Source organism: Sus scrofa, chromosome 3 (genome assembly GCF_054392235.1).
Source record: "Sus scrofa isolate SSC_HxYL_T2T_F1_AM1 chromosome 3, Sscrofa_HxYL_maternal_Yorkshire_Landrace_v2.0, whole genome shotgun sequence".
Taxonomy (NCBI): Eukaryota; Metazoa; Chordata; class Mammalia; order Artiodactyla; family Suidae; genus Sus; species Sus scrofa.
The window spans coordinates 68550524-68669595 of NC_139385.1; the positions used below are offsets into that span (position 1 = coordinate 68550524).

The 119072-nt window shown below is 52.2% G+C and overlaps 2 protein-coding genes across 23 annotated transcripts; both read left to right on the plus strand.

The window, feature by feature from the left end:
• Positions 1-1352: 1352 nt before the first annotated feature.
• Positions 1353-103925, plus strand: FAM178B (family with sequence similarity 178 member B). 12 transcript variants are annotated; one of them, XM_085018701.1, is made up of 18 exons: positions 1353-1435; positions 18035-18104; positions 18280-18719; positions 20018-20079; positions 22674-22781; positions 28134-28286; positions 34655-34760; positions 38237-38321; positions 60819-60933; positions 66578-66659; positions 66946-67122; positions 67334-67431; positions 75242-75313; positions 79135-79222; positions 87249-87374; positions 101354-101431; positions 101737-101889; positions 103146-103517. In XM_085018701.1, the coding sequence occupies exons 2-18, from the start codon at positions 18059-18061 to the stop codon at positions 103176-103178; spliced, it is 2022 nt and encodes a 673-aa protein (XP_084874827.1). In that variant the 5' UTR covers positions 1353-1435; positions 18035-18058; the 3' UTR covers positions 103179-103517. The 12 variants fall into 12 exon arrangements, with proteins under 12 accessions (XP_084874827.1, XP_084874829.1, XP_084874830.1 ...); XM_085018703.1 differs by lacking the exon at positions 75242-75313; XM_085018704.1 differs by lacking the exon at positions 18035-18104.
• A 3856-nt stretch (positions 103926-107781) lies between these two features.
• Positions 107782-117972, plus strand: SEMA4C (semaphorin 4C). Of its 11 annotated transcripts, none has more exons than XM_021087262.2 (15): positions 107782-108308; positions 110768-110913; positions 112280-112428; positions 112731-112793; positions 112970-113068; positions 113141-113237; positions 113344-113460; positions 113566-113717; positions 113804-113979; positions 114283-114427; positions 114522-114744; positions 114856-114968; positions 115845-116005; positions 116084-116154; positions 116290-117972. In XM_021087262.2, the coding sequence occupies exons 2-15, from the start codon at positions 110805-110807 to the stop codon at positions 117117-117119; spliced, it is 2505 nt and encodes an 834-aa protein (XP_020942921.1). In that variant the 5' UTR covers positions 107782-108308; positions 110768-110804; the 3' UTR covers positions 117120-117972. The 11 variants fall into 11 exon arrangements, with proteins under 11 accessions (XP_020942921.1, XP_084874804.1, XP_013851425.1 ...); XM_085018678.1 differs by having other exon boundaries at positions 115848-116005; XM_013995971.3 differs by lacking the exon at positions 107782-108308 and adding an exon at positions 108581-108787 and having other exon boundaries at positions 110765-110913.
• Positions 117973-119072: the final 1100 nt, after the last annotated feature.

Sequence of the window (119072 nt, forward strand, 5' to 3'; positions counted from 1 at the left end):
TACCTCTTCCTCCACACTACACTGATTTCAAAAGAGTTACTAGAGAAAAGATTAAAAAAATCAAAACCACAAAGAGGAGGAAGTGTCAAATTTTGGCCAAGAGGGCTAATGTGATTATGTGAATAAATATTAAATCTGTCTCTGAGATTCTTGGAAGTAAGAAACAAAGTTGGGGAGTTCCCGTCGTGGCGCAGTGGTTAGGGAATCTGACTAGGAACCATGAGGTTGCGGGTATGGTCCCTGCTCTTGCTCAGTGGGTTAACGATCTGGCGTTGCCCTGAGCTGTGGTGTAGGTTGCAGACGCGGCTTGGATCCCGCATTGCTGTGGCTCTGGCGTAGGCCGGTGGCTACAGCTCCAATTAGGCCCCTAACCTGGGAATCTCCATATGCCGCGGGAGTGGCCCAAGAAATAGCAAAAAGACAAAAAAAAAAAAAAAAAGGAAACAAAGTTGGGAGGGGGCATGAAAGGCTACATGCCTCTCTATATAATATAGAATCTTCATGGTAGAAGGAAATAAAACTTTTCCCTTGGAGTTCCCATCGTGGTGCAGCAGAAACGAATCTGACTAGGAACCATGAGGTTGCAGGTTCGTTCCCTGGCCTTGCTCAGTGGGTTAAGGATCTGGAGTTGCCGGTCAGCTGTGGCGTAGGTTGCAGACGCGGCTCGGATCCCCCGTTCCTGTGGCTGTGGCAGGCCAGCAGCTGCAGCTCCAATTCCAGCCCTAGCCTGGGAACCTCCATATGCGCCAGTGCGGCCCTAAAAAAAAAAAAAACAAAGACAACACGTAGTTTTTAACTGATGACAGGGCTGGCTGAGGATAAAGAGAAATAATGCATGTAAACGGCCCCCGTCGGTGCCAGGCCCAGGGTCTGGCTCAAGCAGTATTGAGTGTGAACCTGAGGGCCAATGTTCTCCAAAGCGCCTGCACACAGACTCACATGGACATTCACACACACTCAGATACACATGCCCACGAAAGCAAAACATGGCGAACAATAATCATGGATAGTAGTTATGAACTGAGTGTTCTCAACACAGGCCTGTAGCGTCTCAACTTTAAAAAGAAGCAAAGCGATAGGAAGGCACGGTCTGTTCTGCAATCAAAGTTTGATGCCACCCCTTTCAGTCCCTGTGCTTTTCTTGGCAAATGGCCTTTTCCCTCTGGGCTTCTATGTCCTCACCTGTAAAATGGAAGCCGTAGTGCCCAGGTGAGGAGGGTTCAGCGATTTACTCTGGGGTAAATGGGAAATGCGAGCGGCTGCGGAAAACAGCCTGGGTGCCTGCCGCCCGCACACTAGGGGGCGCGCCCGTGGTTATGCACGCGGTGGGGGGCTGCGCATGCGCAGGGGCTGGGCACCTCCTAGAGCCGGGCGCTGGACGGCTGTTGCCGGCGAGGTCGACGTCGAGGTGCTGAAGGTCCCGCTGGCCCTGGAGGTAGGGACCTGCGCCTGTCCCGCACTCGCCCACGGGTCCCCCATCCTTCACCCCCATAGTCCCAGAGGCCTGTGCCCACTTCTTTTCCCCGCTGTTTGGCTCCGTCCCCTGCCACCTCCCGGCCTTGAGGGGGGACCTGCCCTGCCCCCTACTCCCCGTGGCGTGGGCTGCGGATGCGTGCGTGGTCCAGCACCTCGGGAAGGGAGGGAGTGCTGGCAGCCCCATTTTACAGCTGAGGAAATGGAGCCTGAGGGTCCTCGAGGGGCACATGGTGGCCGCACAGAAAGGTCCTTCTGGGATTCTAGTGGGTCCCAAGCCGGGAGTCGGTGAGCTCTCCTCCTGTCTTAGGCTTTCATGGGTTCCTTTGTTCCATATGTGTGTTTGCGTTTTACTCTGATCTGGGCACAGGGCTGGCCCTCTTCTCCCTGGGTGGCACAGTCACCAAGGCATGGTTTACTTTGTTGGGTTGGAAATCTCTTAAGACTAATTTGGAATTGGTTTATGTTTTGGTTGATTTGGTAGTTTGTTGTTGTTTGTTTTTCATGTTCCCCAGACCACAAAGGGTCGCTGCTGTTTTTCTTTCCAGAAGGGCTTTCTCTTCCCATCCCCTGTCCAGTTTGATGAATGTGCGTTTTATGATACTGGAGACTGTTTGGCTGTTCCTTGTGGATGAAACTCATCTCATCCTCTTCACATTGTGAGCTGAGCCCTTGCTGACCAGAGCCTCTGCCCTCACTAACATTCCTGAGCTGTTAAATATTTGTTTAAAAGGACCAGACATAGAGCATAGTGTTAGGAATAAGGCATCTTGAAGAAGTGGAGTTCATCAAAACATGATAGTTCTAGAGTTACCGTTGTGGCTCAGTGGGTTAAGAACTTGACATAGTGTCTGTGAGGATGTGAGGACACAAGTTCGATTCCTGGCCACCTTGGTGGGTTAAGGATCCAGCGTTGCCATGAAGTGTGGTGTAAGTCACAAACACGGCTGGGATCTGGTGTTGCTGTGGCTGTGGTGTAGGCCTGCAGCTGCAACTCCAATTCAGCCCCTAGCTTGGGAACTTCATTGCCACAGGTGTGGCCCTGAAAAAAAAAAAAAAAAAAGGACAGTTATAATATTCTGAGTTTATCTTGGATCTTTTTACATCAAGGTTCAAAGCACTTTGGATTCCATAATTGTAAGTCGTGACTGCCACACTTATTTATTTTCTTTTTCTTATAGCCAGGAAAGTAAAAGAAAAAAATGAGGTTATGTATCATAATCACACTGTGAGACTGTGATGGAGAGTGGGAGAGGCTGGGAATGGGGGCTGAACTTAAAGCTTTGGGCTTGGTTATGTAGGATTTGGGAGGGGTGTACTAACCCTGCAGGGAGACGCATTAGGTCGATAGACCCCCAGTCCCAGGGCTGGACTGGAGAGAAGGGAATGTAGCTGGAGCAGGGAGCTGTGCTCTGAGGTGGTTTCAGTCCTTAGACTGGAAAAAGTATGAGTGAGATGGAGGAGGAACGGGCTCTGGCTGGTCAACTATTGGTGGCTTGGGAGGGAGATGGTAGAAGAAGTAACGTTTAGGCAGTAAATGTTCTCCCCATTGACTGGAGTAGGGTTTTGACATGGTCGCTTTTGTCCCCTCATGTGTGCCTGTCTTGACACCTACCTAGCAACATAGCTCTCAGAGCATGTCAGACCAACCACAGTTACCATTTTTAATTGTTTCTAGGATGCATCTCTGTTCACATTTTAACAACTTAGTGCAGAGCCCGATCCTGCAGTTGGTGGTGTCTTCCTCTGTGCCACAATCAGTTGGCAGCTTTTTGTCTTAGTGGCACAGAAAGTTGTAGTTCTCTTAAAATCAGTGTCATCTTAGCTCTGATGAAGTGCAGTAGTCAGCTGTGACCTTGGTCTAGTAATTGCAGGTTTCAGAGTGGGAGACCCAGGCAGAAATGATGATATGTTATCAGACTGTACTTTTCTACTGTGGTTCATTTCTTCTTCTTTGAAAATGCTAATGTTGGAAGTTCCCTTGTGGCTCAGGGGATTAAGGATCTGGTGTCATTGCAGTGGTTTGGGTTGCTGCTCTTGTGGGTTTGATCCCTGGGAATTTCCACATGTCGTGGGCATAGCCAAAATAAATAAATAAATAAAATAAAATAAACTCAATTTTAAAAAAAAGAGAAAATGCTAATGTTTTCAAGGAACTTGAGGGAGGGTATTGTTAAGAGCCAGGAACAACAGGTGCAAGTATGAAAAGTGTAATACTTCATGGGCTGGAGAGGGAAGAAACAGCTAGTAGATGTGTCTCTTTTAGAAAGTGTAGAGTGATACCTTTGAGTGACACATGCTTTGTGCTGGCCTCACTTGGCTGCCCGCTGGACAGGCCACCCTGGCCCGTGAGCCTGCTAACAACCAGCCAGTCTGAGTACCCCTTTGGGGACACTGGGGCCCAGGCTCCATCATCTGTTGGAGTCTTGGTGACCCTGGGTCTGTCCCTTGGCAGATACATCCCGCTGTGCTCAGCACAAGGCCTGACAGACACATCAGAGATGCTAAAGTGGGTTATGCTGAGCAGAGCTGTCCTGGACAGTTTGGGGCAACTTGTCCTCCTGGTGCCTAGGTCAGTCTTCATCTGGTAGGAATGAAGTTCTGGTTCATGGTTCAGTTCCTCGCCCTCAGTCCTCTGTGTAGCTGCTTTGCAGGTTACTGGTTTTGTGAGCTAACCTGGGGACCTTATTTCTCTCCAGTCCCCCCTTTCTTATTTCTAACCCTTGGCTTTCAGAATGAGCCCTTGGGACCTAGTCCACTTACACATTAGAACCTGTTCCTTGTCAGCTCCCTTGGTGACCTTGCTCCCAGGAAGCCTCAGTAGTTAAGCCCAGGATAGTAGGATCCCAGCTGGTGCAGCAGGTCGTCTGTGCTGGATTGGGTGTTTAAACAGGTGAGCAGGTCCAAGCCTGGGGAGAGCTACAGAAGTGAGTGAGAATCTCCTGGAAAAACAGGCCAGTTTTTTCTCCAGTGGGAACATGGCTGGATCCCGGGGCCCTCAGGATCTGCCAGCTTTAACCCTTGCTCCCCACCCACACCCTGGCTGACTTTGTGTGCTCCTTCTGGAATGAGATGCTTTGAATCAGCCTGCACCAGGATTGTCTGGGGTTGGTTTGTACAAGAGTGGAGACTTTTAGGAGAGTTGTTCTCTCTTCTTTGGCTCTCTTTCAGGCCTTCACAGGGAACAGGTACATGTTGCTTGAGGATCTAGCCACTGGTTGTACCACCACATATTTGCCAGTTTTGTTTTTTTAATCTTTGAGTGTGATTTTGGGGATATTTTTATGGTAAAGTTCTGATGATATTCCAGGTTTCAGTTTTATTTGTGAAAAGTACTGGTTATTACTGTAAGATTTTTGCAAGATTTGAAGCTGTTAAAAATATGCAGCCACTATGGAAAACAGAATGGAGGTTCCTCAGAAAACTAAATATGGAATTACCATATGACCCAGCAGTCCCACTCCTAGGCATATATCTGAACAAAACTATAATTCAAAAAGCTTCATGCACCCCAATGTTCATAGCAATACTACTTAACAATAGCCAGGACATGGCATCAACCTAAATGTCCATCAGCAGAGGAATGGATGAAGAAATGTTATATATATATATACACCATGGAATATTACTTAACTATAAAAAAGAATGAAATAGTGCCATTTGCAGCAACGTGGATGGACCTAGAGATTATTAAACTAAGTGAAGTAAGCCAGAAAGAAAAAGACAAATTTATGATATGACTTATATGTTGAATCTAAATATGATGCAAATAACTTCTGCTGTGGCATAACAGGATTGGGATAGGCAACATCTTGGGTGCACCGGATCACAGGTTCAATCCCTGGCCTAGCACAGTGGGTGAAGAATCTGGTGTTGCCGCAGCTGCAGTTTAGGTCGCAACTGCAGCTCGAATCTGATCCCTGGCCCGGGAAATCAATATGCTTTGGGGCAGCCAAAAAAAGAAAAAATAAAATAAAATATGACACAAATGACCCTATCTACAAAACAGGAATGGACTCACAGACATAGAGAACAGACTTGTGGTTGCCATGGGGGAAGGGAGTTGGGGAGGGATGGACTGGGAGTTTGGGATTAGTAAATGCACACTATTACATTTGAAAGGGATAAACAGCAAGGTCCTACTATATAGCACAAAGAACTATATTCAGTATCCTGAAATAGGATATTGAAAAGAAATATAAAAAAGAATGCACATATATATGTATAACTGAATCACTTTGCTGTATATCTGAAACTAATATAACATTGTTTGGGTTTTTTTAATTTACTAATTAAATTTATTTTTAAATTTTATTTATTCTTGTCTTTTTTGGGGAGGGTTGGCATATGGAGGTTCCCAGGCTAGGGGTCTAATCAGAGCTGTAGCTGCCGGCCTACACCGCAGCCACAGTAACGCCAGATCCAAGTTGCGTCAGCTACCTACACCACAGCTCACAGCAACGCCAGATCCTTAACCCACTGAGTGAGGCCAGGGATCAAACCCACAACTTAATGGTTCCTAGTCGGATTTGTTTCCCTTGTGCCATGACGGGAACTCCCCGAAATTATTTTTTTAATGCTTTTTATTTTTTCCATTATAGTTGATTTACCATGTTCTGTCAATTTCTACTGTACAGCAAAGTGACCCAGTCATACATACATGTATATATATATTCTTTTTCTCACATTATCCTCCATCGTGTTCCATCGCAAGTGACTAGATATGGTTCCCTGTGCTATGCAGTAGGATCTCATGGCTTATCCACTCTACATGCAATAGTTTGCATCCTTAACCCCAGACTCCCAGTCCATCCCACTCCCTCACCCTCCTCTCCCCCTTGGCTGCTAATATAACGTTGTAAATCAACTATACTCCAATATTAAAAAAAAACTAAAATAGGAGTTCCCGTTGTGGCGCAGTGGTTAACGAATCCGACTAGGAACCATGAGGTTGCGGGTTCGGTCCCTGGCCTTGTTCAGTGGGTTGACGATCCGGCATTGCCGTGAGCTGTGGTGTAGGTTGCAGACGTGGCTCGGATCCCGTGCTGCTGTGGCTCTGGCATAGGCCGGCGGCTGCAGCTCTGATTCGACCCCTAGCCTGGGAACCTCCATAAGCCGCAGGAGTGGCCCAAGAAATACCAAAAGACAAAAAAAAAAAAAAAAAAAAAAAAAAAAAAAAAAAAAGTTGTGGTGGGAGTTCCCGTCGTGGGTCAGTGGTTAATGAATCCGACTGGGAACCATGAGGTTGCGGGTTCGATCCCTGGTCTTGCTCAGTGGGTTGACAATCCAGCGTTGCCGTGAGCTATGGTGTAGGTCGCAGACATGGCTCAGATCCTGCATTGCTGTGGCTCTGGTGCAGGCTGGGGCCTACAGCTCCGATTAGACCCCTAGCCTGGGAACCCCATATGCAGTGGGAGCAGCCCTAGAAAAGGCAAAAAGATTAAAAAAAAAAAAAAAAAAGAAGCTGTGGTGTAGTTACGTGATGGAATGCCCTATAATAATGAAAATAAATAAACAGCTGTGATATACAATAACATGGATGAATCTCACATGCATAATGTTGAGCAAAATATAATCAGACACAGAAGAGTACAAAATGTATGATTTCATGTATTTTAAGTTCAAGAACAAACAAAATAATTGATGGTGATAGAGGCAGAATATTGTTACCTTTAGGATTATTGATTGAAGGAGGTATGAGGGACCTTCTAGAGTGTGAGAAATGTTCAGTATTTTGATCTGGGCGGTGGTTACATGTATGTATATAAATTCATCAAACTCAGCACTTAAGATTTGTGCATCATATCTAAGTTATACACCATTAAAATTAAAATGTGTCATGTGGATTGTAGATCCAAATATGAATTGTAAGTGATAGAAATTCTAAAAGTTGGAGTTCCCATCGTTGCTCAGTGGTTAACAAATCCAACTAGGAACCATGAGGTTTCGGGTTCGATCCCTGGTCTTGCTCAGTGGGTTAAGGATCTGGCGTTGCCATAAGCTGTAGTGTAGGTTGCAGAAGCGGCTCCGATCCCCAGTTGTTGTGGCTGTGGTGTAGGCCGGCGGCTACAGCTGCAATTAGACCCCTAGCCTAGGAACCTCCATATGCCACAGGAGCGGCCCAAGAAATAGCAAAAAAGACAAAAAAAAAAAAAAAAAGGAAGGAAGAAATTCTAAAAGTTGACATAAAAGAATGTGTTCACGGAATCCCCTAGTGGCCCAGCAAGATAAGGATCTGGTGTTGTCACTGCTATGGCTCAGGCTTGATCTCTGGCCCATGAATTTCTGCATGCTGTGAGTGTGGCCAAAAAAAAAAAAAAGAATGTGACTTTGAGGTAGGGGAAGATTTCTTAATAGGACACAGAATGCTCTATTTTAGGACACTGAAAAGCAGTGTCGATCAGCTAGGGTACATTAAACTTAAGAACTTCTCTTCATAAAAGCATACCATTAAGAGAGTGAAAAGGGAGTTCCCGTCGTGGCGCAGTGGTTAACGAATCCGACTAGGAACCATGAGGTTGCGGGTTCGTCCCTGCCCTTGCTCAGTGGGTTAACGATCCGGCGTTGCCGTGAGCTGTGGTGTAGGTTGCAGACGCGGCTCGGATCCTGCGTTGCTGTGGCTCTGGCGTAGGCCGGTGGCTACAGCTCTGATTCAACCCCTAGCCTGGGAACCTCCATATGCCGAGGGAGCGGCCCAAGAAATAGCAACAACAACAACAAAAAGACAAAAAAAAAAAAAAAAAAAAAAAGAGAGAGTGAAAAGGCAAGCCATTATGGGGGAGAAAATTTGCAGCAGGTGTTAACAGACAGAGGGTTCATCTTGAGAGTATATGAAGAATGCCTACAGATGAAGAAATCATGAAAATGACAGGTCAATAGAAAAATGGATAGCAGGCACAATGGAGTAGAAAAAGGTGCTCAATTTCACTGTAATTGGGAAAATTCAAATTGAAAAATGCAGCGAGAAACCAATACATACCTCCTAGCATGGTGAACACTTAAAACACTGACAATCTCAAGTTTTGGCAAGGTTGAACGCAGGGAACTGATAAATGGCATATAGGAGGGTGAATTCATTTTACCGCTTTGGAACCCTTTGCCTTTTCTACCACAAATGGACTACCTGTTCCAGTGCCCCATCAATGTGACACCCAGGGGCATTCCTAACAGAAGTGTGTGTGATTGTGTGTGTGGCTGTGTGTGTACAAAAGGCAAGTACAAATATTGTTAAGTGTTCATGGAAGCATTATTCGCAATAGTCAAAAACTGGAGACAGTGAAGATGTCCATCAGTAGTAGAAGAGTTGAGCCTCTATTCATACAGCAAAACAGTGCAGATCTGTGAAAATGAGCACTCTTGGGAGTTTATGTTGTGGCTCAGCCATAACGAACCTGACTAGTATCCATGAGGACGCTGGTTCGATTCCTGGCCTTGCTCAGTGGGTTAAAAGATCCAGCATTGCCATGAGCTGTGGTGTAAATTGCAGACATGGCTCGGATCTGGCATTGCTGTGGCTGTGGTGTAGGCCAGCAGCTGCAGCTTTGATTTGACCCCTAGCCTGGGAACTTCCATAAGCCACTGCAGGTGTGGCCCTAAAAAGCGCCCCCCCCCCAAAAAAAAAAGAGAAGGAAAGAAAATGAGCACTCTTAAACATAACACTGAACAAAAGAAGTCAGACAAAAGGGATCTGTATTCTTTGATTCATTTATGCTTTATCCAAAAAACAGGCAAAGTGAATCTATGTAACACTTTAGGGCAGAGGGTGGGAGTCCTGACTGGGAGAGTGTGAAGAAGACTCTGGGGTGCTAGAATATACTATTTTTATGACTTAGGTCAAGGTTCCCTGGGTGTGTTCAATTGGCGGAAATTCATTATGCTGTGTTCTTACCCTAGTACCCTTTTCTGCATGTATATCATCCTGTAAAGATGATCAGTTTGATTTGTGCTGAGTGTAGTGATGTTTGATATCTTATACTGCATATCACAGTGGACTGAACCATGTCTCACCCCCTACATTCTTGCATTGAAGCTCTCACCCCCAATGCGATGGTATTTGGAGATGGGGCCTTTGGGGGTTATTAGGGTTAGATTAGGTCATGAGGGTGTGGTCTCATGCAGAGATTAGTGTCCTTAGAAGAGGAAGAGTCCAGAGCACACACCTGCTTGCTTTCTCTCCCTCTGCCCACTCCACGGTGAGCACAGTGCACAATAGCGGCCTCCCCTAAGACATGAGTAAGGCCTCAGAATGTAACCTACCTTGCTAGCACTCTGACCTTGGACTTCTAGGCTCCAGAGCTGTGAGAAATAAATCTGTGCTTTAAGCACCGCCAGTCTTTGGCATTTTGGTAAGGCAGGCCCAGCTGACTGAGGCACAGGTAGATATACAATAGCATCAACCATCGAATTTTCTGAGTGTCCTCCAGGGCTGGTCTCTGGACTGGGCGCTAAGGTAGCAAGACAATGCTTCCTCTGTGCTCTCAGGTGACTCAGGAAGAGCATGGACTCCCCAGTGTTATGATGAGGGGGGAGAAGAGGGGCTGAGAGACTATGCAGCTTCCTCAGTCAGCTAGGGCACCCCTCACCCATGGTTCCGCCCTGCCCTCCTTCCGGAGCCGTGACTGCAGAGCTGTCAGGACCCAGAGCATGCTGCTTGTTGTGATCTTGAAATTGCAACTGGACTGGAACAAAGGCTGTGCTGTGTTCCTAAACTTAGTGAGTCCAGCATTGTTCGGAAGACACAGAAAGCACTTGTGCTCAAAAAAGAAACTGATTTCGAAAGGAGAATATATACTCCCCTCCTCCCCCTCCTCCCCCTCCCCCATTGCATGCAGCAGCTTTGTCTGCATGGGATTGGTCTCTATATCAGCAGTTTCTGATTATTTTATTTTCTGTCTTGGTTTAGGGCAGTTTTCTTATCTTTGGCAAATGTTCTAGACTCAACTTTGTACTATGAACCCCTAATAAAAGTGCTTTTAGGAGTCCTCTTGTGGTGCAGTGGGTTAAGGATCCAGCATTGTCCCTGCAATGGCTCAGGTCCCTGCTGTGGCGTAGGTTTGATCCCTGGTCTGGGAACTTCCACATGCCGCAGGCAAAGCCAAAAAAAAAAAAAAAAAACGGTGTTCTTTAAAATTAGAGTAGCTCTATTCCCCTGCCCCACAAATTCCCAGAAGTTGTTATCATTCACACAGAATATTTCTGGGAGATTTTAGCGATACTTTTTACTGTTTGTGTTTCTTTTCCTTCTCGATTCTTGATCAGCATCTACAGTGTGAGCTTTGACCATGTTTCCCAGTTGCTAAACTCCTTGGTCCTCTTGGAAGCTTCAACTTCATTGACAGTGGTTACCTTTAGTTTTACTTTCCTTGTACTTTCTTTTTAAAAATTTTTTTAATGAGATATAACTCATATACCATATAATTCCCCTGAACTCACATACAGTTCATAGAGCTGTGCAGCCATCGCCCCTGTGAGAAACCTAGTGTCCCTTAGCTCTCACCCTGCCTTCCCTCCTCTCTCAGTCCTAGGCAGCCACCAGTCAGCTTTCTGTCTCTAGGCTCTTGCCTATTCTGGACACTTCATATAAAAGGAACCACAGAGTATATGGTCTTAGGAGTCTCCCTTCTCTCACTTGGTATAATGTTTTTGAGGTTCATCATTTCTTGGTACTTCATTCTTTTCTATGGTTGAATTGTGTCTGTTATATGGATATAGCACATTTTGTTTATCTACTCGATGTCCGATGGCCCCTTTGGTGGTTTCCACTTTTGGCTACTGTGAATAATGCTGCCATGGATATTTGTCTCCAAGATGTTGTGTGTCTTCATTTCTCTCGTGTATATACGTTGGAATGCTTTGCTGGGTCATGTGGTACCTTTGTGTTTAATGATTTGAGGAACTTCCAGGCTGCTTTCCAAAGCCCTATTCTGGGTTATACCAGCAAAAGAAATATTTTATCGCTCTTTAACTTTTGCGGAATTTCAAAAGTTTATTTAAACTTGTTAGAATGCTTCCATAGGAAAGCTGGAGGGGGAGTTCCCATTGTGGCTCAGTGGTAACGAACCCGACTAGTATCCATGAGGACATGAGTTTGATCCCTGTCCTTGTTCAGTGGGTTAAGTATCCAGCATTGCCATGAGCTGTGGTGTAGGTTGCAGACGAAGCTCAAATCTCATGTGGCTGTGGTGTAGGTCCAGCAGATATAGCTCCAATTTGACACCTAGCCTGTATGTGGCCCTAAAAAGACCAAAAAAAAAAAAAAAAAAAAAAAAAAAGGCAAGCTAGAAGGGTCATCACCACACTTATGCCTTCTTCTCCCTGTATATGTCTCATCCTCTGTAAGAACTGCTGGGTCTGGGTCCTAATCCTCAGCACTCCTAGGAACAGAGATATTTCCCACCAGATGAATTGTTATTTATGGACCCAACAGCTTTTCAGATACTTCTAGGTATAATTTCTTTCTTTCCTTTTTTTAAATTTTTTAGGGCTGCACCTGCGGCGTATGGAAGACTAGGAGTCAAATCGGAGCTGCAGCTGCTGGCCTACACCACAGCCACAGCCACACCAAATCTGAGCTTCGTCTGCAATCGACACCACAGCTCACAGCAATGCTGAATCCTTGACCCCCTGAGCAAGGCCAGGGATCAAACCTGCATCCTCATGGATATTAACCAGGTTCAGTACAGCTGAGCCACAGTGAGAACTCCAAGAGCAATTTCTTTTGCTGGTCTTTACTTGTAGTCTCACTTTCATATTAAACCGTAGATATTTCAGGGAGGAGGATGTTGCTCGAGCTGACATCTGGGTTGCCCTCCACAGCCATGCTGATGTCATGGCCATACCAACAGCAAATTGATGTCCAAATCAGAAACATGGGAAAGACGTGGGACTTTCAGTGTCACCCTTTCTGATGCACACAAAGGATTTTCAGTGTTTTCAGAGGCCTCACATTCCAATCTCGACCTTCCACAGAGTCAGGGTTATTGCCACCAAATGCAGTGTTATGGGCTAAATTGTGACCCCTTAAAATTCATGTGTTGAAGTCCTAACCCCCAGCACCTCACAGTGTGACTGTGTTTGGAGATAGGGACTTGGAAGAGGTAATTAAGGTTAAATGAGGTCATTGAGCATGGGCCCTAATCCAGTGTGATTGGTGTCCTTACAAGAAGAGGCACTTAGGACACAGACACACCCGGAGCAGAAACCATGTGGGTGACATGGGGAGAAGACAGCCATGTGCAAGCCAAGGAAACAGGCACAAAAGACACCAAACTGGAGTTCCCATCATGGTGCAGCGGAAACAATCCAATTAGGAACCATGTGGGGGGTTTGTTCCCTGGCCTCGCTCCTCGGGTTAAGGATCCAGTGTTGCTGTGAGCTATAGTGTAGGTCAGGGACTTGGCTCGGATCCTGTATTGCTGTGGCTGTGACGTAGGCCAGCAGCTGTAGCTCCAATCCGACCCCTAGCCTGGGAACCTCTATATGCCATGGGTGCGGCCCTTAAAAAAAACGAAACAAAACAAAACCCTACTGACACCTGGATCTTGAATGTCTAGCCTCCAAAACTGTGAGAAAATGAGTGCTTCTTGTTTGAGCCCCCAGTCTGTGGTATTTGTTACAGCAGCCTGATGTACATGTACCTTGATGCTCCTTCGCCCTGACACCTTGCCTGCTCTCCTGCCCTGTGGGTCTGATGAACAGCTGCTCCCCTCCCTCTCAGACCCTATCCTCTTCTTGGCTCATCTGGAAGCCTTCATTCTGGCTCCCTTTCCCCTGGCCCCACCCTGGTCCTTTTTATTTCCCCAGGGCCAAAGGGACCTCCCAGGTAGAAGGCACATCCTGGCCCAAGTATCACCACACAGCAGGGCTTTTGTCACTGGGGGCTCCAATCAAGACCTGAACCCCTACTTCTCCCACTTCTCCTTTACAAGGAGAGGTTCAGTGACTTCTTAGCACTTACCAGGGTCCCCATGGAGAGTGGTCCTGAGAAGGCCAATAGTGGACACTATGCCCAGAGATGGCTTTGATTACCCCAGAGGCACTTTCATTTCATTAGGAGAATTTTCTTCTCGTGTTTTCTCCCAGATTTTTTTTTTTTTTTTTTTTTTTTTTTGCTTCTTAGGGCCGCATCCATGGCATATGGAGGTTCCCAGCCTAGGGTTCGAATTGGAGTTATAGCTGCCAGCCTACACCACAGCCACAGCAATGCCAGATTGGAGCCGAATCTGTGACCTACGCTACAGCTCATGACAACGCTGGATCCTTCACCCCCTGCGCAAGGCCAGGGATTGAACCCGCATCCTCATGGACACTAGTCAGGTTCTTAACCCACTGAGCCACAATGGGACTCCTTTTACTTTCTCCTTTTTTTTGGCCTCAGATGATTTCTAATGTGGAAATAATTTTATATGTTGAAAAGTTGGTCTCAGTATTTGGTAAGTGGAAGCTGGTTATATTTGTTCAGTTAGGTTTATGGAGGTATAGTTTACATCCAATAAAATTCACCCTTTCTAGATGTGCAGGTCAGTAAGCTTTGACAATTATATATCATTTTTGAGTAACCACCGCACAGTGAAGATAGAGAATATTTTTATCACCCTCTAAAGATGCTTGATGTGCATACCTTTCCCAGCAGTGGCATCTGAGCACAGAAAGTTACTCTAAGGTGATGCTCTGGGACGGTTGAATCAACAGCAGTTTTCAGGAAGGACAGGAAGGAAGAGTGGTTATTTATTGTTTATTTCCTTTTTTGGCTCCCTGCAGCATATGGAGTTCTTAGGCCAGGGATCAGCACCAAGCTGCAGTTGTGACCTAATCCACAGCTGCAGCAACGCTGGATCCTTAACCGCTGTGCGGGGCCGGGTTCAAACCTGCGTCCCGGTGCTCCCAAGGCACTGCTAATCCCGTTGCACCACAGTGGCAACTCCAAATAGTGGTTATTTTTTTAAGGCAGAAAAACTAGCAAGAAAATCCCATTGGCTAGTGGAAGGATGGGCAATCCTGGGCAGCTCCTCCAAAAGGCCCAAAGGAGGGCAGGGTGTCAGAACCAGGACAGGGTGATTTTTATTGGGCCCCTAGGGGCTTCTGATGCTGCCCTCCAGTGCTTAGGAGGCCAGTTCTTGGTCTCGGCCCCAGCATGTAGAAGTTCCCAAGCCAGGGATAGTGACCCACACCACTGCAGTGACATCACTGGATCCTTAACCCACTAGGTCACCAGAAAATGCCTAAATATTTTTCGTTTTAACCCATGATTTCTACCAAGTTGTGTTGACCTCTCCTCAACTTGACATTATTTTACATGCACTTTTCCCCCATGTATAATTTATATAATTTATCTTATATTGCGGTAAAATTATGTAACATAAAACTTACTATTTTAAAGTATATAATACAGTGGCATTTGGTACATTCACAGTGTTGTGTAGGCATTAGCACTGTCTAGTTCTAGGATAGTTTCATCATCCAAAGGAGAAAGCTTACCCATTAGGCAGTCACTCCCCATTCCTTCTCTCCTCCCCCCACCTCCCACATCACCTGGCAACCTCTAGTCTACTTTCTTTCTCTATGGATTTCCTACTCCGAGCGTTTCATATATATGGGATCATATACTATGCAGCCTCTTGTGTCTGGCTTCTTTCAGATAGCGTAATGTTTTTGAGGTTCATCCATTGTTATAGCGTATGTCATTGCTTTATTCTTTTTTGTGGCTCAGTAATGTTCCATTGTGTGGCTATACCACATTTTGTTTATCCACTCAGTAGTTGAGAGGCATTTACATTGTATTTCCACCTTTTGGCTTTGTGAGGAGTGCTACTGTGAAGATTTACAGGCAAGGATTTGAGAACTGAGAACCTATTTTTATTTGTTTTGAGTTTATATCTAGATCATGTTGTCATTCTGTGTATAGCTTACTGAGGAATTGCCAAACTGTTATCCATAGTGGCTATACCATTTCACATTCACACTAACAAGGTACAAGGTTCCAGTTTATCCAGTCCTCCCCGACACTAGTTATTTTCCGTTTTTGTTTTTGATAATAGACATCCTGGTGGGTGTGAAGTGGCATCTTATTGTGGTTTTGATTTACCCTTCCCTAACCAAGTAACTATTAACATTGAGCATCTCGTGCTGGTTGGCCTTTTGTGTATCTTCTTTTGAAAATGTCTATTCAAATCTTCTGCTTATTTTTTAATTGGACTTTTTGCTTTTTGTTGCTGAGTTGTAAGAGTTCTTCATAAATTCCCAATATTGGACCCTTATAAAATATATGATTTGCAAACATTTTGTCCCATTCTATAGGTTGTCCTTTTATTTTCTTGACAGTATTATTTAAATTTTTATGAAATCTGTCTTATTTATTTTTTCCTTTGTCACCTGTGTTGTTGGTGTCATATCTTTGAAAAACATTGCCAGATCTAAAGTCATAGAAATTTACCCCTCTGTCTTCTTCCTCTGAGTCATGTGGTTTTAGTGCTTCCCTTTAGGTATTTTTTAGTCTGTTTTGAATTAATTATCATGGTGTCTAGTGAGACAAGGGCCCAGCATCATTCTTTTGCACGTGGATATTCAATTGTCCCAGCACAATTTGTTGAAGAGGCTCTTCTTTCCCCATTGAATTAGACACTGCCAATCCCACTGCACCACAGCAGGAACTCTTCCTTTTGATCATTTTTATTTGTTTATTTATTTTATTATTATTATTATTATTTTTGGTGTTTGTCTTTTCAGGGCCACACCTGCGGCATATGGATGTTCCCAGGCTAGGCGTCTAATCGGAGCTACAGCTGCCACCCTACGCCAGAGCCACAGCAACGCCAGATCTGAGCCACGTCTGTGACCTACACCACAGCTTATGGCAACACTGGATCCTTAACCCGCTGAGCGAGGCCAGGGATTGGACCCGAAACCTCATGGTTCCTAGTGGGATTCGTTAACCACTGAGCCATGACAGGAACTCTGACTATTTCTTTAATGTGGGTAGTTACAGCTATAAATTTTCCTCTGAGCACTGTTTTCACTGCATCCTATAATACATTTTGGTATGTTGTGTTTCCGTTCTTTGCTTATCTGTAAGTGTTTTCTAATTACTCTTATGATTTCTTCTTGGCCCCATTGGTTGTTGAGTTTGTTGTTTTACTTCTACATATTTCTGAAATTCCCTGTTTGCCTTCTGTCATTTATTTCTAGTTTCTGTTTTAATAGGGAAAGATACATTATGTGGTTTCAGTATTTTAAAATTTACTGAGACTTGTATTCTGGCCTATGATCTATCCTAAAGAAATTCTTTGTGTACTTGAGAAGAATGTGTATTCTGTTGTTGCAAGGTGAGGTGCTCTGTATATGTCTGTTACATTTAGTTGGTTTATAGTGTCGTTCAAGTCCTCTATTTTCTTTTGATCTTCTGTGTAATTACATTGTTGAAAGTAAGCTATTGAAGACTTCAACTATTATTCCATAATTATGTCTCCCTTCAACTGTGTCATTTTTTGCTTCACATAGTTTGGAGCTCTGTTTTTAGGTGTGTATATGCTTATAATTATATCTTCTTGATGATTGACCTTATATCAATGTATAATGGTTTCCTTTGTCTCATAGTAATTTTGGATTTAACATCTGTTTTTTCTAGTATTATAGCTACTCCAGCTCTATTTGGGTTTCTATTTGCATGAAGTAGCTTTTCCTCCCCTTCAGCCTATTTCCATCTTTGGATATAAAGTGAATCTTGTAGAAAGCATATAGTTGAATTATGGTTTTTAAATCCATTTTGCCAGTATCTGCCTTTTGATTTGGGAGTTTACTACATTTAAATTTAAACTAATTGCTTATAAGGAAGAATTTCTGCCATTTATTTGTTTCCTAGATCTTACATCTTTTTGTTTGTTTGTTTCTCAGTTTCTCCATTACTGCCTTCTTTTGTGTTTAACTGATTTTTTTCTTGTAGTGACCATTTTGATTCTGTACTCATTTCCTTTTCTCTATAAAGTTATTTTGTTAGTGGGTACACTGGAGATTATAATTTGTATCTTTAATTTATTACAAACTAGTTTGAGTTAATGCCAATCTGGCTTCAACAATATACAAAAATTCTGCTCCTATACAACTCCACCCTTCCCCTTTATGTTTTTAGTGGCCCAAATCACATCTTTAAACATTGATGTATGATATTTTTTCTTTTTAAATTGTTTTTCTTTTTTTTTTTACAATTTTATTGAGATGTAATTGACATACAGCATACAGTTTAAGGTGTACAGTATCATAATTTGACTTACATAACATCATGAAGTGATTATCACAATAGGCTTGTAAAATGTTGTTTTAACAGTATTTCATACAGGTTTTTAAAGTGTTGATGCCCTTACCCTTGCCCATCACATCCTTGAAATGGCAGGTCACACGGAGCCTCCTTCACCTCAGCCACTTGATCTTTGTGGTGCTTGTGCTTAGTCCTTGGGGTGGAGCTAGAGGTGGAGCTCCTTCCTGGGCACCTGTGAGCCCAGGCCCTCCTCTCTAGAGCACTAAGCTCTCTTCTGGAGGCTCCCCTCATCTGACAGGTGGTTCTTTCTAGGGTAGAACACTTAGCAGTTTGCAGATGGCCAGGCCCCAGAAGGCTGTGCTAGCCCTTCCTTGGAGAGAAGGTAGGTGTCTCTCACCTATACAGGTAGAGCCCTTCTGAGGCTTGGGTCATGAGGGATGCCCCTTGTATTCTGCCCACAACAATTCTGAGCTACCCTTCTCTTCACCCAGCATGGCGCAGTGGCTGGGATGGTGGCGGGCAGGGGGGGACACCGCAGTACTCTGTCCCATCCACAGGGTTGCAGACAGCTGCCGCCGGGCCCATCCTCTTGCCCAGCCTGCAGGGCAGCTACTTCGATCATCCCCTGCACCAGGGACTCGTGAGCCCCACCCGGCGTCTCTGCAGCCCCACCTCTGCTCTAGCTCCCAAGTCCTCAAAGAAGCCCAAGATACAGGCCAGTGGGGACATGTTCCCCAGTGACTGGAGCCCGCCACCTGTGGAGTTCTTGAACTTGAAGGCACTGCAGGCTGACAGGGCAGCCCCAGTCCAGAGGCAGGTGGATACAGTGGGGCCTTGGAGCCTAAGGAGACTGGCCCACCAGCTCCCCGAGGGGTTACAGCAGGAGCCCCAGGACTCAGACTCCACGGAGCACCTGGCCTCACTTGAAGAGCTGTTCTGGAACATGGCAGGCACCAGCCCGAAGGCTGCAGCTCCGGAGGTGGACACCCGCACCTCGGTAAGCCAGAGGCCCCCTCTTTAGCCACCCTCCTTAGTCACCACCAGGCCGCTCCTCAGCCACTCCCCAGCTGCCCTCCTTTGGCCACCTCCCTTGACCATAGCTCCTTGGCCGCACACCCCAGCCTCTCCCCAACCTTTGGGCTCTCATGGGCCCTTTATTTCTGCTCCCAGTTTCTGCTAACAAATGGCTGAGGGTGGTGTCAGATTGAATGCCATTCCTATGTGGGGCCCTTGAAGGCTTTCACAGCAAAGGCTGGGATCTGGCCCTGGAGAAAGGACCTTGGTGCTGGCATCTGGGCTAGCCTCAGCCGGCTCTGGACCAGCAACTTGGGATTCCTGAGTGAACACTTCAGTGGTAAATTTCAAGCTGGGGATATAAACTTTTGCTGTTGGGCAGACTGGGGATATGTAAGTGCCCATAGATCCAGGAAATTTATTCTCCACATAGGATTTACTTATTTGTCATAGTCCAAGATTGCCAGTAACTTAACATGCTTACCACTAGGGAACTAATAAGTTATGTTCTAGTTGTACATCAGAATACTTAAATAATTATTTCTTGAAGTTCCCCTCATGGCTGAGTGGAAATGAATCTGACTAGTATCCATGAGGATGCAGGTTTAATCCCTGGCCTTGCTCAGTGGGTTAAGGATCCCGAGTTACTGTGAGCTGTGGTGTAGGCCATCCACTGTAGCTCTGATTGGACCCCTAGGCTGGGAACCTCCATATGCTGCAAGTGCAGCCCTAAAAAGACAAATAATAATATTTATCTCTTGAGTATTGATATGGAATGATCCTGAAGACTTATCATTAATTGAAAACCAGAGCTAAGTGCAGAGTAGGGGGTATAATATGCTATGATTTGTGTTAAAGGAGAGACTCTGTGATGTGTTACTGTTTGCTTCTCTATGTGTGCAGTATCTCTGAAAACACACCCAGCAGTGAGCACCTATGGTCAACTGTGGGGAGGGACCTAGGTGGCTGAGGATGGAGGCCAGGGGAGATGTCTATACTTTTCAATATATTTTTTTTGGCCACACCCATGGCAAATGGAAGTTCCCAGGCCAGGGATGGAACCCGCCCCACAGTTGCATCCTGTGCCACAGCTGTGACAACACCGGACATTTAACTGGCTGCACCACAAAGGAACTTGCACTTTTCTATTTTTCAATCATGTGAATGAATGCATTGCCTGTTTAGAAAAGTAAACAAAATAAATAAAGGGCTTAATTTAGATTCAGTTTCATTCTCTTTCCCTCTTTTTCTTTCTTTCCCATTCCCATGTCATTTCTCCAGTTCACCTCAGGGGGCTCAGAGTGCTATGTCAACAGCTTGGATTACTTACTGCAAGAGAAGAGGTGAGTGGGGAGGGTCCATCAGGGGGTCTTCACAGGGGTTGGTGGTAATTTCACAGAGGTTGTTCTCAGAGACTCAGAGCAAATTCCTCTCAGAATAAAGCAGCCTACCCACTCCACCATCAGCATGCCTCCCAGGTGCCCTGGTTAATAGTGAACTTGGGGAATGGTAGCAGGTCAGAGGGCGCATCTCCGAGGCAGGGAGCCCAGGACCCTCACCCCGTACAGAGGCTTCACTCCAAGTCTTCTCTCTGCCTGGGTGCTGTTTTGCCCAATTCATGATTGTGTAGGGCTCACTCAACTACCATTGAAGTGTTAGAGTGAAGTGGAAAAAGCAGAGCTTTGACTATCACCTCACCTGTGATGAGGGCAAGTGTAAGGTGCCAGCCTTTCCTGCCGCCTGTCCCACACCAGCACCTGAGCACACTTAGCTCCTTTCCCCATGGCACTTGGCCTATTTTATGCCTGCTTTCCCCCTGGCATTGCAGGGAGCCTGTCTCACATGGAAGTTGGCTTCTAAAGGTAAAAGTCACATCCAGTCAGAGCTGGAAATCCCTTAGGAAAGTGGAGGTGGGCACGGAAGTCAAACCCTGTGCTCTTTCTGTACTGGAAAACAGCTAAAGTGGTTGGCTGGCACTGAGGGCCCATTTGGGGTGAAGATGCTAGACTCCTGCTCCTCCATTGCCTGCGAGGACTGGGGTGTCTGGCGTGCAGGTAGACTTCATCCCTGGGCATGCGCTTTGACAGAATGGGAGCACATTGCCCACAGGCTTTATTCTTCTTAGTCCTCTTCCCTTCTCCCATGTTGTTTTTGCTCCATGTGTGCTTGCCCCCTTAGCGGAAGTTAAGTATAAGAAGAGGCAGCACTGTTGTCTGACACTTGGGCTCTTGTCTCAGTTCCTGCTGGAGGTCTCACTGGTCTCTGTTTTTCCCACTTCCCAGCCCCATGTTCTTGCCCACAGCAAGGACTTCAACAGACAAGTGGGCTGAACTACTGTTTTCTCTCCTGGATCTATTCCTGACCCCACCCCAGAGTCATCTTCCTCCTCTATAAGCTCTTCCAGGCTCTTAATAGCCCATGACTTTTGTTGTTTGACTCTTTCACCTAAGTACGTTTTCACCCAACCAGAGTGTAAGTTGGGAAAGGGGCCATGTCTGTATGTTCCCACGTGTTCAGCTGTAAGTAAACTAAATGCTTGAAAGTGTCAGTGGGAAAAAGTGACCACGCATGGCAAACTACCTGCTCATCAAGCCTGGCGTTGGGAGGTTCTTGCTCTGTGCTGGGCCCTGTGCCAGGCACCGGATTTACAGATAGGATGGTGCGGCCTGGCTCACCTGGAAACTGAACACAGTAATTCTGGTATTTCCAGTGCTGTGAAGCTGCTATGGAGGGGCCTGGACTGGTGGCACCTAACTTAGCCTGGGGTCAGAAAAGAATCCTCAGAGGGGTCCTTGTTCTCGGGCCTTGGAGGATAAGATCTGGGAGGTCAGCTGGAGTAACTACATGTGTATGAAGGGAGGCAGGACAGACTATGCCTCTCCTGGCTGGCTAGGACTGGAATTCTCAGCGCTAGAGTGTGAGGGGTGGGCAGAGCGGGAGATGCAGTTAAGAGCTGAACACGGGCTGGATCATGAGGGGCCTCCTGAGCACAAGGTCGAGTCATGGGAGAATTCTAAGCAGGTTGTGATGCATTTTCCCGCAATCACTGAGGCTGCATTATAGAGACCGGATGGGAAGTGGGAGAGGGAACAGGGTGAATGCTAGTGAGATGGGCCCCTGGGAGGAAGGGCCTCCTGTGGAATCTGCTGCACTGTGTGGTGGGGGCCTATGTCGGGAGGAGGAATTCAGAACTGGAGTGATGTCAGAGGGCTGGCGAGGATCTGAACCCAAGACAGTCTGGGCTGGAGGTGAAATCTTGGAGAGCCAAGGCCCTGTGGGTAGAGCTAGGGTGAGAGCCTGGAGGGCAGGGCAGGGCCTGGGGGGCTCCCAGACTCCCTCCACAGCCCACGGGAACAAGGACACAGAAGGCCAAGGAGGGACTGGGGCCCCTCGGGGCTTGGGGTTGGCATGTGGTTGGAGCAGGAGGAGGGTGAGGGAGCCGGCTTGGCAGGGTCGTGGTTGGCACATTGAAAAGGGAAGTGAGGCTCTCAGGGCGTCCAGGAGAAGCCGACCTGTGGGCAGGGCAGACGGGTGAGGGAAGGAGCAGCCCCTTGGGGGCTCTGGGGAAATGTGGGCACAGGGGCTTCTCCTGGTCCTCAGGGCTGGACTGGGGCAGGGGCAGAAGGGCTAGGTCTTAGCCCTGATATGTTAAAAAAAAGCAAGCAAATGCCAGAATGAAGTGCACAAATAAAGGTATGTTTGAAGTTGTATAGTGTAAATTGTCTTCTTTTGGGCAACACAGCAGATGCAATGCAGACCCTCCCCTGTCCCAGGAATCTAAGCTTGAGGCCTTCCTGCAGGGAGACAGGGCCTGGGCTCTTGGCCCCAGGCCTAGGCCCTGCTGTGCCCGTGGAGGTGGAGGCCCCTGTGGCCCAGCGATGGGGCCGGGTGAGCAGGCCCCGGATTGACTCTGTTGTTGCCTCTCCTGTCCCTGCAGGGAGCAGGCCCTGGAGCAGGAGCGAGAGAAGCTGCTTCTGCAGGACTGTCCTCACCTCAATTCCTCGGATCCTGATGAAGATGAAGTGCCCCTGGCGCTGGAGCACAGGTGGGGGCAGGGGGCACTGTAGGGGAGGGGCCTGCCCACTTGGGCAGAGTGCCCACACCTGCCTTTCCAGGCAGAAGATTTAAGTGCTGACCTGCCCTTGGGTTTGGATAGTTGCAAGCAGAGATTTGTGCGTCATTGATGAGTTTTCAAGTTGCCTCCTTTTACACCCGCATCTGTTCATTGATTCACATACTGTGTGTCAGGGCCTAGTGTGGGCCTTTGAGGACACAGAGGCATAAAGTACAGCCTGCTCTTCCCCAGTTGTCTGCCCAGACTGGTAGAACCAGATCTCAAACCACAGTCTGAATGAAAACTGCCTTTGAATAGGAGAATACAGCCTTGTGACATTTTTTTTCTCCTCCATGTGGGGAAAGAAAGTAGCTCTGGTCAGAGCTGTGGGCTGGGCCAGAGTCTGCTGGCCCATCGCTGGAGGGAGGACTGGGTTCATGGAGTCTCAGAGATACCCTACGACCACAAGAATTGAATACATCTTCAGGGTACCCTGCTGTCCATCCACCCATTTGTCCGTCCATCTGTTTGTCCATCCAAGCAACAAACATCTATTATGTTCCAACTTGGTGCCAGGCTCTGTGCAGCTTCTGGGGATACAGCAGGCGCAGAACCAGACAGAGATCTCTCCTAAGTAGTGCTTGCTGTCAAGGCGGGGAGACCAACAGTGCGCACAGTGAATAAAGGATGCTGTATAAGTGCCAGTGAGAAAGGGTAGCATGGGGAGGAGTGGCAGGAGCATGGGTCGGGCTGTGAGAGCTGGACAACGGTCAGGGAAGGCCTCTGTGAGCGGATGACTTCTAAACCGAGCCCTGCAGCTGGTGAGAGGTGGTCTGGGAGGACCTTACAGTGGGCGCCCTCCCCGTGTGTGGGGAGCAGTGATAAGGAGGAGGTGGGGGAGAAGAGGCTGGGAGGTGAAGGGGGCTTCATGCTGGAGCCTCACCTCTGTGTGAGCTGGCTGCCACTCATCCGAACAGGGCCACTGGTGAGGGGGTGTGGAGGGGGCGTGAGGGTGAAGGGAGAAGGAAGATGGGGTGGCACAGGGAGCCAAGATAGTAACCCTGGGAGGAACCGACGGGGCAGTGAGGAGGAGGCAAATTCCAGGTGTATCTTCAGGGTAGAGCTGAGCTGTCTTTAATCGGGAAAGGCTGAGTGATGCAGGCAGGGGGATGAGAGTTCACTTGGGGGACCCCCTGGAGTGAGAGCCAGACAAGGACCTCCTTGTCTAGAGAGGCAGGCTTGGAAACCACCACAGGTATTGGTGATGTTTAAAGCTGCAAAACCAGGAGTTCCCATCGTGGCACAGCGGAAACAAATCCGACTAGGAACCATGAGGTTTGTGGGTTCAATCCCTGGCCTTGCTCAGCAGGTTAAGGATCCGGCGTTGCCATGAGCTGTGTGTGGTGTAGGCTGGCAGCTACAGCTCTGATTGGCTCCCTAGCCTGGGAACCTCCATATGCCTCAGGTGCAGCCCTAAAAAGACAAAAAATAATAATAATAATAATAATAAAGCTGCAAAATCAGATGAGACCCCAAGTTCCCCTTGTGGCTCAAGGGAATCGAACCTGACTGGTGTTCCTGAGGATGTGTGTTCGGTCCCTGGCCTCACATGGGTTGGGGATCTGGTGTTGCCACAGGCTGCGGGGTAGGTTGCTGATGTGGCTCGGATCTGGCATTGCTGTGGCTGTGGTATAGGCTAGCAGCTGCAGCTCTGATCGACCCCTAGCCTGGGAACTTCCATATGTCGCAGGTGCAGCTCTAGAGGGGAAAAAAGGTGAGATCGCCAGTATGGAAAGAAGAGCAGGAGCCCAAGCGTGCAACGTGGAGGTCATGGTGACCTTGACCAGAGCAGCTCCAGTGGGTGGTGGCAGCAGGTGGCTTGGGGCAAACCTGCCTGGAATGGGTTCAGAGAAGGACAAGGGGAGAGGTCGCAAGAGAAAAATAGGCGGCAGCTGAGAGGGCGCATTACAGGCAGGACAGATCTTTCTGTTTCTACATCTTCCTTTCCTTTCTTCTCTCCCTTCCTCCTCCCTTCCCTCACTCAGGAGCCATGTGTGCCCATGTGACTGGGGGCAGGCCAGTCCACTCGCCCTGGATTGTCTGCTTGTCTGGGCCCCTGCTTTTTCTGTGTGTCTGGGTGACGATATTCAGGTCCCAGCAGTGACAGCTGGGTTTTTTGTTTTGTTTTTTGGATTTTTGTTTTTGTTTTTTGTGGGGTTTTTTTGGTCTTTTTGCATTTTTCTAGGGCGATACCGGCGGCATATGGAGGTTCCCAGGCTAGGGGTTTAATCAGAGCTGTAGCCTCCAGCCTACACCAGAGCCACAGCAACTCGGGATCCGAGCCACGTCTGCGACCTACACCACAGCTCATGGCAACACCGGATCCTTAACCTACTGAGCGAGGCCTAGGATTGAACCCACAACCTCATGGTTCCTCATCAGATTTGTTAACCATTGAGCCACGATGGGAACTCCGACGGCTGGGTTTTGATGTGCTCTGAGTCAGCATCTGGTGTCCACTCACTCTGGTGTGAGTGATAACACACTGGCTTCCTGGGTCCCCCACTCTCAGGACCCGCACTGTCACTGTTGCTCAGAGAAGATCCCCAGCAACACCTTGGCTGGCCGTGTGCTTTTTTTCTCAAGTCTTTTTGATAATCATCTCAGGTTTGATCAGGGACCGGAAGACTTTCTGTAAAGCTTGTGAGTATGAAATAGTTCAGGCTTGGAGGGCCAATGCAGTCTGTCGCAATTACTTGGCTGTACTTCTGTGGTGGGAAGGCGCCTGTCCACTGGCCTCAGTGAGTGATCTTGCCTTTGTTGTATTGAAACCTCCTGTACAGAATGGGAGGAGGTGGCTGCAGCTGGTGTGCAGCGGCTGACCCCTGGACTAGATCAGGGGGACACCTGCCTCCTAACTGGTCCCAGTTTCCACACACTGCCCAGAGGCAGGGGAGGGGTACCTTGCAGTCACACAGTGACTTGCGATGGAGCCAGCAGGTTTGTGCCAAAGGCCTTGGTGGCAAACTGAGAGATGAAAGCAATTTTCTCTGTGTTTCGGGGCGTGGATTTGGCTTCCAGGGCCCCCACTCACTGGATGGAGAGCCCTGGAAGTAAACGTCTTGAAACATCTCTGTAGCAAGAATAATCCTTCTGTCTCTTAGCCTTTCTCCTGAGTGCTTTTAGGATTTTGGAAGTCCTGGCCTGGCTGTTTTGAAATTCCCCAAAGAAAGAGAGTTATCTGGGCAACCAGCTTAAGTCAGACAGAATTCTAGGCTTTGAAATTGCTGATAATTTCCTGGGCATGTGACATTTTCAAGTAGTACTTTGAGAAAGCTTTTTTGACAACATCCACTTTGAGGTGGTTGTTTTGATGTGGGATCATTTTGATGGGACAGTTCAGTTCTCTTCTTCAAAGAAAATTACTCACTGGTGGACAAAACCAGCAGGCCTCTTCCATCCCTGAACTGGGCCAGGGGTGGGCTGGAGTGGGGAGCGCCAAGGAGAGGTATGGAAGGGGTGAGGCCAAAGCCGGGGCCTAGCCACCATCTGACATTCAGGGCACATGTGACCCAGAGTCAGGTGGCCACGACAGCTGCCCATCATAGAAAGGCCCCTTGTCATGCCAAGCAGATCATCTGCTCATGCTCTAAGGATTGCTTGCATCTTGATTAGACAACTTCCTATGTTCTCTGTTCCTTAACATTAAAGACCTTATGTGTGTGCTGGGCAGGGGAGGGGAGGCTGTTTAACCCACAGCATCATCCTTTATCCTCAGTTCTGAGCTGTACAGGAAATCGTCAATTAGATGTGAGAGTCATCTCAGAGTTCTTAATGATGCACATACATTATATTTAATATCACAAAAGTCCTTTTGATTGATGGTTTGGGGGGCAGGGCTAAGACCTTTTTACAGATGAGCCTATTCTTACAAACTTTTAATAATTTGTACATTTTTTAAAATTATAAAAGCAATATAGGAATGCTCGAGCGCTCAAATGGCAGAGAAATTGACAAGACAGAAAGTTGTTTTACCATTCACGTGGTGGTTTGCAGACGCTGCTCCCAGAAGGCCATGGGATCAGAATCTCCTCTTTTCCGACATCCTTCCCTTTTGTGCCATTTCATCCTTAGGATGTGCGTAGCCTCCTTACGTTGGGTGTTGGGTCACTTGGCCAGAGTGACAGATTACATCTGGCCAGCTGGTGGGCCGCCAACGGCATCCCCCCCTCCGGTGCCGGCAGCTGGGTCCCAGATCCTCATGGGAGCTGCAGGCAGTGTCCCTCTGAGTTCACTGACTCAGGCCACAGCTGGGAACCTGGGTCTGGGCCTTCCTCTGATTAGAGGAACAGGGGCAGTGCCTGTGGCTTGTTTTATTTTCTTCTTGTTAAATGGATGTTATGTTACCACAGAATCAAGAAGAACACAGTTTCGTGAAATAAACAGGAAATCTCTCCTCTACGTTCCCCTCCCCCATCCTCTTCCCAAGGGATGACCCAGGCCAGAGTTGGGTGTGTCATTTGGGTGTGGGGAGTGTTGCATGTGGCCAAGAACGTGCGTGTGCTTGTTTGTGGGTTTGTCTGCACACACTTGTCCTATCCTATGACTTGCCGCTTTTACTACCACAGAACGCCAACGGTGCTCAGGGGTCAGTGCATCCTTCCTGGTGCGGAGATTTATTCCCGTCCTAGGAATCCTCTTCACGTCTCCCTTAGACAGTCCCCAGCGAGTTGGAAGCCATTCCCCCTTCTCCCTGCTCCTCCCCTGTCTGCAGGGCCCAGCTTGGATCCTCCAGGATGAGTGGGCCTGGGCATTTGGCAGGCTCCCTGGAGTCCTGCTCACAAGAGCTTGAGGATGCTGCTGCTGGGAGGAAGGGTCTGGACTCCCTGATGGTGCGGGGACCCTCCCCAACCTGCTGCACCTGGGCCTTCTCCGCTCTGCTGCTCCCAGCGCCCGGCGGCAGCTCTGAGGCTGGTCCACTTGGTGCAGGGCATCGCTGTGATTCATTTGCACCTTTCCTGGGCGTGCAAAGTGCATCCTTCAGCACTTGGCACCACCGTGGTGGTACTCAGTGAGAGTCAGAACTGACCCCAGGGTGGGATAGTGTTTGGGACTAGGACTTCCGGCTCCTGGCCTGAGTCTGGGAGAGGAGGACTGTGGTTTGTGACATCCCGGAGTAGGAAGGGCTCCTTCCTCTGCGTCCCACAGGCTCCCTCCACCAGCAGGTGGCGCTGCGCCCTGGTCTGCTCCCCTCCTGGCGGGGGCTGGGGGCTGGCTTCTCTCCAGGCTGCAGACCAGGGTGTGCCTGCTGACGCCCCACTCTCCTGCCCCCTGCTTTGCCAGGAAGCTGGCGGAGCGGTTCTCCACATCACTGCAGGGCATCCCAGCAGGACACCCTGGCGAGACTGTGTTTGTACCCATGCATCACCCCCTGCCTCACATGCTGGACCATTCACGCCTGAAGCCTCGAAGTCACCTGGAAGAGCTGTTCCTCAGGTAAAATGCAGCATGGCCAGGCCCCTCCCTCACGGAACCCAGTGATGAGGACGACCCTGTATCACCAGGCTGTGTTTTGCCAGTTTGGATAGGTAGACTTTTAGGGGAATGGATGAAATGGCACACGTGGCTGCTTATAATGTTTCATTTACTCATTTAGATTACATACTTTAAAAACTCTTACATCATAGCAGATACTAGATATTTGTTTATGCGGTTGTGTTGTCTTTTCTCCCCCGTGCCCCAGTTTCATGGAGCAGCTCTGGTCAGGCTCTTCCCATATGCCTTTGGGGTTATGTCTCCATCCACACTGGAGCCGCTTTCCTGGCCATCCAGCAGCTTTCCAGAGCCCCTCGTCACTTCCTCCTACTGCCTCTCTGGTCTGTGTGTGATGCTGACGCTGAACAGTTTGACCCCAGTCACGAGTACATCCTGCCTGACATTAGGACAGCTGCCCTGTTCCTCTTCTCCTTGGGAGTTGTTCATGATCATTATCACATAACCACTGACTGTGTTGATTTTTAAGGGAGTTTTTTGTTTTGTTTTGTTTTTTAGGGTTAGGGCCGCACCTGCGGCATATGGAAGCTCCCAGGCTAGGGGTTGAATTGGAGCTGCAGCTGCCAGCCTACACCACAGCCACAGCAACATCAGATCTGAGCCGCATCTGTGACCTACACCACAGCTTTTGGCAACGCCAGATCCTTAACCCACTTAGCGAGGCCAGGGATCCAGTTCACATTCTAATAGACACTGTGTCTGGTTCTTAACCTGCTGAGCCACAATGGGAACTCTCTTTAAGGAGATTTTAAAAAAAATTACCACAGTGACATCTAACGCCTGTCATCGTGAGTTCACATGTCTAAAAATAAGAGAGAGAAGGCCCTCAGGATTCAGTGTGGCAGCCGTCCATGGGGGCTCAGCGCAAGCTGGCACCCTCCTGGGCCCAGCAGCTGAGGGATGGAGGAGAGCCCACCTGCCCCCTCCCTGCCCATGAGGCACACGGAGGTTGGGGCTTAGTTAGGACTTGAGTGCAAGAATCTTGTTCTCTTTTCCAGCTGGTCCATCTTATTTTGTAGTAGAAAGATAACAATATCTTGATGTGTTTCCTTTAAAATTCCTTATCATAGGAAGTTTCAAACATACACAGAAGTAGAGTGTACTTCCATGTACCTGTCACCCAACATCAGCGGTTACCAATTCAAAGCCAGTCTTGTTTAACCTGTGCCCACTAAGATTGTCCCCTCAGGATTATTTTTAAACAAATCCCAGAACACATAAAATTTAATCTGTAAGCACTTTAGTCTGTGTCTGTAAAAGACACTATCTTTTGAGTACATAATTACACCTAAAAAAAATACAGAATTTTTTTTGACTTTTTTTTAGGACTGCATGTACAGCATATGGAGGTTCTCAGGCTAGGGATTGAATCGGAGCTGCAGCTGCCAGCCACAGCCATAGCCACAGCAACTCCAGATATCCTTAACCCACTGAGTGAGGCCAGGGATCAAACCCTCATCCTCATGGATGCTAGCTGAACTTGTTACCACTGAGCCACAACAGGAACTCCTGGAATTTCTTAGTATCATTGATAGCAGTCAGTGTTCAGGTTTCCTTGATTGCCTCATGAGTGTTTTTTGTATGTTGTTGCAATCAGAATGGAAACAAAGCCCAAACTCTGCAGTTAGACAGTATCATGTTAATGGTGAAATTATATTGCGTGGCATTGATGCCCCCAACGCATTTTATCATTTTCCTCATTTTTCTTGACATACAGATTACTTCCAACTTTTCCCCTTGTAAACATCGTGGGAGAGAGCGTTCTTACACAGAAATATTTGTCTGCAGTTCTGGAATAGGTCTCTGGGTGTGATGTGAGATGGTTGGGTCTGGGAATATGAATATTGGTAAAAGCTGGCATTGCCAAATTGAAAATATATCTAATAAAGTGATGATGGGGCGGGGGGAGGAATGCAGGGAGAGAAGAAAGATAGTGGTGCTAGAGGAAGAAGAGGGACAGAGAAGCAGCCCAGCTGGGGCGGAGAGGTGCTAAGAGGGGAAAGGCGGGCGGCATCCTGAGCTGCTGCTCCTCAAGTTCTGTGCACACAGCAGGTGTTCTGTCCCGGGCTGGATGCCCGCAGGATGTGTTTGACAGAGGAGGTGGCCTGTGGAGCGGTGGCCTGGGATCAGAGCGGCCATGCCAGATGGGGCCAGGTGGCCAGCCAGCCTCCCTGGAGCAGAGAGGCCAGGCCCTCCTCCCTCAGGTCGGCTCACGAAGTGGAGAGGGAGGCGGCGGGGCCTCGGCGCCGAGGGGCTTTTTGGAAGGTTGCCCGTGCCCACGGTCAGGTCAGGGGTTGCCTGCCATGCGCTAGGGAAGGGCGGCTTCCTAAAGGTTGCCCTTTTATTTCCTGTTCGTGCCAAGGACTTCATGTGCAGACTCAAGAGTGAGAAGCACTCGTGGTTCAATAATTGTCCTGTTGTGTGTGGCCGGAAACATGAAAACGGAGGAAGAAAAGGTTACTTGATCTTGCAAAAAGCAATGTGGTTTGACTTCTCACCATAGAAAAAAGTTAACACTCTGTGAGATTACGGGGGACTTATATTTTCCTCGTTATACTCCTCTGTATTTTCCACATTTTCTATGAGAAACATGTGCCTTTTTATCATTAGAGGTTTGGGAGAGAAGCAAATGTGGTTTTTAAGATGACTTCTTGAAATAGATTCATTTCTTCTTACTGTTGAGTGAAGAGGGACTTTTTCTTTCTCTCCACTCTACAAAGTGGAAATCTTGGCACAGAGTAATAAGCAGGTCATTTGTCTCAGAGCAAGTGAGGGTGACACTCGTGTCCCTCCGTGACCGAGTGCCAGGCCTGGTCCTCCTGGGTTGGCTCTACAAGGCCTATATACAAGAAATCCTCTCCCCAGACCCACAGCTCTGGAACCAGAGGGGGCCCCGACCATCCTCTCTCATTCGTCACCCAACCGGAGCTATGGCCTCAGGTTGGTTCCCTAGGACCAAAGTCACATGCTACAACAGAAAGTACCGGGGTGGACTTTTTCCTCCTCCCCTGACAGCAGTTCAAAAGGAAATCCAAGCCCCCAAGCGTGGAAAAGCATCAGGACCTATGCCCACAGGCAGCTCCATCCAGGGCAGGAGCCGGCGCCATGGGGGGTGGAGATTGCCCTCAGATTTACTCTGGGTCCTCCTGGGGCTCCCCGAGTGTTTGGGAGCATCAGGGCCCACATGTGTCCTCTGGGTGCCGGCTGTGTGTGCGGAGAAAAGGGTTGGGCCCGAGCTGTGTGGATGGGGACGGGGCTCGTGTACTAGGTCTCTCCGAGGCCTAGCCCCAGCTCTTGTTCTGCCATGACCTCCTCCTCCTCTCCCTGGCATGCAGGGAGGCCTGGGTGAAATAAATCCAGCAGTGCCAGAGTGTGGACAGGACTGAACCACCCAACTGGCTATGACTGCCCCGAAAGTACAGAGCCAGGGGAAGCGGCCAGCTGGGTCGTTGCTGGGCTCCCCAGGCTGCTGGCCAGAGTGGTGCTCACCTGGCTTTAAACAAAGGAAGGAAAAGAAGAGGAGGCGAGATGTACATTTGGACTGTTCATCATTTCTGTTCTCCCTTGGCATTTTACTTACACTTCCATAGGAGTAGGTTGGCAAAGGCACAGAAACTGATGCTGTTTGGTGTTTATCCCTCTGCCATTACTTGGGATTCCCAAGGCATTTAGGGACTTCGCTCTCTGGGACTGCTGTCCATAAAATAGATGACCGGTGGGGTTTGGAGAATCCTGACTTGGGCCTTATCAGGAACACAGAGTCCAAGTAGGTCGGAGCTCCGCCAGGAGCCCAACACGCTGACCCAAGCTGGCGCCCTTGTTCTGTGATTCCCCTTTTTGGCTGATTCCCCCACCCCCCGCCGCTTCCTTCCTTCTGTTTCCATGGCCCTCTCTCCCTGCCACAGTGGCTGGGGATTTGAGCATTCTGACTAGGGCCGTTCTTTGTCCTGGCAGGGCCCCCTCCTCCTGGATGCTCAGTGTTGTCAGCTGGGCTTCACGTGCAGCCAGCCTGCTTGGCATCTGCTGCCAACAGGAGGCTCTGCTCCTCCTCCCACTCCACAACATTCTGACATTCTCAAGATACCTTCTGATTTGGCGTTGGCTTTGCCATGAACAAAGGAACTGGGTCAGCACTCTTGGTTTGTGGACAGGCCGTGAGCTTTTATAAATGTGACCACAGATGATTGTGTAACACGAGGTGTCCGAGTTCTCAGTGCACGCACCTGCCACCCCCTTCCCTCCTCCAGGCCTCCCCTGTGCTGCTCTGCAGACTCTCCCCCTGCCTCAGACCAGGGTGGTGTCTGCCCTCCAGGTCTGTCCCTGCCCTTAACCAAGCTGGAGGTCAGTTATGCCACTGGCCTGTCCTTCCCCTGAATGGTGGGATGTCCGTGTGGTACAGCTGAGGCGAGGCAGCGCCACCCTCACACCGAGGAGATTCCTGTATCTCATCTAGCTGTCGGCACAGAATTCCTTGAAAGCCCAGCTGGGCCATGCCCTTTCTGCCTGTCTCTGGCTCCTGGTCTTACAGACTAAGCCTAAGCCAGAAGCAGTGAACTCGGCTGCAGAGCCTGTGCTGCAGAGTGGTGTAACAGAAGGGAGACATTGTGACCCAAGGGCTATGTCTCCCTCTGAGCAGCAGCTGAAAATGTGCTGCTCTGAGCTGACAGGGGCTTGTAGAATCAGTTCCCCTGCTGCGAAACTGGCGGGTCCCCCTAAAAGAATGCCAGAGCAAGAGTTTCCTTGGAGTCCCTGGAGCACCGCCTTCCTTGGCACATGGCCCCTGGCCAGACCCTACCAGTCTGTGAGGTCCTCTAGACCTGCTCTGCCTGGGTATTGTCTGTGTTCAGGTGCTGTGCCTGAACATCATGGGGGTGGGTCTGGGAAAGTGTCCGTGTGACCAAGCACATGGAGTGGAGTGGCGTGTGCCAGCAGGCCTGCGGTGCACATGAGTTTGTACGTGCAAATCAAGGTCTGTTTCAGAGTGGTCAGCTTCACAAAGCCAGGAACAAAGCCACTTTCTCCTCTGAACTTAAATGACTTTAAAACAAATATATACAATTTGTGAATTGCCTGGATATACTCAAGGAGACAGCAACTTGGCTCTGAGGAGGATCTTTGTTTTGGAGCATTCTGTTCCTGGCAGATTAAAATATGATGTCCTTTTTTAAAAAGAGAGGAGGAGGTTGGGCTGACCAAGGAAATTTCTATCTAGAGTCGTGACTTTAAATGCTGTCTAAAATGTTCTTTGCCTGAATTTGGCCATTAAAAAGAAGAACAAACATGAAACTACTCTTTCATTTCCTGGAATCCTTATTAATTGCCTTTAGGACATTCACTAGAAAGAGGGAGCAAAGAGGCATTCACCAGCCGTGAACGAAGCAGGAGGCTCCCACCCCAAATACAGCCTCCTCGGCACGCCCAGGAGGGTGACGGTCCAGCTCTCTAAAGCGAAACCTCCTCCACCAGAGGCCCGAAAACCACACGGCATATACCAGCTCCTTGTTTTACAGGGACCTGGGATTCTGTGGGTCCAGCCAACTTACCAGGGCGACAGGGCACATGAAGCTGGGCTCCTCTCCATGCCAACAGCTCCTGGCAGAAAGGGAGGCCCAAGGGCAAGCTCAGGTTATGGCCCCAGGTGCGTGGCGAGTCTGAACACCAGTCTCCTTGACCATGGGATCTTGCTGTTCACGTGGTTTCCGAAGAGTCCTCTGTGGCACCCTGACAACCTTGGCTGTTATTTCCTTCCCCGAACGTCCCCATCAGAGGCCCCTTTCTGTTACTTTCCCATCTTCTCAGGTGTCCCCTTTGTTTCGGAAAAACACAAGACAGGCAGACACGCTCTGTGTAACCAGACTCCGGACGCCAGCCCCATGTGGGCCCCATGGTAATTCTGTCCTCCTGCTGCAGCCTGGAGCCCTTGGCTGAGGTGCGACTCCCAGACGCTGTCGTCACCACAAGCACATCCTTTTCCCAGCCCCGGTAAATGCCTCAGTTTGCCCCTCCATCAAACGGGAAGGACAAACTGTACCACCCAGTTGCGTGTTTAAAACACTGAGATGTGTTCATGGACAGCAGGTGATTCTGTGGTTCCATGGCTTGTTTTTCCTTCCAGCAGCTGCTTGCACCACGGACTCCACGAGCATTTTTGTCCAGAGCAATTACTGGCGCACTTCTAGTGTCCCTGTGAAGCTGAATCTGAATGTCTTTTCAGTCTTGCTGAGACGGGTGTGTTGAGGAAGGCTGCCAGGCTGCGGGTGGAGGTCTCCCTGATCTCGCCCCCCTGTCCCTCTGTTCCTCTGCCCCCACAGCTCCCCGCTGGCCCAGCAGCTCTCATTCCTGCGCAGCGGCCTCCTGAGTGGCCTCTACCTGCACGTGGGTGATAGACCTGAGGCCCTGCTCCGGTGGCTGTTCCAGGTGAGGACCGTGGCCTGCCACTAGGTGGCAGGAGTGTGCCAGCCAGGCAGCCTGGGCAGGGCTGCAACAGGAGAGGCTGGACACCGACCCTCTCTGCCCTTGGGTGCCATTGGCACTGGATTCATCCCAGCAGAGGCTGGAGGAGGAAGGGAGGCTTGTGATGACCAAGCCTGGGAGGGGTGGTGACCAGCCTGTAGTCTCACTCTGCTCCCCCCAGAGCATGTGGCCTGTATTGCCTGTGCCACTGGAGGCCCTCTGTGTGATGGAGGCCTGACCACTCAACAGGTATTCCATCATGTCCAGCTCAGCTCTACTCCAAGTCACAGGTCCTGGCCCTTGTCCCTAAGCAGCGGGAGCACAGCCCTGCCTCGGCCTTGCTGGGTGCTGGGTGTTTGCCTCCCACTGTGAAGTTGTAGGTGGTTCGGCTGGGAAAGCCTAGAACAGCTGTTCTGTCTTCCCTTCTGGTCTGCCAGGACATTTTGCCTTGGGGGTACATGCATTCTGCCCCAGGCCGGAACCCTCGTACTGAGAATGACAGGGAGAAGCCAGTGAGGAAAGCCTGGCACCAGCTGCTGAGATCTGAATGCGAGGCATGGGGATGTGGCCCTGGCCCTCGACCAGGACCAGCCCTGCCTGGGGACAGGCAGGTCACAAGTTCCAGCTGGTCTCATTTCTGCCAGTTGGAGCCCAGACCCCAGCTGTAAATTAGGGCCACCATGCGGGGTGGATTGTTGTGGGAACTCCTCAGCCCTGGCAGACTGGCTGGCTTCCAGAAAGAGCCCCCCAGCTCTCTCTTCTTCTCTCTGGGGTCCCTCTGTCACCCCTCCCCACCCCAGAGGAGAAAGGCACCCCCTTCCCCCTCCCCAGGCCGGGCAGGAAAGGCTGGCGGGCAACACAGGGAACAGAGCGGCCATTATGTTCTGTCCCCAATCAGTGCAGCTTCTCTCTGTTCCTTGCGCATATGACAGACGCACAGTTGGGCGTCCGAGGCACAAAGAGCTGGCCTGAGATGTCGCTCAGAGGGTCCTTCTGTGACCTAAACACGGCTGTGGAGGCATGAGTGAGCGCTACTGTTTCTTCTGCCACCTCTGTCACCTGGGTGGGGGAGGGGCTAGAGCAGAGGACCCAGACCTGCTCTGCCACTTAACTGCCTTGTAACCTAAGGGGGTTATTTAACATCAGCTCAGTGCCTCAGTTTCTTCCTCTGTAAACTGGGGCCAGTAGTGCCATGTAAAGGTTGAACAAGAAAATGCCAGGACCTGCTTTGTCCTTATGGTCCCCAGGGCCTAGGCATCATTGGAAGGAATGATGTTTGCACAGAGCTTCTGGTTGTCCATCCCCAGGGAGGAGAAACAAAAGCTTCTCCTGCCCGCAACTGAAGTCAGATCAGTGAAAGGATGCATTTGGCCTTAGGGGCTTCTGGTGATTCTCTGCCCAACATCTTTGTCTCGGGAGGGGAAGGAAGAGCAGGACAGCTGACATCTCACGTGGTCATACCTCAGGCCTCAGCAGAATGGGCTCTGATGTTTCACTTCTGAGATTTGGGTTTTCTTGCCAGGGGAGCTTGTTCTCTCATAGCAGCAGTAGCATCATTCATTCACAGGCATTGGTTGAGGACCCGCTATGTGCCGAGCTCTAGGGATAGAAAGATTTTGGAAGCAAGGTCCCAGGTAAATGTGCAGAACATGGCCATTGGGCTCTGTGCTGAGCACTCTGGTTTTGAGAGGCAGAAATCCATGGGGACTTCCTGAACTGCTGGGGAAACTCTTATGAAGGAGCAGGGGTCATTCCTGGGATCCAAGGGCAGGGGTACAGCTGGGCCTTAAAAGAGTGGAACTAGAATGGGGAAGGGTCAGGATCCTAGGACAGGCTTCAGCTTTTCTTTGTACTCCAGGCTCCATGGTCAAGTAAGTCCCAGGGAGGGCGAGTCTGATTGGCCTAAGAGGGGTTAAGGGACCACCCCAACCACCTCTGACCCTGGCCCAAAGACAGCTGGGGAGCAGGGCGACATGCCGCTGGGGACCCATGTGCATTCCTGGAGTTGATTCTGAGAGCTAGGGGATGGGGGAGTCGGGCAGGCTTTAACCCTGCTCGTTCAGCTATTGCTTTGGAAAGGCCATCCTCAGTCCTCATGGGGGCTAGTTCCTGCTGCCTGCCACCCTCCCTGCTCCCAGGGGGTTGGGTGGGGTGAACAGCGGGTGCTGGGTGAATAGGCTTCAGCTTCAGGGCTTGCCAATTTATGTTAGCTCTGTCACTGGAAACCCAGTGCATACTTGCCAGGTGAGCCTTGCTGGTAGTTTATGCTCTCAGTGAATTCACATTCTTGTTGGGAAATGATCCCGTGTTCAACTATGAAGGAGTTAGGAAAGAGGCAGGGGGGAGGCAGCGTGGTGTCTTAGGGCAGATCGCCAGGGACACAGACCCTGCAGGTTTCCTAGGAAAACTACCCCTGGGAGCGAGAGGAGGCGGCAGGAGAAGCAAAGCAAATGCACGAGAGGCCCCACCCAGTCCTGGGGGCTCTGGAACTGGGATTCCCTTTTACACTTGTACCAGCTGAGGCCAGGGGTCCTGGCCTTTGGACCACCAGTTATCAGACAGATGGCACTTGGAGCTGGGTGTGATCCTGGGTGAGAGACTCCCTCACACCAAGGTCATGCCCAGAGCAGGACTCAGCTCGGGGCCCTCAGCCGGCAGCAGTGCCCAACCCATGGGGATGGGAGCCTCTGTCCTGAAGGGGCCCTGCCTGGAGCGCCCACTGCAGCAAGCTCTTCTCAGCACCCTTGGGAGGATGTGTACCGCACAGTGTGGCCTGGCCTTGCCTGGGGGGGTCCCCAGACTGGACGGCGCTGGTAGGCGGGTTTGTGTCTCCATGTCACACTCTGTTCACGTTCCCAATCCCCAGCTGTGACCTCAGGCCCAGGGAGCATTGGGTAAGAGATCCCAAGGAGTTTGAGTCAGGCTGGTGTCCTGCCTGCCCTCCCCCCACCAGGCCATTGAGGGTCTGCCCTCAGGACCCAGGACCTCCCAGAGCCAGTTCAGTCACTGCCGGGAAACCATACGAGGGTCACAAAGAGGGGGTGACTTGTCCTTGTCCAGCTGACTATAGTCAGTGATTGTGAGCTCTTTCTTTTCCCTACACTGGTCCCTGTCCTGGAGGGCACGGCTGTCACCACAGGGAGGGAGGAGCAGAAGGACCAAGACCCCCCCACAAGGAGGTGGACAGAGTAGGAGATTTTGAGTCACATAGATTGGGGGTTGAATACTGATTTTGCTGCTTTCTTGCTGTGTGACCTGGGGCAAGTTGCTTGACCTTTCTGAGCTTGTTTTCCTTACCTATAAAGTGGCAATAATGATGATATCCTTTTACTGGGTAGATTTGTGAAGATTAAATGGGACTTATTTAATATGGAGTAATAAAGCTTTATTGCTATTACTTCATAGGGCTGACCCAGCTAACCTGTTTTTTTTCCTGCTAGCTGCTGACATGGCCTCCAGAAACTTCTTTGGGAGCCTTTGGTCTCCTGTGGGACCTCAGTGTGGATGGGCTCATCCGTCAATCTGGTCAGTACTACAGGTGCAGGGTGGCAGCTTGCATGCTGGGTACCCAAGCTGGAGAGCCTATACAGTAGACAGCTCCAGCCCCCTGGAACTCAGGGTGCAGGCGAGGTGCTGGGGGGACATTGCATCACCAGCACACGGGACATCAGGACATCTTTGGCTCTGGCTCCGACACTAGTAAAAAGCTGAGCCAACAGGCTCCTTGGCACCTTATCTGGCCTCAGATCCGTGTCACCAGGGCTGAGTCCAGGCTGACTTCACAGACCCAGGATCCCAGAACAGCCTGGGAGGTGGATTCTCTGGATTTACACAGGCAGTTTGCCTCTGGCTTCTTCCTGAGAGCCCCAGTTTACTCGGGAGCATTCTAGAACATCTGCATCAAATTTGGGGAGCTCTTTGGGTTGGAGTCACAAGGGGGAGGGCTCTGAAGCTGTGCCCCCACCAGTAGCTGTCCTCAGCTCCTAGGGCAGCAACAGAGCACCTAAGTTTGGACTGAGCTGGAGGGACTTGTGTCTGTACCTTGATCCTGGCACTTAAGGGGTATGCCTAAATCATTTTTATGGTTTAAGATATTCAGAGTTCCACAGAAGCAATTCATTTTCCCTTCAGTGGCTGCACCCTTCCCAGGCTGTCATCATTTGGTGCCTAAACCTAGACACTTTGGCATCAAAAAATATCATGGGACCAGTAACAGAGAAAGGGACTCACAGGTGTCCAGACCCCGACCTTGTACACCAGCTGTAGTCTGCCCCCACTTCCCCTGAAACACTGCAGCACAGAGCTCTGAACGCCAAAGTTAGAGACCCATGATGCACCATTACTCCCCACCCCCACCTACAAGCAGCCCATTGAATTTCTGCTTTTGTGCCTCCTCTCCTTCAGGAGTTGGCTGAACTGGGGGCCATCTGTCAAATTAGAGCATTCCAGACGCCTCCTGCTCCCCCCTCCCACCACCCACCCCCCAGCCCAGACCCCTCTAACTCAGGTCCTCTGAATAGCGCCAGTCTTGGCCTCCTCTCCCTTTACATAACCTCTTCCCCTGCAGCCGGGGCTGCCCTTTTGGTGCCCCTGGGGCCGCCTCTGCGGCATGCCTGCCCTTTGGGGGAACAGAGGCCTCCTTGTCCCACTCTTCTCCTCTATACAGTGGTATGTGTCTCCTCCCGCAGGGACAGAGAGGACGTCCCACCCTTCTTTGCTGCTTGCCGTGTTGTCTCTGACTTGCCCTCCATCTGGAGGAGCTGGGAATGGACTTCTGGGTATCTAGTCGGCCCAGCTCTCATGGCTCCCTTCCTCCGGTCCAGAGCATTTCTCCTTGCATCACATGGGAGCTCAGCCTGAGGTTGTTTTTCCCACCCTTTGCAGTAGAGACTGGCCCACAGAATGCCGGGCTCAAGGTCAGATCTTGATTGATTTGGTGAAAGGCGAAGGCCTGGTTCCCAAAAGAACTGAGAGCTTGAGCAGGCATTTGTACCCCCACTTTCATAGCAGCATTGCTCCCAATAGCCAGATCCCAAACATCCACCAATGGATGAATGGATAAGCAAAATATGGTCGTACATCTGTGGAGTATCACGCAGCCTTGAAAAAGAAGGACATTTTGTCGCGTGCTACAACATGGACAAACCTGGAGGACATCACACTAAGTGAAATAAGCCACAGAAGGGTAACATACAGTATACATACGTACAGTATACATACTGTATGCCGTAGTTCCACTTATATTAAGGCCCTGAAATAGTCAAATTGATAGAGACAGAAAGTCGAAATGGTAGTTGCCAGGCAGAAGGGGAGGGGAGAATGGGAGGCTAGTGTTTAATGGGTACAGAGTTCCAGTTTGGGATGATGAAGAAGTTCTAGAAGTAGTGGTGATTGTGAAACATGAATGTGCCTAACACTGCTGAACTGTGCACTTAAAAACAGTTAAAGAAGTTCCCCTTGTGGCTCAGCAGGTTAAGAACCTGACTAGCATCGATGAGGATGCGGGTTTGATCCCTGGTCTTGCTCAGTGGGTTAAGGATCCGGCATTGCTGCAAGCTGCAGCAGAGGTTGCACATGTGGCTCAGATCCAGGGCTGCTTTGGCTCTGTGGTGTAGGCTGGCAGCTGTAGCTGTGATTGGACCTCTAGCCTGGGAACTTCTATATGCAGCAGGTGCAGCCCTAAAAAGAAAAAAAGTGGTAAAAGAATTCACTTGTGATGTCGTGGGTTCAGGATCCAGCATTGTCACTGTAGCGGCTTGGTTGCTACTGTGGTGCAGGTTCAGTCCCTGGCCCAGAAACTTCTGCATGCTGTGGGTGCAGCCAAAAAAAAAAAAAAAAAAAAAAGGTTAAGATGGCAAATTTTATGTTAGGTGTTTTTGTCATAATTTTTTTTAAAAGAAAAGAAAAGGAAAGGCCAGGTCCAGAGCCAGGAGCCATGTGCCAGGAGAGAACCTACCGCAAGTTGGATCTGAAAATCAGCTGTGAGTCCAGGAAGCATTTGTACAGTTAAGTTAGATCCAGAATTGATACAAAAGGAAGCCATACTTACAGATTTGTCAGCGGCTTGAGGTTCTCTGAGTGTCCTTGTCCTCTGTGGGGTACTGCTATCCGAGGCAGAACCCTGGGGCTTTGGACCTGTGATTGGGGTAGGTGAGTTTTTAAAGGTGCCTGGTCTTCCTCTTTTGTAAAAAGGGGGAGATTTGTGTAGTGAGTAAATTTCCATATTTTTATGGAGTCTGTAGTGACCAGCATGCCTTCCCAGATTGTCCTGGGAAAGGGCTTCATAATCGCCTTCACCCCAGCACCCCTCCTGGGTGTGGAGAGAGCCAGGGTGGGGTTGGCTTGGTCTCTGGCAGGGTCTGGGCTCCAGGCCTCAGTGCTGACAGTCATGGGTGTGCTGGTTACTCGGGCTAAGGGCCGAGAGCCCAGGGCTGGAGGATTGCAGGAAGATGGGACTTGTTCTTCTGGATTGAGAAGCAGCTCAGGTCACCTTTTAAAAGCTCCTTGATGAACTTGAAGAATGGGATATTCTGGAACACACATTCTTGGTTGTAGAGAATGTTAATTCATTTATTAAGCAGACATTGAGCACCTCCTGTGTTCAAGCACCTCTGCTGAGATGGCAGAGGGAGATACAAGGATGAATCAGGTGTGGTTCCTGCTCTCACCTGGTTGATAGTCAAGTGGGAGGAGATTAAATTTCCATCTGCAACAGGAGATGAAAAGGAGGCAGAGACAAAAATGGGAGTTCCAAGGAAAAGGAAATGACTTCCTGCTAGATGGGGTTGGGGTTGGGGAGGCAGGGATGGGGAAAAGTGCTTTAAAGAAGAGGTAACAATTGATCTATCCCTTGAAAGATGGATAGAGTGAGGATTGCAAGCTCAGTTGTCCATGGGGACCAATTGAGATTAGTGACCAGAGAGCCCCTGCCCCATCTAAAGAGGCTGGCAGGTTCCATGTTGCCAGATCTCCATTTTCAAGAGAAGCTGTGTTTCAGTTAGAATGTACTTGGGCTCTGAGGTAACATACCCAATGAAGAGTAGTTTTATTGTCTCACATGACAAGAAATCCAGAGGCAGGTGCTTCTGTGGTATGTTCAGCAGATCAGCATTTTCAGGGCTCTGGCTTAGCTTGCATCTCTTTTCTCACTACTTCTATCAAGGTGGCAGAATGGCCGCCATAGCTCCAAGCATTGTCATGTCCTCACATGACAACAGTGTTCAAGGCAGAAAGAACAGAGGTGAAGGGTAAGAGGTCATGGCTTCTAATACTTTTTTTTCTCTGTTTGTCAGAACGTCCTTTCCATTTTGTTTCAGTAGACAGAACTGGATCACAGGTTTTAGAGGACTCTTGCCCTCTTTTCTTTTCTCTTCTTAGGGCCACACCCAGGGCATATGGAGGTTCCCAGGCTAGGGGTCCAATCAGAGCTACAGCTGCCGGCCTACACCACAGCCACAGCAACTTAGGATCCTTAACCCGCTGAGCGAGGCCAGGCATCAAACCCCCATCCTCAAAGATACAGTCAGGTTCGTAACCCCTTGAGCTACAACAGAAACTCCTTGCCCTGTTTTCTAGCAGTCCAGTGCCCATTAAACACCGTAGCAATGTCTGAAGAATTTTCAGCCTCATGAACCCTACACCTCCAGAGTAGAATCCAGGAGACTCACTTTTTTCCAAGCTCCTTTCAAATATTTGAATTTTTAGTTTTGGAATTTCCATTTAGTTCTTTTTATTTTAAAAATAGTTTCTGGAGTTCCCGTTGTGGCTCAGTGGTTGACGAATCCAACTAGGAACCATGAGGTTGCAGGTTCAATCCCTGGCCTTGCTCAGTGGGTTAAGGATCTGGCGTTGCCGTGAGCTGTGGTGTAGGTTGCAGACGCGGCTCGGATCCCGTGTTGCTGTGGCTCTGGTGTAGGCCGGCGGCTACAGCTCCGATTAGACCCCTAGCCTGGGAACCTCCATATGCCACAGGAGTGGCCCTAGAAATGGTAAAAAGACCAAAAAAAAAAAAATAGTTTCTGCATCTCTACTGGGATTTCTTATTCATTCAAAGTGAGAATATTTTCATTTACCATCTTGAGCACAGTTATAACAGCTGCTTTAAAATCCTTGACTATGGTGTTCCTGCTGTGGTGCAGTGAGTGGGTTAAGAATCTGACTGCAGCAGTTCAGGTCTCTGCCGAGGCTCCGGTTTGATCCCCAGCCCGGCACAGTGGATAAAAGGATTCAGCGTTGCCATAGCTTCAGCGTAGGTCACAGCTGTGGTTTGGATTCAGTCCCTGGTCTGGGGAACTTCCATATGCTGTGAGTGAGGCCATAAGAAAAAGTAAAAAATCCTTTACTGTAATTCTAACATCAGAGCCTCTCATTTATTACATGGAAAATTAAGTGTGAAAGTGAACATTTACTGAGAATGAGTAGAGAAGTGATACCAAATACTAGACCTTGGGAGTGTCACGTGTCCTCTAGCTGTCTTTAGGATATTTCCAGAACCATTCATGTAGAAATGCCTGCTGATGACAGCCTGGCTTCCCTGCCTAATGTGGAACCCTCACAGGGACCGAGCAGGTGAGGTGCCCCAGAGCTTAAGCTTCATTAGCTTTCAGGTCAGTTGGTTTCTGACATATAATAAAACTGTGCTAACAGCCAGAGCCTGTTTCTGCTGCTGTGGCTCAGAACTCTGACTATTCTCCCAGCCACCCTAGACCAGTCCTTACAAAGATAAATGGGATGATGTGGGTTCCTTCGAGGGGGTGGGCCCACTTTCCCTGAACAGACACCAGGACGAAACCAGGGAAGGTTTACTGACTTCCTAGGGAAGGGGGGAGCATGGTTCTTGGATAGGCAGCCGGTAGCCAGAATACTGACGTTTATGTGAAATTTCCTCTTGGTAACTAAATCAGTTGAAAAACAAAACCCCCAAACCCCTACCGTGAAGCCATCTGCAGACTATATTCGACTGTAGATGGAATATACTTCTACTGTTTGCAGCCCTGGGCAGAGCCCTGGGGTGGGGTGATGCAAGGAATGCTGGGAGCAGCAGGAAAACCGAGGAAGAGGGGAGAGTGGGGCTTCCTTTAAGGGGCAGAGCAGAAGATAAGACTGGACATATGGGGCCAGATCTTGGAGGACAGTAGGGTCCATTGCAGGCATACTGAAACTTTATTAATATTTGGTGAGGAGTTCCCGTCGTGGCTCAATGGTTAACGAATCCAACTAGGAACCATGAGGTTGTGGGTTCACTCCCTGGCCTTGCTCGGTGGGTTAAGGATCCGGTGTTGCCGTGAGCTGTAGTGTAGGTTGCAGATGCGGCTCAGGTCCTGAGTTGCTGTGGCTCTGGCATAGGCCGGCGGCTACAGCTCTGATTCGACCCCTAGCCTAGGAACCTCCATAAGCCGCAGGAGCAGCCCAAGAAATGGCAAATAGACCAAAAAAAAAAAAAAAAAAAGTTGGTGAAACCAGGACAGATTGTTGTCGTTGTTATTTAGATATAATTCATGAACTGTGTAATTCACCCTTTTAAAGTGTATTGATTCAGAGTTGTTCAAACATCACCACTATCTAATTCCAGAACATTTTCATCACCCCCCCCCAAAGAAACCTCATACATCAGTAGTCACTCCCCATTCCTCCCAGCCCTGGCAATTCTTAATCTACATTCTGTCTCACTGTACTTGCTTATTCTGGACATTTCATATAAATGAAATGATACAATATGTGACCTTTTGTGTCTGCTTCTTTTACTTAGCATGTTCAAGGTTCATGCATGTTGTAGCGTGTGTGAGTACTTCATTCCTTTTTATGTCTGAATAGTATTCCACTTTATGGATACACCACTTTTTTTTTTTTTTTTACTTTGATCTTTTTTAGGGCCACACCTGAGGCATATGGAGGTTCCCAGACTAGGGGTCGAATCAGAGCTATAGCTCCTGGCCTACACTACAGCCACAGCAATGTGGAGTCCAAGCTGAGTTTGTGACCTACACCACAGCTCACGGCAACACTGGATCCTTAACCCACTCAGCAAGACCAGGGATCAAACCCGAGTCCTCGTGGATACTAGTTGGGTTTGTTTACCACTGAACCAGGGTGGGAACTCCTGGATATACCATATTTTATCTATTCATAAGTTAATGGACACTTGGGTTGTTTCTACTTTTTGGTTTTTGTGAATAATGTTATTGTCAACATTTGCACACAGGTGTTTATGGGGATGTATGTTTTCAGTACTCTTCAGTATATGCTTAAGAATGGAATTGCTGGGTAATATGGTGAATCTTATATTTTACTTTTTGAAGGACTGCTAAACTACTTTCTTTTTATTTTCTTTTTATGGCCACACCTGTGGCATATGGAAGTTCCCAGGTTAGGGGTTGAATTAGGGCTGCAGCTGTAGGCCTATGCTGAAGCCACAGCAATGCCAGATCTGAGCTGCCTCTGCAACTTAACACCATAACTCATGGCAACACCAGATCCTTAACCCACCAGGTGAGGCCAGGGATCAAACTCATATCCTCATGGAGACTATTTTGGGTTCTTAACCTGCTGAGCCACTATGGAAACACCTGCTGAACTATTTTATGAAGTGGCTGCATCATTTTACATTCCCACTAGAAATGTATGCAAGTTCCAATTTCTTCACATCCCTGCCAGCATTTGTTATTGTCTGTCTCTTGATAGTAGTCATACTAGTGGGTATAACATGATATCTCATTGTGGTTTGGGTTTGCTTTTCTCTAATGACTAAGGATGTTGAGCACCTGTTCATGTACTTGTTGGCCATTTGTATGTCTTCTTTGAGGAGATAACTATTCATATGCTTTGGTGACTTTTTTTTTTCTTTTTAAGGCCACACTCACGGCATATGAAGTTCTCAGGTTAGGGGTTGGATCACGAAGCTGCAGCTGCTGGCCTATGCCACAGCCGCAGCAGCATCAGATCCGAGCCGCGTCTGCCATCTATGGTGCATCTTTCAGCAATGCCAGATCCTTTACCCACTGAGTGAGACCAGGGATCAAACCGCATCCTCATGGACACTATGTTGAGTTCTTAACCCACAGAGCTACAATGAGAACTCCTGCTTTGGTGATTTTTTTATTCATTTGTTCTTTTATGTGGTTGAGTTGCAGGAGTTCTTTATATACTCTGGATCCTAAACCCTTTCCAGATATCTGATTTGCAAATATTTTCTCCCATTTTGTGGGTTATCTTTTAACTGTCTTGATGGTGGCCTTTGATGCACAAAGGTTTTTAATTTTGATAAGGTCTAATTTAGCTATTTTTTTCTGTTGTTACCTACGCTTTTGATGTCAAACAAGATACCACCATTGCCTGTCCAAGGTGATGAAGATGTGCTCTTATGTTTCATTCTGAGAATCTTATAGTTTGCACTTTTCCATTTAGGTCTTTGATGCATTTTGAGTTGATTTTTGTATATGATGTGGGACAGGGGTCCAGCTTCAGTCCTTTGCATGTGGATATCCACTTGTCCTAAGACCATTTGTTGACTCTTCTTTCCCACAATATGTTATCTTGGCACCCTTGCTGGAAATCAGTTGACCATGGGTGATGTATGAGTTTATTTCTAGATTCTCAATTTTTTATATATATGTGTGTATAATTGAGACAGTACCATGAATTCTTGATCACTGTAGCTTGTGGTTCAGTTTTGAAATTGGGGAGTATGAGTTTTCCAGCTTTGCTCTTTTCAAAATTGTTTTGGCTATACTGGATCACTTGTAATTCCATATTAATTTTAGGATTGGCTTATCAATCTCAGCAAAAATGACAGCTGGGGTTTTGATAGTGTTTTTGATAGTGTTGAATTTGTAAATGACTTTGAGTGTTCCTATCATCTTAATAATATTGAGCCTTCTAATCCATGAACATGGGCTATCTTTCCATTTATTTAGATCTTCTTTAAACTTTTTTCAAGAATGTTTTGGGAGTTCCCGTCGTGGCGCAGTGGTTAACGAATCCGACTAGGAACCATGAGGTCGCGGGTTCGGTCCCTGCCCTTGCTCAGTGGGTTAACGATCCGGCGTTGCCGTGAGCTGTGGTGTAGGTTGCAGACGCGGCTCGGATCCCGAGTTGCTGTGGCTCTGGCGTAGGCCGGTGGCTCCAGCTCCGATTCAACCCCTAACCTGGGAACCTCCATATGCCGCGGGAGCGGCCCAAGAGATAGCAACAACAACAACAACAAAAGACAAAAAAAAAAAAAAAAAAAAGAATGTTTTGTAGTTTTCAGTGTCCAAGTCTTACCCTTGTTTTATCAAATTTATTCCCCATTTTTTTATTCCTTTTGATACTATTCTAAGTGGAGTTTTCTTCCTTCATTTTCTTTTCAGATCATTCCTTCCTAGTGTGTAGAAATACGGCAGATTTTGGTGTATCAACCTTGTATCCTGCGACCTTTCTGAACTTGTTTATTAGCTCTAATAGTTTTTTTTTTATGGCAGTTTGGTTTTGAAAGCAAACATATTCTTGTGCAGCTAATTCTTGCGAGAAATGACCTCATGTTTTTTTAACAAACATTCTTTGGCTGTGCCAGCGTAGGACTGGCCAGTAACCTAGCTGCCAATCATACTGAGTAGGCAGCAGTGCCTGGAGAAGAGGAGCTCCATCAATGAGACTAAAACACTTTGGAAGTAAAACACACCTAGGCTCCTTCCAGTTAGCTTCTAAGACATTGTTCATTCTTAGCTACCTGTTCCATTCCCTGCCAGCTTCTATAGTAGTTGTGTAGGGGAGGGAGAATATAGCAAAACAAAATGACCCTGGCCAGTACATTCTCTGGATTTTTTTTTTTTTTTTTTTTGGCCGTGCCGCGGCATATGGAAGTTCCCAGGCCAGGGGTAGAACCCATGCAACAGCAGCAACCCAAGCTGCTGCAGTGACAATGCCAGATCCTTAACCCACTGCATTATAGCACTGCAAGAATTCCTTTTTTTTTCTTTTGCTTTTTAGGGCCACACCTGTGGCATATGGAAGTTCCCAGGCTAGGGGTCAAATCAGAGCTGCAGCTGCTGGCCTACACCACAGCCACAGCAACACCAGATCTGGGCCACATCTGGGACCTACACCACAGCTCACAGCAATGCCGTATCCTTAACCCACTGAGCAAGGCCAGGGATTGAACCTGAGTCCTCACAGAGGCTGGTTCGTTAACCGCTGAGCCACAATAGGAACTCTCTCCCTTTGGATATTTTTAAGTGGACGAGAAATTTGGCTCTCAGAACAGGTTCATTTCACTGTCATGAGAAGTGTCTTTGGACACATTGTTCTTCCTCACTTGGTAGCCATGGTTTTCCTTGCGTTGCCCAGAGCTCCAGTGTTGTTACCGGGGCTTGGAGACCTTCTTGGATAGGCCCCTTTTTGTGGGTGGCTTTGCTTGCTTGAATCCTCTCTCCTTCCTTCTTCTCTGCCCGCCTTCCTTATTCCTTCCCAGATAATCTCTGTAAGATTGCCTCCTGTAGGAGTTCCCAGGTGGTACAACAGGTTAAGGACCTGGTGTTGCCATTGCTGCAGCTCATGTTCAGTCCCTGCCCCAGAACTTTCCACATGCCATGGACACAGCATATATATGTATATATAACTTCCTGTAAAAAGAATAATAAAAAAAGACCAGTAATCTCACTAGCCTTGTAACCTCTGCTGTTCTTTTTTTTTTTTTTTTTTTTTTTTGTCTTTTTGCCATTTCTTGGGCCGCTCCCGTGGCATATGGAGGTTCCCAGGTTAGGGGTCAAATCGGAACTGTAGCTGCCAGGCTACACCAGAGCCGCAATGCAGGATCTGAACCACATCTGCAACCTACACCACAGCTCACGGCAATACTGGATCCTTAACCCATTGAGCAAGGCCAGGGATCTAATCTTCATTTTCATGGGTAGCAGTTAGGTTCATCACTGCTGAGCCACAGTGGGAACTCCCTATATTTACATTTTAACACATCTTTTAAAAAACAGTTTCATTGAGGTGTGATTGACATATATTGGGCTGTACACACATGAAGTATGCAGCTTATATACTAAACATATGCATGTACCCATAAAACTGTCACCACAATCAAAATAATAATGTCCATTGTCCCCTGCCCTCAAAGCTTTCTTGTGCCTCTTTGCAATTAATTCATTTCTTCCCCCTTTTGTCTCTGGGAAACTACTGACCTATTTTCTGTCATTCCAGATGAGCTTGCATTTTCTATAATTTCATATAAATGGAGTCATGCAGTAGGTACTCTTTTTTTGGTGGGGGGTCTGGCTTGTTTCACTCAACATAATTACTTTGAAATTTACCCACATTATTGTGTATCAAGAGTTCATTCCTTTCAGTAGCCCGAGTAGTGTTCTATTGCATGACAATACAATAGTTTTTCCATCCATTCACCTCTTGGTTATTTCAGTTGTTTTTGGTTTGGGGGCTGTGAAAATAAAGCAGCTGTAAGCATTCTTATACAAGTCTTTTTGTGGATGTCTGCTTTCTTTTCCCTTGGGGAAAATACCCACAGGCAGATAGGCTGGGTCGTATGGTAAATGCATGTTTAAGTTGTTAAGACATTGCTGAACTATTTTTTTCTAAAGTGGTCGTACCATTTCCCACCAATGGTGGGGGAGAGTTCCAGTTAGGAGCACCCTGCCACTGGTACAGTCAGTCTTTTTAGGAGATGTGCAGTGGTAGCTCATTGTGGTTTTAATTTGCATTTCCCTAAAGCTTGATAATCTTTGTGTTGGCTTATTTGCCATCTGTGTATCTTCTTTAGATAAGTGTCTTTTAGGTTTTTGTTTTGTTTTGTTTTTTAAGGCTGCACCTGAGGCTTATAGAAGTTCCCAGGTCAGGATTTGAATCCAGGCTGCAGCAACACCAGATCCTTAACTACTGCACCAGGCTAGGAATTGAACCCTTGTCTCAGCATCAACCCAAGTTGCTACACAGACAATGCTGGATCTTTAACCTGCTGCATCACAGTGGGAACTCCTCAATTTGCTAAATTTTTCTGGAGAACTCTTACATTTATGTGCATAAAGAATATTCATATGTACTTTACTCTTTCTGGTTCTGGTGTCACAGCATTGCTGGTTTCATAGACTATGTTAAGAAGTATTTCCTGGGAGTTCCTGTCATGGCTCAGTGGAAATGAATCTGACTAGCACCCATGAGGCTGCAGATATGATCCCCGGCCTTGCTCAGTGGATTAAGGATCCAGCGTGAGCTGTGTGGTGTAGGACGCAGACGTGGCTCGGATCTGGCATTGCTGTGGCTGTGGCTGTGGTGTAGGCCAGCAGCTATAGCTCTGACTGGACCCCTAGCCTGGGAACTTCTATATGCTGTGGGTGCAACCCTAAAAAGCAAAAAAAAAAAAAAAAAAAAGGATTATTTCTTCCTCAGTTTTCTGTTAGAGTTTGTGTAGAACTGGTATTATTTTTTCCTTAAATGTTTCTTGTGATTAGTCAGTGAAGCCATTTAAGCTTTTAGTTTTTTTTCTTTTGTCTTTTTAGGTTATTTATATTTGTCTTTATGGTAAATTACATTATCTGTTTCTTCTTGAGTAAGCTTTGTTAGTTTGTGTCCATTCATCTAAATTGTCAACATTATTGACAGACTTGTTCATAATATTCTCTTCTTATCCTTGTAATGCTTGTTGGATCAATGATGATGCTCTCTTTCTCATTCTGATATTTGTATTTTATGTTTCTCTCTTCTTCCTGATCAGTCAGGTCACAGGTTTATCAGTTTGCTTTTGGTTTTATTTATTTTCCTTACAGTTGTTTTCTATTTCACTGATTTCTACTCTTACCTTTATTTCCTTTCTTCTGCTTGTTTTGGGTTTAATTCGCTCCCCTCCCCCTGCCTCAGTTTCTCAAGGTGGAAACTTAGATCATAGTAGCTCATCTTTTTAAAGTTCTCTCTTTAATACATTATAGCATGTACATAACATATTAGTATCATGGTACAGTTATATAGCTTATAAATGTGTTTGTTGGAGGTATAATTTTAAAAATTTAAAAATAAATAAATCGATAGCTTCCCATTTAGAAAAAGTAGAAACAGAAAGACAGTCCCCAGACTGATGGGTACGGTTTAAATTTTTTCCCATTAGATCCCAACATTCCAGGTCCACAGTACCCTCGCCTGGAAAACAAGGTTTATATTTGATCACAGCTTCTAACAATTCCTCTATCTTGGACTCTGTTACCAGAGCCCCTGACTGTCTCAACCTACATTTAAACAATTGAATGTAATGTTTAGTTCCTTGTGATTGATTCTGCCCCATTGTTATCCTGGCTTAAAGTTTCTACTTGCCTACTCACAGTCGCGGGCTCCCCGTTGCGAGTGCAAGGCTACTGTTTTCTGGTCGTCTGCAGTTTCACCTTTTCCTGCTTGTGGCAGACCTTCCTTATTTCTCCACTAGTGGCAGACCTTCTCTTCCAGCCCCACATTGGGCGCCACTCTGTTGCGTCTAGCGCTGCAGGGAGACGGAGAATCCTGGAAGAGGGAGGCACAGTATAACCAAACGCACAAGACTCTTACATTTAGAAAGTGGGGGACCAAGAGGCACTCTGTTCATAGAACAGGTAGAAGGAAGGCAAAGGAGCCTAGGCTTTAGGCCATCATATCTTTTTATTAAGGAAGATGATGAGATTATTATTGATGGGATTAATGAAGGTGACAAGATTTGTGGGCAGGGACAGGCATAGGCAATAACGAGATTATAATCTTAGTAATATCAAAGGAGGTATCCTTAGGACATAGTTCAGCTGTTTATAGAATAACATGGTTAATGCATAAGTCCTTCATCTTGTCTTTGAAGGAGACTCTGTACTTTAGAACTCTGAGTCCAAGACATTCGCCTTCTGCAAAGTTCAGCTGTTCCATGGTCTCCAACAATAAATAAATGATAATTTTTTTAAAAAGGAGTTTCTGGAGTTCCCATCGTGGCTCAGTGGTTAACAAATCTGACTAGGAAGCATGGGGTTGCGGGTTTGATCCCTGGCCTCGCTCAGTGGGTTAAGGATCTGGCATTGCCGTGAACTGTGGTGTAGGTTGCAGACATGGCTCAGATCCCTCGTGGCTGTGGCTGTGGCTGTGGCTGTGGCGTAGGCCGGCAGCTTCAGCTCTGATTTGACCCCTAGCCTGGGAACCTCCATATGCTTCAGCTGCGACCCTAAAAAGCAAAAAAAAAAAAAAAAAAAAAAAAAAAGGAGTTCCCGTCGTGGCGCAGTGGTTAACGAATCCGACTAGGAACCATGAGGTCTCGGGTTCGGTCCCTGCCCTTGCTCAGTGGGTTAACGATCCGGCGTTGCCGTGAGCTGTGGTGTAGGTTGCAGACGCGGCTCGGATCCCGCGTTGCTGTGGCTCTGGCGTAGGCTGGTGGCTACAGCTCCGATTCAACCCCTAGCCTGGGAACCTCCATATGCCGCGGGAGCGGCCCAAGAGATAGCAACAACAACAACAACAACAAAAGACAAAAAAAAAAAAAAAAAAAAAATTAAATGACAGATAACAACAAAAAAGTTTGGAGAGCAGCAGAAGCATTCTTTGATTGGCATTCTAGGCAGACTCCTTATTGGCAAGTTTGAGCAGCAGTGTGTTAGGGAAGTGCAGGGACGCATGACTGGGGACTGGATGGAGTGAGGCCAGGGTGTCCAGCAGTCATCCCTTGGGGAAACCCTGTAGCACCACGAAGCAGCCTCAGGACACAGACGAGTCCTCACCTGAGGGGCCAGCACTGTGCACCGGGGATTGTTTTTAGTGTTGGCGGGTAATTATGTCTGTGAAGCATCTGGTGGATCCAGAAGCTATGGTGGCTGTTATCAAAACAAAAATGTATTTCTTCACGAATCATACCTTATTCAATAAACTGAAGATACTAAGCAGCATGAATGCTCTAAGTACTGTCTGTGTTTCTTTCTGTAGTTCCTTTTTGGCCATTTCTTCCTCATCCTGGTCTCAGATGGTTTGGTTTGGTTTCTCTTTTTGTTTTCTCACAGGATTTTTAAGCAGTCAAATCCCTTTGTCCATAGATGTGGTTGACACTTTCTGCTCTTGTGCTGTCTTTGGACACCTGATCTGCCTCACAGCGAGCAGAGCAGTCTCCAGCTTGGGTGGCGAGGAAGCCGTTCAGAGCTCCTGGAGCCCCCAGTGTGGAGGCCCAGCCCGTGGGCAGCTGCCCCTCAGGAAACCACATGGCCCTGTTATCTGTGAATCACAGACGCACAAGGAGCACTTAGGTGCCAGCCCAGGGCCCACCCTGTTCACATGTGGGTGCCCTTCACTCCTGAACATCACAGAGAGACAGGCTGGGATCCAGCTTGGCTGCCCCAGCTGCACTCTCAGTCCCCACCCTGGTACTGTGAGAAGGCTGTGTAGACCTAAACGGGCAGGAAGAGGCTTTGAGGACCACCCGGGAGATCCCCCCACCCTGGCTTCCCCAGAGCCGTCACTGGTCCAGCACAGCCCCTCCAGAGTCTCCAATTGGAGCCCGACAATAACAGTAATTCAGCTTCATAATTGGTCCTCATTTTTGAAACATGTTATTGTCTGTTGTGATGATAAAAGTAATTTCATTAAAAATAATAGCTAACATTTCTAGAGAGCTTGTGCCAGGCACTGAGCCCAGGGCTTTGCCCATCTCATTCAGTCACCACAACCACCCAACATGTAGATACTATTATTTTCCAGTTTTACAAATAATCAGGGGGCTGGGAAGCCTGAACTTCATGGTCTGGAAGAAGAGTGGCTGGCCTGGCCTGGCCCTGGTCTGGCTTGTCGTGGCTTTCTCTCTGTCTTGCCATCTGTGCTCCACCCTCACTGGCCTTCTTTCCCCTCTCGTCCTGCTGCAGGGCCTCGGCCTGTGCACATTTCTCTGCTTGGGGTCACTCTCCCTCCTCCCAGCAGCTCCCTGGCTTTTGCCTTCTTGTCTTCACCTCTTCCTCTGCCCCCCCACTCCCCCAGCCTCCATTCCCTCCACTGTCACGCTCCCTTTTCCACTCTTTGTGGCTCTGGTTATCTATGTCTGACGTGTAGATTCTTTGATTCATACTGCCTCTCCTGATAGGCTGTGAGCCCAGAGCTTGGGGACCGTGTCTTTGCTTGTTTTCGTTTCAGCTTTCCCTTAAGTCCCTGGCAGCTCTGTGAGCCGAGTCCACAGTAAGACTCAGACCTTCCCCGTTGAACAAGGGGACAGTTTGGGGAATGTGTGTGTTGTCCACAGCGGATGTAGGCATCTTTTCCACCAGCTCCTCTGATCCCCTGTGGTCAGTTGGCAGTGGAGCTGCCTATCCGCTGACCTGGTGGCGACAGGCAGGCATGCTTTACCCCAGCTCAGCGTGGCTGAGCTTCACAAAGTATGGCCAGGGTCCTGCCCTCTGAGACTGGTCCAGTGAAGCCTGGATGTGAGCACTTTAAAAGCTCCCAGGAGTCCCGATGTGGCTCAGTGAAAACAGATCTGACTAGTATCCATGAAGACACGAGTTTGATCCCTGGCCTTGCTCAGTGGGTTGAGGATCCAGCGTTGCCTTGGGCTGTGGTGTGGTGTAGACCAGCTGTTACAGCTTCCATTTGACCCCTAGCCTGGGAACCTCCATATGCCATGGGTGCGGCCCTAAAAAGACAATAAAGAAATAAAAATTTAAAAATGAAGTCTTTGTTTAAAAATAAAAAAATAAAAGCTCCCCTGATGGTTCCACAGAGGCAGTTGGCCTCCCCTTGGAGGCTGAGAGCCCTGGGTGTGATGGGTGGTGGGGGCTACCTGCCTTGATTCCTCCCTCCCCCTCCCCACCCACACAATCTGCCAGAGTCCCAGGGTGCTGCTCTGAGGCAGGGCCATGGCTGTCTCAGCTCTGTGGTTCCTGAGCCTATCTGGTATTAGAATCACTTGGGAATTCTTAAAAATTCCAGAGCCCAAGCCACACCCATGCTAATTAAACCATAGTCACAGGGAGTGGGACACAGGTGGCAGTAATTTTTGAAGCTGCTCCCTAAGTGATTGCAAACTGTGCAGATGAGTCTGAGAACCACTGCATTAGGTTCTCAGCTGGGTCCTGATCCAGAAGCAAACACTAGCATCCTGCCAAAGATGTTATGTGTGGAGTCCTTTTCCTCTGTGTGTGTGTGTGTGTGTGTGTTTAAGGGTTCTTTGGTTCGTTTTTGCTTGTTTTGGATGTGCCTGCAGCATGTGGAAATTCCCAGGCCAGGGATCAAACTCATGCCACACCAGTGACCCAAGCCAGTGCAGTGACACCTGATCCTTAACCTGTTGCACCACAAGGGAACTCCTGAGTTCTTTGTTTTCATTGTTTTGTTTATTTATTTATTTATTTTTACTTTTTAGAGCCACGGTTTCAGCATATTGAGGTTCCCAGGCTAGGGGTCCTATCGGAGCTACAGCTGCCGGCCTACACCACAGCCACAGAACCTTGGAATCCAAGCTGCGTCTGAGACCTACACCACAGCTCTTGGCAATGCCGGATCCTTAACCCCTGAAGGGGGCCAGGGATTGAACCCGCAACCTCTTGGTTCCTAGTCAGATTTGTTTCCACTGTGCCACGATAGAAACTCCTTTTATTTAATTTTTAGAGCAGTTTTAAGGCTTACAGAAAGAGTCCACCTTTGCCCACAATGTCTCCTGTTAGTAACATCTTGCTTTAGTGTGGTATATTTGTTAGGGTTGATGAGCCATTACTGTTACATTGTTATTAGCTGAAGTCCACTATTTACATTAAGGTTTCTGGGTTGTACAATTATGACATGTGTCCATCATTACTAGATCCTACAGAATTGTTTCACTACTCTAAACATCCTCTGTGCTCCTGTTTCTCCCTCCTGCCCTCCTTCCCTGCCTTCCTCCCTACTCCTGGTAACCCCTGATTGTTTTTGCCATTGCTATAGTTTGCTTCTTCCGGAAGAGCGTATAGTTGGCATCATGTAGCCTTTTCAGACTGGCTTCTTTTCCCTTGGCAGTGTATACATTGGAAGTTTCTCCGTGTCATTTTGTCGCTTGATGGTTTATTTCTTTTTATTGCTCAGTGGTATGCCATGTCTGGAGGTACTCCAGTCTGTTTATCCATCCCCCTATTGAAGGACATTTTGGTGGCTCCCAACTTTTGACAGTTATGCATAAAGCTGCTGTAAACATTCCTGTGCAGCTTATAAGTTCATCTGGGTAAATACCAAGGAGCACAGTTGCAGGACAATATGGTAAGAGAATGTTGATATTGTAGGAAACTGCCCGACTGTCTTCTAGAGTGGCTGCACCATCCCATGTTCCCACCAACGGTGCCTGAGCCTTCCTGTTGCTCCACATCCTCACCAGCATTCGGTGTCTTCTGTTTCCTTTCAGTGCAGAGATGAGGAGCGTTCCCAGCATGGCCAGTTCACACATCCAGAGTGAGCGAGAACCAGCTGGCCCTGTCAGGACTGTCACCTGGTCGCTCTTTGGTCGAGTCTAAATCAGTTTGAGACTTTTGAAACTTGAGAATGTGATTTGCTCCTGTCTTCCAGAGTCAAGCTGAGGGGGGCCTCACAGCCACCCCAAGAGTGTGCACTGAAGTGGCACAGTGAGGAAGTGGTTGTCTGGAGGTGAAACACACAGTAGCTGGGCCTCTAGCCACGTCCCAGGCCACCAGGTGGTCTTGAAAAGGACCCAGAGCAGGAGGCTGCACCCAGGGTCCTACAGATGTGTCAGGTCCCTGTGCAGAGTGGCCCACCCACCTCCAGACTTCCTTTTCATCAGTGAGAAGCAAGACTCTAGCTTAGTTAAGCCCCAGTGGGCTTTTTGTTTTGTGGCTTTTTCTTATTTGCAGCCACACCTAATTCTAGAAAATGCCCATGGTTCCCTGGTCTGTCCTACACATGGGGTCTGGAATACTCCACAGTGTTAGGTGACACCAGGGAATGGGGTGGGTTACAGAGGGAAGGAGAGAGGAGAGGTAGCCTGGGGACAGTGTCCCCTGCCCTGTACATACCCTCACCTCGTGGATAAATGAACCTGGGGCTGACAGAGCCTCTGAGTATACGTGAGTGGTGTAGTGTGTGGATACATGGTGTTTGGTGTATGTGGGGGGGTATGTCAGTACACGTGGTGTGCTGTATGTGTGAGCGGTGTGGTGTTTGTATACATGCGATTTGGTGTGTGTGTGTATGTGGTAGGGGATACAGGCTGCATTACATCAGCAAGGCAGGCAGGGAGGCTGGGGGGCCCCATGGGGAGGACCTCAGCTCAGGTCCTCTGAGCGGAGAGAAGAGGGAAAATGAAGAGCCAGCAGAGTGGAAGGCACAGCAGAGAAGAAACAAAAAGCTTAGGAAGAATGTGGGCAGGAGTTCCCGTGTGGCTCACAACATAGCTACTCAGCATTGCTCCTACGGTGGCTGTGGCTCGACCCCTAGCTCGGGAACTTCCATATGCTGCAGGTGTGGCCACTTGTTTAAAAAAAAAAAAAAAGGAATGTAGGCAGAGCAGGTCTGGGGGGGAACCAGTGGGTACTAGAGGCTAGGGAGAGGGTCAGGGCCCCCACGTTGGGGCCCTTCAAGGTCCCGCATGCATGCCCTGTGGTGGGTGAGCAGGTGAGCAGGTCCTGTGCTCACGCTATAGCTGGGCAGTGAAGCGCAAGTGTTTTAAATGTGAACTTAATAGGATTTCTTCCCACTACAGGTGTGGATCCCTCTGATAATGTCCCCTTTGCCTTTTGTCTTGGCCTGTCTGCAGGGTGGGCAGGTCCCCTCCCAGGTCTCTCTGACCTCGTTCCCCAGCCCTGAGCCTGGCACTAGCTCCAGGACCCTGGGGTCTTCGGGCTGGACCCAGGTCTCTTCAGGGCTCTTCCTTCAGTCTGTAACATCTCCCTGCATCACCCAGACCCCCTTCCTTCCATGCTGGTTACACTTCCTGGCGTGGTTTTGTGCATTCAGTTTTCGTGTGCATTGTCTGTTTCCACAGCACACCATCAGCTCTGTCAGACCAGAACTTCGGTCCCCTGGTGTCCACTTAACATTTGTTGAGTGAATAACAGTTTAAAATGACTAATATTAGAGCTGATTGACTAAAGCCCGCGATACTGACAATGTTTAAATTCAAATACGAAAGCGCCAAGGGAAGTTAAGTGACCAGAGTTGGCAGGATAAGAAATGACGAGATATTCAGCCTCCTCTAGATGTCATGAGCCCCACACCCCATGTGCTGGCTCGGTAGCTTGTGCTCCTTCAGGAACCAGATCCCCCGTTCTGGCTGATGGGGATGCCCCCTCCTGGGGAACTGTGGGGCCTCAGAGAATCAGGACCCAGTCAGAGGGTACTTGGCCCTCCCAGTGTAGCACTCGGGATGCTCATTGGTGACTTGATTTGGGGGCAGGGAGGGGGCGAACTAGAACTGATGCCTGCAGATCTCTCACCCCTAAGGCCCAGGAAACAGGGAGAGTGAGGGGAGGGGGGCTGAGCTCACTGCTGGGGCTGCCCTGAGCACCCGGGGGGGCTCTTGGGATGCGTGTGGTTTTCCCATATTCTCTGCACAAGGTGCCCGGAGAACAGTGGGTTACGTGAAGTAAAGCTTCTTCCCAGGCACAGATGGAAAAGTCACTTTTATTTCAGGCCTGATGCTTTTCTTCCCCTGCCTTCTCCTGAAGCTGCAGTTCTATCCCAGGAGAACATTCAGATTCAGCCTCCAAGCAGAGCGCAGATGAGCAGGGCCGTTGCTGCTGGCATTTGAAATGGCCCAGGGCCCTGCTGCTCCCCCAGGGAGTCACCTCAGATGACTGTGCCGTGGGCGTAGAGACTGAGTTAGGAAGACTCTTCTGTGTCAGCTCTCTAGAAAACCCTCTTTCGGGACAAACAGTGCCCAGGAAAAGCTGAGCACATGGCCTACTTACAGGCTGCATTAATTACAGGCTCTCGGGTGCTGGTCGTCACTTAACCAGCTTACTGGGCTGTCGATGCGGACTGATTTTATCCCAAGACATCACAGGCCCCTTTCTCTGAAACTGCTCCTGACACATCAGCCTGGGTCGAGTGGGGATGTGGAACCATCACCAGTGGGAGCTGGGAGGTGCCGAGGCTGGGCTCCAGGCCTTTGCTGGTGGGGTCCACACTGCTGCTCTCAAGGGCTTCTCAAGCAGCAGATGCACCTGCATGGCCTACCCGGGCAGTGGGGTCTGAGGCAGCTGGCAGGACATCTTTGCCCAGCAGGGCCTCCTTGGGCCTCGCCCTCCTCCATTCTCTTACCACACTGTCTCCCCCGCCCCTACCCTCACCCCAGTGTAGCAAGTTCAGCACCGCCCACACAGGCCCCCAGAGCTTGGGTAAACAGCCCTCTCTCCTTTTGCTTTTGCAGACTTCATTCTTCCAGCTCTCCTTTGTGAAGGAGGCAAGGGTATCATTACAGTTCTTTGACTTGTTAAGTTGCCCGAGAGGAAAAAAACAAAACAAGAAAGTTTTTCCTCCTTCAAGAGTCTAATTACTTGTTGGGTGAGCCTTGGCCTGTATTCCTTTCCAGAGAGAAAGACACTCGATGCTGCCTCGAGAACCTCCCTGGACAGGGCTCAGAGACCCTCTCTCTGCTGGCTGTGTGTCACACTGTTGCTGAGACATCTCAGTGCTTTTAGGACACCTTCTTTCTTGCTTTGAACATGCCAGGATCTTCCATGCCTCTCTGCCTTCCTCATTTCTGTCCCTTTGCTGGGTGTGTGCTTCCTTTCCTGGTACCTGTGCCAGCTGCCCTCCTACCAGCAGCCCCCAGTTACCCCCCGCCCCAGCAGGCTCCACACCCTTCACTTACTGCGGTTTTTGCAGGAACAGCTCTGTTGTATTTGTTTATCTGTCTGGCTGCTCTCCCTCCTAGACTGTGAGCTCCCTGAGGTCAAGGGTGCTCCTGGGTCAACTTTTTGTCTTTGGCACCAGGCACAGTTCCCACACACAGTGGGATCCGTCAAGGTGGGCCCTTAGGAGGGAAGGCTAACCCCCGAGAAGGGCAAAGCGTCAAGCCTGAGCTGCTCCTGTGCTCCTGGCCCTGTCTCCACGTTCTTGATGCCCACAGTCCCCACAGTCAGATCCATCATCTGTGTTCCAGACACTGCCAGCTTGTCTTGTGTCTTGTTTCCAGTTTCTCTCTTAGTCATGCTTGACTTGGTCACTTTGTGTAGGATGTTCCCCATTGGTGCATCCATACATCCATCCATTTATCCGGCTCCCTCCACACACCGGCCACTCTGGGGCTGGGTGTGCAGGAGTGAGCAGCGCAGACTCGCCCTGTCCTCATGGAATTTACATTCTAATGGGGAGAGGAAGACTAGATGCAGGTAAATCAAATAATATGTGGAGGAATGAGAGAGCAGAGGGTGGGCTCTGCTTCTGCTGGGGTAGGGATGCCACCGTACAGAAGAGCATGTGGGGTGTGATGCAGGGGTGCATCCGGCTCTGGTTTGGAAAATATCCTTAAGTAAGTCTGACAGTAGAAAAGGCTGTCAGTGCATAAGGTTTTTCCCTTTTGTCCATATGGTCAGATTATCATTCGTGTCTTGTTAAACTCATCAGGAGAGAGCTCCTTGCGGCTGGAGCTTGGCAAGATGACACCTCCTGGGCTGCAGGGCTGGTGGACCTGGGAACACCCAGACGTGGCGGCAGGGGCGCTGAGTCGGCACTAGGTGCAGGGCTGGCCTCCGCCCTGAGTGGCGGAGAGCCTGGGGCTGTGGAGACTGCTGTCTCCTGAGTCTTGCGGTTTTGAGGCCTCCAGTTTGGGCATCTGGCTCAGCTCAGGGCAGCTCAGCGCCCTGACCACTGCCTGATGGAGATGGTCAGAGCATCATCCTCCCTGGGTGGCCATAGCTTGAAGGTGGGAGAATGAAGGTCCAGGTGCCCAGAGCACCGGCGAATGTGAGCACACCACTGGTGGCTTCCCTGTCCAGAAAACATCTGTGGTGCCAGAGGATTCAGGTTGGTCCCCGAAGGCCAGGAGCCATCATGCCCAGCCCTGCCTGTGGGCACAGCGTGGCCTGTCCTGCTCTGCCTGCCCTAACCCACCGCCCTTCTTTGGTCTGACAGATGAGGACACGTACTTGTGGTGCCCCTCGCTGCAAGAGGTCACGGCCGCATTCCACAGCCTGGGAGCCCGAAGCCCAGCACTGCACCCCCTGGGGCCCTTCCAGCACAGTGGGAGGTGAGTACCTCCCCGGTCCCCGTCCTCCCTCACGCGCTCTGCGGCCACTGAACTCAGTTCACATCCACGCACATGTGTACATTAAATGTGCACAGTACCAGTTTCAGGAAAAATGTAAAAAAAAAACCAAAATATTTTCCCTAAAGAGAGAGTCTTCTAAACATATATTCATGCTATGAAACACTAATTTCCAGTATTTCCTATTTAATGAATGTAATACAATGGGCAGTTCATCATAGCGTTCCATTTGCATTCTTGTCGGTGGCATCCAGCCTCAGCACCAGGAACATTTTTTTTTTAATATTGACTCTTTTAATACAATATGTTTAGTGGTAAGTTTATATAATATAAATTTTAATAAACTGGTTCACAAAATTATTGAAAATGTATCAGTTGCCTCTTGTGAGCTGGTGCAAGCTGATATAAACCAGCCCTGGTACCCCACTACGGGGTTAGGAACACCAAGCCTCCATGCAGTTGAAACTTTGAGTTTTACTTATAGTTGGTCCTCGGTATCCAAGGTTCCTCCAGCCCTGTGGTTCACTGCCAGTCGTGTTGTGCTATAGTACTTACTCTTGGAAAAACTCCTTGTATAAGTGGACTGTTGGGTATTAGTCAGGGTTAACTGTAATGTGTGAATCCATGGGCATTTTTCAAGTTAAAGGAAAGATTTCCTCTGATGATTTAAATAAAATTATACTTTTTTTTGGCTGCACCTACAGCACATGGAAGTTCCCAAGCCAGAGACTGAACCTGAGCCACAGCTATGACGTGTGCAGTGGCGGCAGTGCTGGGCTGGGGGTCGAACCCGTGCCTCCACAGCGATCTGAGCCTTTGTAGTCGGATTCCTAACTCACTGTGCCACACTGGGAACTCCTGTGGTTTTTTTTTTTTTTTTTTTAAGTTTAAAAAACAAAGTTACCAAACTCGGCCTCTAGCCCAAACCGTGCAGCACAGAGTCCAAAGGGATCAAAGGCCCATTGCACACAGGGACCTGAGCATCACACTGTGAATGATCAGCCTAGCAACCACCCTGCTGGCAGCCTCAATGGGTGGGAGGAACCAGGCTTGGATGAGTCTGGCTGCTTTGGCTGACACTGGTTCCTGCCCCATCCTGACTCAGAACCCTCACTGCACCTCCTCTTCCAAGACATGTCTCAATCTCTTTGGTGTGTCTCCAAGCCCCTCCCGGCACCTTACCTAATACCAGCTCATGGCCAGCGAAGCACAATTTTACACGTAATTTCCACAGGGCTCCATCTTGTCTTGGGGGTGCCCTCTCTGTGCACTGGGCCGGGGGGTGGGGTGGGCAGGGATGCTAATTCCTCCCTTCCCTCTAGGAATAACCGATCCAGTACAATACAATACATCGATGACTTGCTGGGTGGATGGTGACTAGATCTGGCTGTCGAGATGTCGGTATCATAAGCTTGTTCTTTCTTGAGGTTTCTTTGAGAAGTTGGTTTGCAGTACGACCGAGAGCTTAGACCCTGGACAAGCTGTCCCGTGGGAGCCCCCACCATCCTGCCAACAGTCCCTGGGGCCCACTGTGGTGGGCGGATGTCCCTCTGGGGGAAGGCTGAAGCTTTCTTAAGAACCTGTTCCACGACTGTGTTTAGTAATTGTCTGCCAAACCAAACCAGACCAAACCACACTCACTGTGCTATAAATACCCGACACATGTGCCAGCCTGCTGTGCTCCTGCCCCTCTCCCTCACCTTGGAGTTCATAACTGGTGTAGTAAACCTCTGAGCCTCTTCTCTAACACAGATCTTCAATCAGGCCACCTTCTAGGAGGAGTTGGGAAAAAAATTATACTTGGGAAAATAAGTGCACATATGGGACATGTCGGGGGGCAGGGGGCTGTGAGATTCAGAAGAGCCACTTATAACAAAGAGTACCCAGTCACCCACTTGGAAATTGAGAGGTGGCCCTGGAGGTTTGTAAGCTCCCTGTTTGCTCTGTGGAGAGCCCCCCACACACCTCCCTCACTTCCGCCTTCCACCAGGATTTGAAGGCTTCCTGTCCCTGATGTTTCAAGACAAATCCACCAGCCTGGGGGGTGGGGGGCGCACAGGGGCAGGTGAGCATTAGGACTGTGACTGTGGAAACATGTCATCTCAAATACTTGAGACACAGCCCCCGCCTGCAGACTTCCAGCTTTACCGGGCGCAGTTAGCCCTCCAGGCCCAGAGTGCTGCAATCCGAGGCATCCTGTTTTGAGACCCCTGCCTCTTTCCTTGGGCTCCCTTCTTGGGCTGGCTGCTGTCATCATTTCCCACAGAGGATTCCAACCAACCCAGAGGATTGGGCCAGCAGTTTCAGGGGTCATTTCCCCATCCCAGCTCTGGAAGAGTGTGCTGGGACCACCTGCCCAGCCATTAAGTCTGGGGGCATTCTGCCTGAACACAGCCTCCAGTTGAGAAGCAAACAAATAGGTCCAGAGGAGTTCTGACCATAGCTCAGCAGAAACAAATCTGACTAGCATCCATGAGGACATAGGTTTGATCCCTGGCCTTGCTCAGTGGGTTAAGGATCTGGTGTTGCCATGAGCTGTGGTGTAGGTCACAGGTGTGGGTTAAGGATCTGGCGTTGCCATGAGCTGTGGCTGTAGCCAGTAGCTATACTCAGATTTGACCCCTAGCCTGGGAACCTCCATATGCCACCGGTTTGGGCCTAAAAAAGACCAAAAAAAAAAAAAAAAAAAAAAAAAAGAGGTCCGGGAGACCCCTCCCACGACCTCCTTGAGGCAAAGTGTGGTGAAGATGCTCTAGTGGCTGTCCTGGATTGCTGCTGCCTGACTGCTGTGTTGTGGGAACCTCTAGAGCACTTAGGAGACACCAAGAAGGTTCCAGGCTCTCCTCCACCAAGGGTTTGGCATCCTTCATGGATGCATGGGCTACAGGAGGATCTACAGGGCAGGCTGCCTTCTCTGTGCCATCCTCATCCTCAGAGGTTCTTCCTGTGCCAATTGGTTCCACATGAGGCATTTTCCTGTTGATCCCCAGGGATGTCGCCACCTAAGACTTCCCGGGCCAAATAGGTACCCTGGGGCTCCTCTGAGGCACCCACAAGCCTCACGGTAGCCAGGACTGGAGATGAGGGCCAGAGATGTGTGTGCACGTGGACCCACGGCTTGGCTGTCTCTAGCCGCGATGAGAAAGACTGGTCTTTCCCCAGTTGTTCCTAATCTCAGATTTCCTTGGAATGCATCACCATGTCATTGAATGCTCCAAGACTGCCTTTTAGGACACAGCCCTCTGCTGCTGGACCATGCTGATCGCCTTACTGCCGGTTGAGTAGCCCTCTGCCCCGTGATGAGGCTGGGGAGGGAGAAATCGAAAGGACCTCTGGGGGTAAAGGGGAGCTGAGGAGGGACCAGAGCACGAGTGCCAGATGGGAAGCAGGAGAGAGCGCCAGCATCCTCAGAGGCTGATGCCACATACCTACACAGACACTCTTGGTCAGGTACCACCAGTCTCACCTGGGGAGAGGAGTGGGCTTATTAGCCTACTATTAGAATTCTCTTCTCTGTTTTGGGGGCCTGGGGATCAGCCGATGCTGCGTCCCAGAATAGCAGTCATGGATGTGGACATTTCAGTCCAGTGGCTTCTCAGAGAAGCAAGGATGAGGCCCTGGTGAAGTGGCCTGCTGTCCCCAGCAGAAGTGGCGCAGGGCATTACTGGGCTGCACATTCCTCCCCAGCCCACATTTTCTATACTCCTCCTCCCACTGGTAGCACCAAATTGAAAACCCACTCCTCCTCAGCAGAGTCTCACTGCACTGTGGTTGCCCCCGCCCTGCAGGAAGTCTGAGACTGTTCCCAGCCCTCCTTGCCCCACTTAGGGTTAGGGCTGGCGTACAGACCGGAACTCCCCTCCTATACTGACACAGAGCCATCCTGTACCCGATGCACGAGGGCCAGCCCCACCTGTTAGTTCTCTGGCCCTGGTAAATGCTAGAATCTGGAAGAATGGCCGAGCCCAGTCCTGTCTTGTCCCCCACAGTTTTGGTTTGTTGACACCAACTTCCAAGGTGCCTAGAGATGGGTTTCCTTTTTTCCTCTTGGAGAAGCAGCACCACAGCACCACAAAGTAAAGAAGAGCAGAGCCTTTTCACTGGAGCACCCAGGAGCTGTGGCTGGGGTGGTGGTGTCATCATCATGTCTTCATTGTTGGAGTCTGCGGGTGTCAGGAACTCCAAGCTAGTTAGTAAGAGTGGAGGCGTGGAAGAGATGGTGAAAGGAGCCTTGTCACAAAGTCACCTCACTTATTTGAAACCAACAGCAACACCTACTTGGCCAGAGAGAGCATGTCATGCAGCTGAGGGCACCCCTGCTCAGTGTGCCATCCAGGGAGTGTGTGCCCAGGGGCCTGCGCAGAGGGCCAAGTGGCTCTGCTATCACCTAGTGCCTATCTCTATGTGAGGCTCTCGCCACCCTGAGTGTGGCCCTGGTCTTTCAAGGGGGTGTTTTAAATATATGACCCTGGCCTCTAACTTTACCCAGGCTGTTTCCTGGCTGTGCCAGGCCTGGTTGTGGACAGCATGGTAGTGGAGCACGTCTGGAGGGGTTTTCAAGGATGTCTTTCACTCTGATTTTCACCTCACCTGCAGACTTGGGAAGCTGACCGGATGTAAGCTGCAACATTGTGAGCTTGCCCCTGCATGTGTAGCCTCACCATATCTGTGTGGACAAAGGATGCTTGTGAGGAAGACTCTGGGGGGGGCAGTGGAGTATGATTTTTGGGGTCCCCCATGTTCTGGAGCAGCTGCATTAGGGAGCGAGGCCCCTGTGGTCCCCACCTCCTGGCATTCACCCCCAGCTGCAGCTCCCTCCCACCCAAGTCAGGCTGGCCTGTGGGGTCAGTAAAAATCAGCAGAGGTGATGTCACTTCCAAGGTTAGGTTATAAAAGTCTGCAGTTTCTGTCTCAGATATCTTCTCTTTCTCAGATCACTTGATTTAGGGAGGCCGGGGCAAGGTGAGGAACCACATGGCAGGGTCTGAGGCCTGTGACCAAGTGAGTGAGCTTAAAGCAGCTCCTTCCGCTCAGTTAACCTAAACTGGGAGCAGCCCCTCCTCCCAAGGCCCTGAGCCAAAGCACCCCCTGCCTGGCCTCCAGTAAGCTGCTCCTGGATTCTTTTTTCTTCATTTTAGGGCCACACCTGTGGCATATGGAAGTTGCTGGGCTTCCGAATCAGAAGGGTCGAATTGGAGCTGCAGCCGCTGGCCTATACCACAACACCACCGGATCCTAGCCAAGCCTGAAACCTATGCTGCAGCTTGCGGCAATGCCAGGTCCTTAACCCCTGAGTGACGCCAGGGAGTAACCCTGCGTCCTCACAGAGATTAGTTGGGTTTTTAACTCACTGAGCCACAGTGAGAACTCCTGCTTCTGGATTTTTGACCTCAAAACTACATGGAATAATACACATTTGTTGTTTTTAAGCGTCTTTGGGATTATTTGGGGGTAATTTGTTACACAGCAGGAGGTGACCTCAGGGTCCCCAGGCTGAATGGGTCCCCAGGCTGAACAGACCATCCTGGGTCTGTTCTGAGCAGGCTCGGGCCTCCCTCTCTGCCTCAGTTCTCTCCTCATGCCTGCCTCCTCCTACTTCCTTTCCTTTGTTTCGGTACCACCTTAGCAAGGCCAACCTGAGCCAGTGTGAGCAGCAGGACACCCCCGGGGAGACGGCCCTGGACATCAGTCTGAGCCACATCTGTAAGGTGAGGCACACCCAGCCCTCTGCTCCCAGTCCAGGCCTATTCAGCGTTGAATTCAGGGAGGGAGTACCTCTGAGCACCCAGGGTGCGCTCAGCACCATTGCAGGCACCTGCTGGCTGCCAGGCCACCGGCTGTAGCAGCTCTTGTTCCTTCCCCGCCTATGCGTGAAGCCGACGACCCAGGGAGCTGGACTCCAGCCCTCAATATTTTTCTCAGCTCCTTCCCCGCATGGCTGAGGGCTCACAGTGCCCTGGGGGCCCCTGCCCCTGAGCTCTCTCTGCTTTCCAGTTCCTGATGCTGTGTGCCCTGGCCCAACCAGGGGCCTACCCCGACGGGAGCCTTTTGGGCCTGATTGAGCTGATATGTCAAGCCGGCCTGGATGTGGGACTCCGCCTACTGCCCAAGACTGACCTCCAGCAGCTCCTGCTCCTGCTCCTGGAGAACATCCAGGAGTGGCCTGGGAAGGTACCGTGGACCCCTCAGCCCAAGCCCAAGCACTCACTTTCACCTGGAAGGTCCCCACAGTGTCTCGTGGCCCCTAGAGCGCCCCAGCTAGGGACAGCATTGCTCAGAGGTTCCTTCCTTACCTGACCTTCTCCCCTGGGTGGGCTGGTTCAGGGCGTCAGGGTGGAAGGTTTCCCACCCCCGGCCCACCTTAATCCCCTCTTCCCCATAGCTCCGGCCGCTGTGCTGTGCCCTGAGTCAGGTGTCCGATCACCACCACAACCTGCTGGCCCTTGTGCAGCTCTTCCCTGACGTGACCTCCCGGAGCAGGTGGGTCCTGCTCCACCTCGGCCTCCCCACTCTGAGACTCATCCCTGTCCCTGTGACAGGGTGTAGCTGGTGGGTGGGGGGCTGTTTCCACAATCCTCTCCTCAGTCCCAACAAACCTTCCCCTCCCGCCCCATCTCAAAAACCCAGGAGAAAAGACTAAAAATATAATTCACTAATGAGTTCATTACAAATGGAAAAAAGCCTCATTTTCTTAACACAGTCTTATTAGCAAAACAATTGCCTTGTACAATTAGCCTCAGACTTGCAGCATCCCCACCCTCCTTTGCGGCTCCCTCCGTCCCTGGTGGAGGCAGGGTTCCTTCTCCCCATTCAGACCTCAGCTGCACAGTCCCCTCACTCTCTCACCCCCTCTCCAACTCTCTGCGCGTCTTTCTGTTTTATTTTCTGCACGGCATCAATCTGACAGAAATTATCTTACCATTTGTTCCTTGTTCATGGTTGCCTCTCCTCCTTGTCACTTCCAGGGGAACAGGTCTCTTCTTGGGGTCACTGCCGTGTCACCCTGCATCCAGAACAGTGCCTGGCACATTGTTGGCACTTTGTAAATTCTTTTCAAACAAACTAACAAGGTGAACAAACAGACCCAAGCCCATGGAGAGATAAGACCCATTCCCTAGACAGGCCCCAGTCTCTCCTCCCCTCTCCTCTCTCCCTCTCCCCTCCTTGTCCTGCCACAGCCTCAGGGAGTTCTTTGCCCTTCCCAGCACTGACCATTCCCTGCATCTCCTCCTCTCCCCTTTCGCCATCCATTCACAGCTCCTCCCACCTAGAATGACACCCCTTCCCACCCTTCCAACCAGAATAGTCCTGGGCCCCCTTCAGGAAGACCCACAGCCTTCACAGGCACCCTCAGGGTCACCTGCCACTGGTGCCATCCCCTGCGACTCCCCTTCCCCAGGAGGCAGCTCCTGGGAGAAGGCTTGGAGTTCCACTCAGATGCACATCCTCAGAGCCATCCTGAGCTCAGCTTCTGGCTAAGTTGGGAAATTCAAGTCTCTTTGCTAGGGATCTGGTTGAAAGAGCAGAGGCTTTTCCACAGTTCTGAAAGGAAAGATTTGCTCTGTATTTGAAAGAACGGGGCTTCTAGAAGCTCTGAGACCTTTAGGTGTTGCACAAGTTAGAAATTGCAGTCCCAAAGGGCTTTCCCATCCCCGTCTCGTTATCCCTGTTCATCCCTAAATCCTTTTTTTCTAGTTGCCTCTCCATGTCTGCCCCTTAGCAGGGACCTTGTCCGGGTCACTTTAAATCAGCCACCTCCTTCCCGCCCCCTCCTGCTTGGATTTCTTCATCTCTCACCTGGATGGTGGCAGTGGCTCTCTGTCCCTGCCTCCTTGTCCAGAGGCTCTTTGCTCAGCAGTACCTCTGCTTGTCCTGTCTCTGCCTGGCCTTACTCCCCATTGCCTGCACAGCCACTTGCAAGTGTCTTAGCCTGGCCTCCAAGGCTCCGTGTGATCCAGCCCCAATTTCCCACTTGCTCCAACCAGGCCACGTGATTAGGATTTGTTTTTCTCACTGTCATGTATGTGTATGTGTGTGTGCATGTGTATTCACACACACATATATATATGTACACACACATACATGTTTCATATATACACAGTATAGCATAAACAGCATTTATTTGTACTGAGAAATCAAAGCATTAATGTGACTTGCTTTATAATAGTGTTTGATTTATTGTGGTGATCTGGAACCTGACCTGCAGTAGCTCTGAGGTGTGTTTGTGTGTGTATGAGAGAGAGATGAGCCTTTTTTTTTTTTTTTTTTGCCTCCACCCATGGCATATGGAAGTTCCCAGGCCCAGGATCAAATCCAAGCCACAGCTGCAGCAGTACCAGATCCTTAACACACTGCTCTGGGCTGGGGATCAAACCCACACTTCAGCAGCGACCCAAGCTGCTGCAGAGACAACACCGGATCCTTAACCTGCTGCACCATAGCAGGACCTCTGAGATGAACCTAATTCTTTTCCATAGCTGCTTAGTATTTCCTGATGTGTGCAGAAACCAGTCCCCTGTTCTGGATAGTTGTACAATATATAAGCTTTGTGCATCTATGCAAATATTCCTATAGGATAATTCTTTGAAATTGCAGTTCTAACGTATGTGTATTTGAAATCTGGGGAGTTCTCTTGTGACCCAGCGGGTTAAAGGATCTGACATTTTCACTGTAGCAAGTTGGGTCGCTGCCGCAGCTTGGGTCCCGTTTCTGACCCAGGAACTTCCACATGCAGTGGGCTCAGCCAAAAAAAAAAAAAAAAAAAAACATTGTTTTTTAATCTGGCCTCCAGAAAAGAAGCTGTACCCATTAATAATAGACATGAAAATGCCTGTTGCTCCACACTCTAATTAACACTGTATATTCTCAGTTTTGTTTCTAAGTTTTAGTTAATCTAGTAAGTGAGAAATCTCATCCTGTGGTTCTAATTTTCATTTCCCTGGTTGCCAGTGAAATGGAGAGTCTCTTCCTGTGTTTGTTGACCTTTTGTGTTTCTCTTGGTGTAAATTATCTCTTGATAGTTTTTGCTCATTTTTCTGTCAAGTAATTTATCTTCTTAATTATATTGCTTTACAGATTGCTTACTAATTATGTTTCAGACACCATATTTTCTTCCCCTAGGCTGTAAGTTGTCCTTTTTTATTTTTTATTTTTATTTTTTCGGCCACACCTATGGCATGCGGAAGTTCCCAGGCCAGAGATCAAGCCCCTGCCACAGTAGTGGCAACACCAGATCCTTAACTGCTAGGCTCCCAGGGAACTCCAGTAAACTTTTCATTTCAGAATAGATTTAAATTTACAGAAAAGTTACATAGATAGTACAGAGTTGATTGTAATTGAATCTTTCTATCTTGGAAAGGAAGGCCTTGCCTACCCCAAGAATACAAAAATATTGTGTTCTGTTTTCTTCTAGTACTTATAAAACTTTGTTTCTATTGGCACTTAATCCCATCTGGAATCTATTTTTTTTGTAGGTATGAAACAAAGATCTAACTTGATTTTTTTTCTACCCCCAAAGAGCAGGTGACCACAAATTAATTGTTTTCTTTCTTTTTTTTTTTTTTTTGTATTTCCTAGGGCCACACCCGCGGCATATGGAGGTTCCCAGGCTAGGGGTCTAATTGGAGCTGTAGCCACCGGCCTACGCCACAGCCACAGCAACGCAGGATCTAAGTTACCTGGGCGACCTACACCACAGCTCATGGCAACACCAGATCCTTAACCCACTGAGCAAGGCCAGGGATCGAACCTGCAACTTCATGGTCCCTAGTCGGATTCGTTTCCACTGTGCCACGAACAGGGAATTCCTGTTTTCTGTCTTAATAGTCTATCCTTTCCCAAAGATTTGTCATATCCTGAATTTGTGACATTGTTCATCTGTTAGCCAAACTGGGATTTCAGGAATCAGTGTCTTTTTGTAGCTCCAGGGCCCATGGTAAGTCTCCTTAAATGCTGGGAGCAAGTATAATGGAAGTGTCAGCTGGGGTAGAACCTCCTGCTGAGGGCTTTGCTGGGAAAGAGGACTCATCATCTGGATGGGTTGTTCTTGTCTTTTGTCTTTTGTTGTTGTTGTTGTTGTTGTTGTTGTTGCTATTTCTTGGGCCGCTCCCGCGGCATATGGAGGTTCCCAGGCTAGGGGTTGAATCGGAGCTGTAGCCACAGGCCTACGCCAGAGCCACAGCAACGCGGGATCCGAGCCGCGTCTGCAACCTACACCACAGCTCACGGCAACGCCGGATCGTTAACCCACTGAGCAAGGGCAGGGACCGAACCCGCAACCTCATGGTTCCTAGTCGGATTCGTTAACCACTGAGCCACGACGGGAACTCCAAGATGGGTTGTTCTTTATTCATTTATTTAGAAATTTTTTTCTGAATAGATAAAGCAGTCAAATAGAACAGAATCCAAAGGGCACCAAGGAATACCTCTTAAAAAGTGCCCTCCCTGCTCCTCTGCCACCTGGCCTATCCCCATTTCTCATCTGTGCTTTAGGCCTGTCCTCGCCGCTCCTCTTTCCACTTCCACGTGGATTTTGGCAGCTGTGCCAGACTGGATCGGAAAGGATTTCTAATTCTTTTTCCCAGCTGCACTGTTTCCACTGTGATCTTTAGTTAGCCTCCCCCCATTCCCCCCCATCCCCATGCTGGCAGCTCCACTCTGCCCTCGTTGGTAGATGCCCCACTGGGCTCAGCGCCCAGACTGACCCCAGCACCCAGACTGACCCCAGGAAAGTGTTCTCTTACACAACGGGCTGCCACTTTCTTGTCCTACTGACCGGTTAAGCACAAAGCGAGAGCCCTGTCAACATTTGTGTGACGTACGCCACCCTCTACCCCCTACCCCGAGCCAACCAACCTTTTTGACCAGGACTTCAAGGGATGCACTGTATATGGAAAGCAATGTTGAACTTAACTGTGAGACATGAAAGTACAAGCTGGAGGACACTACCTGAAATGGGGCCAACGGGTAGAGGAGGTTCTTGGAGGAAGGTGCGTCTGGGGTAGCTCAGGGAGTTGATGGGAAGAACAGGGCCCAGCTTCGGTCCAGGGGCTCTGGCGCGTGTCCTCGCAAGCCTCTGTGCTGTTCCCAGGAGCCCTGTCTCAAGGGAGCCACTCCACCAGGACCCTTTTCCACCACCTGCAAAAGTTGACGTAATATCCCTGTACGTAGAGGGGAACGTGACGCCAGGCACCCCAGGCCACCCCCCACCCCCAGCCCTCAGCCCTCCTGGTTTCTCTCTGTGTCCCACTCTGCCACCCTAGGTGGGGATCCTCACTCTCCACAGGGCAGGACAAAAGACTGGCAGGGCCCTGGACCAATTCATTTCTTCCCCACCCATCAGCCTCTCTGGGCTTCCTTTCCTAGGGTCCTTTCTCCACCATTAACTCCCTTTCTGTGTGTTCTTTAGATCTGCCCCCTCCCTGAAAACTGCATGACTGTGTGGAGTGATGTGTCTACACATCTTTTGTTTCTCCCTTGGCCCCCCCACCCCTTCAGACCTCCTAGGAACCACCCAGAGATGCTGGCCAGCCCCAGCACGCTTCCTGCTGCTGCTGAAACCTCTGCTCTCCCAGCAGGCAGTGGGGCCCCTCTCCCTCCACTGAATGACCACTGCCCTTTCCTCTTCCTCTGTGTGGTTGACGTTTCCTACCATCCCACCCTATGCCCTGCCAAGACTGGGCCCAGATGAGGCATCTCCTCTTCCAGGAAACCTCCTGACACAGAGCCCTGGTTGGTGGTGCTCTTTGCTGGCCCACTAGCCTGGGAGGAAGGGAGCTGTAGCCTAGGGAACTTTGCCCTTTGGGTCTTCGGACTCTGGCATGGAGAAGGAGCATGCTTATGGGGCGGTTGCTACTGGTGGGCAGATTTCAAGAAGCATAGAAAGAGGTGATTTTTTAGTAGCATATTCCAAAAAGAAAGATGGTTCAGATGGGCTAAGGGATCCTGCAATAAAACTTTTAACATGGGAGTTCCCGTTGTGGCTCAGCAGGTTATCCATGGATACTAACTAGTATCCATGAAGATGCAGGTTCGATCCCTGGCCTCACTCAGTGGGTTAAGGATCTGGCATTGCTGTGAGCTGTGGGGTAGGTTGCAGACACAGCTTGGATCCCGCATGGCTGTGGCTGTGGTATAGGCGCAGTTACAGCTCCAATTCAACCCTAACCTGGGAACTTCCATATGCTGCAGGTGTGGCCCTAAAAAGCAAAAAAAAAAAACCAAAAACAAACAAACAAACAAAAAAAACAAAAAACCACCACCACCAACAACAAAAACCCACAAAACAAACAAACAAAAAAACAAAACCACTTTGAACATGGATTGGAAATGATTCCAGTGAGGCAAAAAGCGGGAAGTATCTAGAGGCTACAGGGGCTGTACCCAGAGCTCATGCTCGCCTCCTGATTTGGAAGGATTCAGGAGAGGGGAAGAAAGGCACACAAGCAAGGCAGATGGAGAAGCAGCATGGACCAGCGACAGCATCATTGGGAAAGCTAAGGCCCATAGAAGGGGACTCTGTATAGGTGCTTCCAAGCAAGAGGTGCTGTTCCGGGTTGACACAGAACTTTGAACAGTGATGCAGAGAGAACACCGCCAAGTAATTCTTATTTTGCTTCTCTCTTTGTGGAGGAGCATAATTTCTCATCTGAACTTGAATATTGATCAAAGGGGGTTTCAGCCTAAGAGAGTAGGGGAGAGAGTATGACAGCATCTAGCTGAGGAATGCATTTAGGTCCCCTCTTGTGCAAGGATGTCCCATGTCTGTCCTGGGTGACATGCGGGGGTGGGGACTTGGAGACTGCCTGGGAGATGGCGAGGGAGGGAGGGTGCAGAAGGTGCTTTCCTGGCCAGGGCTGCAATCTTGTTGTGTCCTCAACAGAACTCCCCAGAGGACAGTTTGTGAGCACATACAGAGAAAAGGAAGCACTGCTTTCTAAGACTCCTAAGAATAAATCATACCAGACTAGCCTCATTTAGTTTTTGACAGGCTAACCAGAATAGTTCTCTGGAGCTGTCTAAGCTTTTGTAGAGCATTTGATGGAGATGATAGTCAATCTCATGGACCTTGAAAGAAATGTGGGCCAGGTGATGTGGAATTAGATGGCTTGTCATCAGAAGGTGCTGCGGCTGTCGGAGTCCACCTGGAGGGCCAGCCCCAGCAGCCGCCCAGAGTTCTGTCTCTGCTGACAGCTTGGCCAGAGTGGACCCAGTGTCTTGGATGAGACCATTAAGAGGTCACACATAACATGAATGCAACTGACAGCAAATTGAAGCCCTCAAAAGATCTCTGCAGACTATAATGATGGGCTGAGTGGGAATGGAAGGTCCAGCTGCACAATTAAGAATAGGATCTGGGAAATGGGATTTGACAGCAAGACATGTGAACTAGACCTGGGCTCCACCTGTCAACTGTGTAGCGTCTCAGGGCTGCCCTGAAAGTAAGCATGGGCCTCAGCTCTGAGCACCTCGCTCAACGGGAACACCAACATCCCTGAGAGCCTTCAGAAGAACCAGCCCCAAAGGGCAAAGAGATTCTGAAAGAGAGAAAAGGTGTAGCTCTTGCAGCTGGGGAAGGGTGGAAAGTATGGTGACATCCTTCAAGTACCCCAAAGGCTTAATTTAATGGATATGAGGATACTAGGACATGAGACCAGGTGACTGTAAGGTGTTTTTAGCCTAAGGGTCTCTGGGTTTTATCATGATACCAAAAAGAGGAAGGGAGATAGGAGAGTGGGAGTTGGGTTGTGATTATCCCTATGAACTTTGTTTACTAGGTGGTGGCAACCTTTTCACAAATTATAATATCCATGCAGGAAAGGAAACATCACAGGTTGATGCTGTGCACCTTGCCAGCCATATGGGTCACTGTGTCACGGGGCAGAATGTCACCTGCTCCCCACAGGCCCAGGTGTCTCCTCTGCAAGGAAAACTGCTCCCCCAGCTTCCATCCTATAGATGGGTTTAGTTGAGTTTTGAATGTGTGTCCCAGTTGTGAGGCCCTTTGTACTCAAGCCAGGCCAGAATCTCTTGTATTTGGCTTCCTTGGCTTAGCCAGCACTGCTTGTGGGATTTATCTGTGTTGAAGTGAGTGGTGGTGGCTGGCCCCTTCGTGGTGCCCCGTGGAACTCCCCAGCATGGATCTCAGGCTGGCCGGGGCCCCATCTCACCTCTTCCTGTCTGCACAGTGTGGGCATGGACCCGGAGTTCAAGCCCCCCAGTGCATGCGGGAATGGCTGGCAGGTCCCAGAGGGGGTTACCCTGACCTGAACCCAGGCCCTGCTTCTTCCAGCCCGGGGAGCATGCTCAAGTGCCAGATGGAAGACTCCAGGGAGGGGGCTGGAGAGTGTGGACGCCCTGAGAGGTAGGCATTTCCACGGAGGAACAGGCCACTGCTAGCTGCTTCCTGAGCTGCCTTTGAGACGTGGAAAAGGCAGCCCACGCCTTTGGCCAAATGCCTGTTGGCCTTTTAGGGTAGTTCAGCCTTGGCAAAGCCTGGTTCCCCTCCGAAGGGGCTGTGTTGACCCGTGGGCTTGTCTTGACAGCCTAGTGGCCCAAACTGGCAGGTGCCTTTGCTGTCCCAAGAGAGCAGGGTGCCCCTTGCAGGAGCTGGAGGCAGGGTTGAGGCTGGGAAGCCAAGTGCCTGCATTCCATCCCCAGCTCTGCTCTGGGTTTGGAAAAGTCATTTCCAAATATCCCAGCGCCTAGGATCCTCTGAGCGCTAATCCAGTGCCTGGTCTTACAGCGGCCAGTGGGGGGTGGAGGGGGCAGGACTGAGACAGAGGCTTGGCCTTGTGTGAGCTGAGGGTTGGAGCCTGTTGCCTTATATGACAGTGGCTAGGAGGGCCCCAGTGGTTCTCACATCCTCCTTTGTCCTGCTGATTTGAGTTCCGGGGAGGGAGGCCGGGCTGGGTGGGGTTGGGCAGTTCTGGGGGAGGACGAGCCCACGGCCAACCTCAGCTGGGCGGTGGTCCCCTCTGCCTGCCCCTGCACTGTTTGGGTGGTGTTTGGGGGTGAGTCTTTGCTTTTTTTTTTCCTCTGTTGGGCAAATTCTCAGTGTGAAATTAAAAAGTGGTCCTGTCCTCTCTCCCTGTGCCCCATCAGGAATCGAGAGGGCAGGGGACTGTGTTTAAGAGGCCAGTCGGGCCGTTGGGATGAAAGGCCATGGGCACGCGGGACTGCGAGGGGGGGAGGCGCACCACCCTCAGATGTGGGTTTTTTTAATCCATTCACCCCCTCAGTGCTCTTTCTGGTGCTTTTCTTCTGTTTTTCTTTATGGACAACAGCCCTGCCCTGACCCACCCGGCCCGCCTCCTCCCTTCTGGAACCACCCTGGCTGTGCTCTGCAGGCCTGCCAGCACCCCACCCCCGGCTCAGCCCCTCCCCTCCCGCGGCGGGTTAAGGAAGCTCCCCAAGGCCAGGCTTGGGTTAATGAAGCCCAGATGCTGGCCTTCTGACTCGAGCTGCAAGTTCGCTTTGGAGCAGCGGCTTGAGGGGCCGTCTACCTCCCACTGTGCTCTGGGCCCAGCTGCTGCTGGGGCTCCCGAAGAACAGCTGGAGAGCAGGTTCTGGCTGATGGTGGTGTGTGCCACGCCCAGAGCCCAGAGAAAGATGAGGGCGGGGCCCTGTCGGCACCCACAGGGGTCTGGGGTGGGGGACGCTGGATGTGGGGCTCCTGTTTTCCATTCCATGGCTCAGTCCAGCTGGGGCTGCTTCTCCCCAGGACGCACAAGGTTGGTGGGAACTCCCGGGCACTGTTTGGAAAGAGAGCTGAAGTCAGAGAGGGCCCTGTGTTCATTGATGGCCGGTCTTCTCAGTCCAGAATGGAAGGGGATGGCTGGTTCCTCCCAGGGTGGCCAGATGAAATACAGACGTCACATGGGCAAAACATGCTTAAAAAAATTATTCTCTCTTTATCCCTAAGAACTTCAAATATAATTGGACATTCTATATTTTTATTGACTAAATCGGCCAATCCCGCCTCCCCCTCCAGCTGAATTTCTTCTTTAAGTAATAGTATTATTGAGCTGCAAAATAACAAACAGAACCCAGATCATAAGTGTGTGGCTCGGGGTTTCCACCAGCAGAATGAATGTGAAACCAGCACCCAGCTCAAGAAATGAACCCTGAGGAGAACCTGCCCCACAAGCATCACAGTATCCCATCTTCCAGCAGCTGGTATTGGTCTCTTCTTGTACTTCACATAAATGAAATCGTACACATGTCCTCTTTTGTAACTGGCTTCTTTCACAGGCTCATCCGTGCTGCTGGATGTCATTTCAGCTCATTCATAATCATTATGCGTGGGGTTGTGTTTCATGGACAGAGCACATTTCTTCATCCATCCTAGTGGTATGTCAGTACCACACATCCACCTCTCTCGTTTTTTTTTTTTTTTTTCGTTGTTGTTGTTGTTGTTGTTGTTGCTATTTCTTGGGCCGCTCCTGCGGCATATGGAGGTTCCCAGGCTAGGGGTTGAATCGGAGCTGTAGCCACCGGCCCACGCCAGAGCCACAGCAACGCGGGATCCGAGCCGCGTCTGCAACCTACACCACAGCTCACGGCAACGCCGGATCTTAACCCACTGAGCAAGGGCAGGGACCGAACCCGCAACCTCATGGTTCCTAGTCAGATTCGTTAACCACTGCGCCACGATGGGAACTCCCTCTCTCGTTTTTGAACTTCGCACTTATATGCCCAGGAGTAGGACAGCTGGGTGAGCATCCCTGTATCTTAGTTGGTCTTGCCCAACAGCTGACCATGGTAGGTGGACCCATTGATGTTCCCACCAGCTGTATGTGAGCCCATCTCCTCTTGTCAGTTTGCTCTTCTGGTGCAGCTGCCTCTTGCTGCCTTTTTTTTTTTTTTTTTTTTTTTTTTAAGGGCCGCTTCTGTGGTATATGGAGGGTTCCAGGCTAGGGGATGAACCGGAGCTGCAGCTGCTGGCCAGTGCCACAGCCACAGCAATGTGGGATCCAAGCTGCATCTGCGACCTCCACCACAGCTCATGGCGCTACCAGATCCTTAACCCGCTGAGTGAGGCCAGGGATGGATCCCTGCATCCTCATGGATACCAGTAGGGTTTCTTTCCACTGTGCCACAATGGGAACTCTTGTTGCTGCTTATTTTATTTTTATTTCTTCCTATTTTAATTAAGAGCCTTTTGCCTTATTGCTTCCTCTGGTCTTCTTGAATAAGAAAATAAACAGTGCCCCTGCTCCAGGCACCACCTGTCAGCCTTGAAGGAACTTGGGAAAGGCCACTGATTCCCACCTCAGTTCCCCACTGCCTGGGAGCCCCCGTACCCCAACGCAAGGCCTGGGCAGCCGCTGGCCCTGGGAAACTTTCAGGGACACCTTTGGCACCACTAGAGGAGCAGCTGCGCTCAGCCCTACCTCCCCCAAGGAGTTCCTTAGAGAAACGTGGTTTCCTTCCTGTCCCTGATGTCCTCGTGGGGGTGGGTGGCTGTGGGGACCCATGGCAGTTTTGTGACCTGAGGGCATTTCTCCTCCATGGACCTGGTTTTCCTTGGTGTTCCTTGAGTTTCTTGCAGCTCCAGGACCTCTTTGCTTCCCACAGTGCTGGCTTTCCACAGGAATTAGGGACTGTGGCCACGTCATAGCCCATGCTAGGGGCTGACACCTCCTGCCTGGGGTGGGTGGGGGGCAGTGACATGTGACCCAAGGAGGATGTGACCCTCATGGTGGAGCTGGCCCTCCAGCCCTCTTGCCACTGGCCCTCTGCAGCTGCTCCCAGCCCTGTCCTCTGGTCTCTGCTTCTCTTCTCTCCTCTCTTCATTCACTCCAACCCTCAAGGATCCATGAACATCAGAGCCCCAAACAGTAGCACATGAAATCCCCTTGCAGAGGTCTTCCTTCCTGAAAGGAGGAGATGTCAGCTCATCCTGAGTGAATCAGTTAGGGCTGCCTGATGCTAGACTTAGAAGCCCAGCTTGGACTAAAGAGACAGAAGGGCTTATATTGGCTGACCTGACAGACCACTGACTGCATGATCAGGACTGGAGGCTTCAGGTGGGGTGGGCTCTTGGTGTTGTTGGGGCTCCTTCCCCAGACTCTCCTGCAAGGAGGCAGGCTTGCCACCAGCAGCTGTGGGATCACTTTCCACCAGGTTGGTGGCCCTGTTGCAGAGGAACCCCCTCAGCCTCTCCCGCCCCTTCTCCCACAGGCAGCTTCGAAGCCAGCTCAGCCTTGTGGTCATTGCCCGGATGCTGGACCAGCAAGAGACACTCCCTCTCTGGCAAGAGAAGGCCCAGGTGAGCCTCTGCTCTGTGTCCTCTGGGGCCTGGGGAAGCCCCGCCAGCTCGCTCCTGCTGCTTTTCCCAAAGGTTGGGATCCTCAGGCCAAGGGAGTCGAGGAGAGTGAGCTTTTGCTTACTCCTCATATTCAATGGTTACTTTTTGCATGCCTACTAGATGCTCAGCTCTGAGAATAGAGAGATGAGCTGGGAGCCTGTATCGCTTAAAAATTCTGTCAAAATATACATAATATAGAATTTACCATTTTGGAGTTTTTGCTGTGGCACAGTAGGTTAAGGATCCAGAGTTGCCACTGCTGTGGCTTGAGTCGCAGCTGCTGCTCAGATTCAGTCACTGGCCTGGGTACCTGCATATGCCATTGGTGCAGCCCTTAAAAAAAAAAAAAAAAAAAAAAAAAAAAAAAAAATTTTGCTTTTTTTAAACCATCTTAACAATTTTAAGTGTAGAGTTCTGAGCATTTTGAAGTGTGCAGGTCCACAGTCTTAAGTGTAGCTACCATCCATCTCTAGAACTTTCTCATCCTCCCAAACAGAAACTCAGTACCTGCTGAACTCTAGCTCCCCATTTAGTCTTCCCAGCCCCTGCTTGTGTTACTTTTTTATAGATGGAAAAACAATAAAGATGAGAACAAATAGTCCTCAGTTAACACTGCTTGCCCACAGCATCCCTTCCCAGCTGGCATCAGGCATTCTTGGGGTGGCAGAGGGGAACCAGGTGTCTTCTTTTCTCAGCCCTCTTCTCTCCTAAAAGCTCAGGCTGCAACCTCCTTGCAGCCGAGAGAACAGTAGGGGTCTGGGGGCAGCTGGGTCGCCGTTGGCCTGAGGGTGGGTGTCAGGAGGTTAAGAATGCTCTCACCCCGCCCCCTGCAACCAAGAATCTCCCTGGAATCCGTGGAGTTCCCCATACAGCCTAGCCCTGTAGTGCAGCAGCACAAGACAGAGGCAAGTCTGTGGCTGTAGTCACCAGAGGTGTTAAAAGGCGAGCCTGCATAACCCCAGTGTCCAGACATTGTTCCCAATTGTTCTGGGGTCGGGTAGACCACATGGCTGCATCTGAGAGGCTGTGATGGCAGGGCAGGTGCTCAGGAAGGTAACTGGTTGGGTTGGCCTGTCCAAGTAGGCCTAGCCTGGCTTTTGCCCCAGCTGCCCGCCCCCCCTTTTGCTGTACATGCTTTCCCCCAAGATTTGGCATGGCTAGAACTTCTTGTGCCTCCAATTCAAGTGTCACCTCCTCCAGGGGGCCTTTTCTGACCACCCAACCCCAAGTGCTCTGGCACCATCCCCCTGTTTGAAAGTATTCATGGCACTCACCTCTTGATGTTTTTTAGCAGCAGCATGAATGCACCTTGAATGAAGGGACCAAGTGCACTGTCAGCCCCTCTCACAGTGCCTGGCGCACACTTGGGGACTGAAGGAGCCTGAGGCTGAGTTCCAGGGTGGGCAAGGAAAGGTTGCCCAGGCAGAGACCTTGGGAGGGGCGGGGCAGGGGGAGGTGGACAGCCTGCCCAGGGGTCACTTTACAAAAATGACAGCTTGAGGACAGAACATCTCTGCGAGAAAGAGAATGGAGGGACCACACTGTTGGGGCAGGGGCAGACAGAGATGCAGCTGTGGAGACGAGACCACATGGTCCCAGGAGGCTGGGGGGCAGCTGGTGGAGAAGCACTGATTTTGATTGGAGTTTGGGCCTCAAGCTCCGTGGAGAACTGAGTACCTGTCAGCAGAGCGGAGGCAAGAGGTCAGAATGTGATGGTCAGAAGAAGTAGGACTGACTGCAGGTGGGTGTGGGGGTAGCCACCTTCCAGCAGCACTTGGCAGTGATGGAAAACATGGGCTGGCTAGAGCATCAGGGTTGGTTCAAGGTGTGGGGTTTTCTTTTGATTTGTTTTTTACTGGCCTGAGCCTGCATGTGGGGGAGGGAGCGTGATGAAGGCTGAAGAGAGATGAGGGCCATGGTGTGGAGGAAGTGCCGAGTTCTCTGGGCCGGGAGGGGAGGCCAGTGAGCAGGGGCAGGGGGTGTCCCTCCCTGAGGAAGAGCTACCCTGGGGGATTCACAGCCAGGTTCAGGGCTCTCCCACCACACCAGTCACCCACCCGCCTGTGTGCCCTGCATTCATGAGACCCCATATTGTGTGCTAGGCTCTGCCCCAGGAGGCGACCCAAAGGAGAGGGTGTGAGTGAGGCAGACTGAGGGCAAGTGACTAATTCTGCCGAGGCCGTGAAGCAGCTTGTGGAGGTGTCCGGAGCCAGGTCTTGATGGCTGAGTCAGCATGTGTGTAGAGAGGAGAGACAGTCGGCAGGCGGGCCAAACAGCCCGAGCAAAGCCGCGCCAGACTCATGGTGCTTGAGGGAGGCCAGACCGGCTAGGGCCTGCCCATGGCCCTCCTGGTGTTTCCTGTCCCTGCTGCAAGCCCGAGGGGCTGCAGGGCCTCATCCCAGGTCTCAGACTGCAGTCTAGCCTGTCAGACAGATCCTCCTGAGACTCGCCTTCAAAGGGCCGCCCAGCCCCATGCCACCTTTCCCCACTTCTCCTCGTGGCCTGCCGGGGCCCTCCTCGCAGGCCGGCTCCATGCCCAGGGCCCTTCTTCCTTTTCACCCATCACATCCCACCTGAAGTGGTGGCTCCAACGTGCTGCAGAGTATGGCTGAGCCCCGGGTGCTGTGCTCAGAGCTCACCTCGAGCTACAGCCCTAGGCAGGGAGGACTGTTATCATCATCCCCATTTTACAAATGGGGAAACAGAGGCAGGTACAGTTAGGAAACTTCTTAGGGTCATGTAGGAAAGCCAGGAAGCTAGGCTTAACCTGGATCCCTACAGCATGCCATCTCTGCTTCTCCAGCCCCTTCCTGGGCTCCTGTTGTGGGGACAGCCTGAACTACACCTGCTGCTTCATGCTGAGGTGCCTGGCTTGTCCCTTAAGCTTTGGTCCTGGATGGCAGCTAGGAGGAAGAGGGCCCTCTCACTTCCTTCATCGATGCGTAAGTGCCTGATGAACCTTAGCACCGATTCACTGTGAAGGGGAGTTCAAGGGGTGAGAACTGGCTAGTGGGAAGAGAGGACCTGGGGTGAGGGCCAGGCAGAGGATTCTCAGGGCACCGCTGAGCAGGAGTCCCCAGTGCCTGGGCCGCTTGGTTCTCCATCTCAGGCCTGAGGCCCCAGCAGCAGGAGCAGGTGCTGTAGAACTGACTTTAGGGACAGGACTTCTGCAGGTGGTCAGGACGCAACAACCCTAAGACCTGCATTCTCCAGAGGAGTCTTGGGGTCAGACCGCTCCCTGTGGTTCCTGCAAAGCCTGGGAATATCCCAGACACAGTGGAGTTTTGGCCTCAGACACCAGTGTGCTCCAGACATGGCTCAGGGCACTGAAGATACAGCCCTGAACAGAACTTAGTCCCTTCCTCATGGAATTCAGCAGGAGACAGACACAGGCACCAAGAGAGAAGTAAATATTTGGCATTCCTGATGGTAATAGGTCCGGTGGAGGAAAATAAAGCCAGATAGAGGAATGGGAGTATGGGGAGAATGCTATTTTATGAGCGTGATCAGAGGAGACATTTGAGTACAGACCTAAAGGAGTCACTCAGATTTCTTGGGTAAAAGCATTCCATGCAGAGGGAACAGCAGGTGCAAAGGCACTGGAGCAGGCAAGGGCCTCTTAGGTTGGAAAAAGGAAGCGTGGTTGGAGCAGAGGGCTGAGGGTGGAGTAGCAGTAGTTGAAGTCACATAGGTAAGTGGGGACTCAGGTGGGGGCTCGATTTTCACATCAGCTTGGAGAGCCACTGGAAGGTTTTAATGAGAGGAGCAGGAGTTCCCATTGTGGCTCAGTGGTAACAAACCCAGCTAGTATCCATGAGGATTTGGGTTTGATCCCTGGCCTTGCTCAGTGGGTTCAGGATCCGGCGTTGCTGTGAGCTGTGGTGTAGGTTGCAGACGCAGCTCGGATATGGCGTTGCTGTGACTGTGATGCAGGCCAGCAGCTGCAGCTCTGATTCGACCTCTAGCCTGGGAAGCTCCATATACTGCGGGTGCTGCACTAAAAAAAATAAAATAAGAGAAACATAATATGATTTTATAAAACCTTTTAAAATTTACACTGGCTGCTGTGGAGAATAGACCATTGGGCATGGGGTGGGAGGAGGCATTCAGGAGCCCTGGTAAAGACCTGACAGCGGTGTGTCCTGGAGAGGTGGTGGCGTAAGTGGAGAGAAGTGGTCAGGTTCTAGGGTATTTCCCCAGTAGAGCCAGCGGGATGTAGAATGTGAGAGAAAGGAGGCAAGGAGGGACCTCTGCTCTGGCAGGACAGAGAAACCCCTTCCTGAGGTAGGCCAGGCGCAGGGGCGACAGGTGTGGAGAGGAATTGGGACTTTGTTCCTTATCCCAGGCCACATCTCACAACACAGCAAACCTCTTTTGTCAGCTCCAGCTGGGAGTTCAGAAACATGGGCTTCATATGGCCAAAATCAAGGGGGACGGGTTTGCATCTGAAATGCCAGCATTCATTCATTTATTCATTTAACAAATGCTTATTAAACACATGCAATAGTCCCTGGTGTTTTTGGGGGATGCGTCCCAAGATGCCTAGTGGGTGTCTGAACCAAAAGCTACATATACTGTGCTTTTTCAGTACATACTTACCTATGATAAAGTTTAATTTAGAAGTCAGGCACAGTAAGAGTAATAGCAATAACTAATAGTGAAATAGAACAATGATAACAATATACTGTAATAAAAGTTAGGTTAGGAGTTCCCATTGTGGTTTAGTGGAAATGAACCTGGCTAATATCTATGAAGACACAGGTTTGATCCCTGGCCTCACTCAGTGGGTTAAGGATCCAGCGTTGCCATGAGCTGTGGTGTAGGTTGCAGACGTAGCTATGATCCTGCATTGCTGTGGCTCTGGCGTAGGCTGGTATGTACAGCTTCGATTCAGCTGCTAGCCTGGGAACTTTCATATGCCACACCCGTGACCCTAAAAAGACAAGAAAATAGTTAAGTGAATGTGGTCCTCCTCTCTCTGAAAAAATCTTATTGTACAAATTCAACACCTTTTCCATCTTAACTAAGCACTTATCCTGCACTGTGGCTGTAACTTTGGCAGTTTGAGATGCAGTAGCAAAACCAGGTTGAATTTCCTTTTCCTTCTCACAGTCTCACAGATAGAAGATTTGTTTTTACTGTAGATCTTAGCACTCTTGGCATATGATTTTTTTTTTTTTAGTCGAGAACATTCACCCTTTCACTTAAAGGAAGCACTTTCCGGCTTTTTCTTCAGCACATCCAAATTGCCAGCATCATCTCTCTCATGAGTCGGGACTGTTATTAGGTAGAATAAGGGTCACATGGACACAAGAACACAAGCGTTGCAGTCCCACAACAGTACCCTGATAACTGCGATGGCCACTAAGTGACTGACAGGCGGGCCTGCTGTACAGAGGGGTATTCACGTCCCAGGAGGAACGCAGCAGGACTGCATGAGATTTCATCAGGCTATTCAGGATGGTGCGTGATTTAAAACTTACAAACCATTTATTTCTGGAATTATCCATTTAATCTTTTTGGGTTGCAGTTGACCACGGGTCTCTGAAACAGTGGAAAGTGAAACCTTGGATAAGGGGCACAGCTGTGCCAGGTGCCAGGTGCTGTGCTAGGTTCTGGGGACAGTGCAGTAACCAAAACTGCCCTAGTTGAGCTTATATTCTGGTGGGGGGGCGGCAGGGGGAAGTGGATAATAATAATCAACATAACAAACAGGTAAATCACAGAGCATGTAGGTGATAAATGCTGGGGAAACACAAGTAATGCAGGGTAAGGGGATTAGCAGGTGCAGGTGCTGTGGGCTACAGGGTGGGGGCTTGGGGGTGGAGCTGGGAAGGTGGGCTTAAGGAAGGCTGGAAGGAGGAGCAGGGCAGCTGTGCAGTGTTTGGTCAGAAGGCCAGGGCAGGGCACAGGCTCCAGGGAGAAGCCAGGGCCACCTGGGACTTCGCAGACCCTTAAGATGTCCTGGCCTTCTACCCTGGGCAAACAGAAGTAGCCGTCGGGGTCAAAGCAGAGGAGTGACCGCTGGGTGGACAGGTGTCTCCCCAGAACTCATCTGCCTCCTCTTGCCAGGCAAACCGACAAGGCCCATGGAGGCTGCCTTTTTGGGCTGCCATTTGCTTCTTGCCTGGAAACGTCAGCTCTAACGGGCTGAGTGTTTGCAGAGACAGCTCCTAGGGGTGGGGGTGAAGTGGGGAGATGTGCTGGTCAGAGCCTGGCCTCTCCAGGACCCACATGGCCCAAATCAGCCCTTATCCCAGGGAAGGGTGTGTCTGATGGAGAGGGGATGGCTGGGCTGCCAGAGCTGGAAACAAAAGAGAATCAGCAATCAGAAGGTAGCAGCTTGCTGTGCTGAGCAGAGCAAAGCTGTTTTCAGGGACTGAGAGGAAAAACGTGGGAGCAGCCAGCCGCTGCTGTGTGCTCCCCTGCCCAGCCCCACCCAGGGCTCCTGGCGGGGAGGGGCCCAACCAGGGTGGGGCTGCCACCCGAGGGCTGCTGCGGGGACGATGTGGGCTGCAGAGCCCGACCCTGTGCTTGCACAGCTGTGAGCCCAGAGCAGGCAGGGCTGTTTTGGAAACCATCCCTAGACTTGCAAGGCCTGTGCAAGGCGGCACAGCTCTGGTTTTGGCGAAGCTCCAGATGGTGCCTCTCTTCGCTGAGAACATTCCCTCTCCCTCTCTAAAGGGATCAGACACTAGGCCAAGAAGCCCTGCCCCCTGCCAGGAGCCGTGGCCCAGTCCTGACTCCTAACCCTTGCTCAGCCCAGCTGCTCTTGTGGTCTGGCTAAGTCCAGGCTGGCCGAGAAGCTGAGCAGGTGTCTGCGGGCGAGTCAGGGGAGGAAGCCAGGTGTGCCAGGCAGGGCTGGGCTCGGGCTGGGAGCTGAGCCAGAGGCTTAGCCCTGGCCCTTTTGGTCAGCCTACACCTGCTACATCTAAAGAGATGTGCCTCTGTCATCTCCCCTGGCCCTGCCCTTTCATTCTGCATCCCCAGAGGGGCCTAGGGATCAGAGACTGCCTGCCTTCTGAAGCCCCATCCACACGTTAGCTCTGGGGCAGCTGATGGTCTTGCTGGGGCTCAGCTGAGGCTGCCCAAACCAGGTGCCAGGCTGGCCGGGAAGACAGACACCTGGACTTAGGCAGGCCACAAGCCCCCATTTGTTCAGAGAGGGTGGGCAGTTTAGGTGGGGGTGGGGTGGCTGGCAGATGGAGTGTTATATTAACCACACGGCCACATGAGGACCTGAGGGAATCCTATTCCAGCAAAGCAGCTACATAAAGACATTTCTGAGATAATCAGAGAAATATGGACATAGGTGTTTGATCACATAAGGAATTCTCAGTAATTTTGTTAGGAAAATGATGTTGTGATTACATCGGGGAAAAAAATCCTTATCTCTTTCTGTTAGAAGTTCTTTATGGGTAAAATGATATGATGTTTGAATTTGCTTTAAAATTTTTTGGAAGGAAAAAGGCAGAGGGGGTTGGGGGTGAGGAGGGCCATCATCATCGTTCACATTCATAGCCATGGGCGTAGGGCTAGCACTCAGCCTCTCCCCTTTGATCAGGTGTTAAAAACCCGGTAGTAACAAGTAAAATGGAAAGAGAGGGCCAGCAGGTGAGAGCAGAACTCAGGCTGGGAAGGTCTTACCTGGTGACAGGGGAGACCGTCTGCTGGTCTTGGTTCTTCTAAACCCTGAGTGGCTGCTCAGTCCTGGGTCGTGAGTTGAACCAGCAGAGGTCCTCCCGATTCGCTTGTTTAAGGGCTGCTTGCCCTGCACCAGGCACTGTGTGCATGCGAGCCTCCTCTCCTGGGACAGAGATGGGAGCAGGCTCCAAGGGGCCACATGGGCCCAAGTGGGATGTGCATCAGGGTCCAAGTGGGATATGCATTGGGGTCCTGGAAGCAGCGCTCTGGCCCTGGAGCCTGGGCTCTGACCCCTGAGGGGGCCTGGCCTCTCATGAGTGATGGCCTCCCCTCTCCTCCCCAGCTGTCCTCACTTATCCAGCTCCTGGGCCTTATGAGGCCATCATCCCTGGGGCAGTACCTGCGTGCTGAGATCTTGCCACCTGGCCAGGACCAACAGCCAAAGGCCAGTGCCCAGCTGGATCACAAGGTGAGCACCCAGCTCCCACCTGCCTCCACCGGGGTGCCGCCTGGATTAGCGGGGAAGGCAGGGCTATCCGTGCTGCACAGCCTGGGGCCCTGAAGGCTGCCAGTCCTGAGACCCTCTGGGCCCTGCAGGTCAGGCCCAGCCAGCTGCCTCCCTCCCACCTCCTCAGAGCCTGTCATTGGTGCCCATGCCCCTCGTGGAGGCGCCATGGAGCACCATGGGCCCAGGTGTGCAGGCTCATGGCTGTATCATGTGCAGCTGGTGTGGCCTTGTTAGCAGTAGGGTGCTCCACAGCACAGGTTAGAGAGGCTGCAGGAGCTAAAGTGCTGGCAAGGGGAGTGGGCTAGGAAGGTCGCTCCCTAAAGGAACAGCGCAGGGAACGTTCAGAGGCGAGAGGCCACCTGTTTCTCATGATGGAGCTGGGTTCAGCCTCCCTGTTCCCGTCCACTGTGGTCTGAGGCCCAGTGCTTGGTCTCTCCCCTGATTGACTTGCCACATTGCTCAGCCTTCCTGAAAGCCATGCTTTGGTGAGGGTCAGGGGCAGTGAGGTACCTCAGAGCCTGCAGGCTGTAGGGCGTGGAATGGTCAAGCCTGTGGTCCCTGGGTGGAGCAGAAGTGGCAGTGTAGGGGAATCTGACTGGGATCCCAAGCCCAGCTCGCTGGATAGCAGGGGTGGACCCCAGAAAGCACTCCCATCCCTGGGGACTTGGGGATGAAGGCTACAGATAGGCATCATCCTAATTTAGGAAGGTGGTAATTCCAAAAGCTCACCCAGATGTTGAATGTGGATGATCCAGAATGCCAACCTTTGGGCATCATTCTACAGATCAGATAAGTGAATTACTTACTTAATGAACACAAATGAACTATTAAGAAGATGTGATAATCCCCAGATGTAGTCAGCTCTTTTGGAGTATGTAGGGAAGGTCACCCCTCAGTTGTGCCTCCTGCATTTACGAGGCAGCTGCCTACCAGGAGGGGGTGAGCTGTCTGCGTGCCCTCTTCCCTTTTACCAGCCATTTCCAGGTTATGGAGGCTGAGCTCAGGTCTTGGGGGGGGGCCTGGAACAGAGATGGGGTCAGCTCCTGGGGGTAGTCCCTGTAAGCAGCACACAGATGGGCAGGCCCAGGCCTGGCTGGAAGAAGGGAAAAAGACGAAGAAGGGGAGGCATGAGAGAAAAGGAGGCTTGGCCTGGCCAAGCTAAGAGCGTGCCCCCTGGGTGCTGTGGAGCTGGGTGCTGTTGCCTGCAGAGGTGGTGTTACTGTGGCCTGAGGAGGAAGGAGAGGAGGGGATGGAAGGGTGCGGGAAGGGGGCTCATTTGGCTCATCCCAGAGCCCATCTGGTAGCAGATGTCCCTTCAGCAGCCTGGGAAGGAAGAGGCGTGAGCAGGCTGAGGGTACCTTTTATATTTGAGGACTGTTCTCATGCACGTTAAGGAAGCTGTGAGGTGCCTCCCTGGTCAGCTGCCACACTGGAAGTGAGGGGCCGGTATGACTCAGCTGCATACTCCAGAAGCATGGGGTGTGCTGGTCCAGGGCAGAGGGAGGGGCAGTTGAGGCTGAGACAGCCCTCAGAGGCCTTTGCTGCGGCTTGAGCCTGTGGAAGTGATGCTGGCCTGAGAGAGAAGTGGCCAAGGGCAGAGGAGGGCCAGGGAGGAGGTGGGCTGGGCTGGGGGGCACAGGTGCCTTGCACAGGAAGAAGTGTGCTGTCCCCCTGGGCTGGGGACCGTTCTGATCTGGAGAGGATGGGCGGGGCTAGGACTAGACTCCCACAGCCCAGCTCCAGTCCCACCTCAGCCCACTGATTCCTCATGAGGCCCGAGCATGTTTCATCTTCAGAGATGACTGGGCTACTCACCAGCCGAAAAGAGCAGCGGCGTCACCTGCCCTGTTTTACGAGAAGTGGTGGTCTGGGCTGCCTGATCCTTTTATCCCCAGAGCTCAAAGTCTTTGCCTTCTTTCTCCTTGAGGTGCAGCGAGGAAACTAAGGCCAGAGTGAGGCTGGCCCGAGGCGACTCAGTCTAGAGAAAACAGGGACAGCCCTTTCCCAGAGCTTGGAGCAGCCCTGCTGGGCCCTATTCATGGGGGCCCTGTGCCCTCCCCCCTCCCCCAGGTCTTGCTCACTCCTGTTTGGGAGATTTCCTGCCTGAGACTTCGGGTCTCAGCCCTCCTCCAGCTCTGCAGATAAACACTCTGCCAGCCTCTGCTCCCCCTGGTCACCCACCTCCTGTATCTGCCTGGGGCCTTGGCCCAAGCTCCTCCTTCCCCTGGGAGTCCCCTGGCCTCTTCCCCCAGAGGCTGGTTGGGTTGCTCTCTGGTGCCTAGGGCCTGGCTTTCACTCCTCTCTGACCCCCTGGCTTTGCAGTTGTCCCTTGACTTACCCATCTCCCTAGCTAGACTGTGGGCACAGCTGATGTCTCAGAATCCTATGGTATGTTTGGCAGTAGGCGACTGAATGAGTGAACAAATGAGTGAATGCCTTTCCACTTCTCCCTCTCCAAACTCTCTTCGTCCACCTGATTCTGGTGTCCCTCTGCACGCCCTCTGCCCTCAGACCAGCCTCTGTGTTAGGCCCCCTCATCTCTTAATGTCCTTGTTTCATTAAGGCTTCCGATGGAGGCCCCTTGAAGTGTTTCCTGCTCATGAGAGAACCAATCACAGCCATTGTTTGTAATTATAAGCTACTAGTAGATTCCTGCCTGGAAAAGCTAACTACCAGTAGTTCAACAAAAGAGGCAACATGTTCCTGCTGGGAGTGGCAGGTGGAAGGGGACTGCAGTGGGGTGGGTATCTGTCCTAGCTGGGTCACAGTCACAAAGTGTCCTAGCAATTCATGGCAGAGCTTGTGTGGAAAACAGGCATCTAGCTTCTTAACAGGATGATGCGAGTACTGTGAGCATTTCCAAGTGCTTGTAGATAAAGAAGTTAGCCCCTCGGTGGTTTTTGGCGGCCTGTGTTGTCTGGTTTGAGGGAGAGTGGTTTGAGGAGAATGAGCATCTAGGTCAGAGTGATGCTTGCGGGGGACCAAGACTGCCTCGCTAGAGGCCGGTGCCCTGTGTGTCAGAGGCGGGAGAGGATGCTTTAATGCGGGCATGTGCTCCGAGAGCTGGCCTCCAGGTGCTTGCCTCTGGCCCACAGGTACCAATTCTGCAGGAGGCCAGCTCCTTCCCAGCCTCCTACTGTGTATGAGACTGTCCTTCCTGCCCCTGTGCAGACAGACATCATGTAACTGGACTCTGTTTGCCATTGTTGCTCAAAGCCACCAGCTCAGCCGTACAGCCCAGAACCAGGCTTTCTGGGCTCTCTCTTTTCTTTTAGCTGACTTGCACAGACTGTGTTTAGCCAGACTTACTTTTATCGAGAGGACTGGTGCTTTGGTCTTGTTACACTCCCCTGCATGGGCCATTTGTTGTTTATCACACTTCCTGTCCTTCCCAGCTTCTCCCCAGCCTTCTGCAACATGGGTACTAGGTTGTAGGATTTGGGGGTTCAGTTTTTCCCCCCAGGCATTTGGAAGGTATATAGAACCAGGATCTTTATGGTGGAATGGAAGTTTTTCCCCAGCTTGGTGAAATTTGGGAACGTAACTAGAAGTAAATGATCTCTCACGGGGTGTAAAGGACACTAAGGTCCACAGTGGGGGACATCCCAAAGTTGGGGCTGCATTGAGGCACCAAGAAGCATCCCATTTCCTCCTCTGCCTCCTGGGCATGTCCTCCTCATAGCCTGACAGTGTCCTTGTGGCACGGACAGCCTCGGGCCCCCTGAGGGTTCTGTATCTGTCCCCCAGGGCCCAGCTGCAAGAGGCCACTCCACCCATCTGTGCCTGGTAGCTGCAGATGACCCTCATCAGCTTCCTCGCCATACACATGGCCATGTCCGCGGCCTGCAGTCCGTCTCTGTGCTAGGGAGGCTCTGGGAAGGCTTGATTGTAGAAGTGCACATGAGAGGTGATGAAGGGGCCGGGTGTGCTCTGAGCTTGCTGATGCTCTGGGGGAAACCTCACCCTGTTCAAAGGCACAGAATGCTTTGAACTCTTTCTTGGGTCTCTGCACTTCTGTACATCTTCTGCAAAGGGCATGAGCCTGCCACGTGTGTGCACGCGCATGTGTCTTGTGCATGCGTGTGCATGTATGTGTTGTGTGCCTTTCCCGTCTATATGGTATGCCCATGTGTTAACAGAGTTGACAGACAAGTTTTACTGCTTTTGCTCCTGCACTGGCCTGTCCCTGTGTAGGGTGACCCTGCCAAGAGCTGCCTTAAGTGACTGGGGTGTGGTTGGGGAGAGGATGGGAGAGTGCCCTCAGGCAGCTCTGCGCCTGCCTGTGCACTGCACTCTCAGCCAGCACGCAGCACCAGCAAAGGGGACATGGACTCCCTCAGGCCTGGGCACAGGCTCTTTGCCCTGTGTCACCTAGAAGGACAGGTGGAGCAGGTACCCTTTCCTCTCTGCCCTCTCCACTGCACTTCCTTGCACCTTAGGGAGTCCCACGCCCACAGGGCTGAGGACCTTGGTCAGGCCAGGGTTAGAAGGGTTGGGAAAAAACTGACTGATTTTGAAGGATGAAGATTGGGTGTTCAGGACTCCTGAGTTCCTCTCTGTCTGGTCTGTGGTGGGTTCCTCCTCACTTCCTCCAAATGAGGATCATGTGACATCTTTTGAAACTTCAAAGAGGTGACCTCTGGGAAGCTGACCCTAAGGGGAGATTTGAGCATCAGCCGCACATCACACGCCCTGGAGTGGCCCCCGAGTCTCTTCAGAATGGGCACCTCTAAGCATCTGAAGGCACATGGGGCCCGGGTTCAGGCCATTTGATTGAGTCCCAGGAATTCTGGCTTGTTTGCAAGCCTTATGAGCAGGGCTTGAAGTGATATTGTTGAGCTGGGGAGGGCAGGCTTGGATTCTGCAGGCTGCTTTTGTTCAAGCCCAGCCAGCCGGAGCCCTCAGCAGCTTCTGGGCCTGCCCTCTGCCCTGCCTCTCCCCAGGCTCAGTCCCCCTAAGGACCCTGAAGGGTCCTTCCCGCATGACTCATCTGCTTCTGACCCAACACCCACCTCCATCTATTGATCCTTCAAGGCCTCCTGGCCAATTCTGTCATCACCTTCCTCCCATTCTTTCTTAGGAAAAAAAAAAAAAAAACCAAAACTTGTCTGCCAACCTGACCGCCTGTCCCATCATATTCCAATCCCACCATCCAAGGCCTTTGTCATATGGCCCTACTTCACCCATGCAGTTTTTCTCCTGCAGAGCAAACCACTTGATTCCAAGCAATGGGCGTCTTTCCCAGAACCTTCCATTCTCAGGCCTATGTCTTTGCTCCCACTGGTCCTCCTTCCTGGCAATGCCTGGCCTGTCACTCCTGTCCTTGGATTCCATGGTCATTGCAGTCTGTTCACTTGGTCGGTGGCTTGTCCACACATTGCTGCACACACCTGAACAGAGTCACCTTTGAGGGCCAGGTCCAGGGTCAGTCTCAACCACATACCCCAAGGCTGCCATTAAAATGCCTAGCCTTGGAATTCCCATCGTGGCGCAGTGGAAACAAATCCAACTAGGAGCCATGAGGTTACGGGTTCGGTCCCTGGCCTCACTCAGTGGGTTAAGGATCTGGCGTTGCCATGAGCTCTGGTGTAGATTGCACAGGCGACTTGGATCCCACATTGCTGTGGCTGTGGCGTAGGCCAGCGGCTACAGCTCCAATTAGACCCCTAGCCTGGGAACCTCCACATGCCGCAGATGCGGCCCTAAAAAAAAGACAAAAAGACAAAAAAAAACACCCTAGCCTGGAGTTCCCTTCGTGGCTCAGTGGAATCGAATCTGACTAGCATCTGTGAGGACGTAGGTTCCATTCCTGTCCTCACTCAGTGGGTTAAGGATCTGGCGTTGCCATGGCTGTGTTGTTGGCCAGCGGCTGCAGCTCCAATTCCACCCCTAGCCTGGGAACCTGCATATGCTGCAGGTGTGGCCCTAAAAAGACGAAAAAAAAAATGCCTACCCCAAGCAGGTACAGCCTGGTGAGGGACTCTCCCACACCCTCAGCACCCAGCCCACCCACCACCTTGGGAGTGCAGGTGGAGGGACAGTGCTTTAGAGCCACGTCTCATCAGCCTGGGCTCAGCTCCCATCTGCACCTGACGGAACAGGAAGGGTGTGTGAGGTCCCTCACTGCTGTCCTATCTGGAGGAGCAGCTGGCAGGCAGACCACGGCCCTCTCAGTGACTCTTCTGCTCACCACCTTTCCTGTCCCTTCTCAGACCATCTTTGCTGGGACTCTGTAGTGACAGAAACACAAACACGTGCCTGAAAGGTCCTAGGACAGCTCAAGAGGCTCAGCTGGACCAGTGTGGAGCAGTGTCGTGAAACCTCAGTGTTGCTCTCTGTATCTCTCGGCTCTGCCCTTGGTGCAATCGCAGGCAGCTTTCCGGCTGCTTCTGAGACACTCCAGGTGTACTTCCTTCTTTCCACAACCCTATCCAAGGAGGAAGAAAGAGCTTCTGTCCTGGAGTCCTGAGTCCCAGAGTTGAGCCTCATTGGCTGAGCTTGGGTCATGTGCTCACCTCTAAGCCAATCACATAGCCAGGCACACAGTGATTGGTTGGCTCAGGTCATGCCTCTTCCCCTGGAGTCAGTCCTAAAGACCCCACTGTGCAACACCTTGGCCTGGGTGTAGGGGACAGGAGGCTGGGACTGGACAAAGGAATGGGTAGGATCCTGGGCACTGGGAAACCTTAGTGTCCCTCACATGCCCCTGGTCCTCAGCCGTGAGCAGCGGCCTTGTTCTCTGACACCCGTGGGAAGTATAAGGAGGGCAGTGCTTCCCAGTTGCTGGGCCCGCCAACGTGCCAGGAGACAATCCAGTGAGTGAGAAAGAGAAGGAAGAGAAAAGAGGAAGCCATTGCTTTTGAGGAAATGGCTTTTGAGGGAGCCACTGCTCCATGGGGCCTGTCCAGCCTCTGGAGGAGCACCTGCCAGTACTCTAGCTGGTTTCCTGGGCTCCCTCCAGCATTGGCGCCTGTGTACTGAAGGCACACATGCACACTCAGGCATAGAGTCTCAAACACAGGCCCTGAGAATCATGTCCCTCCCTGGGCAGCCGGCAGAGCTGTGTTTCCGTTCCAGATCCCCCTAGGGTCAGGGTCTCTAGTCCCAGCTGGAGGAGCAGGAAGAGCCAGCCAATCCCTGCCTGTCAGCTCCCCACCCCCATAGCCAGCAGGAAGCTGGGAAGGAAGGGTGGGCTGGGTGGGAGCTCTCTAGCAAGGGTTTGTCTGCAGCCCCTCAGTTCCTCCCACTGCAGACATAGGACTGGGGCACATGCTGAGCTGACCCCCCTGCAGCAGATCCACGGGAACAAAAACCCTTGGCCTTCCTGCTTTTGTCTCAGTTCCATCTCTTTCCCACCCGGCCTTGCTGTGCCATGGTCTCCTAGTCTCTCCCTAGCCTCACTACCAAGAACAGGGGTCAGGGCTGCTCAGAGGCCAGTCCCAAGTTCTGAATAGTTTAAAAAAATAATCTATCTGGAGTTCCCATTGTGGCTCAGCGGAAGCAATCCCGACTAGTATCTGTGAGGAGGCGGGTTTGATCCCTGGCCTTGCTTAGTGGGTTAAGCATCTGGTGTTGCTGTGGCTGTGGCGTAGGCCGGCAGCTACAGCTCTGATTAGACCCCTAGCCTGTGAACGTTCATATGCCACAGGTGTAGCTCTTTAAAAAAAAAAAAAAAAAGAAGCACTGTCTCTTTCAAGTGAAGAGCAGGTAAGGGGCTCACCTTTGGAGGAATCAGTGGAGATGGTCACATGCTGGCCCCAAGGTCCTCTGGCAGCCTCAGCAGGGACATCCCTTCCCTCCACTCACCTCGGCCCTTGAGAGCAACTTGCTAGGCAGTGGCCGTTCCTAGCCCCTGAGCTGGAAGACCTGGTCCTGTCAAGATGCTGCCAGCCTGGCTCTCATCACCCTCAGTTGGCCTCATCCTGCTCCATGATGAGGGCTCCGCCCACCCTCACACCTAAACAGGCACTTTCATTTACAGAATTGAGTATCTGCCCTTGCAGACTTCCATGGTAAGTTTGGCAGGCCCCGACTGTGATGTCTGGTCTTTGGCTTCTGCGCCCTGTGCTTTCAGGGACCCTAGGCTGTGTCACCATGTCATTTCCTAGTGATGGGTCATGCGTCCTTGTCACTTCCTTCTCACTAGGACTTATGACCGATAACCTGTCTTGGTCAGAGTCACTGTCAAACTCAGCTTTCCTTTGAGCACAACCCTCAGCTTGCTGCATCAGTGCTTGCCCAAGCCAAGGTCAGGGAATGGAACCTTGAAGCAGGAGCAGCCTGGGCAAGGGGACTGAATCATGTGGTTAACCTGTGGGGGTGGGGGAGAAAAAGCATCGTAGAGACGGTAGTAGGTGCCATGCTCCAGGACAGGTCAGGTGGGGGTCCCCTCTCATCCTGAGCTCCGACAAACATCCCAGCCCCCTGAGTTTTGATCTGTCACCAAGCTGGGGCTCCTGACCCGGGCCTTCGACAGCCCAACTCAGGATTACTCAGGACTGTTTTTGTTGTTACTTGCCCAGCCTGTGTGGGGTGGTTTTAGCCCCGGGGCTCAGGCTGGCTGCTCCCTCCCCTCCCTGGTGGGGAGCCTCAGCCTGTCTCTGTCCTGCCTCTGGCAGGCCCCTGGGCCCTGGCTATCAGTGCAGAAGTGCCTTGATCTCTCACATGTTAACCCCCCTTTAAGGAGTATGCACGGTGCACAGGTGCATGCACACACCCACGCTCAAGGGCTTGCACACACACTGTTTGTCTCGCTTAAAGGAGCACGTACAGCCGTCTGCTTCAGCCCTAACCCTTACAAAGATGGTCATGCAGTCAGGGGAGCTCCCCAAGCTCACGTCCACATCTACTCAAAGTGACACTATGCAGAGCACTGTGCGGTGATGCTGTAGGGTTAGGCTTGATAAAAGGAGAAAGAAAGGGAGGAAAGGCAGAAGAAAAGAATTCAACAGGGTCCAGAGCTAGCCTTGGGCTAGGAATGGCCCCAGGCAGGCTAGCGTGACTTCAGTCTTGACCTAGTCTTAGACCTGACTCTAGAATTGACCTTCAGCATGTGTGTGTGCTCTAAAGTGTCTCCAAGGGAACAAAGCGCCTGAGAGGACCCACATGTGGCAATGACGGGACTTGTGGCAGAATTCTCTTCCTGGGGTCGATCGTCAGGTTGGGCCGGACCTCCAGGCGTTCCAGACAGGGCTGAGAGCAGCACAGCCAGATTGTGGCCTAATGCAGGTCTCCCAAGGAAGCCCACCCACCCACCCCAGAGCCTGTGAGCATGGAGAGGCGAAACTACAGGGCGGCTTCTCTGGGGGCCTGGCATCCCAGGCAGGGAGCCGGACAGCAGTTGGCCCTGGGGACTAGCTTGCTGAGCCGGAGCCAGCAACACCTGCAGTGTGAGCCCCTGAACCCCAGGAGCCTGCTGGAAGGCCGTGTCCTGAGTCAGCCCCTGGCCTCCCCTACAGGTGTTCCTGGGTCAGCCTTAGTTCTCCCCCCCACCCCCCCCGGCCCTACAACAGCTGCCCCAGAGCCTGGCTGGACCTGCTCCCACAGGACCCTCCAACCGAGGGCACAGTTTGCTGTCCCCACCCTGCCAGCGGCCTCCAGGGAGAGGGCTTGGCTGGAAGGGTTGCCAAGAGTGAGCCTGGGGGTCTTGGGCAGATCCGAGGTGGGAGAAACCACCGTGTTCTGGCCAGAGCGAGTGGCTTCCGGGGAGATGCTCTTCCTCCCCCTTCGTGCCCTTTCTCAGCGTAAATAACCCTCAAGCAGCTCCCTTGGCATTAGTTAGAGGGGAATTTTCTAAAGAATGGAGTTCCTGGGAAATGTTCACCCTTTTCTCCTTCGTCTTATGACGAAAGCCCTGCAAACGAAGACTTGGCTGGCGGTTCCTGGCGTCGGAACTAACTGGGCCAGAAAGGGAGACACGGACCTTCCCCTCCCCAGGCCCCTCGTGGGTGACAAGCCCCGGGGTCTGTCTCCTATCTCCCAGCCTTGTCATCCTTCCCCAGGGGGTGGGCAGGGCCCGCCTCAAGGCGCTAGAGCCGGGAAAGAGGCATCCTGCACAGAACTTCTCAGAAAAGTCAGCCTGCCAGACTCTAGGGAGAGACCCAGGAAGTGGAAGCAGGAGGCCTTGCTGGTAGCCAGGGCAAGGGATCCTTTGTTGTCTGCATTGGGTTCAGGCACGTCCCATTTCTTGCCTCAGACTCTGCCTCTCACCAAGTTGTTAACTGAGGTTTCCGGGTCCCATTTCCCATGGGGGCTTCCCGGCCTCCACTCAGCCCAGTCAGGAGGCGCTGGGCAGCCTGAGTGGGGGTGGGGAGGGGGGAGCTGGGCATTCTTAAGACAAGATCCCCTGAAGCCTGGACCAGCATAACCCCCACTCAAGGGCGCTCTGGCACTGCTCTTAACCCTGAAGCCACACCGACCCCTACCCCCCAACACACACACACCAGCCCTTAGGGACTTGGAAGGGCCTCAGGCTGGAGGAAGGGCCACCTTGCACTTGCAGCCCCAGGGAAACGGGAGCCGGCAGCAGGCTCAGCCCTCACTGTATGCAGGGCTTCCCTTCCCTACATCTTGAAAGAGAAGACAGAGCCCCACGTTTCCCTGGTGCCAGCAGGACAGGAACGGGCTTGCTGAGTTCAGGAATTGGTCACAGCGCAACTGGAGCAGGAAACACAGCTCTCACACCTGGCTGTTGACTTAGCATCCTACCCTGGCTCCCGCCCACCCCTGTCAGGCTCCCCTCCCCCCACCGGGGAGTCCAGAGGGAGGAGACCCAGGTTTAGCCTTCCTGGCTGCAGAGCCCCAGGTTCTGCTCATGTTTTGCTTCTCTGACCTTCGCAGAAACAAGGCACAGGAGAGGATCGGGGTCGGGGGGGGGGTCAGGGGGAAGGTGTTAGAAGAAGCCTTGCGTACCCCCAGTGCCCCTGCGTGTCCCTTTGTCTGGTCAAGAGTGGACCCTCTCTTGCCTCTCAACGCAGGAACCGTGGGAAGTGAGGAGAGGAGATAATCCAGGCAATGCTGCTGATAGCAAGGCCCTTCCCCCAAAGTCCACTGCTGTCTCTGCGTGATTTCTGACCGCAGGTGGAACCTCATGCCCTAAGCTTGAGCAAAGTCTTTCCCTAAAGGGCCTTCCCTCACTGAGATACTCCAGGGATTGCCCCCAGTTCATAGTGCACAGAAGCTTCCAGAGCCCCTTTCCAGGTAGTGGGCAGCACCCCCCCACACCTTTGGAAAATGTGGTTAAGAGGCATTTCTTCAGAACTACCGTTTTCCTCCTTGCTATTCCCGCCACCCCCACAAAAAAACACTACATTCAGCATAGTTTTCTTGGGATTTTCCCTCCAGATTCAGTTATGGGAATCTGCATGAGAACGGAGTTGTGAAACCCGCGCACGCGTAGTCTCTTCTCTCAGTAAATCCCCACTGCACAGTTTCCTCCAGGGCACTCCTCAGATCCCAGGCCCACCCTCCCCATGCCTCCCTCCTAGGAAGAAAATTCTGCCGGGGAGGAGGGATGGGGGCCTGGCCGGGCTGCCACCTGAGCTCCTCCCATCCCCACCCCCTTGGGTACGGAGATGTTTACAAGTGAAAGGTCCTTGCCTCCCCCCTGCCCCACCTCCTTCCAAGCATTACACCCACCCCTGCAGACAGGCCCCTTCCCAGCCACCCTCCCACCAGCCACCAACCGCTGGCTCCACGGCCCTCGGCCCTCGGATGTTTTCTTTGGCTTCTCTGCCACCTCACCGTCAGCTTGCTCAATGCCCCTCAAAGGAGAGGGGCCTCGGTGCTTTCCAAGGTCACTGCCCTCGCCCCAGCCCTGCACCCCCCCCAAATCTGACTGTCTTCAACAGTTGTAACTGGCATTGTCTGGTTCAAACTTAATTTAAAACTTTGAGAGTTCCCATCGTGGTTCAGAGGTTAACTAGTATCCGTGAGGACTCAGGTTCAATCCCTGGCCTCACTCAGTGGGTTAAGGATCTGGCATTGCCATGAGCTGTGGTGTAGGTCACAGACATGGCTTGGACCTGGTGTTTCTGTGGCTGTGGTATAGGCCAGCAGCTACAGCTCCAGTTCAAACCCTAGCCTGGGAACCTCCATATGCCAAGGGTGTGGCCCTAAAAAGACAAAAAAAATTTTTTTTCAATCTCATTCTATGAGTAAAGTACACACATTGTAAATAAATAATCTTAAAAAGAAAAAAAAGTTGGAGGAAGTATAATGCTATTCAGCTGCATTTTCACTTTGGTGGGTTCCATCCCAACCGATTCTATTGCCTGCTTCCCCCAAGTGTCCCCAGTCTGTCCCCCACAACCCAGTTTCCCTACTCTAGCGCCTTGAGCGGCCTCCACTGCCCACTGTCTGGTTCCTCTGCTGTCAGCCCTGTCCCCAGGGTGCCCCTCCCCCAGCTCCCCACTCCAGCCCAGCCAGTCCCCCAGCAGTGGTCAGTCCTGCCTCTGTTTCTTGCATCAGCCAAGGATCTGTCTGGTGGTGTCATCTCAGCTGTGTCCCCGCCCCCACAGGGCCATCCTCACCTCAAATCCTACTGTTCCTTTGAGACCTAGTTTAGTCACTTCCTCTCTGAAGCCTTCTGAGCTGCACAGCACCATGCCCCCCACCTCACCCCGCTAAAGGCTAGAAGGGTCCTTTCTCCCTTGGTCCAAGGGAAAACTGAGCTTCAGTATTTGTTGACCAAATGATTGCTTCCTAAAGTACCCTTCTCCCTCTAACATTTGAGTGTTTATGGCTGTGTCTTAGTCAAGGTACAAATGTCTGGCACGCAGGCCTGAGCCTGCTTTAAGGGGTTGGCGTGGCAGGGAAGGGCTGTTTGCCAGGACTGCCGAGTTTAGGAGTTCCGAATTCCCCCGGCCCTAGGGCAAGGCCAGGCTGGGGAAGCAGAACGAGCCCGAGCCTGTGGGAAGCAGTGGCCCAGCTGGGGGCCCAGCAGGTGGAGCTGGCTGATCTTCCTCAGCCCAGGGCAGCACGGCCCCGGAGGCACCCTGATTTTCCCCTCTGCGTCTCCTCTGTTTCTGCCAGGTGCAGTGCCGCTCAAACCAGCCAGCCTGTGGGATCAGCCACCTGTGGGCTTCAGCTGTTGTGCTGAAGAGCAGGCTGGGTCCTGGGCAGGGCAGGTGCCACCAGGGGAGGGGGGCAGGTGGCCTGTGTCCTTAGGATTCTGTACAAGGTATTTGAGTTCTCAAAGGCTCCGAGGTATCTGGTGCCCTCCAAACTGGTTCTAGCTCCTGCCCTAAGGAGCCTGCTGGGTCTGTGCAAAGAGGCTGTCACCATTTTTGGGGCACTGCCAGGTGCTCTAAATGGGGAGGATGATAAGAACAGGGAAGGGGGGGGGCTTGGCTGGTTTGGGGCTCCAGCCCCGTTAATCACCACGCTTGAGCCCTGCTGGCCGTCTTTGGAGCCTGCCTCTCCCTTCCCAGCCCAGCATCAGGGCCAGTTATCAGCCTCGGGCACAGTGGTGGGGTAGCTTCCTGCCACCCTTCCTATCTTAGACAGAAGGGGCAAGGCACCAGGCACCTCTGAGTGGGGGAGGGGTGTGCCTGGCGCCTGCCACGAGCAGACTGAGCAGACAGGCTTCGTCAAGAGCCTCGCGTCTCCCTGGGGCGCTGCTATACTTTGGTTTCTCTGCACAGCCTGCAAAGTCTATAAATGAAGGGGCACCAGCAGAGTCCAGGGGCACCCTGGAACCAAGCTATCCCCTACCAGCTGGAATTGGCCTTTGTCCTGTCTCACCCCTCAGGACGGGGTTGGGGAACTGGATTTCTGAATGGCAGAGATGTCTTTTTTTCGGGGGACGACGATCACTCATAGGGAGAGTTCTGAGTGGGGCCTGGAGCCCTCCTCGTAGATGCTGCCCCAGAAACTGGGCAGGAAGCCCAGTGCTGGCTGAAGGACTCAGGGAAGCCTGTCTTGCTGTCCCCTCCCTCCAGGTCTGCTACTTGTGCCACAGCCTCCTGACCCTGGCGGGGGTGGTGGTCAGCTGCCAGGACATCACTCCAGACCGATGGGTGAGTCTCCCAAGAGGTAGGGCTGGGGCTGCTGGGCTGGAGCCCAGCTCACTGCCAGCAGTGCAGAGGGTGGGAGGCTGAGAAGGAAGCGGTCGAGGGAGTCTGGCCCCTCTTGCCTCGTACCACCAGGCCTTCCCAGGGTACTCAGCCTCCAGCAGCCCCTGTTGCCCTGTGCCTCTCCTCCCTTTCCTGCCCCACTTCTGAGCACTCAGCTCCATCCTCTGCTTTCTCTCCCCAACTGTGGCACCTGGCCTGTGGCTTGCCCCCCTACCCCCACCTCCCGCCCTCTGCCCCCGCCTCTACAGGGAGAGCTGCAGCTGCTGTGCATGCAGTTGGACCGTCACATCAGCACCCATATCCGGGAGAGCCCCCAGGCAATGTACTGGACCAGACTCAAGGACTTGGCCACCCAGACCTACATCCGCTGGCAGGAGCTGCTGGCCCACTGCCAGCCCCAGGTGGTACCCCCTGCTGGCCCCCAGGCTTGGGAGGGAGGTGGGCAGGCGGCTGACCAGAGCCCACAGCGTGTCCACCCCCACTGCAGCTGCCCTCCTGGCTGGGAGATGGGGGTGGGTGGGGGTGGGGTGGGGAGGATGTGCTCAAGGACCTTCAGTTTTCTCATCAAGAGTCAGATGCCCAGGGCAGGGGTGGTGAGGGGGGTAGAGAAGCTGACTCCTTCGTTGTACAGAAAAACTTTACCCCCAAGAGGGAAGAGCCTGGGCCAGGGTACACTTTGTCATCACAGTGTCAGGAAGAGCACCAGAAGAGATCTGCCCTCTGCCCACTTGTCCTGTGGGCCTGAGGCTGCCCTCCCATGCTGCCCTGGTCCCTCCAGTTTTAGTAGCAACAACCTCCACAACCTTGGTTCCCTCAGTCACTCTGGGTAATAATATTCATAGCTAATAATTACTGGATAAAGACCCTCTTCTACATGAATCTACACAACCCTCCCTCAGGCAGGTATAGTTATCATTCCATTTTACAGATGAACAGGCTAGCCAGAGCCACTGAGTAGTTTTGTAGCTTGCTGCATCACACAGGCCATAGCATGCAAATGTCAGAACTGGGGCGCAGAGCCAACCTGACTCGCGGGCCTGCAGACTTAAGCGCAGTCCAGGCCCTGCTCTGACAGCCTCCCCGCTGGCCTCTATCTCTTCCACCAATGAGCAGCCCCTCCCTCCCCGAGCCCCCAGCCCTGGATAGAGATGAGCTGTATCTCCTTTGAGCTCTTTCTCCGCCTGGGCTCCCAGCTGGCCTTCCCTCAGACTCTCCTCTGCTTGTCCTTCCCCCTGTAACCTCTGACTTGAGCTGACACATCGGCCACAGGCTGTGGCTTGGGTCTCAGATTTCACAAGTCCCTGAGAAAGCTGGAGAGCAAACCTCACCCTCAACCCCCAAGGAACTAGATCACACTCTCTCTGGTGGGAAGCAGTGTGTTTGTCATGAAAAGAAGGCAAAGTGATTCGTGGCCTGGCCTAGCCGGGGGAAGGGCCCACCTTCCTCTCACACAGCTCCCAGCCTGCGGGCCGGAAGTAGAGGGAACCTCTGTGGGTGTCCTTGCCTGGACCAGGAGCCCCAGGAGCCTTGTGGCTCAGCGCCCGACACAGAGGAGGCCTTCGTAGATGCTCAGCAGACGCCAGGGCATCAGGGAGCATCACAGTGGTGGGCCCCACCGGGCCCAGGCCATCACACCCGGTTTCCCTCCTTGCCGCAGACCCCGTACTTCAGCACCTGGAAGGACAGCTGATGGAGCAGTGCAGGGGTGGCTCAGCACTCCAGGCTCTGGCTGAAGTGGACATGGCCCAGGAAATGGGAGGAGTGAAGAATGGAAGCCAGAGGAGGGCCAGTTGGCTGGAGCATCAGCCGCCTCCCCTGCTGCCCCCAAGCCCTGCCACAGGGCAGGGGTCCTGCCTCTCACTGACCAGCCCGCCTCCCAGCTCTCCTCTCCCCAAGGCCTTTGTCTCTGAAGTGCTGGTTTCCCTGGTCCTTCAGGGGCCCCATGGCCTCCCTCCTCTCCCTCCCACCTCCCTGTGTGTGTCACGTTGTGAGGGTTCTTTATGCACACTAAAGTCGCATTTCAGCATCAGTGGTTTCGAAGAGTTCCTTCAATCCCTTACTGAGGACTGGTGCCCAGCGTCCAGTTTCCTGACTTCTCTGCTGGTGTTTTATAGAAGACTCACCTCTGACAATCACGTGACTGGGTCTCAGGCCCTGCCCCGTCCCACCCCCTGCAGCCAAAGGTTGTTTGTAAACCTGGGAGGTGGGGGGCCTGAAAGCTATCAGGCACCCAGGGAGCAGGGCTGGGGAGCATCTGTGTGTACCAGTCTGCGACCACTCCCCGCTCCCCACCCCCGCTAGGGGAGATCTGTGGAGTGAGATGGTGGATCGGAGCTGTAATTACACTTAATTCAGTTTATTGTTGAGCCCTGAAATCAACTCCCAGACTTAGAAGTTGGGGCAGTGCCAAAAAGCAGTTCCCAATACTGCTTTTGTTCTCCCTCTGCTTTCCCCAAGATGGGTTTTGTGAGGCCCACTCCCTAAAAGGGTGCTGGATCTCTCTGACCTGCCCCCTGTAAGAGGTGAGTGGGCCTCCAGTATCCCCGGGAGGTCCTTGGGGGTCATTTTCTCTGCCCACTCCTCCATCCCGGAGACTCTGTAGCTAGCCTCTGGCCCCTCCTGCCCCTTCCTGGCTGAGCCGGGGTTTTGCAGGGGCCACGAGGGGCAGACAGGAAATAGCAGAGAACGAGCCCTGCCTACTCAGCCTGTGCCCACTCCTCAGCTCGGGCATAGTGCCTCCCAGTGGAGCTCCACCGTGGCTGGCGCTTGCGACTTTCTCTGTTTACTTGTCCTTTCATGCCACAGGGGTCAGGGTAAGGCAGGCTGAATAGAAGAGAGGCTCCCCCAATGTTGAGAGCCTCAATTTGCAGACCCAGTGTGTAGCCCATCACTTCTGGGCCTGTTAGGGAGGCCCTTACCAGGTCCCCAGAATGCTGAGGTTAGAGAGCAGGAGCACAGGCAGGGTGCCGGGATCCGCACAGGAACCCCTCTGTCTTCGCCAAGTGAGAGGTGGAAGGGACTCCGCCAGGGAGGCTCAGAGGCCCAGGTGGCTTGAGAGGAGTTCTGGTTTCAGTTCCTGACTGTGTCACAGGCCCCCTGGTCAGGCCACCCCTGAGGTCCTGGTGGTAGGCCTGGGGACCCCAGGTAGGCCTGGGGTCCTCCTATGAAAGAGCAGGGGCTGTGGGGAGCCACCTACACCCTCCCTCAGGGCTGTCCTTGCTTCTGACACCACATGTCCTGACGGTTCATCCTCAGCTATTCGGTTTGCTCTGGAAACCTGGAAATCACCTTTGAAACTTCCCTTCTTTGTTCTCGCTGCCAAGGGCAGAGAGGGAGTAGGGAGGCCTAAGAGGCAGAACCGGGGAGTTCCCAGTGCTTGAAGCTGTCCCTACTTGGCTCTGAGAAAGCTTGTGAGCAGCTCATCAATGTCAGCGTTTGGAACCCTCCTCCCAGGCTGCTGCTTGTGCACTGCCCCCTTCTCCCCTGCTCCCCAAACCCTGGTCCCCAAGAGAGAAATAGATACCAAGGAGAGAGGAGGTGCTGGTGACAGCTCAGTCCCTCCAGAGACCAAGCCGTAACCTGAGCAGAGGTGTGCACTTTGAGGTCACCCAAGGGCGTGTGATTTCCCCTGGGACGTGTAATGGGCCCTTTTCTGGAACCAGCTGGGAGCTGACCAGATCTTCTAAAACCAGGCTGGGGTCACTTAGAGTCCCCCTCCTCTAGGCCAAGAATTCGGGGTGGTGCTGGCACCTTTGCCTCTTGCCCTTTCCAGACTCCTAAGCCCCTGGGAAAGGGCTGCGGGATATCCTGATGGAAGCCTCTAGAAAAGCAGCATCCGGGGCTGTGGTGACGGATGTTTTCCTGCTTCCTTTGGTGATGGTGGCAGGGAGGGGCTGGAAGGGAAAGGCTTCCCAGGTGGACAGCTTTGATAACTCTCCTTTAGGAGGAAGTGGAGAGAGGAAGTCCTTTTCCTATGTCCCCGTCACCTCAGTCCCCAGATCATCAGAAAGATCCCTGAAGGGTAGCTGACCCAGGCTTTCTCATTTCCTCCTCCGTATGTTAACTGCAGGTCCTGGCTCCCTTGGAAGTTGGCCAGGAGGTGTTGACTGGAGAAGTCTGCTGTGAACCCTGGGCCCAGCTTCTGTCAGGAAGCAGCCTCGGGAGAGCTGGAGTGGAAGGAGCTCCAGGGAGGGGCCCCTTGACCAAGTGTGGGGGTGACGGGTAGCCTTGCTTTCCAGATAAGACTCTTGGGTCCATCTCTAGGGCCCTGGCCTGAGTTGCCAGTGGATCCTTAGAAAAACTCAGATGTAGCACATCTGCCTTTTCTTGACTTGCCCACCAAGGGTTGAATAAATGGAGAAAGTCTGACAGTCTCTCAAGGCCTAAGGCCTGAAATGTAGGTACCTTCCATAGAACATGCCGACAGACTCTGAGAGACTTGATAGTTACCTGAGACTTTTTTTCGGTATTAGTAAATTTTTTTTTTTTTTTGGTCCTTTCAGGGCTGAACCCACGGCATATGGAGGTTCCCAGGCTAGGGGTCTAATTGGAGCTGTAGCCACTGGCCCACGCCACAGCACATCCGAGCTGTGTCTGTGACCTACACCACAGCTCACAGCAATGCCAGATCCCTTAACCCACTGAGCAGGGCTAGGATCGAACCCACAACCTCATGGTTCCTAGTCAGATTTGTTTCTGGTGCGCCATGATGGGAACTCCAGTAATTTTTTTTTCCCCTTAATTTAAGGCCCATAAGTCCTCATTTTTGACAGTTGTGCTTTTATATAAAAGTATGAATCACGGAGTTCCCTTCGTGGCTCAGTGGTTAATGAATCCGACTAGGAACCATGAGGTTGCAGGTTCCATCCCTGCCCTTGCTCAGTGGGTTAAGGATCCAGCATTGCTGTGAGCTGTGGTGTAGGTTGCAGACGCGGCTCAGATCCTGCGTTGCTGTGGCTCTGGCATAGGCCAGTGGCTACATCTCCGATTTGACCTCTAGCCTGGGAATCTCCATATGCCACGGGAGCAGCCCTAGAAAAGGCAAAAAGACAAAAAAAAAAAAAAAAAAGTATGAATAATGAGCAAGTAGACATGCAGGAAACTATATACCCTGCTCACCCACCCATGGAAAAGGCCTGTGCTGGAAAGGAACAGAATACAGCAGGAAATGAGCGAAGGTAGAGAAGGAGAGCTCAGGAACTGCAGCCTCATTTTTGAGGAGCGTTTGGGAGGGAAGGGCTCTGGAGTCTGTTAGCAGGAAGGGAGAAGTCTGCCTTGAGGTATAAGAGATGGTCCCTGCCAGTGAAACCAAACCACCTCCTGAGACTTTCCACTGGGGCCGTCTTGCAAGTGGGGCCAGGAGCTCAGGTCTCAGCCTGGTAACCCTCATCCCTAGGGGTGGGTGGGGGTGAAACTGAGGCAAAATAGCAGGGAGAGGAGGGTTTGGTGCCTAAAAGTTGTCAGAATGACTGATCAACTTATCAGAAAGACAGAATCAGGAATCCCAAGGCCTGATTTAATATTCCGACCTTGGTAATTATCTGTGTGACTTTGGACAGGTTGCTTAACCTTTCTGAGACTCATTTTATCTATAAAATGAGAGAAACAATACCTACTTTATAAAGGGTGTTGATGAGGGTAAAATGTTGCTGACTCTAAAGCACAGAACAAATGTGAGGGGTTTCTACCTATCAGTTTACTGCCGCTTAGATAGACAGGGTCTAACTTGGACCACAAGTGGAGTATGTGTGTGTTTGTGTCACCCATCTTCTCCCTCCCTGCCACCCACCCCATGCTAATTAACTGGCTTGTCCCCTATCTCCAGCATCTCCAAGGCCACCAGCTGTTTTTCTGGTGGAGAGGAACTGGGAAATGTGGCTTTGGCCAGCACGGGAGAAGGGATCTTTATGTATACTAGCAAAGACCCAATTGTTACTGAATCCAAACTGGGCTGCTTTCCCCAATTATCTCCACTGGTCTTCTGGCCTCCACTTTTCAGATGCCAAGTTTTAACCCAGAACAAAAGCCCCTGTCCAGGACTGATTTATAATCCAAATCTGCTGACGGGGCCCTAAAGTGTCCCTCCCCTACAGGACTGCACAGGGCTTAATGTTACCAGGAAGCTTTTCTGCCTCCAGTCTCTTCACTTCTGCCCTTTGGCCCTAGACAGGAGGTGGCATCTGTCTTTGGGTCCCCATGAGGTGGCCTCCCTGGGGTTCCTCTGTCCACTTGTCCAGCTTGGAGGACCAGCTGGCAAAGACACCCTAGCACCACCCAGGAGACCAGAGCTACAAGTTACTTCTAGGAGCGGCTGTGGGCGGAGGCTGGCGGTTCTGAGAGTGGTAGTTCTCCAGCTGGCTCCCCTCAACCCCTTTCATCTGAACATCAGGGTTCATGTCACTTGTTATTCAGCCTTCCAGTGGCACCAGAGGAGTCATTTCCTGAGGGTAGGCTCTGTGCAACAGGAGCCGGGGTTTATCCTTGCCGGAGTCAGGCAAGGGGCGCTGAGTGGGACCCTTTGCCTGGAGCGTGAGAAACAACAGGCAGAAGCTCGAGGGAGGCTCGGGGGTCTTCCTGGCTGGTGAGGCCCGATCCAGTCTGATCCCAGGGGTCAGGCGTCAAGCCAAGAAACGATGCAGAATTGGGGGTCCAAATAAGACCACTCTGGGCCGCCCCGAAGAGAAGCCTCGGATACACGCCTCGAGGTGGCTCGCCTGCCTTCGTTCCTGTAACCATAGCGTAGGGAGCGCCTTAGCCCCATTCCCGATCCAGGTCGCCCAGCCCGAGCGGTTGGCCTTAGGGGACACTTCGGAAAGACCGGGTAAGTCCGATTCCCCTTGCCAGGGCCCGGAGTCCCTCCTCTGTCCCACCTCCCCGCGCGGTGGCGCAGATCATGACTACAAGGCGCTGGGCCGCAGGGCACCGGGAGGGGCGGGGGTCCGAGCCACCGGACGGGGAGCGGCGAGGCGTGCGGGTCGCGGCGGGTCACAGCCCCCCTCGGGGCGGGCCTTCGCGTCCCGCCCCCGGCCTCCGCCGACCCCCCCCACCCTGTTTGACGTCAGGGGGGAGGGGACGGAGAGCGGCGGCAGCCGGGGAGAAAGAGCCGGCGCCCGCCGCGGTGGCGCGGGGAGCCCGAGCCCAGGGGCGCCGAGCCGAGCCGGGCCGAGGGGCGGTGGCAGCCGGGCAGCGGAGCAGGGCGGGCGGGCGCGCGCGGGCGGGCGGCGGCGCGCGGGCAGGGGCGGACCGTGGTCGGAGCCGAACGCGAGGGCGGCGCCCAGGGATTCCAGCCGCGAAGAAGAGGTGAGTGAGGCCGGGGTTGCCCGGGGCCGGGGCTAAGGGGCTCCGGCCCGCTGCTTTGTCCGCCGACTCGGGAGGGGGCGGCCTGCACGCGCGAGGGACAGGGTCTGGGGGCGCAGGGAGGGGCGGCGGCAGGGACAACTGTCCGCCCGAGTGCCTTCTTACGCCCCCCGCGGGCTGCCTCGCGGGGGCTCGTAAGCGGGGCAAGCTATTCCCTTCGCTACAGGGTCCGGAAGCGCGGACTGGTCATGGGGAGCGGGGGTCCCCCGTGCTGTCCGGTCCGAGGCCGGGATCTTCTCCAGGTCCCCGAACTGCCCCCGGCTTTGCCACCTCCGACGGAAAGTTTGGGGCGGGCTTGGACGGAGGCCGATGTTGTGGGATCGGATTTCCCTGCCGCGGCCCCCCAGCCTCCCGCCCGCTCCGCTCCGCTGGGGAGGCGGGCTGTCCTGGAAAGGCTGGAGCGCTCGCCTTGCAGCCGCGGGGGTGCCATCCACGGCCCGCCGCTCGGGGTGGGCAAGGGTCGGGGGCGCGAGGCCGGGATCCTGCACCCCTCCACCCCCGCACCGCAAGGCTGCCCGTTTCCCCCGCTCTGGGAGGAGCTGGGAGCAGGGGCACCACTGTGCGAGCAGAGCATCGGAGTGCGCCGCGGGGTCCGATTCGGGCCTGGGTAAGGGGCCGAGGGAGGGCTGGGGGTGTGTTGGGGGACTGGTTCAGGGGGTGAACGCATCCCAGGTCGCCCGCCCTTCCCGCGCTGGGGTACTGGGCCGACAGGGGGCGTCCATAGCCCGGGCACCGCCACGCTCCCAGCGCCGCCGCTTTGTTTGCATTCAAATCCCCGGAGCTGGGGGAGGGGAGAACGGGGTGAGGGGCGACCGGGGACCGAGTCTTGGCGGGGACCTTTTGTTTTTGGGTGAGCACATCCGTAGCTTCAGTGTCTCTGTGGCCAGCATTGCAGGGCTGGAGCAGTGGAAATTAATCCAGATGGCCTGCCCTGGCTGGGGTCCGGGGGGCGCAATCCCTGAGTTGGGAAGGTTCATCAGACGACGGGTAGCACAGCAGGCGCGCCGGCCCTACTCGAGGAGCCTCCCGCGGTCCGGGAGGAACCCCCGTGGCCCTATCCACCCGGTCTTCACCGCCCCCCCCCCCGCCCCCGCCTGAAAGCGCCGCCGGGAGATCCCTGATGAGACCAGAGCTGGCTCTGTTGTCCCGTCGCCCCTCAGCCTGAGGGCTGGTGTCTTCTATCTAGGAGGCAGTGCGAGGAACAGGATGAGGCCCCGGTCATTTCCACGCCCATCCCACCCACTTCCTGCCTCCCTTCGTGGGCAACAAAGGGGCCTTGGGAAGCGGGGCCCCACCAGCTCCAGGCCCCACTTCAGCCCTGTGATGTGGAAAGGGGCTGGGGGCTCTGCCTGGCCATTGTCTGCGCTGGGGGAGGGGAGGGACTGGCGCCTGGACCCCCGCTTGCCCGAGGCACCGAGTCCTCCCTGGAGGGCCTTTCCCACCACCACCCCACTACACACTCATCCCCCTGCTAAGGGGTTTGTGCCTCAGAATAGGTCTTGGGGCTGGCTGGAGCCCGTGTAGGTACTGCTTCCAGAGGTTATTTTAAGAAATCCTTACAATCTGTCAGGCCTGGGTGGGGGAAGGGGGGGGTCCCCTTTTTATTTTCTTAAACAACTTCCTGTGGAGGAGTGGGGGAGGGCTAGGAGGCCGGCCTTTCTCCGGTGTCCACTCTTCCAGCTGACTCAGCTCACCCGTTCTCCTCAGGGAGACCCCATGGTCCTTTGAAGGCTGTGGTGGCTGAACCCAGGTGTGGGCGTGGGCTGGGTCTGTGCTCCAAGCTCTGGGGCAATGGAGGAGGAAGTCCTGGAGAGGCCTGATCAGATCTTCGGTCCAGTCAGTGCCTCCTGGCATGGCTTGTGTGGGCCCCCTTCGGTCTGTTTTCTCTGGCTGTGATTCTGACCCTTTCTTTTCCCCCAGCAGGGCAGCTGGCCTGGAGCTTAGAGGTGGGGCGTGTGCCATGGCCCCGCACTGGGCTTTCTGGCTGCTGGCAGTGGGGCTGTGGGGCCTGGGCATTGAGGCTGAGGTGTGGTGGAACCTGGTGCCCCGGAAGACGGTCTCTTCTGGGGGTGAGTGCCTGGAGGGTGGCACGCGGGGGGCCAGGAGGGACTGCAGGGGGAAGGGTGTGCTAAGGAATTGTTCTCTAGAATGTGTCAGATTTATTCTGCAGTTGGACTCAAGGCCTACTGATGTATGTGACACAGCTTTCTAAGAAATGAGAGAGGTGTCAGGGACCCAGAACTGGGAATCCAGGCCAGGCCCTGGGGTACCTCTCCTGACACTTAAGCTGCCCCTGTTATGCGAGAGAGAGCGCCCATCTTGCATCGCTCTCCCTGTGCCTCACTTCTAAAAGCATCACTAGCACTGAGAGCCAGGATAGGTATGAAACAGAGGGTGTCCCCCCACCCCCATCCTGCCCTCCGCACCAAAGTCTTTCTAACTCTCTGCCCCCAGGAGCCCTCTTAGCAACCCTGATAGATCTGCTCTGCTACTCTGACACTCAGGCTGTCTGGCGGCCCTGGATGCGCACACACCTGTATGCAGAGGTGATGTCAGGTGTTTGTATCATCCATGCACTCTGGGGACCTGGATGAGCTCACCTCCCACAGGCTCCTCTTGGTGCTAACGAAGCCCTCCCTGGCCAGCCTATGTCTGGCCCCATTGCTGGCTCTAAAGACTAAGGCTGGTTTAGGGGGACCCTGAGGACAGGTCGCTGGCTACTTGGGGGACTGACGTGGGAATCCGGTGAATGTTGCGATGTCCTGGTGCCCTGCATGGTGGGTGGCAGCAGGGCTTCCCAGCCCCGAGGGCCTCTGGTCCCCACCTCTGCTTTCCCCTGGCCTCCCAGCCTGATTCCATCTCCTGCCATCCCTCCTGGTCCATGGCTAGCTCTGCTTGGATCTCTAGCAGCCTGGATTTGGGTCTCACTAGAGGAAAAGATTTCCTAAGATAAGGAGCACCTACAGCTTCTGTCCGTTCTGTCCTGCTGGATTAGGGGCCAGTGCCTAGCTGGCCCTTAAGGAGGGCCTCGGGCAGCAGAGCAAAGAAGGAAGCAGCAGCTGAGGAGGCCAGGGTGAGGGTGGGGGTGCCCAGCTCTGCAGCCGGAGGTGCTGCTGACCCTGAGGGTGAGAGCCACCAGCCTAATGGCTTCCTCTGGCCGGAAGCGGTGGCTGAGAGCGCCTTCCTTCCTTCTCACCAGCCCAGATTTGCCTCCTTCCCGGCTGGGAACTGCCAGGGAGGCCTGGGTGGAGCTGTTAGAGCCAAAAGCCTATTCAGTAAAGGCCCTTTATTGCCTGTCAGGGAGCCCGGCTGGCATCTGCTTGTGGTGTGCTGGCTCCAATGTGGGGAACGGGGTGACCACCACATTGAGGAAGCCTGATTTGAGGGAAGGTCTGCTGCCCCAGAGCCCTGCTCACCCCCGCCTTGTCCCCGCAGAGCTGGCCACAGTGGTGCGGCGCTTCTCCCAGACGGGCATCCAGGACTTCCTGACACTGACTCTGACCGAGCAGACCGGGCTTCTGTATGTGGGGGCGCGGGAGGCCCTGTTTGCCTTCAGTGTGGAGGCTCTGGAGCTGCAGGGAGTGGTGAGAGGTGGGGGAGTGGGAGGCATGGGGTGGGGGTGGGGGGCGGCGAATACCCGAGGGCTTCACGTAGGCTGTTCCCCTCAGCTTGAAAGCCCGCACCCCTTCTCTTCACCTGCAGTGCTTACTGCTTCAGCTGCATTTGCGCAGCTGGGACTTCTGTCTTCCACTGGAGTAAGCTCCCAGAGAATAGGGACCACGTATTCTCACTTGGTGTCCCTGTGTTGCTGCTACAGGCCGTGCTTGTGGCACATGCTCAGTATGTCCCTGGGACGCTGCTGACTTGCCCCCCTCCCTGTTCCCAGATCTCATGGGAGGCCCCAGCTGAGAAGAAGGCCGAGTGTATCCAGAAAGGGAAGAGTAACCAGGTGGGTGCTCTCGACGCCCCGAGGGGTGTGGGGGTGGTGGGGAATGGTACATACTCTCTGCCCAGAGCCCGCTCTGCCCCAGTGCTGGTCTGGGTCCTTGTGTCCCTGTGTCCAGGTTCTCATCCTTTATCTGTGTACGCAGTGAAAGCCTATAGCGTAAACTCTTATCTCCCCAGACGGAGTGTTTCAACTTCATCCGCTTCCTGCAGCCGTATAACACATCCCACCTGTACGTCTGCGGTACCTACGCCTTCCAGCCCAAGTGCACCTACATCGTGAGTGCCCCTCCGCCCCAGCCCCTCAGGCCCTTCCCCAGCCCTTTCTCATCGCCCTTTCCCTGCCCCTAGGACATGCTCACCTTCACTTTGGAGCGTGGAGAGTTTGAGGACGGCAAGGGGAAGTGTCCCTATGACCCAGCTAAGGGCCACACTGGCCTCCTTGTGGGTGAGTGGCTGTCCTGAAGGTTGGGGGTCCCCCAGGGCTTGATCCCGCTCTGGGGCCACATGGCCTGAGTGCCTCTGCGTGTGGGCTGACCTTCTGTCTCCCCCAGACGGGGAGCTCTACTCGGCCACGTTCAATAACTTCCTGGGCACGGAGCCTGTCATCCTGCGGAACATGGGGCCCCACCACGCCATGAAGACAGAGTACTTGGCCTTCTGGCTCAACGGTGAGCCCCAGGAGCTGGCGGGCCAGCAGGGGTGCTTGCGCTGGGGGGAAGGCGTCGCGAGGGTTTCAGTGCCCCGGCTCACCCTCCTCCCCCGCCCGCCCGCAGAACCTCATTTTGTAGGTTCGGCCTATGTCCCGGAGAGCGTGGGCAGCTTCACGGGGGACGATGACAAGGTCTACTTCTTCTTCAGTGAGCGCGCTGTGGAGTATGACTGCTATGCCGAGCAGGTGGTGGCTCGCGTGGCCCGCGTCTGCAAGGTACACACAGAGCCCTGAGGTGGGCCGCCCCGGGAGCCCATCTGCTGGGCGGGGCTGACCAGCAGTGTCCCTTCGCCATCTGCCAGGGTGATGTGGGGGGCGCGCGGACGCTGCAGAGAAAGTGGACCACGTTCCTAAAGGCACGGCTGGTGTGCTCCGCCCCTGACTGGCAGCTCTACTTCAACCAGCTGCAGGCACTGCACACCCTGCTGGACGCCTCTTGGCATAACACCACCTTCTTTGGGGTTTTTCGGGCACGGTGGTGAGTTGGTCGGGAGTCTGGGGAGGGGGAGGAGCGGGTTTGCAGGTTAGGGATAGCTTTTGGGGCCGGCCTCGGTGGGAGGTTCAGGTCAGTTGGGAGGAAATTGGGCACCTGCCCCTTTTCAAAGCCCCTCCGTGGGTGGTGGGCCCGGCCACATCCCCAGTGGCACTTTGAGCTGCCATCTCATCAGGCGTGCCCATGACCTTCTTGTGCTTGGGCCCTGCCTTCCTGCCACATGCCCTGGGCTGTGGTTAAAGTGGGTACCAGGCCTTGACCCTTGGGGTCCCTCCCTCGCTGTGACAGGGGGGACGTGGACCTGTCAGCAGTCTGCGAGTACCAGTTGGAAGAGATCCAGAGGGTGTTCGAGGGGCCCTACAAGGAGTACCACGAGCAAGCCCAGAAGTGGGGCCGCTATACTGACCCAGTGCCCAGCCCGCGGCCCGGCTCAGTGAGTCGTCTGGGGCGGGGATGCCCTGGTGCCCTCGGCTCCACGGCCATTCCCACCAGGCTGACAGCTATCCCCACCCCCACCCCGCCCCCAGTGCATCAACAACTGGCACCGACGCCACGGCTACACCAGTTCCCTGGAGCTGCCTGACAACACCCTCAACTTCATCAAGAAGCACCCGCTGATGGAGGAGCAGGTGGACCCCCGGTGGGGCCGGCCCCTGCTGGTGAAGAAGGACACAAACTTCACCCATCTGGTGGCTGACCGGGTGGTGGGGCTTGATGGAGCCACCTATACAGTGCTGTTCATTGGCACAGGTAGGCACACGGGCACGGTTGAAGGTCTGTGTGCCCGAGGCAGGGAGGTCCAGAGTCACCCTGGGACCCTCGTGCCCTTTCTTTAATACCTGTCCTCCCCACCCCCCACAGGAGACGGCTGGGTGCTCAAGGCTGTGAGCCTGGGACCCTGGGTCCACCTGATTGAAGAGCTGCAGGTGTTTGACCAGGAGCCTGTGGAAAGCCTGGTCCTGTCACAGAGCAAGGTAGTAAGCAGTGCCCCCCCTCCCCACCCCACCCCACTGTCCCCACACCTTCCCCAGTCGTGTGCGTGGCCTGTACAGGGGTGGGGAGATGCTCAGGCAAGTCCCAGGAATGAGTGCTGATGGAATCTGGGCCCTGCAGGCATTAGGCTCTATATCTGGCCTGGTCCCCACGGGGCTGCGTTCCCAGGACGGGTCCTCGGCACCTGCACCCAGTGCCCTCAGACCCCTTGGGGTTGCACCAGGCCTCTGCTACTCATGGCCTCTTCTCTGATGGCGCCCCTACTGGCCAGGCCTCAGGCTGCCTTGCTTCATGACGTGATGGCCCCTTTCCCGCCAGTCTGGACCCTGAAGTGCTGCTGCAGCTTCCCCATATGCTCCGCTCTCTTCTACCATACTTGGGGGGCTTCTGTCTGCTCGCCTTTCAACAACTCTGGTGGCTCAAATTGTTCCCCAGAACACGGAAAAATGGCAGAAAGTCCATGGTCGAAGAAACACACGGAATTGACCATCGCCCCTCAAACAGAGGAAAAGGCCTCATGCTCTGCTGGTGCTATTGTGAGGCTGACTGGCCCTGCGGAAACTGTGCTTCCTGCGCTATTTATACTTTCCTGGAGTTTTGTGTGTGTGTGTGTGTGAGTGCATTACACTTCTTGGCCTCCCAGGTCCGCCATTCTGCTCTAAGAAGGTCACACCCGTAAGGTGCTTAGGATTGTGGCTGGCTTACAGTAAGCCCTCTGCCTGTTCTTGGTCCTCAGATTTCCCTCCTCAGGATGTGGGCACCACCCTCTCCTCCCTGGGGCAACTTTTGCCCTTGTGTCCCCAGCAAGGGTCCTAGCTGTGTCTGCCCCGCTCAGCCTCCCTCCTGTGTTTCTCCAGCAGAAGCTGCTCTTTGCGGGCTCCCGCTCCCAGCTGGTGCAGCTGCCCCTGGCCGACTGCGTCAAGTACCGCTCCTGTGCTGACTGCGTGCTGGCTCGGGACCCCTACTGCGCCTGGAGCGTCAACACCAGCCGCTGCGTGGCCGTGGGTGGCCACTCAGGGTGCGTGGGGCTCTGCTGGGCCCTGGGGCTGGGGGGAGCTGCAGCCAGGACACTGACGGCCTCTGCTTCCCCCACCAGATCCCTGCTGATCCAGCACGTGACGGTCTCAGACACCTCGAGTATTTGTAACTTCCGGGGCAGTAAGAAAGGTGAGCTATCTTTTTAGTCCCCCTTGGGGTGGGGGGGCTTGGCTGAAGTGCCTGCACGCCCCCCACTCCCCCCACCCCACCCCGGCCCTGAGTTTCCTGCACTCACTCTCTGCTCTGCTTTCTTTGCCGCTGCAGTCAGGCTCACACCTAAAAACATCACGGTGGTGGCAGGCACTGACCTGGTGCTGCCCTGCCGCCTCTCCTCCAACCTTGCCCACGCCCGCTGGACCTTTGGGGGCCGGGACCTGCCTGCGGAGCAGCCCGGCTCCTTCCTCTATGACGCCCGGCTGCAGGCCCTGGTGGTGATGGCTGCCCAGCCCCGCCACGCCGGGGCCTACCACTGCTTCTCCGAGGAGCAGGGGGCACGGCTGGCTGCTGAAGGCTACCTGGTGGCGGTGGTGGCAGGCCCGTCAGTGACGCTGGAGGCCCGGGCCCCCCTGGAGAACCTGGGCCTAGTATGGCTGGCTGTAGTGGCCCTGGGCGCTGTGTGCCTGGTGCTGCTGCTGCTGGTTCTGTCGCTGCGCCGGCGGCTGCGGGAGGAGCTGGAGAAAGGTGCCAAGGCTGCAGAGAGGACCCTGGTGTACCCTCTGGAGCTGCCCAAGGAGCCCACCAGCCCCCCGTTCCGGCCCGGGCCCGAGACAGATGAGAAACTCTGGGACCCTGTGGGCTACTACTACTCAGACGGCTCCCTCAAGATCGTGCCTGGCCACGCCCGGTGCCAGGCCGGTGGGGGGCCACCGTCCCCGCCCCCTGGCATCCCCGGCCAGCCCCTGCCTTCTCCAACCCGGCTCCACCTGGGGGGCGGGCGGAACTCCAATGCCAATGGTTATGTGCGCTTGCAGCTAGGAGGGGAGGACCGGGGCGGCCTCGGGCACCCCCTGCCCGAGCTGGCTGATGAACTGAGGCGCAAGCTGCAGCAGCGCCAGCCGCTGCCGGACTCCAACCCCGAGGAGTCCTCAGTATGAGGGGACCCCTCCACGCAGCAGCGGCGGCGATGGCGCGGGAGGTGTGCTCCCACTTTTGCACAGGCACCAGCTACCTCAGGGACATGGCGCGGGCACCTGCCTGCCACCGCCCGGCCATGAGGACCTGCTCTGTCAGCATGGGCACTGCCACTTGGTGTGGCTCACCAGGGCACCAGCCTCACAGAAGGCACCTTCCTCCTCTGTGAGGGGCTGTGAATCACGGACGCATGGGACCCCAGCAGCCAAAATGTTTCAAGGCAGAAGTTGGAGACATGGGTGTGCTTGTGTATATACGTGTGTGTGGGTGTGTGCATGTGTGCGTGTGCGACATAGTCCTCCTGTTTCTGTCGAGTCTTCCCTTGGTGTGGGGTGGTCCTGGTGGGTCATTGGAGCTATGAAGGGGAAGGGGTTGTATCACTTTGCTTCTCCTACCCCCACCTGTCCCCCGTGCGGGCCAGCCATGTACATATGGGGGTGGGTGGGGCAGGGTGCTGTGCCCCTTTGGGGGAGCACAGGGCTCTGGGGTGGGCCGGGTCCTGCTCCCAGGGCTGTGAATGTTTTCAGGGTGGGGGGAGGGAGATGGAGCCTCCTGTGTGTTTGGGGGAAGGGTGGGAGGGGCCGCCCCCTTGGCCCTGGCGTTCTGTGGTGTTTCCTACTTGTCCTCCGTGATGGGGCTGGGGAAGGGTATGGGGGGAGGGGGGAGGAGAGAGGGTGGGCATGCTGTGGAGGGTGTATCCTCTCCCAGCCCTAGGAGGAGGGCTCCTGACAGTGTAACTTATTGTGTCCCCACGTATTTATTTGTTGTAAATATTTGAGTATTTTTATATTGACAAATAAAATGGCGATAATGAAACTGTTCCTGTCATGGAGATAAGACATTCAGGTTAAAATAAAAATTAAAAAAAAATAAAACTTGGGTGCCAAGAGGGAGGCTGGACTGTCCCCACGCCCAGTCCAGGGGTGGCTGCCCCTTCAGTGGTCCCTTCCTGCTGGTGCCCCTCTCTGGAGCAGGGAGAGCCCAGGCTCCAGTGTTTTCCCACAGTGGTGGCTCAGACTGGGCACCAGACCAGGGCCACAGCCTCTGGGGAGCCAGCCTTGGCTTCTGGCCATAGGGAGAAGTCAGGGCAGGAGGGGAGGAGGGGCCTGGCCTCCCAGAACTCTGGGAGGGGGAAGTGGGAGTGAGGGTGGGAGGAGGGGAACTTTCTAGAAGCAGTTTAAGGTTGTGTGGACTAGCTTGTGCGAGGGTGAGGCTCCCAGCCAGCTTGGGGCAGGAGAGATTACTTCGAGCCCTACACTTGGGGAATGCTAGTTTGTTTTTTTTTTAACGTATTTTGTATTTTTTAAAAGATTTTTATTTTTTCTATTATAGTTGATCTACAATGTTCTGTCAATTTCTACTGTACAGCAAAGTTATCCAGTCTCTCCCTCCTCACCACACACATTCTTTTTCTCACATTATCCTCCATCATGTTTCATCACAAGTGATTGGATATAGTCCCCTGTACTATACAGCAGGATCTCATTGCTTATCCACTGGGAATGCCAATCTTGAATGTAAGTACCTGAAAGAGGAAATTTTCCCCTCTGCCACCCCTGCACACCAAGCCCCTGTCCTATGGGGGCGGAGCATGCAGGGCCCAGCCTAGGTTCTGTGCCCCCCGAAAAGAGGCAATCAAAGTGCAGAGTTCTCTGTACCCTTGACTGCTCTGGGGGACTGCTGTGGCCGGAACAGGCTGCCGCCATCGTGCTGTAGGAGAGGGCTGGCATCTTATTTGCTTGCGTATGCAACGCTTTCTTGCACGGTGGGTAATCCGCAGCTCAGAGAATGCTTTGATACAAGCAGGATGATTCAGTAACCTAGGTTCCCACTGTGGGGTTGAGGGGTTCCAGGCCCTGTCCCTGCCCTCAGGCCTATGGGGCACATGCTTCCACCGACAAGGTAAGTTGTGACCA

What these genes read in the sequence shown, in the direction of transcription:
- FAM178B (XM_085018700.1), top strand. Translation starts at nt 18,450, where the DNA reads ATGTTCCCCAGTGACTGGAGCCCGCCACCTGTGGAGTTCTTGAACTTG. An exon ending in CCCTTCCAGCACAGTGGGAG is followed by an intron (nt 60,934 to 66,577) that starts GTGAGTACCTCC and finishes GTACCACCTTAG; the next exon opens with CAAGGCCAACCTGAGCCAGT. An exon ending in TCCAGGAGTGGCCTGGGAAG is followed by an intron (nt 67,123 to 79,134) that starts GTACCGTGGACC and finishes CTTCTCCCACAG; the next exon opens with GCAGCTTCGAAGCCAGCTCA.
- SEMA4C (XM_085018677.1), top strand. Translation starts at nt 110,697, where the DNA reads ATGGCTTGTGTGGGCCCCCTTCGGTCTGTTTTCTCTGGCTGTGATTCT. An exon ending in GGGGTTTTTCGGGCACGGTG is followed by an intron (nt 113,980 to 114,282) that starts GTGAGTTGGTCG and finishes TCGCTGTGACAG; the next exon opens with GGGGGACGTGGACCTGTCAG. An exon ending in GCCGTGGGTGGCCACTCAGG is followed by an intron (nt 116,006 to 116,083) that starts GTGCGTGGGGCT and finishes TTCCCCCACCAG; the next exon opens with ATCCCTGCTGATCCAGCACG.